Source organism: Hyperolius riggenbachi, chromosome 2 (assembly GCF_040937935.1).
Source record: "Hyperolius riggenbachi isolate aHypRig1 chromosome 2, aHypRig1.pri, whole genome shotgun sequence".
NCBI lineage: Eukaryota > Metazoa > Chordata > Amphibia > Anura > Hyperoliidae > Hyperolius > Hyperolius riggenbachi.
The window spans coordinates 429526769-429670947 of NC_090647.1; the positions used below are offsets into that span (position 1 = coordinate 429526769).

General features: G+C 46.2%; 2 protein-coding genes across 4 annotated transcripts in view; both read left to right on the top strand.

Moving 5' to 3' along the window:
• The first annotated feature begins 12759 nt into the window (after nucleotides 1–12759).
• Nucleotides 12760–78820, top strand: LOC137545201 (arylsulfatase H-like). Its single transcript, XM_068266325.1, has 11 exons — nucleotides 12760–13465; nucleotides 15203–15431; nucleotides 25120–25260; nucleotides 38259–38380; nucleotides 40751–40873; nucleotides 43153–43576; nucleotides 47601–47737; nucleotides 50333–50467; nucleotides 60274–60436; nucleotides 72035–72156; nucleotides 78400–78820. Exons 1-11 carry the CDS (start codon nucleotides 12760–12762, stop codon nucleotides 78759–78761), a joined length of 2664 nt encoding a protein of 887 aa, XP_068122426.1. The 3' UTR covers nucleotides 78762–78820.
• A 21377-nt stretch (nucleotides 78821–100197) lies between these two features.
• Nucleotides 100198–144179, top strand: part of LOC137546907 (arylsulfatase D-like) — a 57277-nt gene continuing 13295 nt past the window's right edge. Inside the window, exons 1-9 of one of the 3 annotated variants that reach the window (XM_068269935.1) lie at nucleotides 106976–107019; nucleotides 107330–107385; nucleotides 109582–109609; nucleotides 120301–120435; nucleotides 122156–122277; nucleotides 129538–129660; nucleotides 130912–131335; nucleotides 132292–132428; nucleotides 132811–132945. In XM_068269935.1, the coding sequence (XP_068126036.1) occupies nucleotides 109590–109609; nucleotides 120301–120435; nucleotides 122156–122277; nucleotides 129538–129660; nucleotides 130912–131335; nucleotides 132292–132428; nucleotides 132811–132945 (1096 nt within the window). In that variant the 5' untranslated portion in view covers nucleotides 106976–107019; nucleotides 107330–107385; nucleotides 109582–109589. Of the gene's footprint in view, nucleotides 100280–106975; nucleotides 107020–107329; nucleotides 107386–109581; nucleotides 109610–120300; nucleotides 120436–121449; nucleotides 121467–122155; nucleotides 122278–129537; nucleotides 129661–130911; nucleotides 131336–132291; nucleotides 132429–132810; nucleotides 132946–144179 lie in introns of those variants that run through there. The other 2 variants (XM_068269933.1, XM_068269934.1) reach the window with 2 other exon arrangements.

The following is a 144179-nucleotide window of genomic DNA, read 5'->3' on the forward strand; positions in this document are numbered from 1 at the left end:
TTCCCAGTTTAGGTAGTGACAAGGAAACTTAAGCCATGCCCCCTGTGTGGCATTAAGCCACACATCAGATTTTGCAGGAGGGTGCCAGTGGGTGGGAGAGGGTGACAATGGGCGGGATGGGTGCCAGTGGGTAGGAGGAGGGTGCAAGTGTGTGGGGAGGACAGCAGAAAGGCAGAGAGAGACAGCTAAGAGGGAGAATGACAGCTGAGAGGCAGAGAGAGAGAGAGCAGAAAGGCTGAGAAAGAGAGACAGCAAAAAGGCAGAGAGAGAGAAAGAGAGAGCAGAAAGGCAGAGAGAGAGCTGAGAGGCAGAGTAAGAGAGACAGCAGAAAGGCAGAGAGAAAGAGACAGCAGAAAGGCAGAGAGAGCGCAGAAGGGCAGAGAGAGAGAGAGAGCAGAAATGCAGAGAGAAAGACAGCAGAAAGAGAGCAGAAAGGCAGAGAGAGAGAGAGGGAGAGAGCGAGAGAGACAGCAGAGAGAGAGGGAGACAGCAGAGAGAGAGAGCTGAGAGGCAGAGAAAGAGAGGCAGAGAGGCAGAGGGAGAGAGAGACAGCAGAGAAGCAGAGAGAGAGAGCAGAAAAGCAGAGCGAGAGAGAGACAGCAGAGAAGGAGAGAGAGAGAGAGAGAGAGAGAGCAGAAAGGCAGAGAGAGAGAGAGACAGCAGAAAGGCAGAGAGAGACCAGAAAGGCAAAGAGAGAGAGAGAGAGAGAGCAGAAAGGCCAAGAAAGAGAGACAGCAAAAAGGCAGAGAGAGAGAAAGAGACAGCAGAAAGTCAGATAGAGAGAGAGCAGAAAGGCCGAGAAAGAGACAGCAAAAAGGCAGAGAGAGAGAGAGAAAGACAGCAGAAAGGCAGAGAAAGAGAGACAGCAGAAAGGCAGAGAGAGAGAGCTGAGAGGCAGAGAAAAAGACAGCAGAAAGGGAGAGAGAAAGAGACAGCAGAAAGGCAGATAGAGAGAGCTGAGAGGCAGAGAATAATAGACAGCAGAAAGGTAGAGAGAAAGATACAGCAGAAAGGCAGATAGAGAGAGCTGAGAGGCAGAGAAAAAGAGACAGCAGAAAGGTAGAGAAAGAGAGACAGCAGAAAGGCAGAGAGAGAGAGAGAGAGAGAGAGCTGAGAGGCAGAGAAAAAGACAGCAGAAAGGGAGAGAGAAAGAGACAGCAGAACGGCAGAGAGAGAGAGAGAGCTGAGAGGCAGAGAAAGAGAGACAGCAGAAAGGCAGAGAAAGCAAGAGCTGAGAGGCAGAGAGAGAGACAGCAGAAAGGCAGAGAGAGACAGCTAAGAGGGAGAATGACAGCTGAGAGGCAGAGAGAGAGAGAGAGCAGAAAGGCTGAGAAAGAGAGACAGCAAAAAGGCAGAGAGAGAGAAAGAGAGAGCAGAAAGGCAGATAGAGAGAGAGCAGAAAGGCAGAGAGAGAAAGAGACAGCAGAAAGGCAGAGAGAGAGCTGAGAGGCAGAGTAAGAGAGACAGCAGAAAGGCAGAGAGAGAGAGCAGAAGGGGAGAGAGAGAGAGAGAGAGAGAGAGAGAGAGAGAGAGAGAGCAGAAAGGCCAAGAAAGAGAGACAGCAAAAAGGCAGAGAGAGAGAAAGAGACAGCAGAAAGTCAGATAGAGAGAGAGCAGAAAGGCCGAGAAAGAGACAGCAAAAAGGCAGAGAGAGAGAGAAAGACAGCAGAAAGGCAGAGAAAGAGAGACAGCAGAAAGGCAGAGAGAAAGAGACAGCAGAAAGGCAGAGAGAGAGAGCCGAGAGGCAGAGAAAGAGAGACAGCAGAAAGGCAGAGAGAAAGAGACAGCAGAACGGCAGATAGAGAGAGCTGAGAGGCAGAGAAAAAGAGACAGCAGAAAGGTAGAGAAAGAGAGACAGCAGAAAGGCAGAGAGAGAGAGAGAGAGAGCTGAGAGGCAGAGAAAAAGACAGCAGAAAGGGAGAGAGAAAGAGACGGCAGAACGGCAGAGAGAAAGAGAGAGAGAGCTGAGAGGCAGAGAAAGAGAGATAGCAGAAAGGCAGAGTGAAAGAGACAGCAGAAAGGCAGAGAGAGAGAGAGCTGAGAGGCAGAGAAAGAGAGAGCAGAAAGGCAGAGAGAAAGAGACCGCAGAAAGGCAGAGAGAGAGAGAGAGAGAGCTGAGAGGCAGAGAGAAAGAGAGAGCAGAAAGGCAGAGAGAAAGAGACAGCAGAAAGGCAGAGAGAGAGAGAGAGCTGAGAGGCAGAGAAAGAGAGACAGCAGAAAGGCAGAGAGAGAGAGAGCTGAGAGGCAGAGAAAGAGAGACAGCAGAAAGGCAGAGAGAGAGCGAGAGCTGAGAGGCAGAGAGAGAGACAGCAGAAAGGCAGAGAGAAAGAGACAGCAGAAAGGCAGAGAGAAAGAGACAGCAGAAAGGCAGAGAGAGAGAGATGAGAGGCAGAGAAAGAGAGACAGCAGAAAGGCAGAGAGAGAGAGAGATGAGAGGCAGAGAAAGAGACAGCAGAAAGGCAGCAAGAGAGACAGCAGAAAGGGACATCCAAAAGGCAGAGAGAGAGCTGAAAGGCAGAGAGTGACAGGAGAAAGGCAGAGAGACAGAGACAACAGAAAGGCAAAGAGACAGAGAGAGAGACAGCAGAAAGGCAGAGAGAGAGAGGCAGACAGCAGAATGTGTGGGATTGCTCTGGGCACTCCGGTTTCCTCATACATTCCAAAAACATACAGATAACTAAATTGGCCCTAGACTGTGATACATACACTACACAATATATAGACATATGACTGTCAGGGCCGGATTTCTGGCAAGGCCACATAGGCCATGGCCTAGGGCACTAGAAATATAGGGGCGATTCATTGAGGGGCAGTAAAGCTGTCCTATGCAGCCATCCCTATCTACAAGGACAGCTTTAACCTTTGAACTCTGTGTGCTGTACTTGTGTCATTCCAGCAAGACCTGTAAGCTCTATGCTGCAGGTACACATCAGCCTAACTGGGTCCATCATTAACGAAATGGCAAGCATAACATAAAAGTTCTTAAGGAAAACATAACTTATAATCTATATGCATATTACTAAAATAGCTATTGTCTGTGAAACCAATGATGGAAAGTAAGGGAATTCTCATTGGGGCACACAGAGATAACGCACATACAAATGGTAAAGTCGGCCTAGGGCGGTAAAAAGTACAAATCCAGCCCTGATGACTGTGGTTGGGATTAGGTTGTGAGACCTTCTGACGAACACTTAAAGGGAACCTAAACTGAGAAGGATATGGATTTTTCCTTTTAAAATAATACCAGTTGCCCGACTCTCCTGCTGATCCTGTGTCTCTAATACTTTTAGCCACAGCCCCTGAGCAAGCATGCAGATCAGGTGCTCTGACTGAAGTCAGACTGGATTAGCTGCATGCTTGTTTCAGGGTGTGATTCAGCCACTATTGCAGTCACAGAGATCAGCTGGACTGCCAGGCAGCTGTAATTGTTTGACAGGAAACATCCATATCACTCTCAGTTAAGGTTCCCTTTAAGTGACAAGACACTTTACTCTGTACAGAGAGAGGGAGAGACAGAGCACAGAAGACAGGAAGAGAAGAGAAGAGAGAGGAAACAAAATACATTATTTGAGGGCAAGATGGGAGAGAAAACAAGTCAATCTGACTGAGGGACAATTAAAGAGAACATAAATCAGATAGGCTGGGACAACGCATTCCTCAGACGCTTGCATGTCAGCTTATCTATGTTATATTGCAGCTGACTGTTTACTTACTTTTCCCAGTCTGTGTGAAAGCTCTGTCCTGCCCTGTCCCATTGGCTCCGCAGACACTCGCAGGCTCTGAAGTCAATCTCCCGGCAGTGAGAAGACGCTCAAGCGCGTCATTCAAGCAGCCAGGAAATAGAGGGGGCAGGGCGGCACAACTGAGGACAACACCACGAGGGGGAAAAATTCAGTAAAAAAAAAAACCACTGGCGTTACTGATGGGCACTTCAAGAAAGGAACTTGAGTGACCCCATAGGCTGCACGGCTGTATGTCCGGCAATGCGCTGAGAGACTGTCCTCCTGAGAGCTGTCCCTGACTGGCAGCTTGAAACTTCCGGGTTCGGGTGGCTAGGGGGAGGCAGCAGCTGGCCAGGGGGTGGCGCATGCCCTATTTTGCCATGTGTGCGGATGCCCATGCTCCTACTTTTCCCCTCCCATATGCCCTTTTTTGTGTCTACCTGTAAGAAAAAAGTGGCCCTGTAGGGTACTTATCTCGGGGAGGGGAAGGCCTTTGTATCCTAAACAGATTTCCCCCTCCTCCTCAGTAGATGGGATCCAGCACTGGGAGCCCAAACAATCTCCTTGTCGGTGTGTGTGCATGCGCAGTAGCTGCTCTCCGTTCAGGCTCAAGCAGAAACAGCCAAGCCCAATTATGTCTAATCTACTGCGCAGGCACACTGGTGGTACTTTTTAGGTGATAAAAGTGGTAGAATTAGTGAAGAGGTTGAAAAGTCCTGCTCTAGACACACACCACACACCATAAACACACACACACACACACACCATAAACACACACACACACACACACACACACACACACACACACACACACACACACCACACACCATAAACACACACACACACACACACACACACACAAACACCACACACACCACACACCTCACACACAGTGACCACACACACCATAAACGCACACACACACGTTCTCAGCAACTCTATTTGTTTTCCTTGACTGCAGTGCTTGAGTTTAGGTCTTCTTTAAAGGGGAAATGAGGACTATGGTGACTGCCATATTTATCTCCTTTTAACCTCCTTAGCGGTATGCCCGACACTGTGTTGGGCATACCGTCGGCTGTCCCCAGGAGTCCCCCAGTATAATTTTTTGAGATTGCATAGTTGTAATAGCTTCAATAGCACTAGGCTAGCTAGCAGTGGTGGCCGGCATCCCCTGATTACTTTTGATAGCCCCCGATCGCCGCTAAATACATTACCCAGCCTGGATCCAGCAATCGCGCAGCCTCCCTGCACATCTCTGGTCCTCTCTATGGGGAGGATCGGGTCTGCGCATGACGTCATGCAAAGCTGTCCGGGGAAGCTGCGCCGATCGCTGGATCCAGGCTGGGTAATGTATTTAGCGGCGATCGGGGGGGATCAAAGGTAATCGGGGGATGCCGGCCACCACTGCTCGCTAGCCTAGTGCTAGCTGAAGCTATTACAACTATGCAATCTCAAAAAATTATACTGGGAGACTCTCGGCTGTAAACCCTCCTGAGCGGCGTAATGCTCAGGGGGTTAAACTATACGAGTCAGCCCTGCTGATCTATGTCTCTGCAGAAGTGTCTGAACCACACCAGAAACAAGCATGCAGCTAATCTTGTCAGATCTGACAATAATGTCAGAAACACATGATCTGCTGCATGCTTGTTCAGGAGCTATGGCTAAAAGTATTAGAGGCAGAGGCTCAGCATAATAGCCAGGTAAGTGACATTGCTTAAAAGGAAATAAATATGGCAGCCTCAATATCACTCTCACTTCAATTCTCCTTTAACTGCTCACTTTTTTCACTGTAGTGGTCCTTAAACAGTTGAAGTTTGACAGTTGGAAAACTACAGTTTGAAAAAGACAGTTAGAAAATGGCAGCTGAAAAACTGTTTACATTTGGCAGTTGAAAAATGACAGTTGAAATTTGGCAGTTGAAAAATTACAGTTGAAAAACAGCAGCTTAAACTTGGCAATTAAAAAAACAACAGTTGAACTGTCGTTTTTCAACTGTCATTTTCCAGCTGCCATTTTCCAACTGTCATTTTCTAACTGCCATTTTCCAACTGCCATTTTTCAACTGTCCTTTTCTAACTGCCATTTTCCAACTGCCATTTCAACCTGTCATTTTTCAACTGTCATTTTCCAACTGCCATTTTTCAACTGCCATTTTTCAACTGTCATTTTTCAACTGTCATTTTTCAACTGCCATTTTCCAACTGCTATTTTCCAACAGTCATTTTCTAACTGCCATTTTCCAACTGCCATTTTGCAACTGTCATTTTTAAACTGCCATTTTTCAACTGCCATTTTCCAACTGCCATTTTCCAACTGTCATTTTCAACTGTCATTTTCCAACTGCCATTTTTCAACTGTCATTTTCCAACTGCCATTTTCCAACTGTCATTTTCTAACTGCCAATTTCCAACTGTCATTTTTCAACTGCCATTTTCCAACTGTCATTTTTCAACTGCCATTTTCCAACTGTCATTTTCCAACTGCCATTTTCCAACTGCCATTTTCCAACTGCCATTTTCCAACTGCCATTTTCCAACTGCCATTTTCCAACTGCCATTTTCCAACTGTCATTTTCAACTGTCATTTTCCAACTGTCATTTTCTAACTGCCAACTTCCAACTGTCATTTTTCAACTGTCATTTTCCAACTGCCATTTTCCATCTGCCATTTTCAACTGTCATTTTATAACTGTAATTTTTCAACTGCCATGTTTGAACTGTGATTTTCCAACCGTCATTTTTCAACTGCCATTTTTCAACTGTCATCTGCTATTTACTTGCTGATAAGGCCTAATTAGACAGGCTAATCTCTCTAGACCAGGGCTTTGCACCTTTGGTACACATACCACCGGTGATACTTTACTGTTGGCCAGGTGGTACATACCAGGTTTGGCTGCCACTTTGTTGTCCACCTGCCACTTGTCTTGGTCCTGTCCTGCCTCCACAAAGTTTGGCTCCCCCTCCCTAGCTTCTTGCTGTGCTGCTCTGCAGCATACTTCAGACCTCAGATCAGTGGGAAAGAGACAACCAGGCGACCGGTGCACAGTGATGGCGCAGATACAAAAAGTGACATTACTGCTCACTTCCTGTATTTGAAGTATACATGCCATCACCGTGCACCGTTTCCCTGGCTGTCTCTTCACTGCGGCTGGCTTACCGATGATGAGGTGTGAACTATATTGCAGGGCAGCACAGCAAGGCGTGAGCAAGGGTGAGCCGAACTTTGTGGTGAATCACTGCCTAGCTCACAGCTCTCTGGTGGTGGGGCCAGGATGCCTATAATTAACCACTTGCCGACCGCCTACTTCATATTGGCGGCGGCAAAGTGGCAGCCCCAGGACCATGTAACGCAGAATGGTGTCAGGTCCTGGGGCACTGTTTTGCCGGGGATCGCGCGCTGGGATGCGCGCGCATCTGCCGGCAATAGGCTCCGCCCACCCGCGACGTCAACCCGCCGGCCAATCGGAAGCGCCAGCGGGTTGTTAACCCGATGATCGCCGGATAGGAGGCGTATAATACGCTTTGTAATGTTTACAAAGTGTATTATACAGGCTGCCTCCTGCCCTGGTGGTCCCAGTGTCCGAGGGACCACCAGGGCAGGCTGCAGCCACCCTAGTCTGCACCCAAACACACTGATCTGCCCCCCCCTGCCCCCTGATCGCCCACAGCACCCCTCAGACCCCCCCTGCCCACCCCCCAGACCACTGTTTGCACGCAATCACCCCCCTAATCACCCATCAATCACTCCCTGTCACTATCTGTCAATGCTATTTTTTTATTAGTCCCTAAACTGCCCCCTGGGTACTCCTGATCACCCCCCCACCCTCAGATTCTCCCCAGACCCCCCCCCCTGTGTACTGTATGCATCTATCCCCCCTGATCACCTGTCAATCACCTGTCAATCACCCATCAATCACCCCCTGTCACTGCCACCCATCAATCAGCCCCTAACCTGCCCCTTGCAGGCAATCTGATCACCCACCTACACCATCAGATTGCCCCAGACCTACCCTCAGATCACCTCCAAAGTGCATTGTTTACATCTGTTCTGCCATCTAATCACCCACTGATCACCCATCAATCAGCCCCTGTCATTGCTACCCATCAGATTAGACCCCTATCTGCCCCTAGGGCACCCAATCACCCGCCCACACCCTCAGAACGCCCTCAGACCCCAGCCCTGATCACCTCGCCAGTGCATTGCTTGCATCTCTTCCCCCCACTAATCACACCTTGAGACACCCATCAATCACCTCCTGTCACCACCTGTCACCCCCTAACACACCTACCCATCAAATCAGGCCCTAATTTGCCCCGTTTGGGCTCCTGATCACTCGGCCAAACCCTCAGATCCCCCTCAGACCCCCTTCCGATCACCTCCCCAGTGCATTGATTGCATCTATTTTCCCCTCTAACCACCCCCTGAGACACCCATCAATCACCTCCTGTCACCCCCCTAGCACTCTTATCCATCAGATCAGGCCCAATACAACCTGTCATGTAAGAGGCCACCCTGCTTATGACCGGTTCGACAAAATTCGCCCCCTCATAGACCACCTGCCATCAAAATTTGCAGATGCTTATACCCCTGAACAGTCATTTTGAGACATTTGGTTTCCAGACTACTCACGGTTTTGAGCCCGTAAAATGCCAGGGCAGTATAGGAACTCCACAAGTGACCCCTTTTTAGAAAAAAGACACCCCAAGGTATTCTGTTAGGTGTATGAAGCATTCATAGAAGATTTTATTTTTTGTCAAAAGTTAGCGGAAATTGATTTTTATTGTTTTTTCACAAAGTTTCATTTTTCACTAACTTGTGACAAAAAATACGATCTTCTATGAACTCACTATACACCTAACGGAATACCTTGGGGTGTCTTCTTTCTAAAATGGGGTCACTTTTGGGGTTCCTATACTGCCCTGGCATTTTAGGGGCACTAAACCGTGAGGAGTAGTCTAGAAAACAAATGCCTCAAAATGACCTGTGAATAGGACGTTGGGCCCCTTAGCGCACCTAGGCTGCAAAAAAGTGTCACACATGTCGTATCGCCGTACTCAGGAGAAGTAGTATAATGTGTTTGGGGGTGTATTTTTACACATACCCATGCTGGGTGGGAGAAATCTCTCTGTAAATGGACAATTGTGTGTAAAAAAATCTAATATATGTCATTTACAGAGATATTTCTCCCACCCAGCATGGGTATATGTAAAAATACACCACAAAACACATTATACTACTTCTTCTGAGCACGGCAGTACCACATGTGTGGCACTTTTTTGCAGCCTAACTGCGCTAAAGGGCCCAAAGTCTAATGAGTACCTTTAGGATTTCACAGGTCATTTTGCGACATTTGGGTTCAAGACTACTCCTCACGGTTTAGGGCCCCTAAAATGCCAGGGCAGTATAGGAACTCCACAAGTGACCCCATTTTAGAAAGAAGACACCCCAAGGTATTCTGTTAGGTGTATGACGAGTTCATAGAAGATTTTATTTTTTGTCACAAGTTAGCGGAAATTGATTTGTATTGGTTTTTTTTTTCACAAAGTGTCAATTTCCGCTAACTTGTGACAAAAAAAAAATCTTCTATGAACTCACCATACTCCTAACAGAATACCTTGGGGTGTCTTCTTTCTAAAATGGGGTCACTTGTGGGGTTCCTATACTGCCCTGGCATTTTAGGGGCCCTAAACCGTGAGGAGTAGTCTAGAATCCAAATGCCTCAAAATGACCTGTGAATAGGACGTTAGGCCCCTTAGCGCACCTAGGTTGCAAAAAAGTCCCACACATGTGGTATCGCCCTACTCAGGAAAAGTAGTATAATGTGTTTTGGGGTGTATTTTTACACATACCCATTCTGGGTGGGAGAAATATCTCTGTAAATGACAATTTTTTGATTTTTTTACACACAATTGTCCATTTACAGAGATATTTCTCACACTCAGCATGGGTATGTGTAAAAATACACCCTAAAACACATTATACTACTTCTCCTGAGTACGGTGATACCACATGTGTGGCACTTTTTTTGCACCCTAACTGCGCTAAGGGGCCCAAAGTCCAATGAGTACCTTTAGGATTTCACAGGTCATTTTGCGACATTTGGTTTCAAAACTACTCCTCACGGTTTAGGGCCCCTAAAATGCCAGGGCAGTATAGGAACCCTACAAATTACCCCATTTTAGAAAGAAGACACCCCAAGGTATTCTGTTAGGAGTATGGTGAGTTCATAGAAGATTTTATTTTTTGTCACAAGTTAGCGGAAAATGACACTTTGTGAAAAAAAACCAATTAAAATTAATTTCCGCTTACTTGTGACAATAAATAAAATCTTCTATGAGACTTCCGGTTCCGGCGCCTGTATGGGAGGAAGAAAGTAGCTGAGCTCCGTTAAGCCAGGCAGCCCGCGGCGGTGAAAAACCCACACACACGCCCGAGGATACCATCCCCGGGTGGACCACAGTCTCCTGACCACGGAGACATCATCCATGGACCGCTATCTCACCCGCTCGGAGACACAGCGCAGCAAACACCACGAGGCAAGATGGCGTCTGGCACAGGGAAGCGCGGCCCGCGGCATGACTCTCAGGCCTCACAACCCGACTGGGGAGAGGACTCCGATGCACCTTCGGAAGACGGTAGGAGAGCCCCACCACCTTTAAACTATAAAGCCCTGGCCAAAGAGATGATGAAGCATCTCACCCCAGACCTGGAAAATGCAGTGGGGAAGGCTGTTTCCAAGGCCCTATCATCTATTACTAAAGAGCTGCAGAAACACTCTGCCAGACTAGATGATGCTGATCAATGCATCACACAATGCGAAAAAGACCTAGACAAAGCATTCAACAAGATAGACTATCTCACCAAACAGAATGTAATCTCCCACGATCGTATCGAGGACCTGGAGAACAGATCAAGGCGGAATAATCTCCGCGTGGTGGGTCTGCCCGAACATATACGCCCAGATACACTGCCTGAGTTTTGCGAGGCCACCCTCCCCCAGCTGCTATCTCTGGAAGGGAACTTCAAAGTGGAAAGAGCCCACAGGGTAGGTCCACCCAAGCCGGAATCCGCGAGAGCCACCCCACGTCTAGTCATGGTCCGCTATCTAGATTACAACGCGAAAGCTAAGATCCTCAGAGCGTTCAAGTCTCTAAAGCAACCGTTACTCCACCAAGATAAAACCATCAGGCTATTCAATGACTACTCCTATGAAGTCTCCCTGAGACGTCAGGCCTTCACTAAAGCCTGCTCCTACCTGGTTCTTAAAAACATCAAATTCTCTCTCTTATATCCGGCCACTCTTAAAATAATGGAGGACGACGAGAAATTCCGCATCTTTAAGAATCCCAAGGAGGCGGATTCCTACCTCCGTGCACGATTCTCCTCTCCTAACCGGAAAGCCGCCTCTCCTGTGCCACCGTCAAGGGAGGACGACGATTTTCCTGCGTGATTTCTAGCTCACAGGCTCAGGTCCAAAATCACTGCTGCGGCCTGGGGGTTCTATCTCTCTGGCTTCAGATGCGAGGAAGCTTTGGAGCTACAGGGAAGAAGAGAAGTCCATGCTTTTTTATATTTTCTCAGTTTTCGGCTCTATAAGGAAGTTGGTTTTGCTCCCTCCAACTACACCCTACCACCTTCAGGCACCATACGCTGCTACTCGGCGTAAGAAATCAACAACAGACTGTTGGAGCATAAGTTCCTTTTTCGGTTCCTATATTTTTTTTCCTACTTTTTTTCTTTTTCAGGTTGCTCTCTCTGGGGTTTGTCGCTATCAATACATGGTTTATGTTATGACTTACTATGCATATCTGTCTGTTCTTCTTTGTTATACACTGCTCGCCATCATATACTCAATCTTTGAAACACTCATACCATGAAAGTGATTTCTTGGAACGTTAAGGGTCTGAGGTCCCCTGTAAAATGAGCACAAGTTATAAGACATCTTAAGCATATCAATGCGGATATTGCTCTTTTGCAGGAGACACACCTAGGGGCACAAGAAATACAATTCATGAATAAGAAATGGGTTTCCAAATGCTTTGGCTCCCCAGCAATCAATAAGAAAGCGGGAGTGCTTATATTAGTTAGTAAAAAAATTAATGCTACGATTGATCACATTTTCAACGACAAAGAGGGTAGATGTGTGGCGATCAGAATCAACCTCCCTGATGACCCTTTAATCATATTCAATATATATGGCCCCCAAGAGGGGAAAAATAATTACTTTAAGCAAATTCACACTCAAATACTCTCTATCAATCCTCAACAAATGATAATAGGGGGAGACTTTAATGATGTCATGCATGCACCTGAAGATAGGAAACTAAAGATATCCAAAACCCCCTCAGGTCCAGCCAAACCCACTGCCCTATCTGAGCTTGCTAACTCCCTATTTTTACAAGACACTTGGAGATATCTCCATCCATATGATAGAGAATACTCTTTTTATTCCTCCCCACACGAATCCTTTTCAAGGATAGACTATCTATTTCTATCAACATCACTTTGCCCCAGATTGGAATCGGCCGAAATAATGGACCTCGTCATATCTGACCACTCCCCTATATCCATAAATATCCTAGAACATACACCTAGAGGAACTGACTATATCTGGCGATTTCCCTCCCACTTGTATAATGATGAGGAATTCCACTCCTTACTCCAATCATGGTGGCTTGAATACAAAGGAGACAACTCTCAACATCAAAAAGATTCCCATTTGTTCTGGGACACAGCAAAAGCTGTGCTCAGAGGCCGAATATTAGCTGACACTAGCTCCAAGAAACGCTTAGCCCTCCAAAAATACAACCAACAATTACAACTTACTAGACAAGCCTACACCCAATACAAACAATCTCCTTCTCCTCACCATAGAACCCAATGACTAAAAGCCAAAGCTCTCACAGACAAATGGATGAAACTGAGAGAAACCTTCACCAGACCATATCAAGCCCTCCAATTTTTTAAATTTAGCAATAAAGCCGGGAAGCTCCTAGCCACCCTAGCAAAGGGTAGGTTCGCCCCATCTCCCATATCGATGCTCCAAAATGACCTTGGCGAGCTCAAGCACCACCCAAAAGATATCAACGATATCTTTTCCAAATTATTTAAGAAACTCTACTCCTCCCCCAACTCGTGTGATGAAAATAAAAGTCTCTCATGGTTAGAGAAAGTCCAACTCAAAACCCTTAGCCAAGACGAACTAGCAGACCTTAATGCTCCCATCACAACCTCTGAAATTACCTCAGTAATTAAAACTTTATCAAATAGTAAAGCACCTGGACCTGACGGCTTGTCATCAGAATTCTATAAAATTCTACAAAAAGACATATCTCCTACCCTAGTTAATGTATATGACGAGATCCTAAAAAATAGCCGATTCTTACCTTCAGCCAACGAAACCTATATCAAGCTGATTTTTAAGAAAAATAAAGACCCTACCAAACCTGAATCCTATCGTCCCATTTCCCTTATAAATCAGGACCTAAAAATTCTAACAAAACTAATGGCCAACAGACTAGCCCCATATATGCCAAAGCTCATCCATCCCAATCAAGTAGGATTTACACAGGGGCGGTCAGCAGTTTCCAACATCAGGAAGCTGCTCACCATCCTTGAACAAGTAAAAGCTTACCCTTCCACCCACCAAAAAAGTGCAGTTCTATTACTTGATGCCCATAAAGCTTTTGATGAGGTAAGCTGGAAATGGCTGGACCTTGTTCTTACAAAAATGGGGTTTACAGGTAACTTCATGAATCTCTATAGGTCAATGTATCACTCCCCCAAAGCACGCATCAATACCCCGGGATTCCTTTCTTATCCCTTCCCACTACAAAAGGGCACTCGCCAGGGATGCCCCCTATCCCCCCTTCTATTTAATATTGCTTTGGAACCCCTGGCCCGATTGCTTGATGAGCTGATTGAGGGCATCACAATTGGGGGGGAACGGACCACCCAGGCTCTTTTCGCTGATGACATTCTGTTATTTCTAAATAATCCCGAGGAGCAAGTCCCTAAGATATTTAAACTAATACAGGAAATAGGCCAAGAATCCGGCTTCCGGATTAATAAATCTAAAAGCGAACGCCTATTTCTATCACATAGAACCCCTTTGGCCACCATAAATAACATCTCCGAGGTACAAATTACTAAAGGACCCATAACCTACCTAGGCATTCAATTTCACAAAGACCCATCTTCCTTGTACAACCTTAATATATCTCCTCTCATCCGCAAATTGGTCACACAACTCCACGGATGGCTTAATCTCCCCCTAAACCTCATGGGTAGAGCAGCGTTGGTCAAAATGGTCACTTTTGGTAAACTCCTCTATCCCATGCAAGTGCTCCCCCTCCTCCTCAAACACACCGACATCCAGCTCCTAAATAGAGCCATCTCCCAATTTCTATGGAAAAACAAAAGAGCCAGAATCTCTCTATCTAAACTACAGCTCCCAAAGAGTCTGGGTGGTCTCAACCTCCCTAATATTCGTCTCTACAACCTAGCTTGTATGCTAAGACATGTAAGGGACTGGCTTTCCAAAACATCTGGTTTCTCAAATTTCGCCCTAGAAAATGCCCTGATTGAACCATGGTCTCCGGTAGGCCTTCTTCACTCCAATTGGGCTTCTCTACCCCCCCGACTGAGACATAATGTCATTATTCGAGACACAATCACTGCGTGGAAAGAAACCAGAAAACTATTCCACTTACCCTGGAGGGTCTCCAAGTACATGCCGCTCTGGGGGAACCCGGCTTTTGAACCTGGCATGCAACATGGAGCCTTCCTTAGATGGGAGGAACAAGGTCTAAATAAACTTAGCCAACTCTTTGAAATGCACAAATCCAAATGGTTCACTTTCCACAACCTCGCTCGAATTTGGAAGCTACCTAAGTCTGATTTTCTAGTGTATGGTCAGATCAGATCCTACGTACAAGAACACCTTGTAAACAAATCATGTCTAGACACGCTCACCCCATTTGACTTATTTATACGTCCGGGAGGCGAGACACTTTCCCTTTCTACACTTCATCGAGGCCTTCAAAACATTCAGGCACCAAAACTAGCCCTGACCAATCTAAAACGATGGTCCAAATATTTTGATATCCCCTACTTAGAGGGAAAAATACTAGAGGGACTCCAAACATATTATAGTATAATCATAAACGAAGCATGGCGTGAGTCTCACCTACTATTCTTACACCATGCCAAGTATGCATTCAACATCCAATACAAAGTCCCACCCCATTATTATCCAGAATGTCCCAAATGTAATTTACCTAAGGCTGATATGGTTCACTGCATGTGGCTATGCCCAAAAATCATCCAATTCTGGGATCAGGTGTCTCGCCTCCTCCAGTGGCTAAAATGTGGCCCACATATTAGGGAACCTCTGCTTTACCTTTTCCACAATAAATCCAATCCCCCACCCCCATCATCCCATCCTCCTAAATATCCTGATATTCTGCATCTTACTCTAGCTGCTGCCAAGAAAGCCATACTCAATAGATGGATTTACCCCACCATCCCCACTATACAAGATATCAAGGACATTCTCCTGGACCTTTTCCTAATGGATAAAGTTGATTCCCTACTACACAAGGAAAAAAAGGCCAAGAAATTTTTCAAAAAATGGAAACATTTTATAACTCTTATATTCACCGCCGAAGAAATTCAATCCTTGGTCAGTCCCTTCCGCTATACTGGCTGGTACTGCACAGAAGATCTACATGGTACCCTAGGTGTCTTTAAACTTGCTTCTTAAAACAACCAAATGAACCCCGTCCACCCCCACAAGGAACAGATGTAGATATGACCTCCTTTACAAATTTTAATAAGGACTTTATTTACTTTGCTACCCCATGAGAGAGCAACCGCAGGGAGGGAGGGAGGGAGAGTTAAAGGGAGGGGGGGAGTTTGGAATTTAAACTTGTTTTTTTCATGATTCTATGATGTTATACTGCTCTACTGTACAATTCCATTGATATCAGAAGATTCTGAAAACTCAGAGTCTCCCAGGACTTGGTTATCCAGTTCACCCCACATCTTATGCTCAATATGTGATGTCTAAACGACAAGCTTCTACCATTTCCTGGTTGTAATTTTCTCATGCTCATTATATGTTTAAAAACCAAATAAACAAGTTTTAAAAAAAAAATCTTCTATGAACTCACCATACTCCTATCGGAATACCTTGGGGTGTCTTCTTTCTAAAATGGGGTCATTTGTGGAGTTCCTATACTGCCCTGGCATTTTATGGGGCCCTAAACTGTGAGGAGTAGTCTTGAAACCAAATGTCGCAAAATGACCTGTGAAATCCTAAAGGTACTCATTGGACTTTGGGCCCCTTAGCGCAGTTAGGGTGCAAAAAAGTGCCACACATGTGGTATAGCCATACTCAGGAGAAGTAGTATAATGTGTTTTGGGGTGTATTTTTACACATACCCATGCTGAGTGGGAGAAATATCTCTGTAAATGGACAATTGTGTGTAAAAAAAAATCAAAAAATTATCATTTACAGAGATATTTCTCCCACCCAGCATGGGTATGTGTAAAAATACACCCCAAAACACATTATACTACTTCTCCTGAGTACGGCAATACCACATGTGTGGCACTTTTTTGCAGCCTAACTGCGCTAAGGGGCCCTAAGTCCAATGAGCACCTTTAGGCTTTACAGGGGTGCTTACAATTTAGCACCCCCCAAAATGCCAGGACAGTAAACACACCCCACAAATGACCCCATTTTGGGAAGTAGACCCTTCAAGGTATTCAGAGAGGAGCATAGTGAGTCTGTGGCAGATTTCATTTTTTTTTGTCTCAAGTTAGAAGAAATGGAAACTTTTTTTTTCCTTTTTTTTGTCACAAAGTGTCATTTTCCGCTAACTTGTGACAAAAAATAAAAACTTCTATGAACTCACCATGCCTCTCAGTGAATACTTTGGGTTGTCTTCTTTCCAAAATGGGGTCATTTGGGGGGTATTTATACTATCCTGGAATTTTAGCACCTCATGAAACATGACAGGTGCTCAGAAAAGTCAGAGATGCTTCAAAATGGGAAAATTCACTTTTGGCACCATAGTTTGTAAACGCTATAACTTTTACCCAAACCAATAAATATACACTGAATGTTTTTTTTTTTTATCAAAGACATGTAGCAGAATAACTTTCGCGCTCAAATGTATAGGAAATTTTACTTTATTTGAAAAATGTCAGCACAGAAAGTAAAAAAAGTCATTTTTTTGACAAAATTCATGTCTTTTTTGATGAATATAATAAAAATTAAAACTCACAGCAGCAATCAAATAGCACCAAAAGAAAGCGGTATTAGTGACAAGAAAAGGAGGTAAAATTCATTTAGGTGGTAGGTTGTATGACCGAGCAATAAACCGTTAAAGCTGCAGTGGTCTGAATGGAAAAAAAAGGCTCTGGTCCTTAAGGGGTTTTATGACTGCAGTCCTTAAGTGGTTAAGCAGGGGTGGGGGGGGGAACTTGCAAGGCAACCTATATTGGCAATCTACCTCCAGATTGCCAATACTGACAATCTGAAGGCTAGCAGTCTAAATGTAATCTGTTCCCCACCAATACCTCCTACTTTCCCCCTCCCATATGCCCTTTATTCTTAAAGTGTACCTGTAAGAAAAAAGTGCTCCCGGTAGGTATTTACCTCAGGGAGGGGGAGACCTTTGTATCTTAAAGAGGTTTCCCCCTTCCTCCTCAGTAGAGGGGATCCAGCACTGGGAGCCCCAAAGTTCTCCTTGTCGGTGTGCGCATGCGCAGTAGCTGCTCTCCGTTCAGGCTCCAGCAGAAACAGCCAAGCCCGATCACGTCCAATCTACTGCACAGACACACTGGTGGTACTTGAAAATTTTCAGGCGATAAAAGTGGTACAATTAGTAAAAAGGTTGAAAAGCCCTGCTCTACATCACAGTCAGCAAGCACATTGTCGCCAATCAGACTACACTCACTCCTGGAGCCCCACCCCCCTTATAAAAGGCAATGTTCTCCTGTCGTTTTACTCACTCGTCTGCCTACAGAAATTAGTTAAGGGACAGCTGCTGACAGACTCTGCTAGGGAGAGTTTAGTTAGGCTCTTGTAGGCTTGTTCCTAGCTGATTTTTATTCCTTATATTACTCTCCCTCCTCACTCCTCTCGGAGGGAGGAGGGTCTTGTCTTCCAGCCTAGCATGTACAATTATGATATATCCAAGAGAAAAATTAGCTTGCTTAAGGATTTGTAGTATGTCAAAAGCCAACTCACATTGGCTAGGAATAGAACCCAGGCCTACCGCTCTGTAGGCTACTATCCTAACCATTATACCACCCACACAACACACTACAATGCTACATGCTGAAGCCAGCCTAGCATGTACCATTGTGATATATCCAAGAGAAAAATTAGCTTGCTTAAAGAGAACCTGTACTGAGTAAAATTATTTAAAATAAACACGAGGTAACTTCAAATGAACATTACATAGTTACCTTGCCATCAGTTCCTCTCAGAAACTCTCCATTTTCTGCTGACAGTGATCGCTTCCAGTTCTGACATTTTGTCAGAACTGAAATATATCCGTTGCTGTCGGTTATATATCAGTTGCTGTCAGTTACAGCTGAGAGAACTGATGTGTCCATGTTTCCCTATGGCTCAAGTGGGCGATGTTACAGTTTAACTGTGTGCTGACCAGAAAGCTGTTATGGTGTAATGGCCATTTTCCAAATGGAGGACGGAGAAATCCATTGATCACAGTGCACAAACAGGATGCAGGAGAAGAAAAAGAGATTGAGGAGTAGACTACACAGGAGGTAAGTATGACTTGTGTATGCTTATTTTGACTTTTAATTTTCAGTGAAGGTTTTCTTTAAGGATTTTTAGTATGTCAAAAGCCAACTCACATTGGCCAGGAATAGAATCCAGGCCTACCGCTCTGTAGGCTGCTATCCTAACCATTATACCACCAACACAACACACTACAATACTACATGCTGAAGCCAGCCTAGCATGTACCATTGTGATATATCCAAGAGAAAAATAAGCTTGCTTAAGGATTTGTAGTATGTCAAAAGCCAACTCACATTGGCCAGGAATGGAACCCAGGCCTACCGCTCTGTAGGCTGCTATCCTAACCATTATACCATCAACACAACACACTACAATGCTACATGCTGAAGCCAGCCTAGCATGTACCATTGTGATATATCCAAGAGAAAAATGAGCGGCAATTTTGGAATTTTGGATTGAAAAAGCAATTTTTTTCTTGGATATCCTTAAGCAAGCTCATTTTTCTCTTGGATATATCATAATGGTACATGCTAGGCTGGCTTCAGCATGTGGTGGTAAAGTGGTGAAGAGAGCTACCTACCACCTGCACTCAGACCTGGGTTCAATTCCCAGCCAAGGTGTGTAAGCTGGTTTTTGAAATACTACAATTCCCTGGAAGACAAGACCCTCCTCCCTCAGGGGTGAGGGAGTACACTTCCTGATGTTGTAAAGCAGTGTAGGCCTGCAATTGACCATTCAATAAGATTTCTGACATTAAAACACTGCTTTGTATTAAATCCAGATTTTTTTCTGGGACTTTTGATGTGTATTTCACTTAACCATGTCTTACTCCAGGTATTAGACCCCTTGAAACATCTTTTCTATAATTTTTCTAGTCAGCAGAAATGTTTCAAAATTTTTAAGTTCGCCTCCCCATTGAAGTCTATTGCGGTTCGCGAAAGTTTGCGCGAACTGAACCTTCCGTGAAAGTTTCCGAACCGAAAATCGGAGGTTCGCGACATCTCTAGTGAGCGATTACTCTTTCAAGGCCCATACATATGTCCTTATAGCCACACACTCAATTGGTTTGTTCTTACCGACCTACGGGTTTTCAGGAGCGAGGAATACACGCTATTCCAGTTGTTGCGCATCAACTGGAATACTGTGTATCGCGGCAGAGGGACAGCCAAGCAGCCACGGAGACGGCGAGCCTCTTTTGAAACGGGGAGCTGGAGGACTCTGTTTAAGTAAGTAAGCTTTCCTCGCTCCTGAAAACCCGTAGGTCGGTATGAACGAACCAATTCAGTGTGTGGTTATAAGGACATATGTATGGGCTTTGAATAAGTAACCGCTCACTCCCTTTAGTGTGGCCAAACAAATTAATTTTTTTTTTATGGACGCTTTTTTGAACTTTATCACTATAAATTATTTATCCCAGCAAATTTTTGACTGAAGGAAAGTGGACATTGGGTGAATTATAGCATAAGCATTGAATGGCTATGCAAAGAAGACATCAGATAAACCTTTTAAAGAGACAGTGTAATATTTATGAAATTCCGAAAATCGGCACTGAATAAGGGATTTGCTCATTCCATTGTGACATATTTGCTATATGGGATATAGGGGGCGAGTGCAATAGATTAGGATTGGGGCAGCACGGTGGCGTAGTGGTTAGCTCTCTCGCCTTTCAGTGCTGGGTCCCCGGTTCGAATCCCAGCCAGGGCACTATCTGCAAAGAGTTTGTATGTTCTCTCCGTGTCTGCGTGGGTTTCCTCCGGGCACTCCAGTTTCCTCCCACATTCCAAAAACATACGGATAAGTTAATTGGCTCCCCCTAAAAAAAAATTGGCCCTAGACTACAGTACTTACACTACATAATATAGACATATGGCAATGGTAGGGATTAGATTGTGAGCTCCTTTGAGGGGCAGTTAGTGACAAGATATATATATATATATACACTGTACAGCGCTGCGTAATATGTCGGCGCTATATAAATACTAAATAATAATAATAATAGTCTGTGTGGATTCCAGGTGTGTTTATATGGAATTTGAAATACACTCACATTTTGAAACATAACAGGATTGTCCAGTGTTGTTAAATTAATGAATGATTACTGTGCTATGCATAGACAGGTAGTAGGTTTAATAGGTAGGTATGCAGTGATTGGTATTACAAATTTGCAGCTGTCACACACACACAAGTACCGTGAACAGGTGCAGCGGCTGACTGGTATATAACACTGCATGCGCTCGCGTAGGTAGGTAGGTGCACTGAACAGGTGGGTATGCAGTGATTGGTAATACAAATGTGCAGCTGTCACACACACAGGTAGTCACTGAATGTGCTGGGTCTGGCAGTGGCACAGTAGGAATTACCAAGGGGCCAAGGTACAGCAGCTACGACTGACTGACTGGGCTGTATATGCAACACAAGTGTCTGTGGGACACACACAAACACACAAAAAAAAATAGATCACAAGAACAACAGTAGCTCTCAAAAGAGCTGTTGAGGATGAGGAGTGCTTTTTAGCAATAAGTATCAGCAAGAAGGAGCAAGCTAACAAGCCTAACACAAGAGCCTAACTACGTTTTCCCTATGGCAGCAGGTTCTCTGCCTTCTCTAATTACTGCAGCCACACGAGTGAGTTAAAAGGCTGACGCTGCCTGCGTTTTATAAGGGAGGGGGGGGGGGCTCCAGGAGGAAGTGTAGCCTGATTGGCTACCCTGTGTCTGCTGACTGTGATGTAGAGGGTCAAAGTTGACCCTAATGATGTAGTATAGGGGGTGGGTCGAAGTTGAACCGTGAATGCGAACCACCGATGTTTGCGCGAATACGTTCGCAGTCGAACCGTTCGGGCCATCTCTACACAGCATCTCTGCCTGCAGGCCGCTTGACTGCCTTCTCCACCACCACCAACAGCGTCCAGGACTCCAGGCGGATTACTGAATTTTTAAGGCCGCTGTTAGCAGTGGCCGCTATAATCATTTTTCTGGTGCGTGTACATGCCTGCCTAATTTTTCTGGCTGCACTGCGGCTGCAACATTCTAACAAAAGGCATGTACATGTGTCAATTCCTCTTCGTGATTGTTACCTTGCAGCAGTGAAGGGGCTTGTGTATCACAATGAAGCAATGACCGGCTATATGAGTGTGTTGGTGGGCACATCTGACCCAAGATAATAAGGTCGTTGTTTCATTGTGGACAGACCAAATTCGATCAGCTGGACACTCAGTCACTGTTGTTCTGTCATTGAGCTACCCCAGCCCGACCATATGGGCTTGAAAACCGCTATCGCCTGCACTCTCACCATGGTGCGCACCAGTCCAGCACGGCCATCACTACACAAACAGCTGTGTGCGGTGCGTTACACACTGAGTTTGGTCTGTCAGTGTGAAGCAGTACTCTAATTACACTACCTGATTGATGTATACACACGCAAGATGTTTGAAGCACTTTATGTCTCCAATTTAGCAATGCAATGTGATTTCTGCCCTTGACTCTGCTGTGCGTCAAATCCGGATTTTTCCCCGGGACTTTTGGCATGTATCCCACTCCGCCATGCCCCCCTCCCGGTGTTAGACCCCTTTAAACATCTTTTCCATCACTTTTGTAGCCAGAATTAGTGTTTGTAGTTTTGAAAGTTCGCCAGCCCATTGAAGTCTATTGCGGTTCACAAACTTTTACGGAAGTTCGAGGTTCGCGAACCTAAAATCGGAAGTTCGAGCCATCTCTATTTGGAAGGAGGAAGCATCCAAGTCATGTGAAACACAACGTGACACGTGAGGCAGTGAACTTCTTCTGACCCTGTCCACTTGTTTGGTGCTGAAAAGCAGCAGTCGGGGGTATTCAGGTTCTCCAAATTGGCCATGCCAAATTCCAACACAAATGATGGTCATTTACTGCTGGGATTGACCGATGCCCGCATTGAGATGAATGGGAGTGTTTATTCCAATGCATTTTCTGACAATTGTCTGCGTTTGTGTGAACACCGCGGTCAATTGAAATTTCTCAGATGCTGCAGGTAGTCCAGCGGTTCTGTACACCTCATGGGGCTCAGACGTGATAACGGAACATTGTGAACTGATGTCAAATGCTTTTCTGCTCAGTTGCAGGAATGCAGTTAGCATCGGCTAAACGCTGCACCTGCAAAAAACTGTGAACAGCAGGCCCTTAATGTAATTAAAAGCAAACTTTCAATTTGCATCCAGCTACAAACTTTGGGAACTGACAGCCTGAACTGCATTGCTTTGCAGCTATGTCCTGTTTTTAAAGGCAACCTGAAGTGAGAGGGATATGGAGGCTGACATATGCATTTAACCACTTGAGGACCTAGGGCTTTCTACCCCTTAAGGACCGGCCATTTTTTTTCCATTCAGACCACTGCAGCTTTCACGGTTTATTGCTCGCTCATACAACCTACCACCTAAATGAATTTTGGCTCCTTTTCTTGTCACTAATACAGCTTTCTTTTGGTGCTATTTGATTGCTCCTGCGATTTTTACTTTTTATTATATTCATCAAAAAAGACATGAATTTTGGCAAAAAAAATGATTTTTTTAACTTTCTGTGCTGACATTTTTCAAATAAAGTAAAATTTCTGTATACATGCAACGCGAAAAATGTGGACAAACATGTTTTTGATTAAAAAAACCCATTCAGTGTATATTTATTGGTTTGGGTAAAAGTTACAGCGTTTACAAACTATGGTGCAAAAAGTTAATTTTCCCATTTTCAAGCATCTATGACTTTTCTGACCCCCTGTCATGTTTCATGAGGGGCTAGAATTCCAGGATAGTATAAATACCCCCCAAATGACCCCATTTTGGAAAGAAGACATCCCAAAGTATTCACTGAGAGGCATAGTGAGTTCATAGAAGATATTATTTTTTGTCACAAGTAAGCGGAAAATGACACTTTGTGACAAAAAAAAAAGTTTCCATTTCTTCTAACTTGCGACAAAAAAAAAATGAAATCTGCCACGGACTCACCATGCCCCTCTCTGAATACCTTAAAGGGTCTACTTTCCAAAATGGGGTCATTTGTGGGGTGTGTTTACTGTCCTGACATTTTGGGGGGTGCTAAATTGTAAGCACCCCTGTAAAGCCTAAAGGTGCTCATTGGACTTTGGACCTCTTAGCGCAGTTAGGCTGCAAAAAAAGTGCCACACATGTGGTATTGCCGTACTCAGGAGAAGTAGTATAATGTGTTTTGGGGTGTATTTTTACACATACCCATGCTGGGTGGGAGAAATATCTCTGTAAATGACAATTTGTTAATTTTTTTTACACACAATTGTCCATTTACAGAGATCTTTCTCCCACTCAGCATGGGTATGTGTAAAAATACACCCCAAAACACATTATACTACTTCTCCTGAGTATGGCGATACCACATGTGTGGCACTTTTTTGCACCCTAACTGCGCTAAAGGGCCCAAAGTCCAATGAGTACCTTTAGGATTTCACAGGTCATTTTGAGAAATTTCGTTTCAAGACTACTCCTCACGGTTTAAGGCTCCTAAAATGCCAGGGCAGTATAGGAACCCCACAAATGACCCCATTTTAGAAAGAAGACACCCCAAGGTATTCCGTTAGGAGTATGGTGAGTTCATAGAAGATTTTATTTTTTGTCACAAGTTAGCGGAAAATGACACTTTGTGAAAAAACACAATTAAAATCAATTTCCGCTAACTTGTGACAAAAAATAAAATCTTCTATGAACTCGCCATACTACTAACGGAATACCTTGGGGTGTCTTCTTTCTAAAATGGGGTCATTTGTGGGGTTCCTATACTGCCCTGGCATTTTAGGGGCCCTAAACCGTGAGGAGTAGTCTTGAAACGAAATTTCTCAAAATGACCTGTGAAATCCTAAAGGTACTCATTGGACTTTGGGCCCTTTAGCGCAGTTAGGGTGCAAAAAAGTGCCACACATGTGGTATCGCCGTACTCGGGAGAAGTAGTACAATGTGTTTTGGGGTGTATTTTTACACATACCCATGCTGGGTGGGAGAAACACCTCTGTAAATGACAATCTTTTGATTTTTTTTTACACACAATTGGCCATTTACAGCGGTATTTCTCCCACCCAGCATGGGTATGTGTAAAAATACACCCCAAAACACATTGTACTACTTCTCCCGAGTACGGCGATACCACATGTGTGGCACTTTTTTGCACCCTAACTGCGCTAAGGGGCCCAAAGTCCAATGAGTACCTTTAGGATTTCACAGGTCATTTTTGTTTCAAGACTACTCCTCACGGTTTAAACAATACCAGTTGCCTGGCTGTTCTGCTGATTTTCCGCCTGTAATACTTTTAGCCATAGACCCTGAACAAGCATGCAGATCAAATGTTTCTGACAATTCTGACAAGATTAGCTGCTTGCTTGTTTCAGTTGTGTAATTCAGACATTGCTGACCAGATAAATCAGCAGGACTTCCAGGCAACTGGTATTTTGTAAAAGGAAATAAATATGGCAGACTCCATATCCCACTGTTGCTGCAGGAGTTATTAGCTGCACAGAGCAGAAGTCATTGTTACACATTTTCAGCACTACCATTAAACCACTGACTGGCAAGAAGTTCTATCTAACAGTTTGTAATGAGTATTTCTTCCTCTATATTCTTTCTTTCAGCAGTACCATGGCTACGCTACCATTATTCCTCCTGCTTCTTTGTTTAATTCCAGCAAATGCTTACAAACCAAACATTTTGCTGCTCATGGCTGATGATCTTGGAATTGGGGATGTTGGATGCTATGGGAATAATACAATAAGGTAATGAGTATATATGTGTCATTTAATAGAAATAGAATGTCTGCAAATACCGTATTAAAGCCCAACTCCAACCACAACAAATGGGCCTAAAGCAGTCCCTGCTTTGCTCAGTAAAGATCGGAACCAGGAAAAGTAGCATTGTGCAGCCCTATGACTTTTGTTGTGTCCATGTACCATGTCTTTTAAAAGCGATGATCTGCAGCATAGTCATAGGCAAGTTTAAGGGGGATTACTGGAGCCCAGAATCCCCCCTCAGACCGGGGCGGGTGCAGTCTTGGGTCAGACACAAGTTGAAACACCAGAATGTCTGCAGGTATACTGCAGCTCACAGCACCATGCTGCTGCCTGCACTATGTGCCTCTCCTTCCCTCTGTCCTGTGCCTCTTTCTCTCATACTCTGTCCTGTCTCACCATCTCTCTCCCACCCTCCACCCACTCCTCCTAAAAATAATACAATGAGACCATGTTGGATTTTTTTAACTACTGTTATGTATTTTTAAAGCAAGTGCAATCCTACCATAGTCATACGCTAATGTCCTACCATATTATTATTATGTATTTTTATATAGCACTGACTTCTTCTGCGTATCCTCCCCTTGAAAATCCCAGGTATGCCCCTGATAGTGGAGAACACTATCATAACTGAACATAATTATTTGAAGGTTTACTTTTTTTTGTTTTAAAAACACTTTTCTTTTATTGGTCGGATGAAATATGCTAATTTTTTGAGATAGGAAATTTGGGTTTTCATGAGCTGTATGCCAAAATCATCAATATTAAAACAATAAAAGGCTTGAACTATTTCAGTTGTGTGTATTTGAATCTACAATATATGAAAGTCTAATGTTTATCAGTACATTACAGAAAATAATGAACTTTATCACAGTATGCTAATTTTTTTTAGAAGATCCTGTGTGTCCTGTTGGAATAAGAGGCAGTAAACAGGACATAGATTTCAATCAGACTGAAATCTATGCCGTTATAGATTTCCGTCTCCTGTTGCTGCTTGCTCTAGAGCTCCATGCACCGGTCAGGACCCTGTGATCACTTTGAGCCAATCGCAGTGATTACAGCACTAAAATAGTTTTAAAAAAGGCTCTGATCCATAAAGTGTACCTGAGATGACATGTGACATGATGAGATAAACATGTGTCTGTACAGTGCAAAACATTAATAATTAGGCTGTTTTATTCTATCTTTTTATTCTTCTACCTGAAAGAGTTAATTTTAAGGCATGCAAGTGACAGCTTCTGGCTTGTCTGTACCTTGTTCAGAATATGCAATTGTATGAGCAGTGCATTCGCATGGTAGCAGGAAAAAAGGGCGCAGGAGGAGGATGGACGAAAAGGGCACCGCCATAGACTTTAATGTAATTATTGTTAATGCGTCAAAAAAAGCAGAAAAAAGGGCGCCGCAAAAAATATTTTTAACAACATTAGAACATTAACGTTTTTGAAGTAGTTATCGATTTAGAAGATTGCAACGTTATAGTTTTTGTCATAATATTTTCTTTATATGTACAGATTTTATGTTATCAAAGATTATTATCATTTCTAGGGATGGGACGAATCCACAATTTCTTCGAATCCGAATCCGAATCCGAATCTAAAAAGGTTCTCGAATATCTCGAACCTTTCGAATCCCGAATCTAACGAATCCTGCGGCATAGGTGCCCCCTAGTACAGGTAGCCAGGCATAGGTGCCCCCAGTATAGGTAGCTTATGGTTCAGGTGCCCACAGTTTAGCTAGCGTAGCCAGGCATAGGTAGTCAGGTACAGTACATTGTGCCCCTCAAAGACAAACAGAATGCGAGTATAGTACTTTTCTTACTGTAGCAAGATGTCTGTGGTGGTCTCTGTCTTGGGCGGCAGCTTGTGTGAGGCTCAGGCGGCAGCTTGTGTGAGGCTCAGGCAACAGCGAGTATCTGGCTTGTGTGGGGCTTGGACTGCAGGCATTCATAAAGGGAGAAGGGTAGGAAAGGCTCATTATATGAGTTCAACCAAACCGTTTTTCTCAAAGAACAAGCACATGATAATCAAATGAAATGACAGTATAGGTAGCTTCTGGTAAAGGTGCCCCCAGTATAGGTAGCCAGGCATAGGTGCCCCCAGTATAGGTCCCCCCAGTATAGATAGCCAGGCATAGGTGCCCCCTAGTACAGGTAGCCAGGCATAGGTGCCCCCTAGTACAGGTAGCCAGGCATAGGTGCCCCCAGTATAGATATCCAGGCATAGGTGCCCCCTAGTACAGGTAGCCAGGCATAGGTGCCCCCTAGTACAGGTAGCCAGGCATAGGTGCCCCCTAGTACAGGTAGCCAGGCATAGGTGCCCCCCAGTATAGGTAGCCAGGCATAGGTCCCCCCCAGTGTAGGTAGCCAGGCATAGGTCCCCCCCAGTGTAGGTAGCCAGGCATAGGTCCCCCCCAGTGTAGGTAGCCAGGCATAGGTCCCCCCCAGTGTAGGTAGCCAGGCATAGGTCCCCCCCAGTATAGGTAGCCAGGCATAGGTCCCCCCCAGTATAGGTAGCCAGGCATAGGTCCCCCCCAGTATAGGTAGCCAGGCATAGGTCCCCCCAGTATAGGTAGCCAGGCATAGGTCCCCCCCCCCCAGTGTAGGTAGCCAGGCATAGGTCCCCCCCAGTGTAGGTAGCCAGGCATAGGTCCCCCCCAGTGTAGGTAGCCAGGCATAGGTCCCCCCCAGTGTAGGTAGCCAGGCATAGGTCCCCCCCAGTGTAGGTAGCCAGGCATAGGTCCCCCCCAGTGTAGGTAGCCAGGCATAGGTCCCCCCCAGTGTAGGTAGCCAGGCATAGGTCCCCCCCAGTGTAGGTAGCCAGGCATAGGTCCCCCCCAGTGTAGGTAGCCAGGCATAGGTGCCCCCAGTATAGGTCCCCCCAGTATAGATAGCCAGGCATAGGTGCCCCCTAGTACAGGTAGCCAGGCATAGGTGCCCCCTAGTACAGGTAGCCAGGCATAGGTGCCCCCAGTATAGATATCCAGGCATAGGTGCCCCCTAGTACAGGTAGCCAGGCATAGGTGCCCCCTAGTACAGGTAGCCAGGCATAGGTGCCCCCTAGTACAGGTAGCCAGGCATAGGTGCCCCCCAGTATAGGTAGCCAGGCATAGGTCCCCCCCAGTGTAGGTAGCCAGGCATAGGTCCCCCCCAGTGTAGGTAGCCAGGCATAGGTCCCCCCCAGTGTAGGTAGCCAGGCATAGGTCCCCCCCAGTGTAGGTAGCCAGGCATAGGTCCCCCCAGTATAGGTAGCCAGGCATAGGTCCCCCCCAGTATAGGTAGCCAGGCATAGGTCCCCCCAGTATAGGTAGCCAGGCATAGGTCCCCCCCCCCCAGTGTAGGTAGCCAGGCATAGGTCCCCCCCAGTGTAGGTAGCCAGGCATAGGTCCCCCCAGTGTAGGTAGCCAGGCATAGGTCCCCCCCCCAGTGTAGGTAGCCAGGCATAGGTCCCCCCCAGTGTAGGTAGCCAGGCATAGGTCCCCCCAGTGTAGGTAGCCAGGCATAGGTCCCCCCCAGTGTAGGTAGCCAGGCATAGGTCCCCCCCAGTGTAGGTAGCCAGGCATAGGTCCCCCCCAGTGTAGGTAGCCAGGCATAGGTCCCCCCAGTGTAGGTAGCCAGGCATAGGTGCCCCCCAGTGTAGGTAGCCAGGCATAGGTCCCCCCCAGTATAGGTAGCCAGGCATAGGTCCCCCCCAGTGTAGGTAGCCAGGCATAGGTCCCCCCCAGTGTAGGTAGCCAGGCATAGGTCCCCCCCAGTGTAGGTAGCCAGGCATAGGTCCCCCCCAGTGTAGGTAGCCAGGCATAGGTCCCCCCCAGTGTAGGTAGCCAGGCATAGGTCCCCCCGTGTAGGTAGCCAGGCATAGGTCCCCCCCAGTGTAGGTAGCCAGGCATAGGTCCCCCCAGTGTAGGTAGCCAGGCATAGGTCCCCCCAGTGTAGGTAGCCAGGCATAGGTCCCCCCCCAGTGTAGGTAGCCAGGCATAGGTCCCCCCCAGTGTAGGTAGCCAGGCATAGGTCCCCCCCAGTGTAGGTAGCCAGGCATAGGTCCCCCCCAGTGTAGGTAGCCAGGCATAGGTCCCCCCCAGTGTAGGTAGCCAGGCATAGGACCCCCCCACCACAAAATACAAGTAGGCCGCCCGACCTCATGTAGGCCCACACCCGCCCGCACCCGACCCCGCCCGACCCCCACCCCCCTCATCCATCCAGCCAGGCAGGCAGGCAAGCAAGCAAGGTAGGGCAACCCCCCCCCCACATACTGTACCTGACCTGTCGCTTCTTCTTCTCCGTCCGTCCACGCCTTCAGCTCTTGCGACGTCCGCGCCGGGTCTTCTCCGCGAGAGCGACGTCTTCAAGGGGCAGCGTCAACGTCATCACGCGGCGAGGGGGAGCGACGCGCGGATGGAACGTGAACGCGAGGTCGGAGGTGGTCGCGATGACGTCACAAGCGACGCGTAATGCGACGAAATGATGCGGCGGGTTGCGCGGATTCGTCGGATTCGAATGCGCGCAAATGGCATGGGGATTCGAATCCACGAATCTCGAATCTCTGTTAAGATTCGATGGATTCGTGGATTCGACGGATTCGAAGTCCCATCCCTAATCATTTCTATGTGTAAAAGAGTGTTTCTGCAGAGGGAGTGGTTAGGGTTAGGCAACACCAGAGGGAATGGTTAGGGTTAGGCAACACCAGAGGAAATGGTTAGGGTTAGGCAACACCAGGGGGAATGGTTAGGGTTAGGCACCACCTGGGCGACAGTTAGTTTTAGGCACCACCAGGGGGGTAATTAGGGTTAGGCGCCACCAGGGGAGTGATTAGTTTTAGGCACCACCAGGGAGCATTCTGTGTGAGAGTAGAGTTGGGTTAAGCTGAATTGTTAAATTGCGTAACAATATTTAACATTAATATTTTTTCATTATTATTTCACGTCTGTAATTACAATGGTATTTATCGTTAACCAAGTTCTACAACAATGTTTGTCGTTATCAGATTTCGTTATCCACCCGCTCTATTTCGTTTTCAAGCCAAGCCCTTTTTTCACTTCTCCCTTTTTCATGCACGCATTTACATGTAGCAATGTGCATAGTGTGAACATATCTGAAGTGAGAGAAATATGGAGGCTCCCATATTTATTTTCTTTTAAACTATACCAGTTGCTGGGCATCCTGCTGATCTGTTGGCTGCAGTAGTGTCTGGATCAAACACCTAAAACAAGTATGTGGCTAATCTACTCAAACTTCATACTGAACAACTGATCTTCATGCTTGTTCAGGGTCTACGATTAAAAGCATTAGAGTCACATAAGCTGTAGGATAGAGCCAGGCAACTGATATTCTTTAAAAGGAAATACATATGGCAGCTTCCATATCCCTGTAAGTTCAGGAGTACTTTGAACAATACTAGGTGTCTGGCAGGCTGCTGATCTTGCATGCATCAGTAGTTTCTGAAACAAGCATGCAGCTAATCTATTCAGACGAGCGCTGTTAAAACAGCGCAGGAGATTTGGGCGCAGCCGGTGCCACCATAGGCCATCATAGGAATTACGGTATAGCTGCGCTCAGTAATTTGGGTGCCATCAAAAGACGGAGCTTTAAATTCTTTTAAAACACTGTAATTTGTCCACCAGCCATACCTGGAAGCCAAAGTACATAATTCCCCACCATATATGGCAACCTGGAGGGGGAATAGTAATTAGTGCCACCGGGACTTTTGTAGGAGCAGGGTAAGCCGTATATCGGCTTTATCCTGCGCCCAAATCTCCCGGCGGCTATTTCATAGGTATACTATTCAGACTTCAAACATCTGATCTGCATGCTTGTACAGGGTCTATGGCTAAACGCATTAGAGGCAGAGGATCAGCAGGACAGCCAGGCAATGTGCATTGTTTAAAAGGTAATGTGTCATTTAACCACTTGCCGACCGCCCACAGCCCATGGGCGGCGGCAAAGTGGACGCCTAAAGGACCGCAATACGCCTTCAGGCGGCGCGTCCTTTAGGCATGCCGGGGGAGCGATCGCGTCATTGATGACGCGCGCTTCCCCCGGCAACTGGCTCCGCCCACCCGCCGTAACATCCCGCCGGCCGTACGGAAGCGCCGGCGGGATGTTAACCCCGCGATCGCCGCATACAAAGTGTATAATACACTTTGTAATGTATACAAAGTGTATTATACAGGCTGCCTCCTGCCCTGGTGGTCCCAGTGTCCGAGGGACCACCAGGGCAGGCTGCAGCCACCCTAGTCTGCACCCAAACACACTGATCTGCCCCCCCCCGCCCACTGATCGCCCACAGCACCCCTCAGACCCCCCCCTGCCCACCCCCCAGACCCCTGTTTGCACCCAATCACCCCCCTAATAACCCATCAATCACTCCCTGTCACTATCTGTCAACGCTATTTTTTTTTTTATATCCCCCCCTGCCCCCTGCCCCCTCCTGATCACCCCCCCACCCCTCAGATTCTCCCCAGACCCCCCCCCAGACCCCCCCCCCCTGTGTACTGTATGCATCTATCTTCCCTGATAACCTGTCAATCACCCGTCAATCACCCATCAATCACCCATCAATCACCCCCTGTCACTGCCACCCAACAATCAGCCCCTAACCTGCCCCTTGCGGGCAATCTGATCACCCACCCACACCAATAGATCGCCCGCAGATCCGACATCAGATCACCTCCCAAATCCATTGTTTACATCTATTCTCTCCTCTAAACACCCACTAATTACCCATCAATCACCCATCAATCACCCCCTATCACCACCTGTCACTTTTACCTATCAGATGAGACCCTAATCTGCCCCTTGCGGGCACCCAATCACCCGCCAACACGCTCAGATTGCCCTCTGACCCCCCCTTATCAATTCGCCAGTGCATTAATTACATCTGTTCTTCCCTGTAATAACCCACTGATCACCTGTCAATCACCTGCCAATCACCTATCACCCATCAATCACCCCCTGTCACTGCCACCCATCAATCAGCCCCTAACCTGCCCCTTGCGGGCAATCTGATCTCCCACCCACACCATTAGATCGCCCGCAAACCCGCCGTCAGATTACCTCCCAAATGTATTGTTTACATCTGTTATCTTCTCTAAACACCCACTAATTACCCATCAATCACCCATCAATCACCCCCTATCACCACCTGTCACTGTTACCTATCAGATCAGACCCTAAGCTGCCCCTTGCGGGCACCCAATCACCCGCCCACACGCTCAGATTGCCCTCAGACCCCCCCCCCTTATCAATTCACCAGTGCATTAATTACATCTGTCCTTCCATGTAATAACCCACTGATCACCTGTCAATCACCTGCCAATCACCTATCACCCATCAATCACCCCCTGTCACTGCCACCCAACAATCAGCCCCTAACCTGCCCCTTGCGGGCAAACTGATCACCCACCCACACCAATAGATCGCCCGCAGATCCGACATCAGATCACCTCCCAAATCCATTGTTTACATCTATTCTCTCCTCTAAACACCCACTAATTACCCATCAATCACCCATCAATCACCCCCTATCACCACCTGTCACTTTTACCTATCAGATCAGACCCTAATCTGCCCCTTGCGGGCACCCAATCACCCGCCAACACGCTCAGATTGCCCTCTGACCCCCCCTTATCAATTCGCCAGTGCATTAATTACATCTGTTCTTCCCTGTAATAACCCACTGATCACCTGTCAATCACCTGCCAATCACCTATCACTCATCAATCACCCCCTGTCACTGCCACCCATCAATCAGCCCCTAACCTGCCCCTTGCGGGCAATCTGATCTCCCACCCACACCATTAGATCGCCCGCAAACCCGCCGTCAGATTACCTCCCAAATGTATTGTTTACATCTGTTATCTTCTCTAAACACCCACTAATTACCCATCAATCACCCATCAATCACCCCCTATCACCACCTGTCACTGTTACCTATCAGATCAGACCCTAAGCTGCCCCTTGCGGGCACCCAATCACCCGCCCACACGCTCAGATTGCCCTCAGACCCCCCCCCCCTTATCAATTCACCAGTGCATTAATTACATCTGTCCTTCCATGTAATAACCCACTGATCACCTGTCAATCACCTGCCAATCACCTATCACCCATCAATCACCCCCTGTCACTGCCACCCAACAATCAGCCCCTAACCTGCCCCTTGCGGGCAAACTGATCACCCACCCACACCAATAGATCGCCCGCAGATCCGACATCAGATCACCACCCAAGCGCAGTGTTTCCATCTATTCTCTCCTCTAAACACTCACTAATTACCCATCAATCACCCATCAATCACCCCCTATCACCACCTGTCACTGTTACCCATCAGATCAGACCCTAATCTGCCCCTTGCGGGCACCCAATCACCCGCCTACACGCTCAGATTGCCCTCAGACCCCCCCTTATCAATTCGCCAGGGCATTATTTACATCTGTCCTTCCCTGTAATAACCCACTGATCACCTGTCAATCACCTGTCAATCACCCATCAATCACCCCCTGTCACTGCCACCCATCAATCACCCCCTGTCACTGCCACCCATCAATCAGACCCTAACCTGCCCCTTGCGGGCAAACTGAACACCCACCCACACCAATAGATCGCCCGCAGATCCGACGTCCGATCACCTCCCAAGTGCAGTGTTCACATCTGTTCTCTACCCTAAACACCCACTAATTACCCATCAATCACCCCCTGTCACTGCTACCTATCAGATTAGACCCCTATCTGCCCCTAGGGCACTCAATCACCCGCCCACACCCTCAGAATGCCCTCAGACCCCAGCCCTGATCACCTCGCCAGTGCATTGCTTGCATCTATTCCCCCCTCTAATCACACCTTGAGACACCCATCAATCACCTCCTGTCACCCCCTAGCACACCTACCCATCAGATCAGGCCCTAATTTGCCCCGTGTGGGCTCCTGATCACTCGGCCAAACCCTCAGATCCCCCTCAGACCCCCTTCCGATCACCTCCCCAGTGCATTGATTGCATCTATTTTCCCCTCTAACCACCCCCTGAGACACCCATCAATCACCTCCTGTCACCCCCCTAGCACTCCTATCCATCAGATCAGGCCCAATACAACCTGTCATCTAAAAGGCCAACCTGCTTATGACCGGTTCCACAAAATTCGCCCCCTCATAGACCACCTGTCATCAAAATTTGCAGATGCTTATACCCCTGAACAGTCATTTTGAGACATTTGGTTTCCAGACTACTCACGGTTTTGGGCCCGTAAAATGCCAGGGCGGTATAGGAACCCCACAAGTGACCCCATTTTAGAAAAAAAGACACCCCAAGGTATTCTGTTAGGTGTATGACGAGTTCATAGAAGATTTTATTTTTTGTCAAAAGTTAGCGGAAATTGATTTTTTATTGGTTTTTTTTCACAAAGTGTCATTTTCCGCTAACTTGTGACAAAAAATAAAATCTTCTATGAACTCGCCATACACCTAACGGAATACCTTGGGGTGTCTTCTTTCTAAAATGGGGTCACTTGTGGGGTTCCTATACTGCCCTGGCATTTTAGGGGCCCTAAACCGCGAGGAGTAGTCTAGAAAACAAATGCCTCAAAATGACCCGTGAATAGGACGTTGGGCCCCTTAGCGCACCTAGGCTGCAAAAAAGTGTCACACATGTGGTACCGCCGTACTCAGGAAAAGTAGTATAATGTGTTTTTGGGTGTATTTTTACACATACCCATGCTGGGTGGGAGAAATTTCTATGTAAATGGTCAATTGTGTGTAAAACAAATCAAACAATTGTCATTTACAGAGATATTTCTCCCACTTAGCATGGGTATGTGTAAAAATACACCCCAAAACACATTATACTACTTCTCCTGAGTACGGCGGTACCACATGTGTGGCACTTTTTTACACCCTAAGTACGCTAAGGGGCCCAAAGTCCAATGAGTACCTTTAGGATTTCACAGGTCATTTTGCGACATTTGGTTTCAAGACTACTCCTCACGGTTTAGGGCCCCTAAAATGCCAGGGCAGTATAGTAACCCCACAAATGACCCCATTCTAGAAAGAAGACACCCAAAGGTATTCCGTTAGGAGTATGGTGAGTTCATAGAAGATTTTATTTTTTGTCAAAAGTTAGCGGAAAATTGATTTTTATTGTTTTTTTCACAAAGTGTCATTTTCCACTAACTTGTGACAAAAAATAAAATCTTCTATGAACTCACCATACTCCAAACGGAATACCTTGGGGTGTCTTCTTTCTAAAATGGGGTCATTTGTGGGGTTCCTATACTGAACTGGCATTTTAGGGGCCCTAAACCGTGAGGAGTAGTCTGGAAATCAAATTTCGCAAAATGACCTGTGAAATCCTAAAGGTACTCATTGGACTTTGGGCCCTTTAGCGCAGTTAGGGTGCAAAAAAGTGCCACACATGTGGTATTGCCATACTCGGGAGAAGTAGTACAATGTGTTTTGGGGTGTATTTTTACACATACCCATGCTGGGTGGGAGAAATACCTCTGTAAATGACAATCTTTTGATTTTTTTACACACAATTGTCCATTTACAGAGTTATTTCTCCCACCCAGCATGGGTATGTGTAAAAATACACCCCAAAACACATTGTACTACTTCTCCCGAGTACGGCGATACCACATGTGTGGCACTTTTTTGCACCCTAACTGCGCTAAAGGGCCCAAAGTCCAATGAGTACCTTTAGGATTTCACAGGTCATTTTGCGGAATTTGATTTCCAGACTACTCCTCACGGTTTAGGGCCCCTAAAATGCCAGGGCAGTATAGGAACCCCACAAATGACCCCATTTTAGAAAGAAGACACCTCAAGGTATTCCGTTAGGAGTATGGTGAGTTCATAGAAGATTTTATTTTTTGTCACAAGTTAGTGGAAAATGACACTTTGTGAAAAAAACAATAAAAATCAATTTTCCGCTAACTTTTGACAAAAAATAAAATCTTCTATGAACTCACCATACTCCTAACGGAATACCTTGAGGTGTCTTCTTTCTAAAATGGGGTCATTTGTGGGGTTCCTATACTGCCCTGGCATTTTAGGGGCCCTAAACCGTGAGGAGTAGTCTGGAAATCAAATTCCGCAAAATGACTTGTGAAATCCTAAAGGTACTCATTGGACTTTGGGCCCTTTAGCGCAGTTAGGGTGCAAAAAAGTGCCACACATGTGGTATCGCCGTACTCGGGAGAAGTAGTACAATGTGTTTTGGGGTGTATTTTTACACATACCCATGCTGGGTGGGAGAAATAACTCTGTAAATGGACAATTGTGTGTAAAAAAAATGAAAAAATTGTCATTTACAGAGATATTTCTCCCACCCAGCATGGGTATGTGTAAAAATACACCCCAAAACACATTCTACTACTTCTCTTGAGTACGGCAATACCACATGTGTGGCACTTTTTTGCAGCCTAACTGCGCTAAGGGGCCCAAAGTCCAATGAGCACTTTTAGGCTTTACAGGGGTGCTTACAAATTAGCACCCCCCAAAATGCGAGGACAGTAAACACACCCCACAAATGACCCCATTTTGGATAGTAGACACTTCAAGGTATTCAGAGAGGGGCATGGTGAGTCCGTGGCAGATTTCATTTTTTTTTGTCGCAAGTTAGAAGAAATGGATTCTTTTTTTTTTTCTTTTTTTTGTCACAAAGTGTCATTTTCCGCTTACTTGTGACAAAAAATAATATCTTCTATGAACTCACTATGCCTCTCAGTGAATACTTTGGGATGTCTTCTTTCCAAAATGGGGTCATTTGGGGGGTATTTATACTATCCTGGAATTCTAGCCCCTCATGAAACATGACAGGGGGTCAGAAAAGTCAGAGGTGCTTGAAAATGGGAAAATTCACTTTTTGCACCATAGTTTGTAAACGCTATAACTTTTACCCAAACCAATAAATATACACTGAATGGGTTTTTTTTTATCAAAAACATGTTTGTCCACATTTTTCGCGCTGCATGTATACAGAAATTTTACTTTATTTGAAAATTGTCAGCACAGAAAGTTAAAAAAATCATTTTTTTGCCAAAATTCATGTCTTTTTTGATGAATATAATAAAAAGTAAAAATCGCAGGAGCAATCAAATAGCACCAAAAGAAAGCTTTATTAGTGACAAGAAAAGGAGCCAAAATTCATTTAGGTGGTAGGTTGTATGAGCGAGCAATAAACCGTGAAAGCTGCAGTGGTCTGAGTGGAAAAAAAGTGCCTGGTCCTTAAGGGTTAGAAAGACTGTAGTCCTCAAGTGGTTAAGAAATGTTTTCTGGCTTTAACACCATGTTACCCTCAGCAAAATCCATACCAGTATCTTGCACATTTTCACATAATAATAAATGGTACAGCTGATTTCCCTGTACAAACACATGGTTCAGTCATAAGTCTATTCATTCACACAGTCAGAAAGTCATTTTCTTATAATCAGACATGGGTGACAGCATGGGTATTACATATGAGCAGGGCCGGTTCTAGACTTTTTGCTGCCTAAGGCATACTCTGCTTCATTTAATGTTCTAAGTCAGCGAGGGAGCATATGCAACAACCTGATACATGACATGCTGCATCTCGACACAATAGCACACTGGCTGGCTGTGAGTCTGTGGCAAACTGTCTGCTAACCCTCAGCTACTCCATTTCTCCTGCGTCAGGACAGCAGTGCCACCTCCTCCCTTCTGCCGTGAAAGTCAAATGAAACACTTTTGCTCTCCTGCCTCCCCCTCCTCACTCACTGTCAGACTCCTCACACAGCACAACAAGCTGCTTTTCCCCAATGATGACCTCTTCACCTCGCTCTCCTCTTGCTTCTCCTCCTACTCTGACTGCATGCTGTTAATGTAAACATAGTACAAAAATGTTACCCCTGTAATATCTGCGCCTGATGCAAATGTTTCACCTTGCTTCATGAGAGAACCGATCCTGAATATGAGTGTCCTTTTCTTCAATAATGAATTAAGAGCCCGTTTGCAGCACTGAATCTCACAAGCAGTGTACTTTTAGGTCTCCGAACATTGACAGACTGGCAAAGGAAGGCGTTAAACTTACCCAACACATTGCTGCGGCTTCTTTATGTTCTCCAAGCAGATCGGCTTTTTTGACTGGTCGATACCCTATAAGAACAGGTAATGTACCATTTCACAGAAATAGCATGTTCTATTTAAAAAACAAAACAAAATTGATTGCTTATCCTACACAGAACTTGTACACGTACATCATACAAATAAGCAAATATATCGTACATATACATGTTTGTTTTATGAATTTCTTCATGGTCGGATCTTATAATTGATTACAATGTCATGGGCAGCACGGTGGCGTAGTGGTTAGCTCTCTCGCCTTGCAGCGCTGGGTCCCTGGTTCGAATCCCAGCCAGGGTACTATCTGCAAAGAGTTTGTATGTTCTCTCCGTGTCTGCGTGGGTTTCCTCCGGGCACTCCGGTTTCCTCCCACATTCCAAAAACATACGGATAAGTTAATTGGCTACCCCCTAAAATTGGCCCTAGACTACAGTACTTACACTACATAATATAGACCTATGGCAATGGTAGGGATTAGATTGTGAGCTCCTTTGAGGGACAGTTAGTGACAAGATATATATATACACTGTACAGCGCTGCGTAATATGTCGGCGCTATATAAATACTAAATAATAATAATAATAATAATGTATTCTCCTCATTATGAAAGGGCTGGTTCATACGGTGTGCAGGTTGTGTGATATCGGTGAACAATAGCATGTGTTGTATATGAAGATCTTTCTACTGGTACTTTGTATTGCAGTATATCACATGGCTGTGCCAGGTTTGCATTTATGGATTGTGTACACTAAAATATACTTTATTAGCATGTACAACATAAAAGGTTGGGTAAAAGGGGATTGGTGCAAATAAAATCCAATCTCCACTAAAACGCTGCAATGTGTGTGTCTTTGTTGATCCCGCACTTCTCTAAGGTGTTTGAGAGGGGTGTAGCTATCTCACACAAGACTGCAGGAAATTAACAATTAGTCTCCCTACAATTTTTGCTCAGATGGTACGCCTAATAGCCCCATCTACAAATTTTGCCAAACACCCACAAATATGGGATGTAAGGTAGCTAATAGTGGTTGCCCTCGATTGGTGAGGATGAAAGCACCACACAGTGGGTAGCTACCATATGACAGCACCCCACTAGCTAGAGCAGGAAATTAGGGGTGACTCAATCTGCCGTCAGGTGTTGGAGGGTGCGAAAATATTTACAGTGACACAAAACAAAACTTTGACATGTTTTACCCTGAACTTCGTTAGGAAGAGAAAAAACTGTGTACAGTGAGCGATATTTAAATAACTCCCCATCTCATAACACAACCACCAACAGCATAACAGCCCAATTCTATGATTAAATACAGCTAAGTTGGACTTTAAGGGGTATCTATCATTGTACCATTTTGAAGACCAAGGGGTTAATTGGAGAATGCCGAAGACAGGTCATCCAATGGTAGTTAAAACCACAGCTTTATTAACAAATATAACAAATTATCAAAAAACATCACACATGACAATAGTGCACTATAAAGGAGAAGCATGTTGTAATGTTGTTTTAAATCAGATAAGTACATTTTTGCATCAATGCTATTTTTTTGATTACGTATTCACAAAAATACTTTACATCTTCACAATATGGTCAAAGGAAAAAAAATTTCTTTCTGATACGAACATTTTCAGAAAAAGCAAAAGTCAGTAATTTTAACACAAAAAGCACGAAAATTGTTTATTTTTACCGCAAAAATTTACAAAAATCACAATCCTATTAGAAAATTATTTTATATGGCATTTTCACTCAAAAGTTGAATTTTCCCTTATTTTGGGGGAAAATTGATGCAAAAGGAATATTGGCATTTTCACTCATCACTGCCTAGGGCACCTTAAAGTGATTGTCCAAGCTAGAAAAAAATTTATCCATGGAACCTGACCTGGCGAGGTCAGCTGCACCAGCGGAGAAGACCGGAAGCCACCGGAGCTGCGGTGAGGGCACAGGACGGCTGCCGCAGCCTGGAGGGAGCCCAGGTAAGTGGATCTTTTTTTTTTCACTAGCTTGGACAATTCCTTTGAAGTGATAGTGATCCCCCTTTCCTCATCCCCCTTCCCACACAAGGACTAGTCGGGGAAAGTAGTGGATTAATATTGCTGGCTGGGATGAGAATAGTGAAGGGCTTGTATGCTGGGCACAGTAAAGATAGTGGAAGGTTAATGTGCAAGCCAGGTGTTCACATACAATACATATATGTAGAGCAGAGCAGAGCAGAAAGCAATATTCCATGTAACACCTTAATTGCTCTCAAAGGAACATCCGATAATAACTTGGGATTTTTTATGCCATTTGCTGTGGGAAGGTGCAGCAGGTGAGCTTATATGAAGTTCCTAACCACACAACATTGTGTTTTGAACAGTGCTGTCACTCACTAGATGCACTAGTCTCTGACACTTGTCTTCTTCTGCATTCTTGTTATTTAGGCATGACTGGCCATAGCGGTTACTCAGTTTTAATGTGGAATGCTGCGTCCGGTGGTCTTCCTAAGGATGAAACAACGTTTGCAAAGGTATTAAAGCAACAGGGTTACTCTACAGGAGTTATTGGTAAGCATTACTAAACAATGTTATTAGTTTCTTAGAATATTTTCCTTTGCATATCTTAATTTATATAAGAAGATTCAATTGTGTCTGGACCTTTGTATAAAGGAATATAAATGTTCTAAATCAAATTGACCCATTTAATAATGCCATTTGGTGCATTACTTAAACCTCTAAAGATTTTCTGTGTGTCTACTACTACAAGGCTGTCCAAACCTTTTAGGCCCAGGGCCATATTGTTTTTCATGAGAGTGTTAGGGCGCTGAACTGGCAAAATTAAAGCAGTAAGTAATGGGCCATCAAGAGTAAAAAATAATTTTTTTAAATTCTGGAAAGCTCACAAAGGCCCCATTGATGATGAAAGCCAGGAAACTTTGGCCAATAAACACATGGTCGTCAGAATGCCCAGTGAGGTGTTGTTGTTTTTTCTTGTTCTGTTTTTGTATTTTTATTTTTACCTTTGATGACCCATTCAAAATATTAACCACTTTACCCCCACGCGTACGCATTTCTCCGTCCCTTTTTCCATTCTTTCACCACCAGAGGACGGAGAAATGCGTACTTTCCGCGCTCCCGCCACTGCCCGCGCTCCCGCTAGCTCTAGCGCCCATTCCCGCTTGTAAACACGCCGCCGGCCGCTCGCCCGGAGATTAATGAACGGGAAAATCCATTCCCGTTCATTGATCTAAGCCCCACAATGATCCGCTGCTTCTCCAATAAGCAGCGCGATCATTGTGAAAAAAAAAAAAGTTCCCAGCCTCTTTGTACTTCCTGCAAGCGTCCGGAAGGACGCTTGCAGGTCGCATAAACAAAATGTTACTGTGGCCATCTTGTGGCCAAATAGTAAAACTACACCCTAAAGCATTTTTCACATACAAATAAATTAGTTTTACACACAAAATTAACTCCTTACCTTCCACACTCCGCAATTTTTATTTTTTTTGCAATTAAAAAAAAAAATTACAATTAAAAAAAAAAACATAAATAGTTACCTTAGGGACTGAACTTTTTAAATATTTATGTCAAGAGGGTATAACACTGTTACTCTATAAACTATGGGCTTGTAATTAGGGATGGACGCAAAACTGAAAAAAATGCACCTTTATTTCCAATTAAAATATTGGCGCCAAACATTGTGATAGAGACATAATTTAAACAGTTTTATAACCGGGACAAAAAGGGCAAATACATTTCATGGCTTTTAATTACAGTAGCATGCATTATTTAAAAACTATAAAGGCCAAAAACTGAAAAATAATAATTTTTCCCCAAATTTTTTCCTATTTTCCCATTAAAACTCATTTAGAATAAAATAATTCTTGGCATAATGTCCCACCTAAAGAAAGCCTAATTGGTGGCGAAAAAAAACAAGATATAGTTCATTTCATTGTGATAAGTAATTATAAAGTTATAGACGAACAAATGGAAGGAGCGCTGAAAGGTGAAAATTGCTCTGGTGGTCAAGGTTTAAAACCCCTCAGTTGTGAAGTGGTTAAGAAATCAATTGGAGCAAATTGTGCTGCCTGGAGTGCAGCATCTGAGAGGGAGGGGAATGTTGCCTAGGCAACCCAACCGTACACATTTTCCCTCAACATGCAAGATATTGGCAGTTGGTAACACATAGTGAAATATTTAACTGTATTTGCAGTGATCATCAAGCTGATTTGATCATCGCTAGCTACCAATTGGGTGCTCAGACCTAGATTGATAAGCAGTGCTTAGAAGCACATCAGGAGGAATCTGGAGGTCAGAGTAAAAGTGGGTGTCTAATTACATTGCTAGTGCCATGGAGTGCTTTATAACCCAGAAAAATCATGTATAGAATGTAATCGTCGGTTAAACAGAGAATGAATATAAGACAGGGTCGGTTCTCTCATGCAGCAAGGTGAAACATTTGCATCAGGCGCAGAGATTTCATGGACAGCATTTTTGTAGTGTGTGTACCTTCCTGAGGAGGAATGGAGTGGCTGAAGGTGAGCAGATTGTTCACCACAGACTCACAGCCAGCCAGTGTGCTATGGTGTTGAGCTGCAGCATGTCATGTGAGAACATTAAATAAAGCAGAGTAAATTGTCTGGTGATTTGTGATCACTCCAAATCGAGGGGGGGGGGGGGGGACATATCCTCACAAGTTTGCCCCAGGCAGCAAAAAGTCTAGAACCGACCCTGATGGAGAAGTATGCGGGACAAGGAAGTTGATCCCCATTTGGACCTGCATTGTTTAGCTAAACCCTTTACAAGTCAATATTTTTTTTATAATTAATTCATGTATTTATTTATAACAGGGAAATGGCACCTTGGTGTAAACTGTGAATCAAGGAATGACTTTTGCCATCATCCATTAAACCATGGATTTGACTATTTTTTTGGTCTTCCTTTCACACTTATAAATGAATGTGAACCTTCAAGACCAAAGGAAGTATTCATTGATTTCATGGAAGCATTGTGGTTTCGCGCTCAGATATTCATCATCGCAGTTCTGACGTTAGTAGTTATCAGACTACAGCAGCTAATTGTTTTACCCTGGAAAATAATTTTTATTTTAGCATCATTTGGCACATTGTACTTTTTATATTGGTATGTAGCCTTAACATTTCAACCATATTGGAACTGCATATTAATGAGAAACTTTGAGATTGTTGAGCAACCAATGGATATGGACAAAAAAGCCAGGCAAGTGGTTGACGAGGCCAAGGCATTCATTCGTAGGTAAGACCACAAGTGTTTAGCGTATATTGCTTTTTTGTATTCAGTAACTTTATATTAGCTAATATTTAAAGTGTACCTGAAGGCAAATTTGAATAAAAAGTTACGGTACATGCTTACGTAAGAAGAGGGAAGTCTCCGGCTAATCCAGAGGCTTCCCCCATCAGGGACGTTGCTAGGGTCCTTAGAGATTCAGGGCACTTTTTGGCACTCCAGCCAAAAATGGGTGTGGCCACGCACCAGGATGTGGGTGTGGCCTTGGGTGGAGACAAATTTACATTGAACTTAAAAACGGTCTAAGTAAACTTGCCCAGCAAAATGTTAGATGAAGCCACTGGCGAACTCAGGGGGCTATTCCGGGTGTCTGGAACCTCCCCCCTGCACTGAGCTGTGTATTCAGCCAGGGAAGCCCGCATAATATAAACAGCCTCATTCTCCCTCCCTTCTTACTTCTGGTGCTTCCCTCCAGCTAATAGAATGAGAGAGGCAGCCGAGCTTCCCTCACAACCCTCACAAGAAGATGCAGCCTGCAGTGAGAGAATGTTGATTATGGAGTCCTGGACTCTCCACAGCACAGAAGTGTCAGACATGATGAAATTAGAGTACAGGCAAGCTGGTAAATATACATGGCATGATGCAGAGCTTGCCTGGACTCAGGGTCTGTGGGCAAACATCTGTCTGGTCTCTCCCCATTGTTATAATGACTGCATGTGTGGATAAGGTGTGGATAACAAGCTGAAAAGTTTTTGACAGTCCCTAGACTCCAGGAGGGCTTCTTTCTGACTTGTGTGAGAGACTGACAGGGACAGGAGTCCGATTACAGGCAAGTAGCCTGTGTGATGTGGGACTTCAATACAGATAAGTTATCTGCTCCATCTCAGGCTATTCTCAATTTCTCCACTCCTCTCTCTGGGCTAGTGCAACGCCAAAATGACAATAGCAATCGCTAGCAATTTGTGAGTGTGATTTTGTGAAGTGATTTTCAGAGCGATTTTCGAATGAATTGCTCAAAAACATGCTACATGCAGTATACCTGCGATTTTGAAAAAATCACAACGCTGCTGTGGGAACACCCACATAGGGTAACATTAGCCAAGCGCTTTTCAAATCACTGTTGATTTGAAAAACGCTCAGAAGCACTCTTGGTGTGCACCAGCCTCCTTCATTCACCTTTGTTTCCCTCTTCCCCTAGAGCTGACTGTGTGTTCTTGTCTTACAGGAAAGCTAAATAAAAGTGCAATCCTGGTGAGGCAAAATATTATTATTTAGTATTTATGTAGCCGACATCTTCCGCAGATGCATATATCCCTGCATCATATGGGTATCGCTTGCGCTATGTGAAACTATGTAGCATATTCCACTGAATTGTCCAAACTAAGTCTATCTCCTGTTCCTCTCTTGGGGAGTTGTTCCAGCTCTGTACCCCGTTCACATTTGCTGCTACCAGAAGCCCTCAGAAACACTAGTGTCCTTGAGTACTTCCAAAGATAGGCAGCTCCGTAATACGCCAGCGCACTTTTGTGCATGGGCAGTATGGAGCCACCTGTATTCGGAAGCACTCGGGACATACGTGCTTCTGGACCTTTCAGGAACCCCCCCCTTAAAAATCCTGCGTTTGCCCCTGGAAGCCCCCCTCTCCATTAATTTAAAAAAAAAAAAACACTAGGAGGAGAAGCCCAGAAGAGCCTGACTCTCCCTGGGAGATATCCGGGGCACCCCAGAATAGATCCGTGCCACTGATCTTTGGGGCTAGCAATGCCCCTGTCCCCCATCCTCCTTGAGCTAACCGTTCCAGTGCTAGGACCCTCTGAACCTACTCAACAAGGGCTTGTTTAATAGGTTCACGTGGTTGCGTTCCCATGCGTAAAGAAGCATGGCCGCACTATGCAAGCACAAGCCGGCAGTAGCATGGAGCCAATAGTGCATGGCTTTTTCCTCCATGCATGAGCAGCTCCATGCTACTGCGCAGACATGGGCCATCAGTGCTCCTGTGCTCTTTCAGGGGTGGAAAGGGGAAGAGGGTCCCTGTGATCAGCGGTGGGCTACTGAGGTGAGTAACCAACTTTTTTGTTTTTTTTTTAAATCCCAGGTTTGCTATAAGTGCACACACTTTTCCACACTGGGCTTACTTTCAAATCCATCATTTTGTGAATAAAATGCTCTGATTGGGCAACTTCTCCCACTCGTCAACTGATTATGATTCAAAAGCGGGTGAACAGCACTACCATAGACACTCAGGGGTTGAGTCACTAAACAGTGCTATTTCGTGTCCTCAAAGACATGTCAAAGAAAATGTATTGATCTACTCCAGTGCAACGCGTTTCACAGGCATAACCCAGGCAAACAGTGCAACGCGTTTCACAGGCATAACCCTGCTTCAGCAGGCAATAAAACATGGAGAAAATAACAGCAATAAGTCATATAAACGCCAGGCGCCTCGGTCTTTTGAGTTCTTACCCCTTGCACAGCTTTTTATGTTCAATTTGCAGTAGTTCAGTAGCCTATCATTGAATCAATTATCAAGCAATGGGGTCTTTCTATGAAACTGATTGTGGCAGCCTCTTTATTGACAGGCAAAGTGTATTACTATAAATTCTCAGTAACTCCATTAGGCCCGGTTCACACTTGCGGTGGCCCTCCGGAATCGCCGTGCCGGAGCCGCACCGCCTGCAGAACGGACGGAACGGACGCACGGCATAGCAATTAAAGCCTATGCGTCCGTTCACATGGGTCCGTTCTGCAGAACCGGAGCCGGACCGGATCCGGGCCGGATCCGGACTCCGGCCTCCGTTCCAACATGCGCTATTTTTTCATCCGGCCCCTCCGGCAGCCGTATCCGGGGCGGAGCCGGACTGCACCATCCGGCCAATACAAACAAATGGGAACCGGAGGCCGCACAACACACTGGCTGAGAAATCCGGATGTTCTACCCCACTTCCTATGCGGATTTTTGCGGCGATATTGGCTGGGGACACATGGGCAAGCATTTTGGAGTGGAGCAGCACGAGCTGGAGGTGTTGGCAGGATGTTGGCAGCATGTCGGAGGTGGAGGTGAGTGCTAAACAGCAGAGGGCCTGATTCCACAGGTCCCCCTTCTGCTGACCTCCCAGACCCCAACATTTTTTTTTTTTTTTTTACGTTAACTTTGCCAAACGGATCCGGATCGCATCCTGATTACCACCTGATGCAACCTGACCGGATCCGGATCGGATCCGGATCAGAACCGTACGGTTCCGATCCGGATCCGGTCCGGATCCGGTCAGGTCATCCGGTCCGTTTGGCAAACAACCGCTAATGTGAACCGGGCGTTGCACATTTAAACTTTTTTTTCCATTTACACCAGCAGTAATGTCTAGAGCAACAAATAAGACCCTCTTCGATGGCCCTTAAAGTGAACCTCCGGACTAAAAATCTACTCAGCAGAACGGAAAAGGCTTGGTGTTTCTTTAACAGTTTCACAGCATCAGAACTTTTTTTTTCTTACCAAAGCATCATTTTTAGCTGCATTTTTTAGCTAAGCTCCACTTATCAAAGAAAAAAAGCCTGTGCTTTTTTTCCCTGATGTTGTGCAGAGCATGATGGGATTTCCTATGTTGTTGTTCACGTTGCCTAGCAACTGGGAGAGGTGCTTAGGACACAGGACAGTTGGAACTGTGTCTCATGCTCCCTGCCACCTGCTTTTAACCAAAAAGATGGCTGCCATCATGAAATCAAACATTTGCCTGTTCTTTTAAAACAGGGTGGATAAGAGATTATATTACCTATCTATTTTAATTAACATAACTAATGTAACTTAATGACAGTATGTTTGTTTAGGCTGGAGTTCTTCTTTAAAAATTACACTTCAGTCCTCTCCTTGACCTTTATTTCTGTTCTCCGTCACTGACTTATCAGTGATACTACAACATAAAATGATGTGTGCCAATGCAGGGACTTGGCAACTTAAAAAAAAAACAAGCAAACAGAAATACAGTACTTTAGATTGAGAATGGAAGCAAAGAAAAAAACACTGTTTATTGTCTTTTAGGAACAAAAATGGACCATTTCTGTTGTTTGTATCATTTCTGCATGTCCACACTCCACTTTATACTACTAAGAGGTTTAGAGGACAGAGCAAACACGATTTGTATGGAGACAATATAGAGGAATTGGATTGGATGGTTGGTAAGTTCATTATTTTTTTTTTGCCTGAAATCTTTAAGGGTAAAAACATATCACTTGTCGTGTCTTCATCTTCTTCCTCTGTGGCTTTGTAAAGTTTTGTGCACAATCCAGCTGATAATGGCCAAGAATCCAGCCTGTGTATGGCAGCTCTGACATCTCTTGACCACTCTGCCAGCAATCCGATATGGCAGATTTTCTCCCATAGCTCCCAAGGGCATACCCGACTCCCGCGTGACATCACGCACACGCCCACTGTGTCGGCCTTCTGCCTCCCACATAGCAGCAAAACACTTTGCTAGCCTGCTGGCTAGTGATGCATCTGTCATCCTCAGCCCTGCAGTGTCACCCCAGAGATCGGGTACTGATCTCTCTGCGGGGCGACATTCCACATCCGTGTATTCAGGCCCTAAGTCTTAGCTAGGGGTTATTAAAAAAAATGATAATTTTGTAAGCTAAGTAAATTTTGTTGAAAATTGTATGTAAATGGGAATTACACCAGTGAAAATAGCCTGTAAGGACTCCACAAAATGGAAGCACAATGGCAAATGCAATTATATTCTCGATTTTGCAATGCAATTTTTCGATCATTGCGCTTTGCGATTTCATCCAGGCAGCGAGAATGTGTGCTTGCGTTTTTCACATTTCATGCAATCAAAATCACATTTCAAAATCCAAGGACAATGCGATAAAGTAAAAGAGCCTTAGGTGCATTTATTTGATGATCCAAATTCCATGCTGTGTGGAACTTGAATCATAATTTGCATCAGCTCAGAAAATTTTAATCGCATTGATTATCCCTTGTCTTGGCCCAGAAGGTTTAGGGCCTGTTTCCACTACACGCAGATTCTGCATGCAGAAAACTGACTCCAATGAATGTCTATGGGCCTGTTTCCACTGAACACAATTTTTCTGATGCAGATTTCCCATAGGCATTCATTGGAGTCAGTTTTCTGCATGCAGAATCTGCGTGTAGGTGGAAACAGGCCCTTATGCAGACCAGGTATTCTAAAACCCACTGATTAAAGGAGTCATCAGGCAATCCTAATGGAAATAAGTGCTACTTACTGGGGGCTTCCTCCAGCCCCAATCTCCCAGCATGTCCAGCCCCCGGTAAGTAGCACTTATTTCCTTTAGGGTTGCCTGATGACTCCTTTAAGGCCTCTTTTCCACAGACTGTTGATAGGCAGTGAAATACCTCTCAATCTCTCACAACTGCTCATTGCTGCCTGGTAACTGCCTGGTAACTGCTTGTTGCTGCCTGGTAACTGCTCGTTGCTGCCTGGTAACTGCTCACTGCTGCCTGGTAACTGCTTGCTGAGCACACAGTTCAACAGTCCGTGGAAAACAGCCCTTTGGCTTCTTTTTCACGGGCAGTTGAATTGTGTGCTCAGCATGCAGTTACCAGGCAGCAGTGAGCAGTTACCAGGCAGCAGCAAGCAGTTGTGAGAGTTTGACAGTCTTTTCACTCCGTATCAGCTGCTCAGGGAAAAGGGCCCTAAACTGGTTGGTTTGCTGCAGGTGTGTAATACAGACAAGACTGGAGGTAAAATATCAGAACGAAATCCAGGCAAATGGTATTTAAACACCTGACAGCAGCTGGCAATCTTTGTATCCATTCCTCTCATCTTACGATCACCTTCAAAATGTAGAAGTGGAGATAAAAATGAAATCGAGAATAAAGTACTGACCAGCATGAGGGGAGTAGATAGGAGGGAGAAGAAAAGAGGGGGGAAGGAGTTAGATAGTAAGGTAAAAAGAGGTGGAGTGAAAAAAAAGGAAGGTAAAAGGGGAGGAAGAGGAGGGGAAAAGGAAGTGTGTGGAGGGGGGGATGTGAAAGGAAGGGCAGGTAGGCCGAGGATGGATGGGAGATGGGGATAACAAAGGGAGGAGGGGGGGAGAGAAAGGAAAGGAGTAAAAGGAAAAAAGAATACACTTATTAAGAAGAGAGATAAATGTAGCTAGACCCAGTATTATCTCATTTCTTCTGCTTTGGAATGCCAAAATAGGTGGAGTAAAAGTGCAGGTGACAAGGTCAGGGCAGTTAATCAAAAACACTTCCAGTGAGCTGATCCAAAGCAGTTCTTAAAACCAGCACAGAAACCATGCTTTTGAGGTGTGCCAAAAACTTCTGGGGCATTATTTATTTCTGCAAATGTGTGGTAATCATTAGTGTGGGTGGTGGTTAGTGTACATGTGCATAAAACCTTGGAAATTATCTGTACAGCATTTTCACGTTTTTCTGGACTTGTTGATGATTCTCCTGAACAAAATTCCTACTTGGCTCCTTTCTTACAGGATTCTATGACCTGTAAATGCTCTACATAAAGGTCCAAGAGGTCACATGCCAGGTTTGTTTCTTCTATGGAGGGGGTATGGCCCATGTGGTAAAAATGGTTATTTGGCTGTCTTGTGAAGGACCAAAATATGGCTACATGTTAAAGTACGGAACAAACACAAAGTTTGCTGTAAAATATACAAATTGTCTATGGTTTGTGCTTACTTTTTTATAGCTGTAATAATCATTTTTGTGTATCAGAATCTGCAATTTCTCAATAGTAGAATGTTTAAACAATTTTTTTTGTTTGGGCCTTTCAGGTGAAATACTAGATACCATTGATAAGGAAAATTTAGTAAACAACACATTAACTTATTTTACATCAGACCATGGTGCATATTTGGAAGGGATGGAAGGAAGTCGTCATCTGAGAGGCAGCAATGGAATTTACAGAGGTAAATTCTTTATAAAATGTTGTCCTGAAACTAAACTAAAAACACTGAAGCTGCCTGTATGTACTCCGGCTGCTATTTGTAATCAATTGTATTAGCTGTGCACTAACTAGCAGGGGCATCAGACAGTGCATAGACAGCACAATAACATGGGCACACTAAGGCCCGGTTCACACTTGGCAAACAGATCCGTGAAAACGGATCTGATCACCGGTTGACCGGATTCGTTTTTCGGATTTCCATTTCCGTTCCGCTGCTTCCGTTCCGTTTCCCCACATCCCCCCCAGACCCCCACCCCAAAGTGCATTTTTCTATTTAGAATGGTTAATTTCTTCACTAGTGTGAAGAAACCTTCCATTTTCTTGTTGCCCCCAATGCAGGGCTTCAGCTTCTGTTTCTGTTCCGCTGGGCTCAGCGTTTTGGAAAAATTGGTGCAACAGGAAACTTGTGGTCCGTTCGAACTGACAAATGTAAACAGATACATAGGTTCCGCTCCCATCCATTCCTATCCGTTCCCTTCCGATCTGGGAAGGACCGTTTCTTTTACTCTAATGTGAACCGGGCCTAAGGCCACCCTTATGCATCAAAAACGGATTCTGTAAAAACTGATCTGTTTTCAATTTCAAATGGATCAGTTTATTACATTTGGATATCAATTTTTCATCCATATGTTCCGTTCCCCATTGCCACCTGCTCGGTATACCCTGCGGCATCCGCTTCGTCCGTTAGATCCGGAAAATCCATGGGGATATAAAATTGCATTCCATTCACAGGATTGGACTGAACAGATCCATTATGAAGGTACTAAGAATTGATCCTTTTGCTTAACATAGGATCCGTTTGCATCCGTTCCTTTGTGCTCCACTACTGCCAGTGTGAAAAGAGCCGCATGTGCAGCAGTGTGCTATGACAACATCCATTTATAGTTGAATGGGGTCAGCTCTCCAATGAAGAGCAACACAAATGCCATGCATTTGTGTAAAATACACAGCCAGCTGCATTGCGACAGTGATCCGCAGACCTACCAGCCTATGTGCACCTGTTCTGCTGTGCCTGATTCAACAGCAGCACACCATCAGTGCATGACCATAGCAGGCTGGACTGGTAATTCATCACAATAGTAATTGCAGTTCCAAGACTGACGTTTTTGGGGGGGCCACACAGTGTCTCCCATTTTTTGGAGGCTATACTGAGCTGTGAAACTTATGCAAAATGATGACACATAAGCTAGTGCAAAATGGTGACACTTACGTTTCAGAGGCGCCTGGCAGTATGATTTATTTCCTGATTTTGTATGTTCTCCCCGTGCCTGCGTGGGTTTTCTCTGGGCACGCCGGTTTCCTCCCACATCCCAAAAACATACAGATAAGTTAATTGGCTTCCCCCTAAATTGGCCTTAGACTACACTACATGATACATACATATGACTATAGTAGGGATTAGATTGTGAGCTCCTTTGAGGGACAGTTAGTGAGATGACAATATACTCTGTACAGCGCTGCGTAAGATGTTGGTGCTATATAAATACTTAATAATAATAATAATTTTAGGATCTAAAAGCGGTACAATTTTTTCATTAGCTGTTTAGACCCTAAAAGCAAGAAAGAAAGCATACCCCCAGAGAGATCTGCAGCAGCCCGTGCGCAGGCTCGCCTTCCTGGGATCCAGCGCTGCAATACTCCCTCCTCTCCTCCGGGTGGCGATCTCCCCCCATGGTGAGATTACCGTCTGTCATCATGTGACAAACGGCAATCTTACCTGAGGTATCGAGAACCTCCGAGGACCGGAAGAAGGACTGCAAGCCTGGATCCCAGGGGAGGTGAGTTGTAACTGGCGCTGTAGCAGTAACGTAGCTAAGGAGCTATGGGCCCCAATTAGAGATGGCTCGAACCTCCAATTTTAGGTTCACGAACCTCAAACGCGAACTTTCGCAAAAGTTTGCGTTCGCGCGAACCATGCGAACCGCAATAGACTTCAATAGGCAGGCGAACTTTCAAAACTACAAACACTAATTCTGGCCACAAAAGTGATGGAAAAGATGTTTCAAGGGGTCTAACACCTGGAGGCGGGCATGGCGGAGTGGGATACATGCCAAAAGTCCCGGAGAAAATTACGGATTTGACGCGCAGCAGGGTTTTAAGGGCAGAAATCACATTGCATTGCTAAATTGGAGGCATAAAGTGCTTTAAAACATCTTGCGTGTGTATACATCAGTCAGGTAGTGTAATTAGTGTACTGCTTCACACTGACAGACCAAACTCACTGTGCAACGCACAGCAAACAGCTGTTTGTGTAGTGATGGCTGTGCTGGACTGGTGCGCACCATGATGAGAGTGCAGGCGATGGCGGTTTTCAAGCCCATATGGTCAGGCTGAAGTAGTTCAATGACAGAACAACAGTGACTGAATGTCCAGCTGATTGAATTTGGTCTCTCCACAATGAAGCAACGACCTTAGGTATGCCCCCCAACACACTCATATAGCCGGTCATTGCTTCGTTGTGATACGCAAGCCCCTTCACCGTAGCAAGGTTATGATCACGAAGGGGAATTAACACAAGTACATGCCTTTTGTTTTGTTGTTGCAGCTGCAGTGCAGCCAGAAAAATTAGGCAGGCATGTACATGCACCAGAAAAAAATTATTGTTTTTGTTAGCGGCCTTAAAAATTCAGGAATCCACCTGGAGTCCTGGACCCTGTTGGTGGAGAAGGCAGTCAAGCGGCCTGCAGGCAGAGATGCTGTGTTGGGGGACTGACTTAGTCTTGGGGTAGGCAGCAGCGGCCGGCAGGCAGGGAGAGATGCTGTGTGGGGACTGACTTAGTCTTCAGGCAGGCAGTAGTCCTCTGGGATCCATGCCTCATTTATTTTGATAAAGGTGAGGTACTGAACACTTTTTTTGACCTAGGCAAGTTCACTTCTCACTGACAATGCCTCCAGCTGCGCTGAAGGTCCTTTCTGACAGGACGCTTGAGGCAGGGCAAGCCAGAAGTTGGATGGCAAATTGTGACAGCTCTGGCCACAGGTCAAGCCTGCGCATCCAGCAGTCCAGGGGTTCAACGCTGCTCAAAGTGTCTACATCCGCACTTAAGGCCAGGTAGTCGGCTACCTGCCGGTCGAGGAGTTGGTGGAGGGTGGATCCAAAAGGGCTAAGGCGAGATGTTGGACTAAAGAATGTCCGCATGTCCGACATTACCATGAGATCGCTAGAGTGTCCTGTCCTTGCCTGCGTGGACATGGGAGGAGGAGGAAGATTACTGGCAGTGGCACCTTTATTCTATTGTGCTGTGACATCACCCTTAAAGAGAACCCGAGGTGGGAATTACTAATACTATTGGGGCACAGAGGCTGGTTGTGCACACTAAGACCAGCCTCTGTTGCCCCATCGTATGCCTCCATGTCCCCCCTGCTCGCCGCTATAGACCCCGCAGTGCTGGCGACACGCAGCGCGTCGCCAGCACAATGTTTACCTTAGCGCTGTCTATCAGCGCCGCTCCCCCGCCTCCTCCGCATCGCCGCTACCCGCCCGCGTCACTTTCCTCCTATCAGCGGGAGGAAAGGGACACGGGCGGGTGCGCCGATGCGGAGGAGGCGGGGGAGCGGCGCTGATAGACAGCGCTAAGGTAAACATTGTGCTGGCGACACGCTGCGTGTCGCCAGCACTGCGGGGTCTATAGCGGCGAGCAGGGGGGACATGGAGGCATACGATGGGGCAACAGAGGCTGGTCTTAGTGTGCACAACCAGCCTCTGTGCCCCAATAGTATTAGTAATTCCCACCTCGGGTTCTCTTTAAACGCACTGTAAAGCATAGTTGCCAGCTTGTTGGGCAAGTGCTGCATCCTTTCTGCCTTCTGGTGATTTGGTAACATCTCCGCCACTGTGCGTATACCGAGGGTCTAGTAGCGTTGCCACCCAGTACAGGTCATCCCCCTTGAGTTTTTTAATACGGGAGTCCCTCAACAGGCTGGACAGCATGAAAGACGCCATCTGCACAGAGTTGGATGCTGACCTACTAGCCATCTCCTCTTGCTCTTCCTCAGTGATGTCAGGTAAGTTCTCCTCCTCCCCCAGCCACGAACAATACCACGGGAAAGGTCAGCAGCACAAGCCCCCTGTGACACCTGCTGCAGTTGTTTTTCCGCCTCCTCCTCAAAAAAAACACCTTCCTCATCTGACTCCTCTTCCCTAGACGACTCTTCCTCCTCCCCTCCTCTGTGCTGCCGCAGGTGTTGATGACAAATCTTGTTCTGGTTGTGATGTTTCCCACAACTCTTCCTTCTCTTCCTGTTCACACTGCTCTACAGCTTGATCCACCAGTCTATGCACGGTCGGCACGCTACAGGAAGAAAGAATATGGGATCAAGTCGCTGATGGAGCCTTCACTGCATCTCATCAGGTTTGTCACCTCCTTAAACGGATGCATGAGCCTGCAGGCATTATGCATGAGTGTCCAGTACCTCGTCAAGAAAATCCCCAGCTCCCCAGAGCCTGACCTTTAAGCGTAGGTGTACAGATCGTTGTTGACGGCTTTCTCCTGCGTTGAATTCCAGCAAGTCAGGCTATCACAAATCAAGTACCTCACTGGCAAGTTGTTTCTCTTCTGAATATCAGTGTTACGCTCGGTGGTATATTCTCCACAGTCAGCACGTGGTGTATATCCTGACGTGAAGGAGGTACACACGCTAGCACAAGGAACCAGGATATCCCCAATTTAGTGGAGGAGAGGACTGACTCCAACAGGAGATGTGGCACACAGAGCAGGCGTAGATCCGAACAGCCACAAACAATCCTTCCACTATAGTGGCTCAGCGCAAGGTAGCGCTGAGTGCATAAACCAGACCTCAGAAGATCAGGACAGGTAACAGAATGAACGCTTGCTTAACTAGTCACTGCTTAAGTGACAGCAAGCGTCCATAACAAGACAGACTGGAATGAGGCAGCCAATGCGGTTGCAGCGGTGGCGTGCCTCACAGGGACAGGACAGAATAGTCGGGAAATAGAGTCAAAGAAGGCAGACGTAGTACATACATTTATACAATAGGTAAGATTTCCTAGCGTATTACGATTACAGCTATCAATGAACTGCAAACGACTGACATATGTATATATCGGCGATAAACCGATATATGACATAAGCAAGGAACACTAACTAAGAACTGGAGCAGGACTAGGAAGGATTCGCTACTTCTACGCAGAAGCGAGCGCAATCCACGCAAGGCAACAGGAACAGGACTGACTAGCTAAGCACGGGTGATCACGATACGCGCAACCTACCAAAACGTTCTAAAAGCTGACTGACTGAACACAGGATATAAACAGTTTGTGTACGTATATATCAGCGACACTAATGTATTAACGTAACACGAATACAAGGAAAATGACAAACACGCTAGTATGCGTATATATTGGCGATGAACCGATATATGATGCAAGACTAGCAAGTAACAAATACTGAATAAACAGAACAGGACTTAGGAATCACTGACCCCTTTGCAGGAATCAGTGCAGCCCACACAAGATCTAGGAGTGAGGGGGGCCAGAACAGAGTAACAGACTGATCTGAAACTATGATAGCCCGAGGAGCCCTGCAGGAAGCAGATCTTTATAATGAGGTCATCCAATGGGAGCAGACATGCAGATTCCCACACAGGTGAATGGTAATTATTCAATCTTGAGCTGGCCAGAACTGCAGAGCCACTACAGATGGAATCAGCAACTAGTTTGAGTGCAACCCAAACTATGCAAGCAAATGCATGTAATGACATCAAAAACTGCTTGTCTTCAGTAAAACTGCAGCCAGCAGTACATGCTGCAGACATAATCATAACAATCAGCCAAGCCCGCCATGGCCGTGTAGGAATGCCTGAAATGCCCACACACCTTTCTGGACTGCTTCAGGACCTCCTGTAAGCCTGGGTACTTACACACAAATCTTTGGATAATTAGATTCAGCACATATGCCATGTGTGTCAACTTTCCCAAACTCAGTGGCGTAGAAATAGGGGGTGCAGAGGTAGCGACCGCATCGGGGCCCTTGGGCCACAGGGGCCCCGAAGGGTCCACCCTCTATCACAGTATTAGCTCTCTATTGGTTCTGTGCTGGTAATAATCACTTCTATAGATGCTTTGAATAGTAGTAATCCTTAATACACTGTTCCCCATCCCCTTCTTGCACCTCTGACACTGTGGTTGTCCTTGGCAGGTTTTGGTACGCCATACCAATTGTTATGTATAGAGTGCTTGGGGGCCCCTAGTAAAACTAGCACTGGGGCCCATAGTTCCTTAGCTACGCCACTGCCCAAACTCAAAGCCGAAATGAGATTGCTGCCATTGTCACACACCACGTTGCCGATCTCCAGTTGGTGCAAAGTCAGCCACTGATCCACCTGTTTGTTCAGAGCAGCCAGGAGAGATGCTCCAGTGTGACTCTGGGCTTTGAGGCAAGACATGTCTAAGATGGCGTGACACCGTCGTACCTGGCATGCAGCATAGGACCTGGGGAGCAGGGGGTGTGTAGTTGTAGAGGAGATCGCAGCACCAGTAGAGTAGCACTGATACTCAGCCGAGGAGGACAACCGTGAAGAGGATGTAGCAGGAGGAGTAGGAGGAGAAGGAGAGGAGGTGGCAGCAGGCCTGCTTGCAAGCCGTGGAGGTGTCACAACTAGGTCCGCTGCAAAGCCACGTACTCCCTGCTTGCCAGCGGTCACCAGGTTGACCCAATGTGCCGTATAAGTAATGTACCTGCCCTGACCGTGCTTTGCAGACCAGGCATCCGTGGTCAGATGGACCCTTGACCCAACGCTGTGTGCCAGAGATGCCTTTCAACATCACGGGACAGTTTGGGTATCACCTTTTTTGAGAAAGAATTGCTGCCTGGTATCTTCCACTGTGGTGTCCCAATCGCCACAAATTTTCGGAAGGCCTCAGAGTCCACCAGCTGGTATGGTAACAGCTGGCGTGCTAACAGTTCCGTCAAGCCAGCTGTTGGACGCCGGGCAAGGGGGTGACTGGCAGACATTGGCTTCTTCCTCTCAAATATTTCCTTCACGGACACCTGGCTGCTGTGGGCAGAGGAGCAGGAACTACTCAAGGTGAGAGGCGGAGTGAAGGAGGGTGGCTGTGAAGGTGCAAGGGATAAAGCTGCTGAAGATGCTGCACCTGAAGGAGGAAGAGGAGATGGAGGGTGGCTTTGCTTTTGTGTGCTGCTTTTCCTCAGGTGGTCATCCCATTGCCGTTTCTGTTTTTTCTTTCATGTGTCTTCGTAAGGCAGTTGTCCCTACGGGGGTCTTGGTCTTTCCACGGCTCAATTTTTGGTGGCAGAGAGTACAGATGGCACCGCTGTCATCTGAGGCAGACACACACAAAAATGTCCACACCGCTGAGCCCTGGGATGATGGCACTGTGGTGGTGGCGGCACCAGCTGACCTTGAAGGGCATGTTGGCTGGCTGTCCAGAGGTGGTGATACATGCCGCCGGACACTGCCATGAGCTGTTTCTAATGACGAGCTCCCCCTGCTTCTTTCAGCAACTCGTCTCCTCCTACTCCTCTCTGACTCCCCCTCTGAACTGTCCCCCTGCTCATCTCCTCTATTGGGAACCCACGTGACATCCATGGCAGTATCATCATAATCATCATCCTAATCATCCTCCACAGCTTCGCTTGTATCAGACACCTCAAAAACTGCACCAACAGCAGGTACTTCATCATCCTCACACCTTACGTCCATAGTGACGCCTAACTCAGACATATGAGGTGGTGTAACTCGCTTAGAGCCTTCATCTTGTTGTAACAATAATGGCTGTGAATCAGTTAATTCCCCACCAAATAACTCCTGCGAAGTGTCAAATGGATCGGATGTGGTGCTTGTAGTAGCGCTGGTGGCTGCGGAAGATGAGGTGTTCTGTGTTAAATAGTCAACTACGTCCTGACAATCTTGGGAGTTGATGGCGCGTGCCTTCTGAACACTGTACTTTGGTTCAGGGCCGCACGAAATCATGTCAGCACGACCTCGAACAGACCTGCCGGGTGGCCTGCCTCTGGCTCTGCCTCTGCCTGTTGTTTTGTCCATATTGGAGGGGGATGAAGTGAAAGGTATGCACTGATTTGACTAATACAATGTGCAGTCACACAGATGCAGTGAAAGGTATACACTATCTGCTGGTATAATACAATGCGCAGTCACAGATGCAGTGAAAGTTATGCACTGACTGGTATATAAAACAGTTTGCAGTCACACAGATGCAGTGAAAGGTATGCAGTGACTGCTGGTATAACAGTGTGCAGTCACACAGGTGCAGTGAAAATGGATGCACTGACTGCTGGTATATAAAACAGCATGCTGTCTATAGCAATAAGCAAGGGCCGGGTGCGTCAGACAGAGCTGCATGTGCAGTGTCAGTTGGCCACACACACACAAAAAAACACATCACAAGAACATTAGCTCTCAAAAGAACTGTTTTGGGGTGCTTTTCAGCAATAGATATCAGCAACGAGCAAGCTAACAAGAGCCTAACTAAGCTTTCCCTATCTCTGCAGCAACCTCTCTCCCTTCTCTCACTAAAACAGCAGTACACAGAATGAGAAAATGGCCTACACTGCTGCCTTATATAAGGGGGGGGGCTCCAGGAGGGAGTGCAGCCTGATTGGCTGTCATATGTCTGCTGATTGTGATGTAGAGGGTCAAAGTTTAGCCCAATGATGTAGTATAGGGGGCGGGTCGAACTCGCATAAAGTTTGTGTTTCGACGCAAACTCGCGTTGTTCACGCAGACAAGTTCGCATTCGAACCGTTTGTGCCATCTCTAGCCCCGATGCAAGTTTTACAATGGGGCCCCCAAGCACTCTATGCATAGTAATTGATACGGCGCTCCAAAACCTGCCAATGTAAACTACAGTGTCAGAGGTGCAAGAAGGGAATGGGGAACAGCTTGTTAATAATTACTACTATTCAAAGTATCTATAGAAGTGATTATTATGAGTACAGGACCATAAAGAGCTAATACTGCAGTTGAGGGAAGGCCCTTCAGGGCCACTCTGGCCCAAGAGCCCCAATGCGGTCACTACCTTTGCAACCCTTATTGCTACGCCCCTCCTGCCCTGCATTCTCATCCCCCCCAGCGGTCTCCCCCAGCCTGGCTAGGGTTTACTACCAAGGATGTTAAATAGTGGAGGTAGATCTAACACAAGACATTCTAGGAGAGGTTGTTTGGAGTGTTAAAGCTACATTTCGTTATCTCACTCTTGAGTGTTTCCCTGGAGAGGAGTTCAGATAAGTTCATATCCACCTCCTCTTTTAAAACTGCTTTGAACTATTTTATTTCATTTTGGCACCTCTGAAACGTAAAGGATACCAGAGCCCATATGAATATGAGAAACAGGGGGAGCAGGCATGTATGGTGAGCTGTCCTGATGCTCACCGCTCCCCCGTTCTCCATTCTGCCTCCTCCGCTGCCTGCAATTGCCCTTCGGCACCCTCTTCCAGTCGGCCACGGCCAGGTCGGGCATCACTGCACTTGCGATGGCCCGACTGCACGCGTCCTAAAGTACACAACCACGGCCGGGAGCATTCTGTGCATGACGTCATCATGACGTTATGTGCAGAGCACCTCCGGCTGTGGTTGCGTACTTCAAGACACGTGCAGCACAATATCAACGGCATCAACAATTTTAGCTTTGGATTACAGCTAATTGCTGCTAAATGTAACCCCAAGCCACACTCAGGTATACCGCCAAGGAGGTTAAGGCAGTTTTATTTTACAACATTGTGCTTATTTATCATATATAATAGTTGTGCTTTGTTTTTGCCAATGCAGGTGGTAAAGGTATGGGAGGCTTGGAAGGCGGCATACGGGTTCCAGGAATAATTCGCTGGCCAGGTGTTGTTCCTGCTAATACATCTGTTGATAGCTCTACAAGTCTCATGGATATATTCCCTACTGTAATCAAGCTTGGAGGAGGCACTCTACCACAGGACAGGTGTGATATTTCAATGGATTATTGTTTCGTAAGATGACAACCTTGCATTACAGTGGTTACTGTAACACATACATGGAAACCTAGGGCCTGATACACTACAATACACCGCGCACAGCAATTTCACCTTAACTAACGCTGGGGTATCACTGCACCTTAACCCTATACCAATGCAGGTGTTACTGTAGCAAGGCATGCGTTGCTATGGTTTCACTGCAAAAAAAAAAAAAAATTCTTGCATCAACTCAATCTTAACCAGAGAAATATCCATCTCACATATACCTACAGTACGGATGAGATTTCGTTTCTCGATCTGAGGATAGTGAGAGATGGAACAATGTTGCGAACTATGAGGTTCCGTAAACCAACAGCTGGCAACACCCTCCTCCATGCCACCAGTCACCACCCTAGGCATTTGATCAAGGGAATACCTACGGGGCAGTTTCTTCTTATTCGAAGAAACTGCTCCAACGATGGGGACTTCAGGTGTGAGGCCACACAAATGTACGATCAATTTAAGGATCGGGGTTATGGACACGAGGTGTTGTGCTCTGGGGCAGAAAGGGCCCGAAAGACCGCACGCAGTGATCTATTGCACAAGCAGAGGAAGGGACGAGAGGGGGGCACACGGGAGGGAAACTTATGTCAGAGATTTATCTCCCCATTCAATTCCAATTGGTCACAGATACGTGATATTCTAAACCGCCATTAGTCGATTTTGCAGGTGGACCCCATACTGGGGCCATTGGTGGGAAAAAGCCCCCAGATGGTGGCCTGACGGGCACCCAGTCTGAGGGATTACCTGGTTCACGCTGACCTTATGCCACGGCCAACTTGGCTGAAAGAATTCTCAGGCAAGGGAATGTATAGATGTGGCAGGTGTGCTATGTGTGACTATGTGGAAGTTGGAAAGACGTTTCAGGCACTGCATAAAAGCAAACAATGGGAAATCTGCTTCTTTATAAACTGTAATACTGAGTGGACAGTATATATTGTTCAGTGTCCCTGTCCCATATTATAAAGAAAACTGAAAAAGAGAATATAGAAGCTCCCTAGCGGAACATTTCTGTGAAACCCATGGGGGATTGTCATCCAGATTGAAGTTCAAGGGCATATATAAACTTCAAGGGAACAGGAGAGGTGGAGATAGGGAGAGGCTGCTATTACGACATGAGTGCAGATGGATCTATCTATTGGACTCACTGGCCCCGAATGGGTTAAACCAGGAACTATGTTATACACCGTTTTTGTGAACAGATTTAAGTTGTGAAGCATGATCGTATATAAATATTAAATATGCGGTAGTAGAATAGTGAGTGTTAATCTGGATGGAGGAGCATGCAGAATTGCATTTAGCTGCGTGAAATGCATCTTGTAACTATAGAGATGAGCGTTGTGATGGAAGCTGTAGCAAGGACTATGGGTGACGCAATAGCCACGCCTCCTAGGCATACGTACGTACGCATAAATTACTCTGCTGCCCCCACGTTACGCATCCTGACAAAGCTTGCAGTGGGCGGGTGCAACGTGTTGGTGGGCGGGGCTACACCCCGTTGTGCATCCTGAGCGCTGGAACTGGCCGGCTGCGCGGCAAAAGAAACTGTACCACACCGCTCTTGCTTCCCCTGGCCAGGCTGCTTAGCAGGTAGAGCTGAAAGTTGAACGGAGGAGAAACCTCTCAGTCCATTTGGAGGAACGGATGTATAAGCTCCCTACAGCACTGTCTGAAGCTATACGGACAAGCAGGGGGAGGAGTGGCATTCAGGAATACCAGGAAGTGACCACTGCTTGGAGAAGATATCTCTGTCTGCTGGGTGGTCAGATACAAGAGGCAGCTAGCTAGCCTGTCAACACAGCGGTCTGTTGTAGCTGGAATATTCAGTTGTTAGTGCTGTGCCGGCATATGGCCTACCTCAATATCTCCAGGCAGCTATACCTATCTCCGCTCTCTGAAGATTATGCTGGGTACACACGTTAAGATTTCCCGCTCGATTCGCGATTCGATTTGATTATTTCAAACATGCTCGAACGGATTTCGATCGTTCCTGCCGTCGATTTTGCATACTTAACATTATAAAAACGATCAAAATCCAATCGAGCATGTTTGAAATAATCGAATCGATCCGTTCGATCCCGCGAATCGAGCGGGAAATCTCAAGGTGTGTACCCAGCATTAAGGACATTGGGTACCGGTACCAGAGTGAATGGAGTGTATGTGGATGGCTGTATTTTAGGGCAGTATAGTAATTGTGTTGTGTTTTTATACTCCAAGCGACATTAATAAGGGTGCATAACTTTTTGTATTCCCATAGCGGCAGCATAGTATTGTGTATTTATTTGAAAAATTGATTTTCTACGAGCAGCTCCTGTGTATGTTGAAACGTATACAGTTTACAGGGTACCTTTATTGGTGAGTGATACAAATAGGTTGTATGTTTTCACAAATATGGTTTCACTGCATGTTACCATAGCAATACACTTTTTTTTCATCTTTTGAGCTCCCCCATAGTAAGCAATCTTTAGTATGCAGTGTTAAATACTGCCAATATATGACTACTCCTCTTTTCCTCCTATATCTACCTTAGCTGGGAAAGAGCTGTGTTTCTAAGGTCTAATTACATAGTTCTCCCAGTACATAATAGGAGGGGGGATGCAACAAACTGTAAAGGTTATGGAACCTGTTTAGACTGTTTTCTTCTTCTTAGCAATAGGGGTGCAGAGGTTGCGATCGCATTGGGGTCCTTGGGTCAGAGGGACCTCTCCCTCAACTGCAGAATTATTTCTCTGTTGGTCCTGTGATGGTAATAATCACTTCTATAGATACTTTGAATAGTAGTAATCATGACCAAACTGTTCCCTATCCCCTTCTTGCACCTCTGACACTGTGGTTGTCCTTGGCAGGTTTTGGTACGCCATACCAATTGTTATGTATAGAGTGCTTGGGGGCCCCTAGTAAAACTAGCACTGGGGCCCATAGTTCCTTAGCTACGCCACTGCCCAAACTCAAAGCCGAAATGAGATTGCTGCCATTGTCACACACCACGTTGCCGATCTCCAGTTGGTGCAAAGTCAGCCACTGATCCACCTGTTTGTTCAGAGCAGCCAGGAGAGATGCTCCAGTGTGACTCTGGGCTTTGAGGCAAGACATGTCTAAGATGGCGTGACACCGTCGTACCTGGCATGCAGCAGCTTGCACGTCTGACACTGTGCTTGTCTTTGGCAGGTTTTGGTGCGCTGTATCAATTGTTATATGTAGAGTGCTTGGGGGAGCCCAATATAGAACTTGCAGCGGGGCTCCTTAGCTACGCCACTGCCAGTATGGGAGGCACAAGTTCAGAGATCCAGCATATGAGATTGTGCAGTCAAGGGCATAAATAGAGGGGAGCAGACCCTGCAATCGCAGGGGGGGGGGGGGGCAGAGCTGTGGGGGGCACCAACTCCTAACCTTCCATTCCTCTGATACAGAGGACTATACTTCACATCAGGTGTTTTTGTGGCTATGCTTGTTATGGGTGTGAAGATTATGATGGCTTGTTTTATGACCCTTGTGAGATGGGCACCAAACTCATGAAGGGCACCAAAGGGAGGCAATGTGTGAACATTTGGAGTTTCGCTAGGGGACCCCATGAATTGTAGTTATGTCACTGGGACCAACCACCTTAAAGAGAAACTCCGACCAAGAATTAAACTTTATCCCAATCAGTAGCTGATACCCCCTTTTACATGAGAAATCTATTCCTTTTCACAAACAGACCATCAGGGGGCGCTGTATGGCTGATATTGTGGTGAAACAAGAAAAGTACGTACTCTTGGCAGTTTCCTGTCTGTGAACCTTTCTGCATTGTGGGAAATAGCTGTTTACAGCTGTTTCCAACTGCCAAAAAAACATGCAGCAGCTACATCACCTGCCAACAGTAAAAATGTCACCATGTAATAAATGTCAGAATGTAAATCAGGGATTTAAAAGATTTTATATTGGGCAAACACTTACTAAATCATTTATACATAATTATTGTAAAAATGAAGCACTTTTTTTTATAACATTATTTTCACTGGAGTTCCTCTTTAAGTGGAAAGTGTCTAGCATCTGGGGAAGTGTCTGGCCACTGACGTTTCATACCTGACATCACCTGAGATGAATTTAGAAATAGAACCTGTATGCGCTGACGTACCTGGCGAGTCGTCACACCCACATACATCAAGCTACAGGGGCATTTGATACTGGAAACCACAAAAGAACTTATCTTTCATTAATGCTGACTGATCTGCCAGTGTGGGTAGTCAAGATGGAATTGCCTCTCACAGTTGCACTGCAAGTATGGCAGCTGCAATAGGCAAAAGTACCATCTCTGCAATGATCACCTGTCCTTTCAAGATGATGCCTGTCTACTTTTCTGACCAGATTTTGGATGGTTTTTCCTTTTTTAAAGCGAAGATGGGATTTTCTTGGAACACTGACCCCACACTTTGATAGCTGCTAAGGACCGGACAGTATTTTTTGCTACCTTTTTTACTAGTGGCATATTGCGGTCGAAACTCATGAGATGGGGGATACGTTTAGGGTTTTCCTTTTTGAACTTCTCAAAAGATCCAATCTCTCAATCTTGCTTACGTTAGCAAAGATTTTTTCAAAATATTCTCCCTGATAAGCTTTGCTAAAAAAATTATTCACCAATCGCTGATCTGTTTTCTCATAGCTTTCAGGTGTAATGCTAGGAACAGACCATACAATTTTGTGTTACATAGATGGTTCGATAGATAATTTCCGTCATGTCCCATATTATTGTTGATCATTTTTCTGGTTGATTTCTCACAGAAGTGCATGCAAATTGATAAGAAAATGTAAGAGAAACGAGCTGGAAATTGACCGGAAAAAAATAATTAAAAATCTATTGAATGGAAAAATAAATGCATTGTGTGTTCCTAGCATTTTGGTGTTCAGGTGCATAAGCGCCTTTAGCAATAGCTTTGGTGACATGGTGGTGATGATAACTGCTAATCCTCAAACAGTTATTGCAGTCCAAGATATATATATATATATTGTGACAGGGTGTCACAATGTTTATCAGAGAAAGTGCTGGATGGTGTATACATTGCACCACAATTCCAGCACTTCGTGTGTTAAAAGGCTCCAGGAATATTGTTGTTTTCTTCTTTCCTGAAGCCTATTGGGAAAAAGGAAACCAGTCTAGGGTCCTGGAGCCGGTCAGGGAAGAGCTGGGTGGGTTCCCTGACCACCTGGAGCCAGTCCAGGTTTTTCCTCTCTGTGTGCTGCTCACACAGGTGTAGTACTTAAGTTAGCAGGCTGGACAATGGGAGAGCTTCCTGTATGCAGTCTGCCTGAAAGCTGCAAGGAAAAGGAGCTCTGTGAGTGATTGCAAACCTGCTAAACTGTAAGTTGCTCTGTTTTGTTTCATGGACTGTGATCAAATATATTTGTGTTGCTAGTATAGACAGGACTGCTGAGTGAGGTAGGCAGGAGCCAGACGGCTATGTTTATTTTCCTTTTTGTTTATTGTTTTGAGCAACTTGCAAAATAAAGCCTGAGCAACAGACTGGTTGTTTGGGAAAGAAACTGGTCTCTACCCCTGTTTTTGCATGGTGGAATTCTGCAAGAGGCTGCAACAGTCCACAATTGGTGCTCGGATGCGGGCATAAAGATTCCCTACCAAGTGCATTTCATCTAGCAAGTTGGTTGCATTGCATCACGTCTGCTGTTTGTAAAAACGATGGAAGATCTTGTGTTACGCTTGGCTCAACTTAGTGCAGCCCAGCAAGAAGCAAATGTGCTGCAGCGAGAGACTAATGCACAGCAGGCTGCCCAGCAGGAGGCGCTGGCTGCACAGCAGGCTGCCCAGCAGGAGGCACAGCAGGAAATTGTACGTCTGCTGAGTGCTCAGGTGACAGCCCTGGCTGAGGCAGCAGAGAGAGATAGGAATGTGCAAGCTGAAGCTGCCAGGAAAGACAGAGAAACCCTTGCGGAGGTTCTGCAGCAGCTGAACTTGCGCCAGGAACAAGCTGGCAGTGCCACTGGTAACAGTGGGTTGGTTAAAGCAAGCCACTTTCTCCAAAAGATGACTCCACATGATGATGTGGAAGCATTTCTGAATACATTTGAGCGTACAGCAGAGCGAGAGGCGTGGCCTAAAACCCAGTGGGCAGGCTTGGTTGCTCCGTTTCTAACAGGTGATTCTCAGAAAGCATATTTTGATTTGACTGCTGAGGATGCTCAGGACTATGAGAAATTAAAACTAGAAATTCTCCGCCGGTTGGGGGTCACTCCAGCTGTGCGGGCCCAACGAGTGCACCGTTGGAATTACCTGTCTAATAAGTCTCCCAGGTCACAGATGCATGATCTGATTTATCTTGTGCGAAAATGGTTACAACCTGAGATACTCACTGCACCCGAGATTGTCGAAAGGGTCACGATGGATCGATTCTTGACAGCTCTGCCGCATGAGTTAAGAAAGTGGGTTAGTCATGCTGATCCAAAGTCCGCAGATGAGTTGGTTGAGATGGTAGAACGCTACCTAGCGGCAGAAGGGTTTTTGGCAGGTGTGTCGGCTCCAGAGAACTTACCTGCAAAGCGGCGTCTGCCAGCAGGGCCAGGAAGAGGCACATCAGCCCTAAGTTCTCCTGGGGGTTCTAAAACATGGGTGAAGACCAACATGGATACCAGGTTTTCGAAAGATACTCTACCAGGCTCCAGTATCCAGTGCTGGCGGTGTAAAGCTTGGGGACATGTAGCTGCCAAGTGTCCTATGGTCACAGAGCCCATGGAGTGTGAAGCAGCACGGCGATTATCCTTCTTTGCCCATCCTACGTGTCTGACATCTGCTGTGGCCCACATGGCGCTGGTCAAAGTGGGTGGAAGGAGTGTCCAGGCATTGCTAGACTCTGGGAGCCTGGTCACGCTTGTACATTCAGATCTGGTAGCACCAGACCAGATGAAAAAACAGTGTATTGGTGTTTTGTGCATACATGGTGATGCAAAGAGTTATGGTACAGCGGCGGTCCCAATTGAAACCCAATTTGGTGTAACACCCCATGAGGTTGGAGTGTCTAAATCATTGATGCATAGTGTTATACTGGGACGTGACTTTCCCTTGTTTTGGGAACTCTGGAAGGTCGAGTTCCCACCCCAGACTCCCTTAACTTTGGGAGATGAATGTTCAGCTTCTTTGCCAGAAATTGGGAACTCAAGTTCTGAAGTCTCAGCTGTAAGGTTAGCCCCAGTTGAGCCTGACCAATTCCCTCTCTCTGTGTTGGTTGGGGACACTGAAGCGTCCCAGGAGACTGTGGAAGAGTCACCTATGCCAACACTGGAGTATTCTCAGGATAACTTTGGCACATCCCAGTTAAGGGATCCAACCTTAGCTCATGCTTGGGAAAATGTGGCTGTGATTAATGGTGTTGCCCAGGGTACAGGATTGGAGAATGTGTATCCTCACTTTGTTGTCAACCATAATCTCCTTTATCGTGTTGATAATATAAGAGGTGAAATGGTGGAACAACTGGTTGTTCCTAGTTCACACAGAAAAATTGTACTTGACCTGGCTCATAAAAACCCAATGGGAGGACACTTGGCAGCTGAGAAGACTCAGCAACGAGTGCTCCAAAGGTTTTTTTGGCCTGGGGTGTTTGCAGAAATCAAACGTTACTGTGGGTCTTGCCCAGAATGTCAGTTGAGGTCCCCTGCTCCTCATTTCCGGGGCCCCTTGGTACCACTACCCATCATTGAGGTACCTTTTCACCGGATTGCTATGGATCTGGTGGGGCCCCTGGTGAAGTCTGCAAAGGGACATCAATACATTCTGGTGGTTTTAGACTACGCCACAAGATATCCAGAGGCGATTCCCTTACGGAACACATCAGCTAAAACAATTGCCCGGGAACTGTTTCACATGTTTGCTAGAACAGGTATACCCAAAGAGATCCTGACAGATCAAGGAACGCCCTTTATGTCTAGGGTAATGAAAGATTTGTGTAAATTACTGGGTATACAACAGTTAAGGACATCGGTCTACCACCCTCAAACTGACGGGTTGGTAGAGCGATTCAATAAGACTCTCAAAAGTATGTTAAAAAGGGTGGTTGATGCAGATGGGAGAGACTGGGATTGCCTACTCCCTTACTTGATGTTTGCAGTTCGTGAAGTACCTCAGTCATCTACTGGGTTTTCCCCGTTTGAGCTTTTGTACGGGCGACACCCCCGGGGACTTTTAGATATTGCAAAAGAATCATGGGAAGAGGAGCCTTCTCCTCACCGCTCAGTTGTGGAACATGTTTTACAGATGCAGGACCGCATCACAGCAGTAATGCCCATAGTTCAGGAACATATGAGGCAGGCTCAAGAAGCCCAGAGTCGTATCTATAATCGGGGAGCCAGACTCAGGGTTTTTGAGCCAGGTGATCGGGTCCTGGTTCTGGTTCCCACAGCATCAAGTAAATTTCTAGCAAAGTGGCAAGGTCCCTATGAAATTGTGGAAAAAATGGGGGATGTGAATTTATAAAGTACACCAACCTGACAAACGGAAAAAGATACAGATCTATCATGTTAATTTAATCAAGGCCTGGAAGGACCCTTTAGTCTCAATGGCAGCTGAGCGTCTCAGTCCTTCACTCCAGGGAGGAGTTCCTGAGGTGAAGGTCTCGGAGGCTTTATCAAGGCCACAAGCCCAAGAAGTAAAAGAATTCCTCCTTAGAAATGCTGACGTATTTTCAGATTTGCCAGGGTGCACTCATGTCATTGAGCATGATATTGTTACAGATCCACAAGCTCGGGTTCGCCTGAAGCCATATCGTATTCCTGAAGCCCGCAGGCAGGCAGTAGCAGGGGAAATTCAGAGAATGTTGGAACTAGGGGTTATTGAACCGTCACATAGTGAGTGGAGTAGCCCTATTGTCTTGGTACCAAAACCTGATGGTTCATTGTGGTTTTGCAATGATTTTCGTAAACTTAACGAGGTCTCAAAGTTTGACACTTATCCGATGCCACGGGTGGATGAGTTAATAGAAAGATTAGGGCCAGCAAGGTACATTACCACCCTGGATCTAACCAGAGGGTACTGGCAGATTCCACTTACTCCAACTGCTAGAGAGAAGACCGCATTTTCTACCCCACAGGGCTTGTTCCATTATGTGCGAATGCCATTTGGGCTTCATGGGGCCCCAGCCACCTTCCAGAGGCTGATGGATGAGGTCCTCAGACCACACCAGCATTTTGCGTCGGCGTACCTTGACAACGTTGTGATATTCAGTTCGGACTGGGAAAGTCATCTTCCCAAAGTTCAGGCTGTTATCAACTCCATTCGGCAGGCCGGTCTGACTGCCAATCCAAAGAAATGTGCCCTGGGCCTCGAAGAGGCACGATACCTAGGGTACATTATTGGAAAAGGCCTCATCAGACCCCAGGTCCAAAAGGTACACGCAATCAAGGAATGGCCTCAACCTTGCACAAAAAAGCAGGTCAGGACATTTCTGGGCATGGTAGGATATTACCAGAGGTTTGTCCCAGATTTTGCCACCATAGCGGCCCCACTTACGAACCTAATCAAAGGCAAAAGCTCAGGGGGAATTACTTGGAACAAAGATGCTGAGGTTGCATTCTGTAAACTCAAGGAAGTGTTATGTAGTGGGCCAGTCTTGATTGCTCCTGATTTCAAAAAAGAGTTTGTGGTACAAACGGATGCGTCCAATGTGGGCCTAGGCGCTGTGTTGTCACAGATGGTGCATGGAGAGGAGCATCCAGTGGTATACTTGAGTAGAAAATTAACTCCGGCTGAGAAAAACTATAGTATTGTGGAGCGTGAGTGTTTGGCCATCAAATGGGCCTTGGAGGCTCTACGATACTATCTGCTTGGCCGTCGGTTTCGTTTGGTGACTGATCACTCCCCCCTTACCTGGATGGCACAAGCAAAAGGTCAGAATGCGAGAGTAACTCGCTGGTTCCTGTCTCTACAAGACTACAACTTCTCAGTGGAGCACAGAGCTGGAAAGCTGCAGGCTAATGCTGATGCTCTCTCCCGCACTTATTGTATGTTTATGGAAAGTGTCCGTACCCACGGGTTCGAACAGAGGGGGGAGGTATGTGACAGGGTGTCACAATGTTTATCAGAGAAAGTGCTGGATGGTGTATACATTGCACCACAATTCCAGCACTTCATGTGTTAAAAGGCTCCAGGAATATTGTTGTTTTCTTCTTTCCTGAAGCCTATTGGGAAAAAGGAAACCAGTCTAGGGTCCTGGAGCCGGTCAGGGAAGAGCTGGGTGGGTTCCCTGACCACCTGGAGCCAGTCCAGGTTTTTCCTCTCTGTGTGCTGCTCACACAGGTGTAGTACTTAAGTTAGCAGGCTGGACAATGGGAGAGCTTCCTGTATGCAGTCTGCCTGAAAGCTGCAAGGAAAAGGAGCTCTGTGAGTGATTGCAAACCTGCTAAACTGTAAGTTGCTCTGTTTTGTTTCATGGACTGTGATCAAATATATTTGTGTTGCTAGTATAGACAGGACTGCTGAGTGAGGTAGGCAGGAGCCAGACGGCTATGTTTATTTTCCTTTTTGTTTATTGTTTTGAGCAACTTGCAAAATAAAGCCTGAGCAACAGACTGGTTGTTTGGGAAAGAAACTGGTCTGTTTTTGCATGGTGGAATTCTGCAAGAGGCTGCAACAGTCCTCTCTCTCTCTATCTCTATCTCTATCTCTATCTCTATCTCTATCTCTATCTCTATCTCTATCTCTATATCTATATCTATATCTATATCTATATCTATATATATTCTAAGGAACAGACCAACTCCCTAGATGATTCCATTAAAAACATAATCATATACTGACTAGTATTGGCTTCATTTACCATTTCTACAAGTAACTCTTCCATCCGCTGCCACATAATCAGTACATCGTCCACAAAACGTTAGTATTGGGAAATCTGAACCTTCCATTTTGGGTTATTGAGCAACAACAACGTCTCCAATAATTCAACAAAAATGTTAGTCACAGATGGTGCTGCTGAAAACACCATACTGACACATTGTTTCTGATAACAGAAATTTCCATGGGACTGAAAATAACTGGGCTTCAAGATCAGTTCTAAACTTTTTCAGAAAATAAAGCATTCCATACGGCTCTTTCTTACAGTACCATGCCCACATGTGTGGATATGTGGAACCAACAATCTTAGATTTTTGTAAGATATTGTGGTTAATCTACTGGCTTCATGTGAGGTTGAAAGGTCTTCTTTAATTTTGCACCCTACATTTTTGTGTGTGATGTTGGAAATTGTTAAGTCCACTGATCTCACATTCTCAGCAGCTTACACACGATTTGCCTTACAATCATTGCATCATCATTGCAGTCATCTCTGACCATCAGCCTGAAAAGTGGCTTCCAAAAACACACACACTGCCACTGCCAGTCATACAGTATTTGTGGCAAAGTCTCAGAAACTACTGAAGGCAAAACACTGACATGACACTCAGGCAATCACCATTTTTATTAGCAGAAAATGCATAGCAGCCTCAATGTCCTTCCTATCTCCACTTTCACTGATAAAGGCTATATCTTGTTTCCTTATGTAATCCATTGTTTGTTTCCATGGCTCTAGGATAATTGATGGCAAGGATCTAATGCCTCTTCTACATGGAATTGTTCTGAAATCTGAACATGACTTCCTGTTTCACTATTGTAATGAGCACTTGCATGCAGTACGATGGCAGGAGACCAGCAGTAAGTACTATGAAGTGTAATAAGTAATGTGGTTAAAGTGATAATAAGTCCACACACATGATTTGGTTGAGAATTAGTTGTGACAATTACTTACATTTATGGATGCAATCTGAGGCAGCTATTGGGACATTTCATCCAGACATGTATCATAAGCTTTGAGAATGACAAAGGTTAGAGGTGGTGGTGTAGGCGCAAGGTTAAAGATGGTGTTATTGGGAGAAGAGGGTAGGTTGGGCATAATCCTTTACAACAAGCAGACTATTCTCACGTCACCTTAGAGGGTACCTGCAAGTTTAAAAAGTAAAAGGGTTGCATACCTTTAGTAGAGGGAAGTTTCGGAATAACAGTGGCTTCTCCTGTCTTCCTTGCCCCCAAAAATCGACAGCTGGGACCCTCAAAATCTATTCAACAAGAGCTTACCAAATAGGTTGGTACATAAGCAGGCTACTGCACAGTGAGGCTGCAATCGTACAGGGACAGGAAAAAGAAGAGGCTCCCACTAAGGATTGTTGGGCAGCAGAAGAATAAGAGAAGCCTCTGTGTCATCCAGGGGTCCAGGCAAAGATGTTGCATATGAAAAATTGCGCACGGTGATACCGCTTTTGTTTGCCGCTAATCGTTATTTAATAAGCTATAAACGTTATTAAATATTATTTAACAGTTAGCTATAAAACATTGTAAGTTCTTCTCTGTGTTGCCGACTGTTAATCTCATTAAAAGAGAACCTCAAAGCTGCCATGTCAAATATCAGCCAGATGACAGAGGCTACAAATATAAATATATAAAGGGGTCTGCCACTGCCGCGAAAGTACTTTCTTACCCTGTGTATGATGCTCCTGGCTGGTGGCTGGCAGGCAGTGCCCACAGTCTAGTTGTGCTGGAAGTGGTCAAGCAGCCGATCCCATGTGGTTGACCCAGCTCACTGCTGCCTGCGAGATATTCCTGCTCCTGCTGCTGCGCTCTCCTCCTGTCAGCATCATCCCCGCGCTGTGCCAACCACCCTCAGCCCGGGATCTGCTTTTTCTATACGGCAGAAGTGGCATGGCTAACCTGTCCGCTCTCCACCCGTCCACTCCTCTCTCTTCCCTCCTTACTTGTGTTATTGCTTGAGTAGCCACCACATATGAGGAAATTGTGTCAGTGAATGAGCCAGCAGCCGGAGCAATCCTCCTCACGGTGGGTTAATTAACGTTAAAGACAATAAAATTATAATTAGTGATATGCTATGTTTTTTTAAGGCTATGTTTTCAATGCGGCGCTATTTTTAAACATCAGCGCTGTGCCCCATTTTTCTCTGACCCCTCATCCAGCGACTTCCCTATACTTAGGTAAATATCTAACGTTTGTCTTTGTTTAAACTCACATAACTGAATGCCTGGCTAAAACGCTTTCTCTTATCCTATGCTTCAATGGACAGTGACTGCCAAATGTCCTTAAAGTGGGATTATACTCCCAAAACTAAAATTTCAGTAACTACTATTCGTTACATAAAAGAACATTTGAAAGCTTTCCCAGTGTGTACAATTGTTTGTTTTCACTGAAGAGAACAATAGAAGCTTGCATATCTCTAAACATCTGCGTCTGTGTCTTCACTGAGTACAGGCCCATACACACGTCGGATTTCCGCGAACGACGGGTTGTTTGAACGTCCCGTCGTTCCGTCGTTCGCCCGCTAAATCGGGCGTGTGTACAGACTATCGTTCGTTTGATAAGAGTGAATTTGAGCGATCCGCCCGGCGGATCGCTCAAACTCACTCTTATCAAACGAACGATAGTCTGTACACACGCCCGATTTAGCGGGCGAACGACTGAACGACGGGACGTTCAAACAACCCGTCCGCGGAAATCCGACGTGTGTATGGGCCTTTACTCTCCTTTTCTGCTGAAGTCACTCAGCTGTTGCCAGGGTGATGTGTCTATTTAGCAGGGGGGGGTGCAGTGTGAAGACACAGGCACAGGTAGATTTTTGCCTTTGCCAATAACCAGAGATAAGCAATCTTCTACTGCTCTCTGCAGTAAAAAAAATAAATGATTTTACAAACGGGGAGTACTTGAGAATGTTTTTAAATGTTTTGGGAGTATAATCCCACCTTAAAGGAGTTATCAGCCAATTTTAAAAGAAAAAGATTTACTCACCTGGGGCTTTCTCCAGCCCCTTGCAGCCAGCTGTCCCACGACAACCGCTCCGTTCTCCGCCGCATGGTGCAGAGGCCGACCCCGAGGTTGTCTTTACTGTGCCTGCGCGAACCGCCGCTGTCAATCAAGCCCACGTTGTACGCGGCTTACTGCGCAGGCGCAGAACTACTGCACCTGCGCAGTAAGCCGCATATAACGTGGGCTTAATTGCCAGCGGCAGTTTGCACAGGCGCAGTAAGGACGACCTCGGGGTTGGCCTCTGCACCATGCACGGAGACCGGGACGGCGGCGAAGAGGTCGGCGGGGGACAGTCGGCTGCAAGGGACTGGAGAAAGCCCCAGGTGAGTAAATCTTTTTCTTTTAAAATTGGCTGATGATTTCTTTAACTACACTCCTAAGGATTGCTAAAGATGCCAGTTCCAGACTTTCTACATGCACAGGGTTATGTGTGTTCTTTTCAGCTTTTTCAGCTTTTAACTGGTAAGCACAGTCCATGCAATTCAGGCTCCCATGAAACTTGTACTTTCCTGCAGTATGCACAGGCATCTACAGTGCTTCAGGCGATAGATGCTCAGTTGTATGAGTCCTGTTAGCAGAGGACTGTGTCTCGATCTGGTCACCAGACTTCTGGATAATAAGACTCCTAATCAGGGTTGTAGTGGACTCAGGAGCTTTTTTAGTCAGGCATCTCCAGTCTAACCTTGCTAGTACATTTCACAGTGGCCACTAATTGATGCCATTTTGTGCTGGTCATCTGCTAGCATGGCCATCTGCTAGCATACTTCCTGAGGAAGCCCCGGGGAAGTGTACTAGCAGACAGCCAGCCCGGGCCGACATAAACTAGTGGCCACTTTCAAATGTGCAACTATCAAACAATCAATGTAGGCCGATCACTAGAGGCCCTGTGGCCTTACGTGACCACCAGTGGCGTAGCTACAAACCTCTGGGCCCCGATGCGGAATCTGGATGTGGGCCCCCCCCCTGGCAACAACAGCCCCCCCCCCCCGGCAACAACAGCTCCCCCGACAACACCCGACGGATGCACACACATATCAAAATCCCTATAGCCAGCTATAGGTACCCCCAGTATAGGTAGTCAGGCATAGGTAAGCCAGTATAGTTGCCCCCGGTATAGGTGAGATAGGCAGGCGCCGCCGGTATAAGTTAGATAGATAGGTGCCCCCAGTACAGGTTAGCTAGGTGGGTGCCTCTAATATAGGTAGCCAGAATAGTTGCCCCCAGCGTAGGTTAGATAGGTAGGTGCCCCCAGTATAGGTTAGTTAGGTAGGTGCCTCCAATATAGGTAGCCAGTTTAGTTGCCACCTGTATAGGCTAGCTAGGTGCCCCCAATACAGGTTAGATAAGTAAGTGCCCCCAGTATAGGTTAGATAGGTAGGTGCCCTCAGTATAAATTAGATTAGGTCGGTGCCCCCTAGTATAGGTTAGATTAGGTAGCTGCCCCCCAGTATAGGTTAGATTAGGTAGCTGCCCCCCAGGATAGATTAGGTAGCTGCCGCCAGGATAGATTAGGTAGGTGCCCCCCAGTATAGGTTAGATTAGGTAGCTTCCCCCCAGGATAGATTAGGTAGCTGCCCCCCAGGATAGATTAGATAGCTGCCCCCCAGGATTAGGTTAGAATAGGTAGGTGCCCCCCAGGATAGATTAGGTAGCTGCCCCCCAGGATTAGGTTAGATTAGGTAGCTGCCCCCCAGGATAGATTAGGTAGCTGCCCCCAGGATAGATTAGGTAGGTGCCTCCCAGTATAGGTTAGATTAGGTAGCTGCCCCCCAGAATAGATTAGGTAGCTGCCCCCCAGGATAGATTAGGTAGGTGCCCCCCAGTATAGGTTAGATTAGGTAGCTGCCCCCCAGGATTAGGTTAGATTAGGTAGGTGCCCCCCAGGATAGATTAAGTAGCTGCCCCCAGGATAGATTAGGTAGGTGCCCCCCAGTATAGGTTAGATTAGGTAGCTGCCCCCCAGGATTAGGTTAGATTAGGTAGCTGCCCCCCAGGATAGATTAGGTAGCTGCCCCCAGGATAGATTAGGTAGGTGCCTCCCAGTATAGGTTAGATTAGGTAGGTGCCCCCCAGGATAGATTAGGTAGCTGCCCCCAGGATAGATTAGGTAGCTGCCCCCCAGTATAGGTTAGATTAGGTAGGTGCCCCCCAGGATAGATTAGGTAGCTGCCCCCCAGGATAGATTAGGTAGCTGCCCGTCCCCATAATGGAGGGGGGGCCGCAGCCGCGGGGAGGGCAGCCCGACCTCTCCCTCCCTTCCTCTCCCCGGGGCCCCCCCTCAGATGCAGAGTAAGCGGCTAACGGAAGCGCTATAGGCAGAACTCACCTCCTTCCCTGGTTCCAATCGCCGCTGATCTCCTCTCTGGCTGGCTCTGCATAGATGCTTACACACGCAGCTTCCTGTTTAGCCGGAAGCTGCGTGTGTAACAACATCTATGCAGAGCCAGCCAGAGAGGAGATCAGCGGCGAGTGGAACGCAGGGAGGTGAGTTCTGCCTATAGCGCTTCCGTTAGCCGCTTACTCTGCATCTGAGGGGGGGCCCCGGGGAGAGGAAGGGAGGAAGAGGTCGGGCTGCCCTCCCCGCGGCTGCGGCTCCCTCCTACCAGCGCGAACGGGCGCATGGCCCTCCAAACGGAGATGGGCCCCCCGGGCCCCTCCCCCGCCTCCTCAGGAGCCGGGCCCGGTCGCCAAGGCGACCGCTGCGACCACGGGCCCTACGCCCTTGGTGACCACGTACACGCCGGGCCTCTAATGTTTATCATGGGACACAGGTGATGGAGAGAAGAGACATGGAGGAATGGCCCAGACGGGGATGGAGAGAAGACACATGCCGACAGACAGTTGAGTGTAGGCTCTACTGACAACATTTAGCACTTCAGTTGTTGTGAAATCAAACAACACTACCGATGAGCTCCCCCCCCAACCAACGATCGAGTGATATCTTGATCAGTTTCCGCCAAAAATCAATTGAGCATTGTTTGCGGCAGCGATTTCTAGCAGATTCAATGAGAGTGAGTGAATTTGCCAGGTATTGATGGGGAAAAATTTGTTGTGTATGGCCAACTTAACTGTACCAGAAATGTTGGTTGTTGCTGCCGTCTGTGTCTAGATAGTGCAGAGATGGCAATTCTCACAGATTGAGAACAGCAATTAAAAAAAGTCTCTAGCTCCTTCAAACACTGTATAAAGCTAAAATAATTTGTCCCTTGAATTGGGCTTTATAGGCAGAAATCTCAGTGAAAACTAGATGTCTAGAGGATCTGTTGGTTGTTTTTGTCTATATGTTCGCAATAGGTTTATGCAAATTGAATGTGCTTAATGTCTCTCCGATGTTTATGAATATGTTTTATGATTTTATTGTATGATCTTTCTATAATAAATGGTGGTGGAATTCCAAGCACTCCCATATTTTTGCAGTGGTTGGATGTAGGTTTTGGATGTATTACTCGACCTTGGGCCTGATGCGCTAAATTCTGGTAAAGTCAATTTTATTGTTACTAGTGCAGGGGGAGCACTGGCCGAGGGGGGTTCTTTGGGGTTAATTCACTAAAGGAAATGGCATGAGTAACTGCCTGTTACTCGTGCTGTTTCCACAGCTTGCTTTAAATGTATGCACACCACGCTTGTCGAGTGACAGGCAGCCTATTGGGCCAATCAGAGTGCAGGGATCACGTCCTTTATAGTGACTGGACCCGCAGGGGCTCAGGACGGGAGGAGAGGAGTGCTCCTTAATTCCTGGATGGAGGCTTAAGGTAATAGCGTTCGATATGCTGCACTACTGGCAGCATAGCGTGCACTCCTGTGTATGGGCTCGCTACGCGGCTAATAGCATACGTAGCATGCAGGGCATACATTTAAAGCACAATATGGAAATAGCGCAAGTTAACAGGAGGTTACTCACACTATTTTCTTTAGTAAATCAACCCCTTTGTGTGGTAACTGCAGCTGAAAACTGAAGCTTGGACATTTAAATCTCAGTAGCGTTGATACAGATTTGGATTTTTAAATTGCAAATAATCTAGTACAGTAGTTATAAAAATCTGCTTTTGTTCCTCTTGGTGAATGACCGTATTCTGTATTTTGCAACAGGAAATACCACTTGGAAGGCTCATTATATTTCTCCAAGATATTACCCAGAAGAAGCAGGGCATTGTCGTGGTACAAAATTATGTTCCTGCAGTGGAGGAAAGGCCATATACCATGTTCCTCCATTACTCTTCAACCTGTCCAACGATCCCAGGGAGAACAATCCCCTTCCCAGTGACTCTGTGCTGTATAGGGAAGTCATTCTAATCATACAACAAGCTGTAGCACATCATCAGTCTACCCTTCATCCTGCACCTCAGCAGCTGTATGGATTGAACAATGTATGGAACCCTATACTGCAGCCCTGTTGTGGAATGTTCCCACTGTGCTGGTGCAATAAAGAAGTGAACACCACAAGCGGCTAGATTTATCATATCAGATATGATCGGCAAATAAAGAAAATCTACCTATGACAAAAAAATTATTGTTCAGTTTAATTTTTAATGCATGAGACTACAGATACAACCAAATTAATACATTTCAAGCAACATTGGCCTCAATTCACTAAGCTTATCGCCTGTCTTTAATAACGTTTCTAGAGTTATCACCATGGTGATGAGGCATGTAGTATTCAGGAAGGTGGTGGCATGTAGTAGGAGGAGCGCATTGACGTCACCCAGAAGCAGGAAGAGCAGTGGGAGCGAGTGGCTCTGTATCATCCTCGGTGGAGCCGAAACTTGTGTCCATTGAACTGTAAGCCTGCTGGATGCTTTTATTCCAATAAATGGATTTGTGTTCATCATCTGATTTAATCTCCTTGGCTGGCAAGGCAGTATGGTGTGATATGCAATAGAGCAAGACGCTCTTTCGGTGAGTGCGGGTACAGAGGGGGGGACCTGTTACATTCCCTTCATAGGGTGGTGGCACTACCCCCAGGTGTGCGTCACGAGGTGTTACCATTAGCCTGATACAGGCAGTACTGGGCACTATATGCTTTTAATGATTCTACAGGGATTGAAGTATGCGCAGTGATTAAATCCACGTATTATTGATCGAGGTGGAGTGAACCTTTTCTAATTGTGATCCCCTGACTTTGTGAATCTGGTATTTCCAGTGGAGCGCAGTATTTTCCTAAGAAGATTTTGTTAACTACAGAGGAGGTAACTTAAGGAATGAAGAGATAAGATAACTCTCTCACTGGGCCATATGCAATTTAATTTTTCACTTGACTTTTCTCCTAGATGACGTTTTGAAACATGTCAATAAAGTGACTTTTAAACCATAAGCAAGCAAAAACATGCTCAAAACAATTGTAATAGTACTTTTTACCTACTTTACCTACTTCTCATAGGAGAAAACTCAGGTGAAAAAGCAAGTCGCCTGCGCAGTAGAGCAGACCCGACGGAGATCGGCTATTTTCGCCTATCTCCATGGGAGGAGCCGCAACAGCACCCCCGCTGGAGCCAGAAAAGGTAAATATTGCACAGCGCGACAAATTGTCGCCTGTGCGTTTCCAGGGCTGCAGCGAGACTGCCGTGGGACACAGGAGGACGGGGAAAGCTTCGATAGGGTCCAGAGGCTTTCCCCTACTGAGGTGAGTACCCCCCAGGGGAACTTTTTTCAGTACAGGTTTTCTTTAATACTTACCGATATATATCATGTGATCTGTTACGTGCTGTTGGGTCACATGAGGCACCACTGTAGCCCATCGTTAATCTGCTGAGAGCGGGTGAGTGATGCGGCGCAGCCAATACCCGGCATCCTGGGGATCAGATGCTGCAGGTCAGCAGGGAGGAGATGCTGTCTTGGAGAAAACAAAGGGAGGTAAGCGAAGTGCCAGTGCCTGCAATACAAGCCCAATGTGTCTATCCTCCCCAGTCCGGCTTTGCATACACATCCGCAAAAAGACTAGAACCAGCCCTGGTTTTGTGGCAGAGAAAGGCCTTGTTTCATTCTTTTTATTTAGAGTGTTGTAAGAGTAAAAGTGGTAAACTATGTAAATGTTTACATGTTTTAAAGTGACAATGCAATTAACGGACAGCATACTCATCATCAAACTCGAGTTTTTTACAAAATTATTTCCATTTTTTTTTATCAGGTACTTAAGGATTAGGCAGTCAAATAAGCAGCCTACCCTCAGATTGTATAGCAGCTGATTTGTCACCCATGGAGTAGCTAAGAAGCCATGGGCACCAGTGCAAGATTAGCATTGGGGCCCGCCAAGCATGCTATAGATAACAATTGATACAACACACCAAAACCAATCAAGGACAACCACAGTGTCAGAGGTGCAAAAAGGGAATGGGAAACTGTGTATTAATGATCACTGCTATTCAGGGCATGCATAGAAGTGAATATTGTCAGCACAGGACCAATAAAAAGCTAATACTGTGTTTGAGGGGTAGGCTCCTCTAGCCCATGGACCCCGATGCAGTCGCTACCTCTGCACCCCCTATTGCTACGCCACTGTTTGTCAAGACTGTGCTGCATAACATTCAAAGTGGCTAAAACAGCTGATCCAGCCAGTGACAGCAGCTCAATGTAACATTAATTAATGCTCTGCTGTCTATGAAATTATTGATGTGATTACAATTTAAATTATAATAATAAATAATTATTTATGTAAAGAAGTACATGAGCATGTCTGTTACTAATAGCCACCTGTTAAACTTCAGCTGTGCTGTTACTAATGGCTAGGAAATGGACAAATCTCACTCTTGAGACAGGTAAACATTTTAGATAGATAATGCACACACAGTCCACTGCACTCAATTGAGTGAAATGTCCACAACAACACGTGAGGTTTCCACCAGGTGCTGCTCCAAAATACTCTGGGACCAAAGTATTGATACTAGTAGAAAAACAGAAACACAAAAGAGAGGAGGAGCGCTCTCTGGTGTATTAACCTTTTTAATTATGCCTCATTCGCAAGGTAAAAAATAAAACTCACAGTGTATAAATGACAGTAAAACTTCTCACACTCAAAGTGTATATCACCGTGCCCCAGGGGATGGAAACTCCTGCTCAGTCACCTCCACTCTATGGCCAGTAGTAGTGGGATTCAGGAGTCCGATAGCGCCAGCGGGACCAGGAACACGGGAAGAAGTCTGCAGCTACCCTGCGCCTAGTACTTATCTCGATTTTCTCTCAACCAGTTTTTGACCGTGTCCAAGGCTATGTCAGCTGCAGGGTGGTTCGGAAAGCCATAAATTCCTGTAGAAATGCAGGGAAAGGCTATTGATCTGATGTTGTTCTCTTTTGCCAGTGCAAGGGAAGACTCATAACACTTCTTAAGGTGGTCTCTGCATTCATTATTTAACTGTCCTCTTGCAATAGGGCCCACAGTATGGATGACATATTTTGCTGGCAGCTGATACCCGCAAGTAATTTTAGCTTCTCCTGTTGGGCAGCCTCCCAGCGTGCGACATTCAGCTATAAGATTAGACCCTGAAGCTCTGTGTATACAGCCATCCACTTATTCGGTGGTAGCAAACAGTGTAACACACAGTGCATGGAACAGTCCTCCAAAAAACACGGCTGGTGTAAGGCCTGAACGATAGCATTGAGTGAGGGCCTCTTGGGACTTTGTGGCCATACAAAATATATATTCAGTTCAGCTTTATTCTAGTCATGTATTGGTCTATGTTTGTGTTTCTGTGGTACTGGCTTTCCCTCCTTTTCTTTCAGGGTCCTGGGATGTTACTGAGGCTGTCATCTCTGGGCAGAAGTTTGACAGTTAATCTGTCCTGATTGGCAGCTGTCAGAGGGAGTGGGGAATCGGCAGCCAATGAGCAGTGACTGTCTCTCACAGCCTGAGTGATGCTGTCAATTTCTCCTCACTTTCAGTCAGGACAAGCTGCGATTCAGATGTGCTGACAGTTCTCTCTGTGCCTCAGTTTCACAGAACCCTAATTTTCACTAATTATTTAATTTTATTTCGTTTCTCTTATTTTATTTCTTTTCTTTGCAAATTTATTTATTTAATTTTTAAATTTACCGGGTTTTCCTGACTAATCCTTTGGATTCTACAATGGATCAAATCTTCACAAGGCTGGCTGCTGTGGCTAGATCTGAGGGGGGAGAGGAGCAGCTCCGCAAGATGCTGGATTCTTTTTTCCCAATATCACCCCCTTCAGTTTCCACTGACCTGCCTTCTACTTCAGATACTTCCAGCCATCAACTCTCCCCTGGTGCTGTGGATGTGACACCCGTGGTCCTTTCTGCCTCTTCTCCATTGGATCAGCCTCCCATTCCATCTGCTGGCCGCTCCAGGAAGGATCATCATCTGGACCAGCTCTCTGCATCTGCCGGAGTGGGGACAGGCTGTTTAGAAGCGCCGCCAGCTAAGAGGAGCAAGAAGCCTAGGAAGCCCTATTCCCCTGATGTGCAGGGAAGGAAATCTAAGCACACTGCCCACACAGGAAGCAGCCGCTCTGCTAAGGGCGGAAGTGGGCGTGGTCACGTGACTGTCAGGGGCCATCTTGCCAGTGATCCAAGGCCTGCCTGTGTTCCAGGATCTGTCCCTGCTGGCACTGCCCGGAACCTGCTTCCTCAGCAGCTATCTATGGACTGTTTGCGTCCCTCTGCTCCTGCTACCTGCTCCCCCCTCCTCTCTTCCTGCATCGCTGACCCGTCGCTCCCATCCACCTCTGCGGTCACTCCTCCTGGGGCTCCCATCTTCAATCCACCACCCATCTCTTCTCCTCCTGTGCAGCATTCAAGCGCTGCCACTGCTGCTGAACCTAGGGCTCTGGATGCAGGATCCTCTTTCCACCTTCTGCTGCAACAGCTTCAGGGACTTTTCTCTGGGGATCCTCCACGGGCCGCCTGCTTATCAGGGGCCCCTACTGCCACATACAGCCCGGATCCTGGATCGTTCCAAGGGCCAGCAGCTACTCCTGCTGCAGGCAACCAGGACGGACGTCAGCCTGCTTCCGCAGCGAATGCCGTTGCTGGTGACGGGGATTCCAGTTCCTCTGATGGGGAAGCCGATGCTCCAGGCCAATCTACTAGACACGGTGAGAGCAGGGGTGAAAGCGGGGGTTTGAATGAGAGGTTCAATGTTTTAGTTGATTGTTTGAAGCAGGTGGTTGAAAGACTGTCTGCTCCTGGTTATGCTGCTTCACCTGCTGCGGTCTGGGTTCCTCCAGGCTATCAATGCTCTAATGCTGTTGTCTCTCCTCCTGTCTCTGCTCCTTCATTGCCTGTGGCTGATGTTTCTCTTCCAGTTCTTAGATCCGGGGTTTCAGAACTTTTATATAAAGAATCTTTTCCTTATGTTCCGTCACCTTTGGGTTATCATTTGCCCCAGACTGTGAAGGAGAAGATCTGGAGAGGAGAATATGTAGATCTTTTATCATTATTGCCTTTCAGCAAGGATTACCTTTTGAAAGATAAGAAGGAAGAGGAGGACAGGCGCAGGCCTGTTACGAGATCGTTTAATAACTGGCTGCAAGCCTTTTTAATTTTGTCTAGTGTTATTGTTGAAAGGCAGCCTGAGTTGGCTGCTGGGTTGTTTCAGCATTTGGATGCAATATTCGAGGCCCAACGCCAATTTGGAGGGATAGCTTGGTTTCAATATGATGATGCATTTCGTCAGAAGCTGTCAATCTATCCCTCCATGCGTTAGGGCTCGAAGGATGTCACACTCTGGTTAAGCCTCATGCTACCCCAGCGCTCACAATCTTCTAAACCGGCTCCTTCAAGTAGTAGTTCGGGTACTGTTACCTTTAAAAAAGGTTTTTGTCATGCGTTCAATGAGTCACAATGCAAATTTGCGGCTAATTGCCGCTACAAACATGAATGCGTGAACTGCGGCGGCCTGCATTCGGCGGCTCGTTGTTACAAGAAAGTCTCTGCGGCTGTTCAGGGCTCCACTAAGGAGTCCTTTCTCAGAAGCTCGGACTCCAGTGAGGGTTCCCGAGCTAATGCCGTGGCTAGAACGCTTTCCAAATCCGGAGATCAGTCGATTTCTGGCTAACGGTTTTTCATCCGGTTTTTATATCCCTCATTTTACTGGCTCAGGTTGTTCCTGGGTCAACAACCTGAAATCAATTAATACTTTGTCTCATATAGTTCAAGAAAAGATTGACAAGGAGATTGGAGCTGGCAGGGTAGCAGGCCCTTTCGTAGCACCGCCATTTCCTGACTTTAGACTGTCACCCTTGGGAATTGTACCAAAAAAAGGATCCAGGCGAATGGCGCCTAATTCACCATTTATCTTTTCCCAAGGGTGACTCTCTAAATGACTCAATTGATGCTCATCTAAGATCGGTCTCTTATTTGTCTTTCGACCAGGCTGTATCCGTGATCAGAGGTTTTGGTAGAGGTGCTTTGCTCGCGAAAGCTGATATTAAATCAGCCTTTCGTTTGCTTCCGATCTGGCCAGGGGGTTATAACTCCCTTGGTTTTCAGTTCAATGGATTCTTTTACTATGATATGTGTCTCCCCATGGGCTGTGCCCTCTCGTGCTGTTACTTTGAAATTTTTGCTTCATTTTTGGAGTGGGTAGTGCAACAAGAATGTCATCTCGGTTCGGCATTGCACTACTTGGATGATTTCCTTTTCGTCGGAGCCCCTAGTACGGACGAGGCCTATCAACTGTTTATCACTTTTCGTCGCATTGCTGACAGAATTGGTGTTCCACTGGCTGAAGAAAAATCAGTCTTACCGACGACCGAATTGGTATTCCTGGGGATTACCATTGACACTGTGTCAATGGAGTTCCGTTTACCTCCAGAAAAAATTTCTCCGCTTAAATCTTTGCTTAATCGGTTATTAAGCAAATCGAAAGCGACGGTCAAGGAGTTACAGGAGCTCCTTGGCCGTTTGGCTTTTGCGAGTCGGGTTATGCCCATGGGGAGGGTTTTTTCTCGGCGGACAGCGCGTTTATTATCTGGTTTAAAGAATCCGCTGTGGCATGTGCGCCTGACTAGGGAGGTGAAAGAAGACTTACTGGTCTGGTATAGTTTCTTGCTTAACTACAATGGCAAGTCCATGTGGCAAGAGGACTTTGTCAAGGATGAGCATATGGAACTGTTCACGGATGCAGCCGGGTCGATTGGCTATGGTGCATATTGGAGTGGTCACTGGAGTGCGGAGAGATGGCCGCCATCTTGGTTCGAGCACGGGCTAGTTAAGAACATTGTCCTGCTTGAACTGTTCCCTGTATTAGTGGCATTTTCTATTTGGGGAGAGGCATTCGCTAATAAACGCATCCTGCTTCAATCGGACAATAAGGGTGTTGTCTATGCAGTGAATTGCCTCTCTTCCAAGTCTCTCCCGGTTTTGCAGATTCTTCGTCAGTTAGTCCTGCTATGTCTCAAATTTAATGTGTGGTTGAAGGCCACGCATTTACCGGGTAAGTCCAACCTTATTGCTGACGCTTTGTCTCGGCAGAACCTGTCTGTCTTCAAGGTTTTGGCTCCAGCAGCAGACGAAGAGGGGATTCAGTGCCCGGCCCACTTATGGACATTAATTGGGACTTGGTGACAGCTTCTGTGCGTAGCTCACTCTCTGCTAAAACATGGGCTGATTACTCAGCTGCATGGCAGGAGTGGTGCAATCATGCAGAGTTGTTCCGCAGGTCTCCCTTTGCTGATGAGGTTGAACTGATAGTGTCTTTTATTTGTGCAAAAGTTTCTTTAGGGGTCTCTGTCTCATGCTTGCAGAAGAAGCTATGTGGTATTTCCTTTTTTAGGAAGCTGCATCATTCGCCTCCTTGCACGGACTATGGCTTGGTAAGGCAGATGATGAAAGGCTTCCGCACAGGCCTTTCTGTTTCGGATGGCCGTAGACCGATTTCCTTTGAATTATTAGGGGATTTGTTGCAAATACTTCCCTTAATTTGCGCTTCGGAGTATGAAATCCGTCTTTTTCGTGCTGCATTTTCGTTAGCCTTTTTCGGCGCTTTGCGAATATCGGAAATGGTATCGACTTCTAAATCAAAGCATTCGGGTCTGCGATCTCAGGACGTATCTTGTTCGGATAAGTCGGTCCAAATTTATATAAGAAAATCTAAAACGGATCGGTTGGGTCGCGGGGCGTGGATTTCCTTGTTTCGTTTAAACGGTTCACTTTCATGCCCGGTTCGCTCGGTTAGCGCATTTTCCGCGGTTCGTTCGTTGTCTCCTTCTTTTTTAGCACATGCTGATGGATCAGCTCTTTCGATGTTTCAGTTCAGAGCTGTTCTCAGCAAAGGCATGAGCACCTTGGGTTTGCAGAGTTTCAATTTTTCCAGCCATTCCTTTAGGATTGGAGCCGCGACCGAGGCTGCTAGGTTAGGTTTATCTGAATCTGTTATTAGGAAAATAGGTCGCTGGGATTCCAATAGGTATCTCCTTTATGTTCGGCCTTCATTGGTTATTTAATTACCTGTATCTCTTTCCTAGGTTTGAAACGAGTGGTGTGGATCATCGGCCACTCCTTCGTCTTTTGGGCTCGGAGGAGGGCTAAGATGATACCTTATAAAGACAATTTGGACCTAAACCTTGATATTTTTCAAATCTATTGGAAAGGATGTAGGGGTATGAGGTGGGATGCTCTGATGTCTAAATTAGCCTGTCTTCTGGAGGAATGGCCAGTTCCCGATATTTTAATCGTTCACTTAGGTGGCAACGATTTGGGTAAGGTTAAGACTTTAACTCTCTTGGCCAGGATGCGCAGGGATTTTACCCAGCTGCACGAGTCTTTTCCGCATACTATTTTGGTTTTTTCAGAAATAGTCCCTCGCTTGATCTGGTTTTCCCCCAAAAAACGTTTTATGGAGAAAATTAGGAAGCGGGTCAATTGGGCTCTTTGCAGATTTTTAACCAGAGTGGGTGGTTTTTCCTTTAGGCACACAGAGTTGGAGGGTGGAGTCCGTGGGTTGTACCGAGGAGATCTAGTCCACCTGTCCCCGATAGGCCTTGACATTTTCAACATGGAGCTCCAAGGTATGGTTGAGAAGGCCGTGGGCTGGGGTGACAGGCTTTAGCCTGTCGTGTGGCGGTAAAATTTGCCCACGGTGGTGGGCGGGCTAAGTTTTGACCTTTAAGTTTTATGATGATTTATGATTGATGATTTGTTGGATGATATTCTTGTTAAAAGTTTCATTAAAGTTATATTGGTTTATTTAAACGAATAATATAAATATTTACATTTATTAAAACCGCAATAAATAACGCCTCCGGCCAATTTTTAATCCACATATGGTTGTTGTGTGTGTTCTTTTAGTTTGTATTTATTTTGTATATGTGCCTCTTAAAGTCCCATGTAAGGCCTGAACGATAGCATTGAGTGAGGGCCTCTTGGGACTTTGTGGCCATACAAAATATATATTCAGTTCAGCTTTATTCTAGTCATGTATTGGTCTATGTTTGTGTTTCTGTGGTACTGGCTTTCCCTCCTTTTCTTTCAGGGTCCTGGGATGTTACTGAGGCTGTCATCTCTGGGCAGAAGTTTGACAGTTAATCTGTCCTGATTGGCAGCTGTCAGAGGGAGTGGGGAATCGGCAGCCAATGAGCAGTGACTGTCTCTCACAGCCTGAGTGATGCTGTCAATTTCTCCTCACTTTCAGTCAGGACAAGCTGCGATTCCCTCCCACCCGCCCTCTTTTTTCGGATTTTGAACTGTCGGAGGCTACTGTCTTTATTGGCGGTAAAATTTGCCCACGGTGGTGGGCGGGCTAAGTTTTGACCTTTAAGTTTTATGATGATTTATGATTGATGATTTGTTGGATGATATTCTTGTTAAAAGTTTCATTAAAGTTATATTGGTTTATTTAAACGAATAATATAAATATTTACATTTATTAAAACCGCAATAAATAACGCCTCCGGCCAATTTTTAATCCACATATGGTTGTTGTGTGTGTTCTTTTAGTTTGTATTTATTTTGTATATGTGCCTCTTAAAGTCCCATGTTCCTAGCCCAGAATCTTCCTCACAGAAGCAGACTGCTTCTCTGGACACTGTACCAGTTTGTCTCCTCACTCTCCCCTTTCAGTGTCCAGAGAAGCAGTCTGCTTCTGTGAGGAAGATTCTGGGCTAGGAACACCAGCCGTGTTTTTTGGAGGACTGTTCCATGCACTGTGTGTTACACTGTTTGCTACCACCGAATAAGTGGATGGCTGTATACACAGAGCTTCAGGGTCTAATCTTATAGCTGAATGTCGCACGCTGGGAGGCTGCCCAACAGGAGAAGCTAAAATTACTTGCGAATATCAGCTGCCAGCAAAATATGTCATCCATACTGTGGGCCCTATTGCAAGAGGACAGTTAAATAATGAATGCAGAGACCACCTTAAGAAGTGTTATGAGTCTTCCCTTGCACTGGCAAAAGAGAACAACATCAGATCAATAGCCTTTCCCTGCATTTCTACAGGAATTTATGGCTTTCCGAACCACCCTGCAGCTGACATAGCCTTGGACACGGTCAAAAACTGGTTGAGAGAAAATCGAGATAAGTACTAGGCGCAGGGTAGCTGCAGACTTCTTCCCGTGTTCCTGGTCCCGCTGGCGCTATCGGACTCCCGAATCCCACTACTACTGGCCATAGAGTGGAGGCGACTGAGCAGGAGTTTCCATCTCCTGGGGCACGGTGATATACACTTTGAGTGTGAGAATTTTTACTGTCATTTATACACTGTGAGTTTTATTTTTTACCTTGCGACTGAGGCATAATTAAAAAGGTAAATACACCAGAGAGCGCTCCTCCTCTCTTTTGTGTTTTAGATAGATAATGCAGCTGTCATGACTAATCCAAGAAGAACATGAGTCACCTCATGCTTTTGGCTATCTGCAGCTACTGCACTTGTATTAGCCTGAGGAAGTGGGCAGTTGACCCATGAAATGTGTTGCCTGTGCAAATACATTCTTCTTCTTTTTGTCAATATTGAGGTAAGTCACCTCATCTTTATGATTTTTGTGATTTGTAACCCAATTTTATGTACTGGTACATCTGGGCGGAAGTAAGAAAAAAGGGCGCCGGCAGCTAGTGTATAAAAAGGGTGCCACCATTCATTCCCATAATAAATATTGTTTAATGGGCGCCGAACAGGAAAAAAGGGCGCTGGAGATTATTAACGTTTTATAACTGTGCCCGTGACAAATCACGTTTACAAATATATTAAACATATCTATCGTATGTAACTAAAACGTTATTTAAAATTTTATGACTTACTGTTTGTAAAACATTATTATTCACATAATAAAGCGATCAGTAAGTAAATCGTAATTTTTTTTTACAGTTACTATTTGTAAAACATTATTATCCACGCAATAAAGCAATCACTAAGGGGAGTCTTAGGGTTAGGCACCACCAGAGGGGATTTATGGTTAGGCACCACAAGAGGGGTCTTAAGGTTAGGCACCACCAGGGTGGTCTTAGGGTTAGGCACCACCAGGGAGTGGTTAGGGTTAGGCACCACCAGGGAGTGGTTAGGGGTTAGGGATAGGTACAGGGAAGGTTCTATGTGAGAGTAGGGTTAGGTTTACTTGTAGAAAATGTTAGTAATATTTAGTAATGTTTTACTACAATTATTTTTCATTGTTACAAACCATATTTTCAGATTTTATTACATGAAGAAACGATAAATGAAGGTTATACACAATATTATATAATTATAATTATAATACATATATTATCGTTTTTTCACAAACGTTATTATATGTTTTATTTTCAAAATAGGGAAGATTATCATTTTTACAATTTGCGAACTCATACACAATATTTAACCACTTAAGGACCACAGTCTTTTCGCCCCTTAAGGACCAGAGCCTTTTTCTCCATTCAGACCACTGCAGCTTTCACGGTTTATTGCTCGGTCATACAACCTACCACCTAAAGGAATTTTACCTCCTTTTCTTGTCACTAATACAGCTTTCTTTTGCTGCTATTTGATTGCTGCTGCGAGTTTTAGTTTTTATTATATTCATCAAAAAAGACATGAATTTTGGCAAAAAAATGACTTTTTTAACTTGCTGTGCTGACATTTTTCAAATAAAGTAAAATTTCCTATACATTTGAGCGCAAAAGTTATTCTGCTACATGTCTTTGATAAAAAAAAAAACATTCAGTGTATATTTATTGGATTGGGTAAAAGTTATAGCGTTTACAAACTATGGTGCCAAAAGTGAATTTTCCCATTTTCAAGCATCTCTGACTTTTCTGCGCACCTGTCAGGTTTCATGAGGGGCTAAAATTCCAGGATAGTACAAATAACCCCCAAATGACCCCATTTTGGAAAGAAGACATCCCAAAGTATTCAGTGAGAGGCATGGTGAGTTCATAGAAGATTTTATTTTTTTGTCACAAGTTAGCGGAAAATGACACTTTCTGACAAAAAAAAGGAAAAAAAAAGTTTCCATTTCTTCTAACTTGCGACAAAAAAAAAATGAAATCTGCCACGGACTCACTATGCTCCTCTCTGAATACCTTGAAGTGTCTACTTTCCAAAATGGGGTCATTTGTGGGGTGTGTTCACTGTCCTGGCATTTTGGGGGGTGCCTAATTGTAAGCACCCCTGTAAAGCCTAAAGATGCTCATTGGACTTTTGGCCCCTTAGCACAGTTAGGCTGCAAAAAAGTGCCACACATGTGGTATTGCCGTACTCAGGAGAAGTAGTATAATGTGTTTTGGGGTGTATTTTTACACATACCCATGCTGGGTAGGAGAAATATCTCCGTAAATGACAATTGTTTTATTTTTTTTACACACAATTGTCTATTTATAGAGATATTTCTCCCACTCAGCATGGGTATGTGGAAAATACACCCCAAAACACTTTATACTACTTCTCCTGAGTACGGCGATACCACATGTGTGGCACTTTTTTGCACCCTAACTGCGCTAAGGGGCCCAAAGTTCAATGAGTACCTTTAGGATTTCACAGGTCATTTTGAGAAATTTCGTCTCAAGACTACTCCTCACGGTTTAGGGCCCCTAAAATGCCAGGGCAGTATAGGAACCCCACAAATTACCCCATTTTAGAAAGAAGACACCCCAAGGTATTCCGTTAGGAGGATGGTGAGTTCATAGATTTTTTTTTTTTGTCACAAGTTAGCGGAAATTGATTTTAATTGTTTTTTTTTTTTCACAAAGTGTCATTTTCCGCTAACTTGTGACAAAAAATAAAATCTTCTATGAACTCACCATACTCTTAACAGAATACCTTGGGGTGTCTTCTTTCTAAAATGGGGTCATTTGTGGGGTTCCTATACTGCCCTGGCATTTTAGGGGCCCTAAACCGTGAGGAGTAGTCTTGAAACCAAATGTCGCAAAATGACCTGTGAAATCCTAAAGGTACTCATTGGACTTTGGGCCTCTTAGCGCACTTAGGGTGCAAAAAAGTGCCACAAATGTGGTACCGCCGTACTCAGGAGAAGTAGTATAATGTGTTTTGGGGTGTATTTTTACACATACCCATGCTGGGTGGGAGAAATATCTCTGTAAATGACAATTGTTTGATTTTTTTTACACACAATTGTCCATTTACAGAGAGATTTCTCCCACCCAGCATGGGTATGTGTAAAAATACACCCCAAAACACAATATACTACTTCTTATGAGTACGGCGATACCACATGTGTGACACTTTTTTGCAACCTAGGTGCGCTAAGGGGCCTAACGTCCTATTCACAGGTCATTTTGAGGCATTTGGATTCTAGACTACTGCTCACGGTTTAGGGCCCCTAAAATGCCAGGGCAGTATAGGAACCCCACAAGTGACCCCATTTTAGAAAGAAGACACCCCAAGGTATTCCGTTAGGAGTATGGTGAGTTCATAGAAGATTTTTTTTTTTTGTCACAAGTTAGCGGAAAATGACACTTTGTGAAAAAAAACCCAATACATATCAATTTCCGCTAACTTGTGACAAAAAATAAAATCTTCTATGAACTCATCATACACCTAACAGAATACCTTGGGGTGTCTTCTTTCTAAAATGGGGTCACTTGTGGGGTTCCTATACTGCCCTGGCATTTTAGGGGCCCTAAACCGTGAGGAGTAGTCTTGAACCCAAATGTCTCAAAATGACCTGTGAAATCCTAAAGGTACTCATTGGACTTTGGGCCCCTTAGCACAGTTAGGCTGCAACAAAGTGTCACACATGTGGTATCGCCGTACTCAGAAGAAGTAGTATAATGTGTTTTGTGGTGTATTTTTACATATAACCATGCTGGGTGGGAGAAATATCTCTGTAAATGACACATTTTTGATTTTTTTTACACACAATTGTTCATTTACAGAGAGATTTCTCCCACCCAGCATGGGTATGTGTAAAAATACACCACAAAACACATTATACTACTTCTCCTGAGTATGGCGATACCACATGTGTGACACTTTTTTGCAGCCTAGGTGCGCTAAGGGGCCCAACGTCCTATTCACAGGTCATTTTGAGGCATTTGTTTTCTAGACTACTCCTCATGGTTTAGGGCCCCTAAAATGCGAGGGCAGTATAGGAACCCCACAAGTGACCCCATTTTAGAAAGAAGACACCCCAAGGTATTCCGTTAGGGGTATGGTGAGTTCATTGAAGATTTTATTTTTTGTCACGAGTTAGTGAAAAATGACACTTTGTGAAAAAAACAATAAAAATCCAATTTCCGCTAACTTTTGACAAAAAATAAAATCTTCTATGAACTCATCATACACCTAACAGAATACCTTGGGGTGTCTTCTTTCTAAAATGGGGTCACTTGTGGGGTTTCTATACTGCCCTGGCATTTTACGGGCCCAAAACTGTGAGTAGTCTGGAAACCAAATTTCTCAAAATGACTGTTCAGGGGTATAAGCATCTGCAAATTTTGATGACAGGTGGTCTATGAGGGGGCAAATTTTGTGGAACCGGTCATAAGCAGGGTGGCCTCTTAGATGACAGGATGTTTTGGGCCTGATCTGATGGATAGGAGTGCTAGGGGGGGTGACAGGAGGTGATTGATGGGTGTCTCAGGGGGCGGTTAGAGGGGAAAATAGATGCAATCAATGCACTGGGGAGGTGATCGGAAGGGGGTCTGAGGGGGATCTGAGGGTTTGGCCGAGTGATCAGGAGCCCACACAGGGCAAATTAGGGCCTGATCTGATGGGTAGGTGTGCTAGGGGGTGACAGGAGGTGATTGATGGGTGTCTCAAGGTGTGATTAGAGGGGGGAAATAGATGCAAGCAATGCACTAGCGAGGTGATCAGGGCTGGGGTCTGAGGATGTTCTGAGGTGTGGGCGGGTGATTGGGTGCCCGCAAGGGGCAGATTAGGGTCTAATCTGATGGGTAACCGTGACAGGTGGTGATAGGGGGTGATTGATGGGTAATTAGTGGGTGTTTAGAGGAGAGAAGAGATGTAAACACTGCACTTGGGAGGTGATCTGATGTCGGATCTGCGGGCGATCTATTGATGTGGGTGGGTGATCAGATTGCCCGCAAGGGGCAGGTTAGGGGCTGATTGATGGGTGGCAGTGACAGGGGGTGATTGATAGGTGATTGACAGGTGATCAGTGGGTTATTACAGGGAATAACAGATGTAAATATTGCACTGGCGAATTGATAAGGGGGGGTCTGAGGGCAATCTGAGCGTGTGGGCGGGTGATTGGGTGCCCGCAAGGGGCAGATTAGGGTCTAATCTGATGGGTAACAGTGACAGGTGGTGATAGGGGGTGATTGATGGGTAATTAGTGGGTGTTTAGAGGAGAGAAGAGATGTAAACACTGCACTTGGGAGGTGATCTGATGTCGGATCTGCGGGCGATCTATTGGTGTGGGTGGGTGATCAGATTGCCCGCAAGGGGCAGGTTAGGGGCTGATTGATGGGTGGCAGTGACAGGGGGTGATTGATGGGTGGCAGTGACAGGGGGTGATTGATAGGTGATTGTCAGGTGATCAGTGGGTTATTACAGGGAATAACAGATGTAAATATTGCACTGGCGAATTGATAAGGGGGGGTCTGAGGGCAATCTGAGCGTGTGGGCGGGTGATTGGGTGCCCGCAAGGGGCAGATTAGGGTCTAATCTGATGGGTAACAGTGACAGGTGGTGATAGGGGGTGATTGATGGGTAATTAGTGGGTGTTTAGAGGAGAGAAGAGATGTATACACTGCACTTGGGAGGTGATCTGATGTCGGATCTGCGGGCGATTTATTGGTGTGGGTGGGTGATCAGATTGCCCGCAAGGGGCAGGTTAGGGGCTGATTGATGGGTGGCAGTGACAGGGGGTGATTGATGGGTGGCAGTGACAGGGGGTGATTGATGGGTGGCAGTGACAGGGGGTGATTGATGGGTGGCAGTGACAGGGGGTGATTGATAGGTGATTGACAGGTGATCAGTGGGTTATTACAGGGAATAACAGATGTAAATATTGCACTGGCGAATTGATAAGGGGGGGTCTGAGGGCAATCTGAGCGTGTGGGCGGGTGATTGGGTGCCCGCAAGGGGTAGATTAGGGTCTAATCTGATGGGTAACAGTGACAGGTGGTGATAGGGGGTGATTGATGGGTAATTAGTGGGTGTTTAGAGGAGAGAAGAGATGTAAACACTGCACTTGGGAGGTGATCTGATGTCGGATCTGCGGGCGATCTATTGGTGTGGGTGGGTGATCAGATTGCCCGCAAGGGGCAGGTTAGGGGCTGATTGATGGGTAGCAGTGACAGGGGGTGATTGACGGGTGATTGACAGGTGATTGACAGGTGATCAGGGGGGATAGATGCATACAGTACACGGGGGGGGGGGGGTCTGGGGAGAATCTGAGGGGTGGGGGGGTGATCAGGAGGGGGCAGTGGGGGGATAAAAAAAAAATAGCGTTACCAGATAGTGACAGTGATTGATGGGTGATTAGGGGGGTGACTGGGTGCAAACAGTGGTCTGGGGGGTGGGCAGGGGGGGGTCTGAGGGGTGCTCTGGGCGATCAGGGGGCGGGGGGGGGGGAAATCAGTGTGCTTGGGTGCAGACTAGGGTGGCTGCAGCCTGCCCTGGTGGTCCCTCGGACACTGGGACCACCAGGGCAGGAGGCAGCCAGTATAATAGGCTTTGTATACATTACAAAGCCTATTATACATATGTGCAGCGGCGATCCGGGTGCTAGTAACCCGCCGGCGCTTCCGAACGGCCGGCGGGTTACTACGAGCGGTGGGCGGAGCGAGTCCCCGGCGGCTGATCGAGTCACGAATGACGCGATCGCCGCATAGCCACTCCCGCAGCCGCCCCCGCCGATGGGCGTATTGCGGTCGTTTGGGCCCGGACTTTGCCGCCGCCCATCGGCTGGGGGCGGTCCTCAAGTGTTTAATGTTTTTTAATTTGTAAAACATTATTGTAAACAAAATACAACACATAAAAAAAATAAACGTTATTGCCACTTATCGTTTACACCCCGCACCCTTTTTTCCCCCGACGCCCTTTTTGCATGTACGCCATCTGGGCACCTCTTTGCCCCTTTATATTACATTATTTGATATGGTGGAGAATGTTTGACTTATCCTGACATAATGACAGATATATTTTATTCTATATGAAATGTGGTGGTCCTGGGGTCAAGGAAAGATCAGCTTGCAGCATTTTTTATTTTTCCTCACTGTACAAAAAAAAAAAAAAAACCTTTACGTCTTGTTCTGTCTGTCTTCTGCTTGTCTGTATGGGAAATTCATCTAGATGAAGACACAGACATCAATAAAACCTTAAGGGATGTTTAAAACCCTATCCACGTTCTTCAAGGAGAAAGAAAATCATAAAAATTATGTTAATGTGATATAAAATCAAGTGTATAAATGCCAAAAACTACTGGAATTTGCTGACTTGTCTGAACAGAATACTGTGAAAGAGAACATGATTGTATTGGAGAAGCACAACTTGCTGGCGTTGATTTGTAAAGGTGACAGATGACTAAAGAGTTTACTGGCCTTTTCAGGCTTCCAGGAACTGCACACTGGGTGCATATTAGTTAGCATAATAACTATGATTAAAATGCATGCACTAGCATGGCTTACTGAATGTATGATGTTTGGAGACCGTGCATGCCAAAACAAGACGATTGGGCTTCAGACAGCTTGGGGTTGTTTCAGGACAAAGCTGTCAGTATACTGCAGTGGAGTGCTTTTGTTTACAAAGTGGACAGTTAAGGAGCCCACACATGTAGCAATGTACGAGCAGATAGACCAAGAGACAGATCTCACTCTGATTGAATCTGATCATGTTGGCTGCTCATACAACGCAGGCCGATTCCCGATTATTTTCATCACAAAACCTCTTGGGAATCAGCCTCGTGATGCCGCATCCGTCACCTCAGTGCCTCCACTGCTGTCCCCCCAAATGCTCATGCAATCAAATCTCTCATCTGTCCGGCCACTGCAAGTGTCCAGCTCCTCCTGCTTCCCCATTTGCCTCCCACGTGGCTACTGCGCATAGTATGTGACATCACACACGTGCCTGTGTCATAGTCGGCAGCCATGTGGGATGCAAATGGCGGAAGCAAGTGGATCCCGATAGCTTCGAGATTTTAATGCACGGGCATCAGGGGCACATTAATATATGGGGGACAACAGCCGGTGGTTCCATTGATCATAGTTAGGCGCGGCTGTATGCATGTGTGGGTGTGGGTGGATGAGCGGCCTTTCATGTGGGTTCACCTGTGTCTTTTAGCCATTTATTTACAATATTTGTGATTAATAAAGATTTTGTATTTTCATATCTAAAAGAATCTCTCTGATTGTATGTGTTGCACATGCCCTCCACCCCCCTTACTCCCTTGGCCTTTACGTAATCAGACCAGTAATTCGTTTGAGGTGGATTGTTCTACAAAGGAAAAAGCTACCTGTCCATAAATGTCAGACTAAACGTGTTTTTTTTCAGTCTGGATTTAGGCTGCTTACACACCAAGACGTTACAGGCGCACGTTAGTGCGCCTGTGACGCTCCCCAAACGCACAGCAATGTAACACAAGTGGGCTGTTCACACAGCCCACGTTGCGTTACATGTAACGCTGCACGTTCTGTGCAAAGTGCAGCATGCTACGGCGTTGGAGCGGCTATAGCCGCGTTAGACTGTTTGCACATGCGCAGTGGGGGGCGGAGGAGGCGGGGAGAGCCAGCTACAGTAGCCGCGCACATGGCTACTTAATATTCACTGCACTGGCGGGCGCTGATTGGCCGGCGGGACCACGTGATGCGGAGTGTCTCGCTCCGCATCACGTGGTCCCACTGGCCAATCAGCGCCACTCTGGGAGACATTATAGGACTCGAGCCACCTAACGCGGCTCACTCTACCGTCGGCTCTTGCAGCACCATACGTTGTGTTAGGTGCACGTTATGCGACCTTAACGTGCCACCTAATGCAACGTCTTGGTGTGCAAGAAGCCTTAAAGGACTACCAGGCTGTCCTGCTGATCCTTTGCCTCTAATATTTTTAGCCGTAGATACTGAACAAGCATATGCAGATCAGGTGTTTCTGACATTATTGTCAGATCTGACAAGATTAACCACATGCTTCTTTCTGGTGTTATTCAGACACTAACGCAGCCAAATAGATCAGAAAAACAACCAGGCGACTGGCATTGTTTAAAAGGAAATAAATATGGCAGCCTCCATAGGGGCCGTTTCCATTAAATGCAGTGTGATGCGGCTACATAGACGCATCACACCGTGGCTGAACTGAAACCAATGCACGGCAATGGAACAGTTTCCATTGCGTGCTGATTCCGCTGAGCGGTGCGGAGCGATCCGAGAATCTGCAGCATGCTGCAGATTCTCACACGGCTGCATCCGCGTCCCGTCTCCTTCTATTCACTTCCGCATCAGGAGATGTGGAAATGACACGAATGGGAGCGGAAGTAATGCATAGCCGCATCGCATCCCTTCGGCTCCCATTCGCTATAGGAAACGAGCCCATATTCTTCTCACTACAGTCCTTTATACACCTCCATTGTTGGACTTGTCTTGATTAAAGGACAATTGTAGTGAGAAGACTATGAAGGCATCCATATTTATTTCCTTTTAACCACTTAACGACCGCCTAACGCCAATAGGCGTCGGGGGTCGTTAGTGGTATAGCATGGAAACGGCCTTTCCATGCCAGTTCACGGAGGCTGTCTCTGTGAACAGCCGGAGAGCCGCCGATCGTGGCTCGCCAGTGAAATGTAAACACGCGGGGAAGTAATCCCCGCTGTTTACATCATACGGCGCTGCTACGCAGCAACGCCGTGACGTAGATCGGCGATCCCCGGCCTCTGATTGGCCGGGGATCGCCGGCATATGATAGACTGAAGCCTATCCTTCAATGCGCAGGACGGATACCCGTCCTGCGCAGCCCATGGAGGGAGAGGGAGGGACGGGAAGGCAGGGAGCACCAAAAACGCTGCAGAGGGGGGCTTTGAAGAGACCCCGCAGATCATAAACAGCCGGCAGCGATCAGACCCCCCCAGCAGGACATTCCCCTAGTGGGGAAGAAAGGGGGGGAAGTCTGATCGCCAAGGCTCAATCCTGATCGGTGCTGCGGGCTGGAGAGCCCACGCAGCACCGATCACTGCAGAAAGCCCTGGTCCTTAAGTGGGTAAGCAATACCATATACTAGTCTATAGCTGTCTTTTCAAGCCGAAGGTGCTCTGCTCAGGAATCATAAACAGCCGGCGGCGATCAGACCCCCCCAGCAGGACATTCCCCTAGTGGGGAAGAAAGGGGGGAAGTCTGATCGCCAAGGCTCAATCCGAAGGTGCTCTGCTCAGGAATCATTATAGCTGAGTCATTATAGCAAAGCCAGACTGAATACTCTGTCATAGTGTAGATAAGTGATATGTGTATTAAAAAAGTGATTTAATTAAATGAGAAATAAACCGGTGGCAATGTAACAGATCAAGCCGCCGGCTTCGTGTCTCGCTCTACTCCCCCCTTGCTCTCTCTCTTGTATACAACACTGGCAGCCCTGGGGGGGGGGACTCGCGTCCCCCCAGAGTCGTTCGTCGCAATAAAACAGGCAGGATTGCCTGCCGTGACGAACGACTCTGTGGGGACACGCATGTCCCCCCCAGGGCTCTATACGAGAGAGGGCGAGTGGGGAGTGGAGCGAGACACGAAGCCGGCGGCTTGATCTGTTACATTGCCACCGGCTTATTTCTCATTTAATTAAATCACTTTTTTAATACACATATCACTTATCTTCACTATGAATGCAATTAGCGCCACCCGCGGCGTTTTCATTCACAGTTTTGCTACGTGAAGTAATTAGCATTGAAATTAGCAACAACAGCGCAACCTGCCGGATGCGAGCGGCTAACCGATAAGTACCATAATTTACGAAAACCCAATAAAACTGGCTGAGGCCTGTTTTGTTTCAACGTGGTTGTTTTGTTTGTCTTTAATTGAGTATTATGTTGTTGTTAAGTCTATTTGGGTCTAGAGTGTGCATTTCCATGTCCTGGGGCCAGATAACACAGGACACCTTCTGAGTTGGACCATCCTTCATGAGTCAGAGCCGTTCTGACATCACAAGGACAACCTACATAATGTTAGGTATACGTCATGGTTTTAATGTTTTGGTTGATCAGCATTCAGCGTGTCTGCAAGAGACAGCTACTCCTGTCTCTATTCCAATCATTTACAGTTTGTTAATACAGTTAACCACGTGTTAATTCTAAGGGCAACAATGGTTAATTTGCATATATTCAGCAGTGATGCACTGGGAGACATCTCGGAGCTCATTCCAACCTGAATTATCGCACATTCTTTCTGTTTTAAGAAAGCTAAATTTTGTTTTCCACATGTTAATGAAACTGATCTATTCATTGAAAGAAGTGCTCTGCACGTCGGTCAGCTGTTCTTGGGAATAGCAAATGAAAGCCTTGCCATGTAAAATAGAGGAAGCACTGAAGACCAATCAGCAAAGCACATTCTCCACATACACAAGAAGTTATTCCAAACACAGCTTTCTTCCGTAGAAGCGACAAGTGAGTAGACAGTCCCCTAGAACTTGCTGCTTCTAGGACAAGAGTTACCTGTAAGTATCACAAATGCCTGCATAATTAATCTTGCTCATACTGAATTCATAATTTCTGTTTCACAATGTATGCTGTGTGCTTGTATTGCAGTAAATCTGCAAATACAAGTTTGTGCTGCAGTTATGTAACCAATGTATTGTGCATAGCGAGCACCTGAGATGTTGCAATATAACATGTACAATATATTCCATTAAAGTGTGTTCCCCAGGCCCTTGCAGAGTTTTTGGCTGTGTAGCAACTCACCTGTCCCAGCTGGCACATTCCTCTGCTAGTCCATGCTTTCCCGTTTTCATTCTCACAGGGGCCCCCCTCTTCCGTGACCCGGTGCATGTTATTATGTAATAACATGCCTCCTGGGCACTGAGAAGATGCGACCAATGGGGATAACCTGAAAGCACAAACTAACAGAGGAGCACACCAGCAGGAACACGTGAGTGGCAATGCTGCCGAAAACTCTACAGCGGGCCCTCGACCAGGGGCGTAGCAATAGGGGTTGCAGAGGTTGCAACCGCATCAGGGCCCTTGGGCCTGAGGGGCCCCGAAGGGCCCTCCCTCAACTACAGTATTAGCTCTCTATTGGTCCTGTGCTCAAAATAATCACTTCTATAGATACTTTGAATAGTGGTAATTATCAACAAACTGTTCCCCATTCCCCTCTGACACTGTAGTTGCCATTGGCAGGTTTTGGTGCACCCTATCAATAGCTATGTATAGAGTGCTAGGGGGGCCCCATTGTAAAACTTGCATCGGGGCCCACAACTCCTTAGCTACGCCACTGCTCCTCGGGACCAAAATAAGGTTGCGTGGAGACCTGAGGGGGCCAGGCAGAGCTTGGGGGTACTCGGGCAATAGCCTAGTTTGCTAGGAAGTGCTGGCCCTGCTTATATGGAAATCACATTGCTGTTTCAGCCATACCTCCCAACTTTTTGAGATGAGAAAGAGGGACACTTAAGCCATGCCCCTGCCACACACCTGATCACGCCCCCAACACACCCCTAGTCATGAATAACCTGAATATTTCATAAGAAAAATGTGTTGTTTTATAACTCAAACGTCACTGGTCCTTTCTATCCTGGTTCATTTTCCTTCATATTAACATTTGAAAATTAGAAATACATCAATTTAAAGCATGGGAATAAAGTTTAGAGTCAATCAAACACTTTTTTCGGGAGATAAATACAAATATTTACATAGAAAGAGGGACAAAAACCTGAAAGAGGGACAAGGGAGAAGGAAAGAGGGACAGGGCTCCCAAAGAGGGACTGTCCCTCCAAAAGAGGGACAGTTGGGAGCTATGGTTTCAGCCGTTTTCCAATTAGGGCTTGTTCACACATAGGGCTTGATTCACAAAGCAGTGCAAAGTGTTTGCACGCTGGTGAAAAGCCCTTTATCACGCCTAAACTCAGTTTAGGCGTGATAAAAACAAACTTGCGCGCAATCGCGCAGCACACAGTGCAGTGCGCACGCAGTGCGCAATTGCACCATTGCACGCGCAAATTTGCGTGTGATCAGCAGCACAAAACGGTGATAACTCAGCTAGTGCAAAGGTTATCACGCCTAAAGTCTTTTAGGCGTGATAACTGGGTTATCACCGCTTTGTGAATCAAGCCCATAGAGCTTTTTCGTTTTATTTTTAAGCACGGGCGATAAAACGCTTGTGTAATGACATAGGGCACAACAGTCCCAATTCGGGCGGGACCATCCCAGACCCCGCCGCCTCCTCTTTAAGTCCTGCTTTTCCATGGACACACTGTCAAAGTCTGACAAAGAAAGATCAGCCTCACACTCCTTCCTGTCATCTGTGTAGTTCCTGCAAGATGGTGCCTCCCTCTAGCCAATAGAAACTGAGAGGCAGCTGTGTGCGCCCTACCCCCACTTCCCCCTCCAGGCTAGGAGAAGCAGAAGTCTGCATCCAGGAAGAAGAGATCATCAGCATTGCTCCCCACAGAGAACACAGGAGGTAGGCAGAGAGGCGTACGTTAAAAAGGGGCACTGGGAAAAAAGGGCGCGGGGTTTTAAACGATAAGCATGGATAACGTTTAAAAATGTATTGTACTGTATTTCGTTTCAAATTAATGTTTTATAAAGTTATAAATCATTAAATAATGTGCATTAAATTGGCAATTGTAAAAACGTTAATCTTTCGTTTAAATAGTGAAACGTATAATAACGTTTAAAAAAAAATTACTAAGTAACCCTCCCTGTACCTACCCCTAACCCCTAGACCCCCCTGTTGGTGCCTAAACCTAAGAGCCCCCTGTTGGTGCCTAAACCTAAGACCCCCCTGTTGGTGCCTAAACCTAAGACCCCCCTGTTGGTGCCTAAACCTAAGACCCCCCTGTTGGTGCCTAAACCTAAGACCCCCCTGTTGGTGCCTAAACCTAAGACCCCCCTGGTGGTGCCTAAACCTAAGACCCCCCTGTGATAAGCATTAATAACGTTTGAAAAACATATTGTGCGGTTTTTTCGTTTAAAAATTATATTAAAAAAATTATAAATCATTAAATAATGTGTAATCATGAGAAGCAGTAATAAAACATTAAGTCTCCGGGCGCCACTTTTAAAACGTTATTTTTCTCCGGCGTCCTTTTTTCCTATCGGGCGCCCATTAAACGATATTTATTATGAGAGTGAATGGCGGCGCCCGATTTGTCCACTAGCCTCCTGCGCCCTTTTTTACTGTTACCTGCAGAGAGGCAGAAGAGATAAGGCAGCTCAGTCACACCACAAATCACTGCAGCTTGTCCCATACTGCAGAGGCTGTATGTTAAGGCTCATACACACATCAGACTATGGGCTTTAGAAAATGAAAGATCACAGACCAATCTTACCACCCTTCATGTAGTATGAGAACCATACTCTACACAGTCTTTTCTATGGAGCTGAACTCCACATCAGAAAAAAAATCTTTGCAAGATGCTGCACACACAGATGCTGTACAGACACAAAAGATCAGTATCTGCAAAAGATCTGTTCCTGACAAAAATCCATTCCTGCAAATTGCAATGATAGTCTATGAGATCTGCAGATCATCATACACACATGATGTAACTGACATTCATCTGCAGATCAAGCAATCATCCGCAGATCTGAAAATCCATCCTGGTGGATCTGATCTGCAGATGAATGTCAGTTAAATCATTTGTGTATGATGATCTGCAGATCTCATAGACTATCATTGCAATTTGCAGGAATGGATTTTTGGCAGGAACAGATCTTTTGCAGATACTGGTCTTTTGTGTCTGTACAGCATCTGTGTGTGCAGCATCTTGCAAAGATTTTTTTTCTGATGTGGAGTTTAGCTCCATAGAATAGACTGTGTAGAGTATGGCTCTTTTACTACAGGAAGGGTGGTAAGATTGGTCTGTGATCTTTCATTTTCCAAAGACTATGGTCTGATGTCTGTATGTGGCCTGAGTGTGACAGAGACAGACAGGCCTGATCATTTAACTCTTTCAGGTCAGCCAGGGTCAGGAGCCTGTTAATAATCAGATGTCAGCAACTACAGACAGCCGCACACTAAAAACAGTTTTAAAGAAACAAAAATAAATACTTAGGGCTACTATTGTACTTTCTTATTTTTTTGCTCTTATTTCCCAGCAACATTGCTATGTTTTCTAAGTTCACCACAGAGCTTAAACTACTTGTGGTATTATAGCCATAGCTACCAAGGGACCTCTGTCCCTCTTTCTTCCTCCTTTGTCTTCTTCCTCATCCTCTTTCAGGACTCCTGTGCCTTTCTGTGTAAATATAAGATTTTTTTCTACTAAAATTTTTTTTCTATTTTTCCTATAAAATCTTTATGGTATGCATGACTAGGGGTGTGGTTAGGGATGTGGCATGGGCGTGGCTTAAGTGTCCCTCTTTCTTATCGCAAAAAGTTGGGAGGTATGGCGATGATTCCCTATAAGCGTGTTCACATATGACAGGTTCAATTCTGATCCGCTCAGCAAAGCGCTGCCTGTACCATTTTCGGGGCGATTTGCCTCAATGGAAGGTATAGGGAAATCGCAAAGTGCTTGAAAAAGCGATTTGTATAGCGATTTCCCCAGCTCTTTCATGAATAAATGCATTGTATTTATTCATTTCTGGGTGAAAGAGTTAACTTCTTGACTGACGTCAGGAAGCGGAAAAAAAAATCGTTCTGCAAAAGCACTTAGAAAAGGGCTTTACAAAAGATCCCCAAAGTGCAGGTAAGCGCTGGGAGGTGCTAAAAAAATTGTGCACAAAATCGCAAAACGCTGGTGTCGCTATTGCGATTTATGATGTGAACAAGGCCTTACAGCTCCCTCTACAACTTTTAGGCTGCTTACACACCAAGACGTTACAGGCGCATGTTAGTGCGCCTGTAACGCTCCCCCAACGCACAGCAATGTAACACAAGTGGGCTGTTCACACAGCCCACGTTGCGTTACATGTAACGCTGCACGTTCTGTGCAACGTGCAGCATGCTACGGCGTTGGAGCGGCTATAGCCGCGTTAGACTGTTTGCACATGCGCAGTGGGGGGCGGAGGAGGCGGGGAGAGCCAGCTACAGTAGCCGCGCACATGGCTACTTAATATTCACTGCACTGGCGGGCGCTGATTGGCCGGCGGGACCACGTGATGCGGAGTGTCTCGCTCCGCATCACGTGGTCCCGCTGGCCAATCAGCGCCACTCTGGGAGACATTATAGGACTCGAGCCGCCTAACGCGGCTCACTCTACCGTCGGCTCTTGCAGCACCATACGTTGTGTTAGGTGCACGTTATGCGACCTTAACGTGCCACCTAATGCAACGTCTTGGTGTGCAAGAAGCCTAAGGCTATGTTCACAATGGTGTATTCTGGTGTGGCAAAATGGCCGCTTTGTTACACGGCTTGCTTAACTGCAATGCACCACCCATGCGACATTCACAGTGTGGCGGGTACGCACTGCATGCACATACTGTATCGCCCATGCGGTGCGTTACTGCTAACAGTAAAGTTAAGCATACTTTTCATTGACTGTATGCTTCACTGTACCCAACACAATGTGAGCATAATGTGTCCCGATCTGTTGCATCATTGCTGTCACAGGGAACGCAACGGCCACTGTGAACGTAGCCTAAGGTTTCGGGTAAGTTGTAGTAATAACTATGCCCACACTATTTGGCCAATTAGAATGTTGCAAGTTGTAAAGGGTGCTGTGATTGGAGAACTAGCGCCTGCATCTCTAGCCAAATGCACACCTCTTTGTGGAAAGGGTCACTTTTCTAGCATCTGTCTGCTTTTGGAGAAAATTCATTGACACAGCCAAATGCTCTCTTTAGGGCTCGTTTCCACTATCGCGAATCTGCATGCGTCCAACGCATGCAGATTCGCACATGTAATGCAAGTGGATGGGCCTGTTTCCACTGTAGCGTTGTTGAGGTGCGTTTTTTTCAGCGGTGAAAAAACGCACAAAAGAGCCAACGAATTCGCCTGAGAGTGGAACGCATGCGAATCGCCGCTAATGTATTTAATAGGAAATTCGCATGCTGTTTTGGTATGCGAATTTTCATGCGAATTCGCATGCGAATTCGCATGAAATCAATGGAAAAGCAGACCGGCATTGCCATGGTTAAATTCGCATGCATCATCATCCATGCGAATTCGCATGCGAATTCGCACGAAAATTCGCATGCACATGCATGCAAAATTCGCATCTGCATGCGAATTTTGCCGCAGCGATTTCGCAATGCAATAGTGGAAACGAGCCCTTAGACAGAGATCCCACTTTGCACATGATTTTTTGGATAACGAAATCGCAATAAATTGCATGCTAATGTAATAGGAAAATCACAGAGGAGTTTTATACCTGCGTTTTTCCACGGGCGGGGAAAAACACCCTGGTTTTTTTTTTTTTTTTTTTCACAAACTGCTAGCGATTATCACAGCAGCTGTTGTTAGCTTACTGTGGACTGATGCATTCGGAATACACAGAAACATTATCTGTGGAAAATCACAGCCAGTTTTTGCGGCAACAGGGTCATATGCATAGCCCCGCCCCCGCTATTCTCAGTCTGCAGTGGGCGCCACGTCAAACTCCCATCATTTACACATACTGCATCGCCCATTGACTTGCACTAATGCATAATTTATGCAGTAGGCACGGATCATGCGGCGACGCGCTGCAGACTTTGCCTTGGATACTTCCGGTGCACCGCGTTAAGTGTGCAAGTCTCCATAGACTTGCATTGCTTTTGCGTCAAAGATTTGGCGGGAGGCCTAAATTAGAGCCACGCAGGTCACAAGTGTAAAATGGGCCTCATAGTGCAAGCCTGGAATATGTAATAGTTATGCAATAAGCTAAAGTTTGTAGCTAAGAATTTCCAAACCTGACTCAAAATATACTTATTTTTCAGCACAGAAGCTGCAATCTCTTTAGAGTCCAGACTGCCTAGTGTTTCCCATCTTCCTACAAGAGCAACTTACTCCACAGAGCAGGATCCCTCCTTACGCCTCTTTTCCACAGACTGTTGATAGGCAGTGAACTGCCTCTTAAACTCTCTCAACTGCTCACTGCTGCCTAGTAACTGCTTGTTGCTGCATGATAACTTCTCACTGCTGCCTGGTAACTGCTTGCTGAGCACACAGCTCAGCAGTCCGTGGAAAGGAGGCCAAACTCTCTCAACTGCTCACTACTGCCTAGTAACTGCTTGTTGCTGCTTGGTAACTGCTCACTGCTGCCTGGTAACTGATTACCGAGCACACAACTCAACAGTCTGTGGAAAAGAGGCCTTACTCAGCAGGGCCGGGCCGAGGCATAGGCTGGAGAGGCTCCAGCCTCAGGGCGCAGTGTAGGAGGGGGCGCATAATTCATTCAGCTGTCATTCCTAATTGTGTATGAAGCAGAAAGAAATAAGAAAAGGGGATACATAGCAGTGACTGCAAGCCAGATAACTAGATATTAAGGTGTTGGGGAGGTTGTGGGCCCTGTGGCACCTCTTAGTCTAATAGCAATCAGTGTGTGACGGCTGGGGTGGGAGGGATGGAGGGGCGCACTTTGGTGTCTCAGCCTTGGGTGCTGGAGGACCTTGTCCCTGCTCTGTTACTCAGCAAACCTTGATACTACCATCAAACAAAACAACCTCTGTGAGAAATCAGGTAATTGGATGTTATGTATATGCAGAAACAAAAGGAAAGAAAGCTGTTCAATGTTCTACTTTAATCCTTCTGATGAATTGCTGTTTTCTTTATTTCAACAAAAACGTAATTTTTTGTGGCCCAGTAGCCCATATGCAAATTAACCTTTCTCCTGACTTTTCTACAAGGTGATATTTTTACAACTTGTCAATAAAATTCCTTTTAAACCACCAGCAAGCAATAAAATTCTAAGAATAATTTTGGTGGAAAAGAAAAAGTTAATTGTCTATTCCATCTCTGGGCTGGTGCACACCAAGAGCGCTTTTAAAAATGCTAGTGCTTTGAAAAGGGCTTGGCTAATGTTTTTGTAAGGGCCCGTTTCAACTTGTGCGTTGCGATCCCGTCGCGGAAAACGCGTCAACGAATCTGCATGCGGGTGCGGATTCGTTCGCATTTCCATTCGGATTTTCATGCGGAATCGCTCGCGGTTTGCGCTATGCGATATTAACCATGTCAATGCCGGCAAGCATTGACATGGGTTTTCACACGGAAATGCCGGGAAAACCGCAAGACTAACATGCTTGCGGTTTTCCTATTACATTACATTAGCGACGATTCGCGTGCGGGTGTGCGGCATGCAAATTCTGACGGCTCTGCCATGCAGATTTTTTTCTGCACAGTAGACCGCACAGAATTCCTGAAAAGTGGAAACAGCCCCATCCACTTGTATTGGTTATGCAAATCTGCATGCAGAAAGCGCATGCAGATTCGCTCTAGTGGAAACGGGCCCTAAGGGATGGATCACACCAGAGCGATGTCATTTTTTTTCCCCAAACGCAAACGTGGGTCCTGCAGCATTTCTGAGGCGTTTCAGCCTAAATGTTCAGTACGGAAAATTGCTCTAAAAATGCTAGAACAGCGATTTTCCAAGCGTTTTTTTTTTTTTTTGCTCTACTGTACAAAAAATAAAGTGCTACACCAAAATGCTCCAAAAATTGCTAGGCATACCTAGAAAATCTCTGGGCACATGCCTAGAATCGCTTAGAAAAATCACTTCTAAAAACACTTAGCATTTGCGATAAGCTCTGGCTTGGATTTACCTCACATGAGCCTATAAGCACAGATGTCCTGCCACCTTAGACTTCGCTCTGCATGAACCTACAAACCCCTGCCACTGCACCACAAGTGTGCTGGCTGTCCCCGCTGGCACGTCTTACTTACTTGCGTTTCCCGTCATAGGTAGCTACAGGTGCCCCTTAGTATTAGGTAGCCAGAAGTGCACTCATTATTAAGTACCATAGTTAGAAGTGCCCCCAAGCATTAGGTAGCTAGAGAACTCTCAGTATTAGGTAGCTCAAGGTGCCCCTGACTAAAGGGAGAGGTCATCAGTGGAATGCAGAGAGCAGGGTGAATAACCTCTCATTTACACTCTCATTAGAACTCAGCATAGGGAAGGAAGAAAGAGGCACTCGGGGAGGGGAGTGAGCCGCTTTTCCATTATCAGGCGCCTGTATGCACTTGCCTACAGTGCCTTGCCCTGATTACACTAGCGATTTTAGGTGTGCGCCGGGCCCTAATACTGTAGCTTAGTAATAAGTGTTTCACGTGAAGCGCAAGTAGATAAACTCCTCTAAAACCCTATCCGCATGTCTGAGTGCTGAAATGTGGTGATGGGTGAGTTAGAGTTTCCAAATTTCAATAACCCGAATTCAAACACCAACACAACTTATGGGCAGGGCTATCTGTCTAAATTGAAACAATACTGGTGCCATGCTTTAGCTTGCTATGCTCCTTCCACCAGGTAAATTATGTGTATTTTCCTTGTTTACATCACAGGTGTGGTGAGGGCATAGTCCAGATATGTTTGCACTAAATAATGGCCCTCATCTTTGTCCCAGAAAGTTGAGAAGATATATAATGGCGTAGGCATTGGCAAGAGAATGGACATGATTCACAAAGCTTTTTCACCTTTTCCTCTGTTTTCCCCTTATCTATGTTACATTTTAAGCTCCCAAACAGCAAAAATATAATTCCGCAAGGCAAGAAAAGTAATATTGAAATGACGTTGATCAGGAACAACTTACTTTGAGTCATTATTGTGCTTGTAAATGGGCTGAAAGGTTATTTTTATCAATTAGGTGATAAGTCATTTATGAGAAACCAATGTGTATTTGTAGATTACATTCGATTAAGACTGCTTTTACATTTTTTTTCCAGACATAAAAATGTTAAGAGCTATCCCGTGGTAAGTACTTACATAATGACATATAAATCAGACTGTATAATAAAGATTACATAAGATTGTTTATTTTTTTTTTAATAAAGAATTTAAAAAAACAGTGGCATCGTTTATAGCAAAACAGAAATGGAGCTCCATAAAGTTGTGGACTTCTCTATGCAGAACTATAACAACCACCACCACGCAGAGGGCTAAGACAAATAGCATGCCTTATCGGAGTAGCATAACAAGCGCTACAAACTTATGCCTGCTAATTGGCAATGATGAGAGCTCCACTCGTGCAGCCCTGAGCCCCTGTGGGTCCAATCACTTTAAAGGACATTATCCCTGCACTTTGATTGGCCCAGTAGGCTGCCTGTCAAGTTTTCTGTCAAGTGACAGGCAGCCTATAGTGATCAAATGTATCAGCACACTGCTTTTTGAATAATTTACGCTCCTTTTATTGAGCCACATGTTCCCGCAAGGATAGTAAGCTGACAACTGTTTCGGGGGCCACGCAGGGTCCCCCTTCTTCAAGGCATGTGGTTACAAGCACATAGATTCTAACAAGCTTTATATACTACTGAAATCCCCATACACCCCACCCAAATTGTGACAAAACAATGATGTCATCTCCAATGTTTTCTAAGCATACCAATAGAACACTGTTATTCCATAATCAAAACCTCAATTCCATCAACATAATCAATCATTGTGCCCAGCACTACTGTATAAGGTTATCCATACCTATTCTATGTTCATCCGGTCGCACTCCTTAAGAAAATTGGATAATTGCTTCAGCCTTTCAAATGTATACATTCATTATTTAGCCATTACTTGCTGGACAGACACTTCCAGCACAGCTCGCCGCATCGCTTGGCCCCGCCCCCTGCCTTGCATGGGTCAATGGGGCTGGACCTATCGTGTTGCCTCTTGCCCTGCCAGCCATGCCCCCGGCCTATCATAGGCTAACGGGGTTCTTGCCACTCTCGCCGTCACTGTGCTTCTGCCCTCACATTGCGTGTAGCTCACAGCTCCACCACCACTCGTCTTCCTATTACAATCAGCACTGGGAGGGGGGATTAAGCTTTCCGTTGCTAGGCAACGTAGTTCTACAATCCCCTCTTGCCAATGCCTGCTCGCCTCTCTCCGTCCGGTTCAAAAAGTATATACAATGTGCTGCCATCTACACTGCGTGCTCTGGCATGGCCTGCATCTAGGTATTAGCCTATAATTGGCCAGGTCGGATGTTTAAATTACACGAACGTAGCCATGAGGTTATGTTTACCCCAGTTGCTAAGCAACCCCACATGTGAAAACATTCCGGCCCACCCATGTCAGCTCAATACCACTCATGTGGCAAAGTGCGACCTTATGATGTCATGTGTGCCACCGCCTATTGGGCAAAACAAAGTGTGGGGTTAAAGTCCTTTTAAAGGCCCAGTGCACACCAAAAACCTCTAGCAGATCTACAAAATGCTAGAGGTTTCTGAAGCAGATTTAAGAGCGATTCTAGGCAAGTTTTCTAAACATGCCTAGCACTGGCGTAACAATAGGGGAAGCAGCCCCTGCCCCTGCGGGGGGGCCCGCTCATGGTCGTTTTTAAAACAGAAAGTAATATGAAGCCCTTGCAGATTGGCGACCTCCGGTGGTGAATGGAGGTAATTATAGCTGCTGCCGCCGCCGCTGCTAACACTTACTTACATAGATGCAGAGGGGAGAGCCCGAGGTGAGGGAGGGGGGGACCGTCCCCCCTCCCCACCGACCTGCTACCAAGCTCCTCCCCTCATGCTGCGACCCCTCCTGCCCCCCTAAAACGGCCATGAGCGGGCCCCAGCGTGTGGGGGGTGGGGGGGCCTGCTCAAATTCTTACAGGGGGGGCCCGGGGACTTCTAGTTACGCCCCGATGCCTAGCGTTTTTTGGAGCGTTTTTGTGTAGCACATTTCAGATATTGTTACAGGAAAGCTGTTACTGAACAGCTTCTGTAACAAAAACGCCTGGAAAACCGCTCTGATCTAGCGTTTTCCAGTGCGTTTTTCCACTTTCTTATACTTTAACATTGAGGCAGAAACGCCTCAGAAATCTAAAAAAATGCTGCAGCCCCCCGAGTTTGCGTTTGTGGAAAAAACGAGCCGCTCTGGTGTGCACCATCCCATTCACTTTCATTAGCCAAGCTTTTTTTCCCCTGCAAGCGTTTTAAAAACCGCTCTGATGTGCACCAGCCCAAAGTGATTGGACCCACAGGAACTCATGGCAGGACGGGTGGAGCTCTCGTCATTGGCAATTAGCAGGCATACATTCGTAGCGCTCGCTATGCTATTCTGATAAAGACTGTCAACTTTGATGAGGCATGTTGACTCTGATAAGGCATGCTATTTGTCTTAGTGAATCAATGCCCCATACCCCAGTATCTACACCAATGTAGAGACTCAACAACAGCAGAGATAATAACCATGTTTTAGGGCTGGTGCACACCGAGCGGCTTTTTGGGCGTTTTCAGATCCGCTTGCGGCTGCGGATCTGCTTGGTCAATGTATCTCAATGGGGTGGTGCACACCAGAGCGGCAGGCGTTTTGCAGAAACGAAAAATGCCTGGGTGAGGCATTTTTTGGATTGCGGATGCGTTTCTGCCTCAATGTTAAGTATAGGAAAAACGCAAACCGCTCTGAAAAACGGCACTTCAGAGCGGTTTTGCAGGCGTTTTTGTTACAGAAGCTGTTCAGTAACAGCTTTACTGTAACAATATATGAAATCTACTATACTGAAAACCGCAGCAGCAATCCGCAAAACGCTAGCAAACCGCCTCATAAAAATAAAAAAAAGCGTTTAAAAATCTGCTAGCGTTTTGCGGATCTGCTAGCGGGTTTTGGTGTGCACCAGCCCTGAGTGAGGGCTAATGTATGTTATAAACAGCTGAAATTTATGCCATTGCTTTGCAAAATGTGGAATGCAGATTGTTTACCTGGTCTATCATCTTGCACTAGTAGATAATAGACAAGATTTAATGATCACTCTGCTGCTAACATTGAACTGGTCAATTTAGTACAAAGTTATAAAGCCTTCGGGTTCATACTGCTGTCACCACCTCCCCTCACCCTAAGGGCTTGTTCACACTGCAGGCGTTTCAGTTTTTTTTTACACGCAATCGATTTTTAAAATCGCTTACCAAATGCTTGTTCAATGAATGTCTATGAGAAGGTTCATATCAGCACGGGTCGTGCGCTGTCCTTTCAGTAAAGCAGTGCGTGGACCATTTTTGAGGCGATTCCGCCTCAATAGAAAGTATAGGAGAAACGCACAACGCTCACAAAATTGCTTTGTAGTGGTTACGTTCGCATTTTTAAGAATAAATGCATTGTATTTATTATTTTCTGGGTCAAAGAGTTCACTTCCTGACTTGCGTGAATTACAAAACTATAGCACCCTCCACCAACACCTCGACCGGCAGGTAGCCGACTACCTGGCCTTAAGTGTGGATGTAGACACTGTGAGCAGCGATGAACCCCTAGACTACTGGGTGCGTAGGCTTGACCTGTGGCCAGAGCTGTCCCAATTTGCCATCCAACTTCTGTCTTGCCCTGCCTCAAGCATCCTGTCAGAAAGGACCTTCAGCGCAGCTGGAGGCATTGTCACTGAGAAGAGAAGTCGCCTAGGTCACAAAAGTGTTCAGTACCTCACCTTTATCAAAATGAATGAGGCATGGATCCCGGAGGGTTACTGCCCACCCAAAGACTAAAGGCTCATACACACATCAGACCATAGTCTTTGGAAAATGAAAGATCACAGACCAATTTTACCCCCTTCCATGTAGTATGAGAGCCATACCTACACAGTCTATTCTATTGAGCTGAACTCCTCATCAGATAAAAATCTTTGCAAGATGCTGCACACAAAGATGCTGTACACATGCAACAGATCAGTATCTGTAAAAGATCAGTCCCTGCAAAATGCATTCAAAGTCTATGATATCTGCAGATCTCATGCACACCTTGTTTAACGGACATTCATCTGCAGATCAGACAATTATCTGCCGATCTGAAGATCCATCCTGGTGGATCTGATCAGCAGATAACTGTCCGTTAAACAAGGTGTGTATGAGATCTGCAGATAACATAGACTATGAATGCATTTTGCAGGAACGGATTTTTTGTATGAACTGATCTTTTGCAGATAGTGATCTGTTGAATGTGTACAGCATCTTTGTGTGCAGCATCCTGCAAAGATTTTTATCTGATGGGGAGTTCAGCTCAATAGAATAGACTGTGTAGGTATGGCTCTCATACTACATGGAAGGGGGTAAAATTGGTCTGTGATCTTTCATTTTCCAAAGACTTTTATCTGACGTGTGTACCCACCTTAAGTCGGTCCCCACACAGCATCTCTGCCTGCAGGCCGCTTGACTGTCACCACCAACAGGGTCCACCAGGACTCCAGGCGGATTCCTGAATTTTTAAGGCCACTGCTACCAGCGGCCGCTATAGTAATTTTTCTGGTGCGTGTACATGCCTGCCTAATTTTTCTGCCTGCACTGTGGCTGCAACAACAAAACAAAAGGCATTTACATGTGTCAATTTTCCTTCATGATCGTTACCTTGCCGCGGTGAAGGGGCTTGCGTATCACAATGAAGCAATGACCGCCAGCTATGTGAGTTGGGGTTGGGGGGCACACCTGACCCAAGAAGATAGATAATAAGGTAGTTGCTTCATTGTGGACAGACCAAATTCGATCAGCTGGACACTCAGTCACTGTTGTTCTGTCATTGAGCTACCTCAGCCCGACCATATGGGCTTGAAAACCGCTATCGCCTGCACTCTGGCCATGGTGCGCGTTACACAGTGAGTTTGGTGCGTCAGTGTGAAGCAGTACTCCAATTACACTACCTGATTGATGTATACACATGCAAGATGTTTTAAAGCACTTTAGACCTGCAATTTAGCATTCAATGTGATTTCTGCCCTTAAAACGCTGCTTTGAGTCCAATCCGGATTTTTCCCAGGGACTTTTGGCGTGTATCCAGCTCCGCCATGCCCCCCTCCAGGTGTTAGACTCCTTGAAACATCTTTTCCATCACTTTTGTGGCCAGCATAATTTTTTCTAGTTTTCAAAGTTCGCCTCCCCATTGAAGTCTATTGTGGTTCGCGAAAGTTCGCACGAACCGAACTTTTGCGGGAGGTTAGCGAACCAGAATATTTTTTCTGGTGCGTGTACATGCCTAATTTTTCTGGCTGCACTGCGGCTGCAACAACAAAACAAGAGGCATGTACATGTGCCAATTCCCCTTCGTGATCATTACCTTGCCGCGGTGAAGGGGCTTGCGTATCACAATGAAGCAATGACCGCCGGCTATATGAGTGTCTCGGGGGTTGGCACATCAAAGATAATAAGGTCGTTGCTTCATTGTGGTCAGACCAAATTTGATCAGCTGGACAGTCACTGTTATTCAGCTTCCTCAGCCCGGTGACCATATGGGCTTGAAAACCGCCACGGCCTGCACTCTCACCATGGTGCGCACCAGTCCAGCACGGCCGTCACTGCACAAACGGCTGTTTGTGGTGTGTTACACAGTGAGTTTGGTGTGTCAGTGTAAATCAGTACTCTTATTACACTCCCTGATTGATGTATACACATGCAAGCTGTTCTAAAGCACTTTAGGCCTCCAATTTAGCGTGCAATGTGATTTCTGCCCTTAAAACGCTGCTTTGCGTCAAATTCAGATTTTTCACGAGGAGTTTTGGTGTGTATCCCACTCCGCCATGCCCCCCTCCAGGTGTTAGACCCCTTGAAACATCTTTTCCATCACTTTTGTGGCCAGCATAAATGTTTCTAGTTTTCAAGTTCGCCTCCCCATTGAAGTCTATTGCGGTTCGCGGAAGTTCGTGAACTTTTGCGGAAGTTCACGTTTGCGGTTCGCGAACCGAAAATTGGAGGATCGGGCCATCTCTACTGGTAATGCTCATACAAAGCATATTGTATGGGCATGTTCACATTTCTGCATTGTAAAGGGTCACATTATCCAGACACACTTTGCATTGTGCAAATCTGGATAATGTGTGCGATAATGCACATGTTACATAGGAATTGTTCATGCTATATAAATAACAGGCCCATTTTTATGTGCATATTTTGCATTACATTTTGCTCCCATTGTAAAGAGGGCATTATGCAACACAAATGATGTGGACTAAAGGTGCCCATTAAAGGTACAATTTCACGGCCAGTCGATTGGCGCCGATCACCACGGTAATCGATTGGAAATGATTGGTCATGCCCATGAGTGGCCAAATTACAACTAACCAATCTGATTGTATCGATGGGGATTGATCCAAAAAATGTATTGATTCCATTAATCTGAATGATTTGGCCAGCAGTAATTTGTCTGTGAATAGTCACGACCAATCGTTTCTGATCAATTATTGCAGCAATCAGAAATGATTTGTTGGCAGTAAAATGGAACCATTAATGGGCACCTTAAATGGCAACTGAAGTGAGAGATGTGGAGGCTGCCATATTTACTTTTAAGCAATACCAGTTGCCTGCCTAACCTGCTGATCCTCTGCCTCTAATACTTTTAGCCATAGCCCCTGACCAAGCATGCAGTAGTTCAGGTGTTTCTGACATTATGGTCAGATCTGACAGGATTAGCTGCACGCTTGTTTCTGGTTGATTCAGACACTATTATAGCCAAATAGATCAGCAGGACAGCCAGGCAACTGGTATTGTTTAAAAGGAGATTAAATATGGCAGCCACCATATCACTCTCGCTTCAGTTCCCCTTTAACTACCTAACGACTGTGTCACGCCAAAGGGCGTGAACGCGGTGGCAGGTCCTGGAGCCGGCTACTGCAGGAGATTGCGCGTAGGCTGCACGGGCATCTCCAGCTCGGGTGCGGAGCTCCGCTCCACCTTCAGTCTCCGCTCGGGAGACTGTTAGACGGCGAAAGCGCCGTCTTTACACATAGTACAGCGCTGCAATCAGCAGCAGCAGCGCTGTACTGGGGACAGCTGTCGTTCGCCAGGATTGGCCGGCTTGGGGGATAAATAAATTAATACAAAAATAATGTAAATATTTGTAAAAAAAACAAACACGGGGGGAGCGATCAGACCCCACCAACAGGAAGCACCGTTGGTGAGGAGAAAAGGAAGGGAGGGGAGAATCAGAATCACTTGTGTGCTGAGTTGTGCGGCCCTGCAGCTTGGCCTTAAAGCTGCAGTGGCCATTTTGTACAAAAAAAACCCTGGTCTTTAGGGGGGTTTAAAACTGCAGTCCTCAAGTGGTTAAGAGTGCATACATACATCCAATTTTGATTGGCCAATCACTTGCCAATTTTACCAAGTCCATGTAATATGAGGGCCTAGAGATTTAGAATACTATTAATGGATTATGCAGGAAAGCCTATATACTACATGAAAGTGGTAAAATTGGCCAATCAATCATTGCTTAATCAAAACTGGATGTACCCGTATTTTTCGGACTATAAGACGCACCTGGGTTTAGAGGGTGAAAAAACAGGAAAAAAAATACTACACCTGGTACATCCATGGTCCAGGAGCATCTTGTAGATGTCCTCCCAATTACTGTCCTGTTCCTGTCACCCCTGTGTTTTCCGCTTGGCCCCCAATGTCCTTCTCCTGTCCCCCAGTGTCCTCCTCCTGTTACTCCAGTTTCCTCATGCTGCCCCCCCGTTTCCTTCTCCTGCCCCCTAGTGTCATGCTGCCCCCCAGTGTCCTCCTCTTGTTCCTCAGTGTCCTCATGCTGCCCCCATTTTCATTCTCCTGCCCCCCCCCCCCAGTATCCTCATGCTGTCCCCCAGTGTCCTATACTTGTTCCCCAGTGTCCTCATGCTGACCCCCCCCCCCCCCCCCCCCGTTTCCTTCTCCTGCACCCCAGTGACCTCATGCAGCCCCCGTGTCCTCTTGTTCCCCAGTGTCCACATGCTGCCCCAGTTCACTCCTCCTCTCCCCCAGTGCCTTCATGTTGTCCCCAGTATTAAACAGCAGTCCTGTGTATACATATTGGGCTCTATTCTCAAAGACTTCCCGCATGCGGCAAAGCACATGCGGGAAGTTTGCGACCAAAATACCGTCAAGTTGAAATTCTCAAAATGTTCCGCATGTTGTTTCCGCATGCGGAAAAAGTGTGGTAAAAGTGCGGTATTCATGCCTAAAAATTTCTGCAAAAGTCAGTATTTTCCGCAATAAAAATTAAATTCTCAAAAATGTTCAGGCGCATCATTTCGTCGTTATTTACCGATTTTTTTTTTTTTTATCCCCTACAAATAGTAGGTGATATATTCCGCATCCCATTGACTTTAATGAAGTGTGGAGGCTTAAGGGCTGTGCTTGGTGGACTTTAATTTTTTTTTTTTTTTTTAAACACTTTTTCATGCGACCTTTTTACCGCATGATTCCCGCATGAATAATGGGTGTTTCCGCATCTTTTTTCCCGCATGCGGAAAACATGCGGAAAATATTAGTGAATGTGGAAAAAATGCGGAGTTTACCGCTGGCAGAAAATGTAGCGGTAAAATTTTGCTGTGTTTTTGCCTGTTAGTGAATAGAGCCCATTGTGTCCTCCTCTTTGCCCCTCGCCATTGTTATGTAAAATCAGTGGCAGAAGCCGCTCGTACTAAACAGCAGACCGTCCTGTGTATTGTGTCCTCATCTTAGCCCCTCGCTGCGCCATTGTTATGTAAATCAGCGGCAGAAGCCGCTCGTATTAAACAGCAGACCGTCCTGTGTATTGTGTCCTCTTTGCCCCTCACTGCGCTGTGTGTTATGTAAATCAGCGGCAGAAGCCGCTCGTATCACTCACCAGACAGAGCGTGACTGCGGCGAACAGGGATTCCTCTCTCGCTCACTCCTTCCCCCAAGTGCCGGTCACGTGTGTAATGACGCGACCATGAAGTACCGGTACTTGGGGGAAGGAGTGAGCGAGAGAGGAGTCCCTGTGTCTGGTGAGTGATACGAGCGGCTTCTGCCTCTGATTTACATAACACAGGGACTCCTCTCTCGCTCACTCCTTCCCCCAAGTGCCGGTACTTCATGGTCGCGTCATTACACACGTGACCGGCACTTGTGGGAAGGAGTGAGCGAGAGAGGAATCCCTGTTCGCCGCAGGCACGCTCTGTCTGGTGAGTGATACGAGCGGCTTCTGCCGCTGATTTACATAACACACAGCGCAGCGAGGGGCAAAGAGGACACAATACACAGGACGGTCTGCTGTTTTATACGAGAGGCTTCTGCCGCTGATTTACATAACAATGGCGCAGCAAGGGGCAAAGAGGAGGACACAAAGAACATGCAGGTAAACATTGAGGGTGACATGGAGGAGGATCCAAGACCACAGGAGTGCAGGGTGATCCCGTCGGTGATTTTAAGTCTGGGAATCCCTGCATTTGGACTATAAGACGCAGGGACCTTTTCTCCCCACTTTTGAGGGAGAAAAGTGAGTCTTATAGTCCGAAAAATATGGTATGTACCTGTCTGGTACACACCATCAATTTTGATTTGTCAATGATTGGCCAATTTTACTACTTCTATATAGTATGAGAGCCAACAGGTTTTAAATACTATGAACAGAGTTTGTAGGGGAACTCTCATACTACGTGTAAAGGTGCGTACACACGTCAGATAAAAGTCTTTGGAAAATGAAAGATCACAGACCAATTTTACCCCCTTTCATGTAGTAGGAGAGCCATACTCTACACAGTCTATTCTATGGAGCTGCACTCCCCATCAGATAAAAATCTTTGCAAGATGCTGCACACAAAGATGCTGTACACATGCAACAGATCAGTATCTGCAAAAGATCAGTCCCTGCAAAATGCATTCAAAGTCTATGATATCTGCAGATCTCATGCACACCTTGTTTAATGGACATTCATCTGCAGATCAGCCAATTATCTGCCAATCTGAAGATCCAACCTGGTGGATCTGATCTACAGATAATAGACTGTGTAGAGTATGGCTCTCATACTACATGAAAGGGGGTAAAATTGGTCTGTGATCTTTCATTTTCCAAAGACTTTTATCTGACGTGTGTACCCACCTTAAGTGGTGAAAGTGTTCAATGAGTGTCCAATCAAAATTGAAAGTGTGTACCATGCTTTAAACCAATTGTGATTCATTTACATATTTGGTACAGGGTACACGGCAACATACTTGCAAGGTATTTCTTTTTCTAGCTATTAGCCATGCACAATAAAACAAAATAACAGTTAAATAGTCTTTCTAATAAATACTGTATGCATAAGGCTTGGAACCCACTACCAATCACAAAGCGTAACCGCTAGTGTTTTTAAGTAGCATTTTGTAAACGATTTTATGAGCGTTTTCTGGCGATTTTGGGGGCGATTTTAAAGAGTGTAAGCTTTTATTACCAGTGATTGCGTAGCGTTATTAATTCTGATTGGTCCTTTCAATCTATTATAATTTTTGTTTTACAGTTTGCAGTAATTTAAAATCGATCTCACAAATCGCTATGTGTAGCGATTCATGAGCTTCAATACTTTACATTGAAGTGCAAACACTCCCAAAATGCTGCATGTCCTGTGATTCCTATTTTGCTAATCACAATCGCTACTGTAGAATTTGTTACATTTATTTACATTGGCAGAGCGTTTAGGGAAATCGCTAGCGATTCAAAGAGTGCTAATGGGTTCCAGCCATCTTTTTACTAGTAGTATTTTCAAGTAACCTGCATTTTCACTGCTTCAGGATGTTCCTGGTAATTATACATTCATCCACATACATATTTATAAAGGCAACAAGTCCTAAACCCAACTTTGTACTGATATTGGCTGATGATCTTGGCATTGGTGACATTGGCTGTTATGGGAATGACACAATAAGGTAAGACTAGAGTTTGACTATCTTACATAAAAAATAAAAAAATAAAAACATTGTATTCTGTCTTTAATGTACATTGTCTAGCTGGTTGCTATGAGCAACAAGGGTACTCTCGATATTTGTATTTTTTTTACATTTTTTAATAAACCAGTTCATTTGTTCTGTAATCTCACCAACAAACCATAAAATCAATTTCAGTTTCAAATTATAGTTTAAGTTTTAGCTACATAACGTTTCACTGGTCACTAGTCATAGTATGCTGCAGAAGAGAGCAGTGAGGATATTTCATACACTTGTCCTTATTTGGCTTCCTGTCTTGTAAAAGTTTACTCATTAGAGCCATTACTCTGAAATGTTAGGCTGAATATTTACTGGAAATGAATTTGGTCCAGGTTTAACATTAATTCTGGGGTCACACAGACTTTTTTTTTTTAATCCGACACTTAGGACTACCGTAAATAATTAATCTGCACTATCATATGCATGGTTTTTTGCCAAGTTTAATGACAAATTATGCATAAACCCTTCTATGATCTAGTTAGTACTAGGCTGAACATCGTGATTTCGCATTTCTGAACACATTTGCGAATTTCACTGCAAAAATTACGGGGCCTTTCATTCTTAAAGAGGAACTGTCACGAAAATCTTAAAATTTAAAACTCCTACAAATAAGAAGTACATTTCTTTCAGAGTAAAATGACTTTTCTCCTATGTTGCTGTCACTTACAGTAAGTAGTAGAAATCTGACATTACTGACAGATTTTGGATTAGCCCATCTCTTTGTGGGGAATTCTCAGCATGGCCTTTTTTTCTGTATAAAGACATCCCCTAAAAAAGATTTATACAAAGATGCTGGCCAGCCTCCTTGCTCACCGTACACTTCTTTGGCAGTTGGATGGAGCAACTGGCATTCACTAAGTGTTTTTAAAAATAAAGAAAACCCTGAGAACCCCCTATGACAAGATGGGCTAGTTCAAAAATGTCAGATATCTACTACGGTACTTACTGTAAGTGACAGCAACATAGGAGAAAAGGTACTTCTTATTTGTACGTGTTTTCATGTATTTTAAATTTTAAGATTTTTGTGACAGAGGCCCTTAAGGCTGGTTTCACAGTGGGACATTACAGGCGCACGTTAGAGCAGCCTGTAACGCACCCCACCGCACAGCAATGAAAAATCAATGGGCTGTTCACAGTGCCCACGTTGCATTACATAGTAATGCTGCGCCACATGACAACGTACTGCATGCAGTACTTTCTAAGCAGCAGAGCCGCGTTAGACTGCTTGCACATGCTCAGTAACGTTGGGGAGGAGCGGAGAGCGGCCAGGCACATGGCTAATTAATATTCACTGCACTCAGTGACGTGCAGTGTTTACTTCCTGGAGCGACCGCTCTGTGTAGCGATTGGCTGGCGGGACCACGTGATGCCGCATGCGCACAAGAGTACGCATCACAGCATCACGGACGCCAGAGTGAGCTGCACAACGCGGCTCACTCTGACGTCCAAAGCAGGGAGCACCAGGCGTTGCGTTAGGGGCATGTTATGCGACCATAACGTCCCCTAAAACGCAACGTCCTGGTGTGAAACCAGCCTTAATGAAAAAATGGTGTACTTAACAGTTGCATGGCTCTTTTCCAAAATTGCCTCTAGTTTAACCTCCTTTTGAAATCTTCAAACTATCATTTTCATTAAGAATTGTGTATATTTTTTTTCGTTTAAGAACACCTAATATTGACAAGCTAGCTAAAGAAGGAGTAAAATTAACACAACATATTGCTGCTGCACCAGTATGTACGCCAAGCAGAGCTGCCTTCATGACAGGAAGATACGCATTCAGGTCTGGTAAGTTACATATAGACATTTCAACCTATTGCACACTAGGGATGGTCAATGAGATGCACATAATTTAGAGTGGATACAGCATTATGCAAATTTTGTATACAAATATATGCAGCTTGAAAATGAACCAATCAAATCCTGCTGAGGTAAAATGTGATTGGTCCATTTTCAAGCTGCATAAATTTGCATGCAAATTTTGTTTAAAATCCTGCATCAACTCAAAATTATTTGCATCTCATTGACCATCCCTATTGCACACCTTTCAAAGCACTATAGCAAACACGAACTGGAGATGCCAAATGACTGATTAGGATAGAGAAAAACAGTCTAGGATGGCAATGTTTTGTCTTTTGCTTGTTTAAAAGGAAATTTACTGTTTCTTTACACTTCACTTTCCTTTCTATTATTACAAGTGTGGAACAGGTTCCGGTACTTATCCGTTAGCCGGGCGCATCCGGCAGGTGGCGCTAATTACTATTCCCCCTCCAGGCCGCCATGGATAGTAGGGAAAGTTGTAACTCTGGTGGAGTTTTATCGCCACCTGCCGGATGCGCCCGGCTAACGGATAAGTAGCCAGGTTCCTCCTATTCCATGTATGTGTGCAGAGTAATCTTGATAGTAAATATTGGTAGAAAATCTCAACTGCCAGCATGTAAACCTGTATGAGGGCTCAAACCCACTTTGTGAGCGTTCAGGGAGCCATTCAAAACGCTAGCGATTTCCCTAAACGCTCAGCTAATGTTAATGGATGGGCCAAATTCCACTGAAGCGATTGCGATTACCAAAATCACAAATGCAGGACATGCAGCATTTTTAGCGATTAGCGTTAGTATATAAAGTAAAGTATAAAAACGCTGGCGTAATCGCTCATCAAAACCTACACAGAGCGATATGCTAGCATTTTTACATTACTGCACACTGTAAAAAAATTAAAAGTAAGTGAAAGGACCAATCACACTTAAAAACGCTAATCGCTACACAATCGCTGGCAAAAAGCTGACACTTTTTATAAATGCTACCAAAATCGCCAGCAATCGCTCATTAAAATTGCTTACAAACCGCTCATTAAAAACGCTAGCGGTTGCAATTAGCAATAGCGTTTTGTAGTGGGTTCCAGGCCTAACGTGTTATTTCAGCACTTGTTTAGTGCACCGAGCACAGATGTTAATGTGCCCATTTATGGACTCACATTGCTGCCCTATCTACAACTACTGTGTACAGTTTTGGAACAATGACAGCATACTGCAGTTTGCAACTGAAGCTACCTACACACTTCCATATTCTGTTCAGAGATGGATTAAGGCATCTTAAGATGTAATGAAGCCCTAGGCATGGTAGTAGATTTGGGACCCCCATGTTGTCCTTTTGGTAAGCTGAAGTGGAGAGAGGCCAAAGAGCAATTATTTCAGGCAAACCCCTCCCCCCCCCCTGTCTTCCTTCCCCGCCCCCCTGACCTTGGACATGCAGGTTCCTCTCAGGCCAGCATTGATATACTAGTCCAATTCTTTTCTCATCATGTCTGCTTAGTATATCAAACTTGCAGACTGATACTGAGCTGCCATTTCCCCCATGTCTGTTCTGTTATTTTTGAGGTCACTTCCACTAAATGCATTTGTGAACAGCAGAGGCAAGAGAGGCTCCAGCCTCAGGGCACAATGTAGTGGCTCATACACACAGGGCACAACTGTCACCACAAACATGTGGCAGGCGCATGTCTGGGCGACAGTTGCCCCGTGTGTATGAGGCACGCACCCCGAACTGTCCCCGGAGACAGCTGTTGCCGTGCGATAGAAAAGTTAAATCGCCGGAAACGTCTGTCTCCGCAACTGTCGCTAGTCCGCCATGCGTACTGCGTGTGTATGTACGGACTAGTGACAGCTACCCACAGCCAGAAGGGAGCTTCCGCCTGGGGGACAAACTTTCGGCGACAGCTTCCGCCGCATCTCTGTCCCTCTGCAACTGCAGACATTTGTGCCTCCATGTGTATGAGGCTTAAGAGGGGGTGCTCAACTCACTCAGCTATCATTACCCTACTGTGTTTGAAGCAGAGAGAAACAAGAAAAGGAGATACATGGCAGTGACTGCAAGCCAGAGTGTAAGGAATAGCGGAGATGCCGCCGCAGCAGTGAGCGGTATGGCGGCAGGTTCCGCGTCTCAGGCGGCAGATTCCGCTGCGCAGTTACATGCTGGTGTGTTGCCTGGTTTGTCACTGGCTCACAGACTGAGAGCTACGCGCGCGCGCGCCAGGCAACAGGACCTTTATGCGAATAGAAGGGGAGTCAGCTGATCGGCCGGTCAGCTGACTCCAGCAGTGCTTCTGATTGGCTGAGTGACTGGGTCGGCGCTTATGAGCGCTTTCAGTATATATAGGACCTGCCTGTCAGTTGCTCAGTGTCTGCTGTTGCAAACGCTACGTGTTAGCGCTCAGACCTTAGACTAGTATCCGGTGTGCTTTGATCTGGGAGGAAACCAGGGATTTCCAACAAGACTAGGACTATTGTAGATTGTATTACTGATTACCTGTGTATGATTCTGGCTGTACTCTGACCTTGCTATTGCTCATCGATTCTGTACTTTTGCCTGTCTGATCCTGTTGCCGACTCAGCCTGTATACCACTCTGATTTGGCCTTCTGTCTTTGTACTGTACCTGTCCGTCTGTTGGCGAACCTGCTTGTCTGACTCTCCTGGCCTCACAAGTGAGTTAGTCTCTGGTGAGGGATTCTCAGTACAGTCTTAATCACCTGCTCCTCAGGTGATCACTTGCCTGCAGTACAGTCTTAATCACCTGCTCCTCAGGTGATCACTTGCCTGCAGTACAGTCTTAATCACCTGCTCCTCAGGTGATCACTTACTGCAACACTGTCTGTATCATCCGCTCCACGGGTGATCAGTGCCCTAGGTCTCACTCTACACCCGTTCCTCGGGTAAACCCTGGCAAGGTTGCATCTCCAGCGTGCTGGAGAGTTTTTCTCCCTGTTTTCAATAAAGTATTCCCCACTACCAGTTCCACTGGTAAAGGGGGTTTTCATATCTGTATTACTGTTGCACTAAACACTTAGCACACATCTGGTTATCCTGTGTCAAGCTATACTCGCATTATTGGTGATTCTGCTGATCACCACATAATCAGGTATAGCATCTGTATTATTGGTGATACTGCAGATCACCAATAATCAGGTTTATCTGTTTTACTGACACCAATCGTTACACAGATAAGTAGAGATTAAGGTGTTAGTGGCCCTGGAACGCCTCTTAGTCTGATAGCAATCAGTCTGTGACGGTTGGGGTGCGAGGGATGGGGGGGTTGGTGTTTCAGTTTTGGGTGCTGGAGGATCTTGTCCTGGCTCTGGCGACAGGTCCGGTTGGAATCAGTCATAGACAGTGGCGGCTCCAGGAAATTTTTTTAGGGGGTGCTATGCAGGTGCTGGACCAAGTTCCGGGGGAGCTGCCGACCTGCCGCGCCGCGGCAAAAAATGGGTGTGGCTACAACCTGTGGCGCGCGAAGCGTGCCGCGGCGAAAAAATGGGTGTGGTTACAACCTGCGGCGCGCGAAGCGCGCCGCGGCGACAAAATGGGCGTGGTCATGACCGGATGGGGGCGGGGCTAACTGTAATTTAAAGTGAACCCAGGGTGAGAGTGATATGGTGGCTGCCATATTTATTTCCTTTTAAACAATACTAGTTGCCTGGCAGCCCTGCTGATCTATTTGGCTGTAGTAGTGAACTGAATTACACCAGAAACAAGCCATGCAGCTAATCTTGTCAGTTCTGACAATATTGTCAGAAACCCCTGACCTGCTGCATGCTTGTTCAGGGTCTATGGTTGAAAGAATAAGAGGCAGAGGACCAGCACGGCAGCCAGGCAACTGGTATTGCTTAAAGGGAGATAAATATGGCAGCCTCATTATTCTCACCTCGGGTTCCCTTTAAAAGTGCAACGCAAAGACAGAGGGCCCAAGTTTTGGTGACCCTTTTCCCAGAAAATTCACATAATTGTGCAGGTTTTCTCAAGAAAACACACGTAATGTGAGCAGATTTTAACAAAAAACACGTCCAATGACCCCAATATGCACAATCGTTATCAGATATGGCTCCAATATGCACAATCGGTAGCAGATATGACCCCAATATGCACAATCGGTAGCAGATATGACCCCAATATGCACAATCGGTAGCAGATATGACCCCAATATGCACAATCGGTAGCAGATATGACCCCAATATGCACAATCGGTAGCAGATATGGCCCCAATATGCACAATCGGTAGCAGATATGGCCCCAATATGCACAATCGGTAGCAGATATGGCCCCAATATGCACAATCGGTAGCAGATATGGCCCCAATATGCACAATCGGTAGCAGATATGGCCCCAATATGCACAATCGGTAGCAGATATGGCCCCAATATGCACAATCGGTAGCAGATATGGCCCCAATATGCACAATCGGTAGCAGATATGGCCCCAATATGCACAATCGGTAGCAGATATGGCCCCAACATGCACAATCGGTAGCAGATATGGCCCCAACATGCACAATCGGTAGCAGATATGGTCCCAATATGCACAATCGGTAGCAGATATGGTCCCAATATGCACAATCGGTAGCAGATATGGTCCCAATATGCACAATCGGTAGCAGATATGGTCCCAATATGCACAATCGGTGGCAGATATGGTCCCAATATGCACAATCGGTGGCAGATATGGTCCCAATATGCACAATCGGTGGCAGATATGGTCCCAATATGCACAATCGGTGGCAGATATGGTCCCAATATGCACAATCGTTATCAGATATGGCCCCAATATGCACAATCGGTAGCAGATATGACCCCAATATGCACAATCGGTAGCAGATATGACCCCAATATGCACAATCTGTAGCAGATATGACCCCAATATGCACAATCGGTAGCAGATATGACTCCAATATGCACAATCCGTAGCAGATATGACCCCAATATGCACAATCGGTAGCAGAAATGACCCCAATATGCACAATCGGTAGCAGAAATGACCCCAATATGCACAATCGGTAGCAGAAATGACCCCAATATGCACAATCGGTAGCAGAAATGACCCCAATATGCACAATCGGTAGCAGAAATGACCCCAATATGCACAATCCGTAGCAGATATGACCCCAATATGCACAATCCGTGGCAGATATGACCCCAATATGCACAATCCGTAGCAGATATGACCCCAATATGCACAATCCGTAGCAGATATGACCCCAATATGCACAATCAGCATCACCTGAAAAAGAAAAGAAAAACCCATTTACTCACCTACAGCCAGAAGACCTTCTTTCCCGACCTCCTGTCCCGAGTCCCGACCTCATTGTGGCGCGCAGCGCCCGCGCGCCCACGATCCTCTTCCTTCCCGACGTCACGACGAGACTTCCTGCCTGCATGCAGAGAGCAGGGCTACGGGAAAATGGCCGCCCGAAGCCAGAACAGGGCTCCGGGCGGCCATCTTACCGTAGCCCTGCCTGCTGCTCCGTGCTGCCGCTGTGTGAACTGACTTGGCGTCTTTTAGACGCCTGAAGTCAGTTCACTCCAGGGGGTGCTTTGGGGGTGCTTGGACAATTCTAGGGGGTGCTCGAGCACCCCCTTGCACCCCCCTGGCGCCGCCCCTGGTCATAGAGGCTGCTATATTTATTTCCTTATAAACAATACCAGTTGCTTGACAGTCTTGCTAATCTTTCTGGCATCACTAGGGTCTTCTGAATTACACACTTGAAATAAGCATGCAGCTAATATAGTCAGACCTCAGTCAGAAACATCTGATCTGCATGCTTGTTCAGGGCTGGTGCACACCGAGCGGCTTTTTGGGCGTTTTCAGATCCGCTTGCGGCTGCGGATCTGCTTGGTCAATGTATCTCAATGGGGTGGTGCACACCAGAGCGGCAGGCGTTTTGCAGAAACGAAAAATGCCTGGGTGAGGCATTTTTTGGATTGCGGATGCGTTTCTGCCTCAATGTTAAGTATAGGAAAAACGCAAACCGCTCTGAAAAACGGCACTTCAGAGCGGTTTTGCAGGCGTTTTTGTTACAGAAGCTGTTCAGTAACAGCTTTACTGTAACAATATATGAAATCTACTATACTGAAAACCGCAGCAGCAATCCGCAAAACGCTAGCAAAACGCCTCATAAAAATAAAAAAAAGCGTTTAAAAATCTGCTAGCGTTTTGCGGATCTGCTAGCGGGTTTTGGTGTGCACCAGCCCTCAGAGTCCGTGGCTTAAAGTATTAGGGGCAGAGGATCTGCAGGACAGCCAGACAATGTTGCAAAGTTTTTAAAAGTTTTTTTTTTTGTTTTCTTTTTCTTTTTTCTTAAAGATGTTATGACATCCAATCACATACTGTATACACAGTAGAGTCTTGGTTATCTGACACCAACGAAGTCTGTGGATGCCAGATAAGTGTGCTTTCTGGTTGCTTGAGACTCCATATTAAAAAATAGGCCTAGCTAATACAGTACTATAGTCCGCTCCATATACCACATACCATGAACTCTATATTAAATGTCAAAATACAGTAATTGATAGTATAAATATACTACTATACTACCACCTTAAGAGCCGTGGAACACAGTCTGGATACCTTAGCTCTAAATCTGTTTAAAAAAGGATGCCTTATGTGTGTATGGGGAGTTGTGCAGTGTTACCACACCTCCCTTGCCCTGGCGTCATCCTTTGTTCTCCTCCAATACGGCCCTTTCTGTGCCTACTTGTCTGCACGGTCAATGACCTCCGACCCGAACATACTCACGTTGTATGGAGTCACCAGGCACCCTAGCGGACATACTGCGCATGTGCAGTGTAGTATGTCCAGGCCGGAGGTCACGGACCGCAATGACTAGGCGAGACAGAACGAGGCGAATTAGAGAAGATCGGAGGCTGAGGCACGGGAGGTGTAGTAAGACTCTGCACAACTCCCCATACACACATAAGGCGTCCATTTTGAAATCGATTTAGAGCTAAGGTATCCTTTAAGCACAACAGAGCCCACAAACAGCCTCAGAAGCTGGCCTTCACCACTGTGACTACTGCCGGCGATTTGTGATTAGTTGTGTTCCGGGCAACCAGGACTCTACTGTGTGTGTTGTAGTGTGTGCGTGCGTGTGTGTGTGTGTATTAAAAGCTGATTTAGCAGCGTCTGTTCTGTTTGGTATTACAAAATTACAAATATGTGCCTGGTTATTAACAAAATGTTCTCTGCTATAAATTGATAATAACAATGATGCATTTTACTAGGTATGGATACAAATAGAGCAGATCGTGCTTTAAAGTGGCTCGGCGTATCTGGTGGACTTCCTCCTAATGAGACAACATTTGCCAAAATATTACAGAAAGAAGGCTATTCAACTGGCATTATAGGTAAAGTGTAGAAGCCACATTGTTAACCTCTAAAGACTAACTTTCTTCCCTAGTATTTTGTAAAATGTATTTTACATTTGTTGATTACGTTTTGGCATCACACAGACTCTTATTATGCAACTCTGCAATTAAAGTGTACAAGAGGTGAGCCTCAGGTACAAAAAGACCTACTTACTTACGAAGTGGGAAGCTTCTGGATCCTATAGAGGCTTTATATGCTGTTCTCTAGTCTGGTCACTAAGCACAGACTACCATAAGATTACAGAGAAGGGCTTGTCATTAAAGGGAAGGTCCAGGATAAATAAAAAGTAAAAATCTAGTTACCTGGGGCTTCCTCCAGCCCCTGGCAGCCATCCTGTGCCCTTGCCGCAGCCCTGTTAGCTCCCACTCCCCTCTGGTGCAGATGCCGGCCTCACCATTGGCATCTGTTTGCACTTCACCATGCAGCTCATTGAGTTGCATTGTCATCCGGACTTTACTGCGCAGGCGCAGAACTACTGTACCTGTGCAGTACAGTCCGGATGACATCAGTGTGAGACGCACGCTGGAATGCAAGTAGGCCTCTTGTACTGGAGGGTACTCCAGGCCATCGCTGGAGAGTAGTGTTGGGCGAACACCTGGATGTTCGGGTTCGCGAACGTTCGCCGAACATGGCCGCGATGTTCGGGTGTTCGCGCCGAACTCTGATCAGCTGACACTTCCCCTGCTGGTATAAAGGTCCTGAATTCAGGCCCGCGTGTGCATAGCTCTCCATCTGCCTAGGTGCACAAACAGACCCCGCCACACCAAGCACACGCTGCTGCATGCAAACAGCCGCTTTGCTGTCAGGACATGCGGCGGCTTTTCCGCAATCCACCACACAACCAGACGCGCGCAAACCGCCGCGTAGGAATCGGAGTCAGCCGCCTAGCTCTTGGCACACGCGGCAGCTTTCCGTGTTTCCTCACAGATAACTGGAGTTTTTTTAACTCTTCCTGTACTGGAAACAATTAGACTAATGTATCTGATCCTAATGTTTTATTTCTTGGCTGTACTACACATACAAATCATAATATCATAATTTTTTTTTCCGCTTCAGTGTCTCTTTAATTGCAGTCCTTCTTTCCATTCATATGTATTAGGATGCACACAAATCCTACAGGTGAGGATTGAGTTTACTTTAGCCAGAGGTTTACTATATGATTATTACTATAATGAGATTCTACTGTATAGGTTAATGAGTGCTAATAATGTTTTTTTCTTGTGTTTCAGGAAAATGGCACTTGGGTGTGAACTGTGACATTCTCAATGACTACTGTCACCATCCTCTAAGCCACGGGTTTAATTATTTCTATGGGGTCCCTTTTACCCTCATTAGTGAATGTCAGCCTGGGGGTTTGCTGGATATCGATGGCTTATTTAAGGCCCAACTGACTTTTCTTTCTCAGCTCATCAGCTGGGCTGTGATTACAATGGTCATTGGAAAGTATACCAATTTGCTGCCCATCAGCTGGAAGATAGTTTTCTGTTGTGCGCTTTTCGGCTTCTTGTTCTTTATGACTTGGTACTTAAAATATGGCTTTGTCCAGTATTGGAGCTGCATACTGATGAAGAACCATGAAATCATTGAGCAACCAATGGACTTACAGAGGAAATCTGCTCATACAGTACGGGAGTCACAGCAGTTCATAGAGAGGTAGATGTCCGTTTTCTCTTACTACAGGTCAGGCCTGTTTCTAGGGCCGTGCGGCCGCCCTGAGCACTGAGGGAGGGGGGTGCTGTAATGGAGGGGAGGGCAGCCCGACCTCTACCCCCTTCCTCTCCCCCCCTTCCTCTCCCCAGGCCGCCCTCCATGCTCCCCCCTCCGTCTGCAGAGTTAGCACAGGGAAGCGCTGTAAATAGTCAATAACTCACCTCTGTGTGTTCCAATTGTCGCTCACTGGCCGCTGGTCTCCTCCTCTGCATAGGCGCTTATACACACTATACTTCCTGTTTAGCAGGAAGCAGCGTGTATATAAACATCTATGCAGAGGAGGAGAGCGGCTAGTGACCGACGATTGGAACCATGGAGGTGAGTTACTGACTATTTACAGCACTTCCCTGGGGGGAGCACGGGGGGCGGCCCGGGTAGAGGAAGGGCGGGAGAGGTCGGGCTACTCTCCCCGTGGCTGACTCCCCCTCCATTATGGGGGGAACCTACCTGCCTACCCTATACTGGGGGGCATCTACCAATCTAACCTATACTGGGGGGCACCTACCTAATCTAACCTATACTGGGGGGCACCTACTTATCTAACCTGTATTGGGGGCACCTACCTACCTAGCTAGCCTATACTGGTGCCACTATACTGGCTACCTATATTGGAGGCACCTACCTATCTAACCTTTTGGAAAATTAAATCAACCGCGGCGTTGCGCAATTGCCGGTAAACGCAGATAAACACTGCCATTTATCTCAATGCTGGACATGGCGGATTCTGGTGGTAAGCCACGTGCATGGACGCCGGCAGTCACCTGTTTGAACTGACACTTACACATGCCAAATAGTGATGTTTTCTGCTGATTGTCATTACTATGAAATTCATGTAGTTTACCCTTTTAGATTTTGAACAAGAGAAAAAAAATAGCAAAAACTTGATAACTGTTTTACAGGCATAAAGATGTCCCCTTTTTGCTCGTTGTTTCGTTGCTTCATGTTCACATCCCTCATATTACAACAAAAGCATTTTATGGAAGAAGCAAACATGGAATTTATGGGGATGATATCGAAGAAATGGACTATATAGTAGGTAAGTCATGACTTATTACAGTCTTGCAGTTTACAGGCTAACTTTATCACTAAATACATTTATCTATTTGCCTTCCAAAAGCCCAAAATGTGTAGGTAAACTTGTCCCCCCCCCCCCCCTGACACACACACACACCACACACCACACACCACACACACACACACACGTACACACACACACACACACACACACACACACACACACACACACACACACACACACACACACACACACACACACACACACACACACACACACACACACACACACACTTTTTTGTGAACAGGTGAATTTTAGCACAGAATGGAATCTCTAGACTAAGTAAGTAACTTTTGAAGTATTCATTTTTTCATATTTGTTCCTTGGCTATTCTCCTTTTCAGGTTCAGTTGTCAGTGCTATTGATAATGCAGGATTGAGAAACAACACCTTGATCTATTTTACTTCTGACCATGGAGGACACCTAGAGCTCAAATTTGGAGGAATACAAATTGGAGGATGGAATGGAATATACAGAGGTCTGTAACATGAGATGGATGTGTACATAGAGTACCATTCTACTCTGGTGATAAGTCTATTGTTCACAACTGGATGTGCATACATTTAAAAGAGGCACATGTGTATTTTGGGTGCAGAAATAAGCTATATTTTGAATATCATTCACAATATTTTAATAATGGTTTGGCATGAGTAATTCAAGATTCAAGCACTTTATTGTCATTGTTTAACACAACGAAATTACTTTCCATGCCTCTATTGATTAACACTCTCCCTACCCTCTCCTGACACTAATCCTGCTATAACTGTTGTACACTAACTTGTTATCTTATCCCCTAACATTAACCCTCCTGTCACTAAGCTCTATCTTCTAATCCTGTCCCCTAGCGCTCCTATAACTAAGCCTAACAATTTTTAACTCTACAGCATTCTTATATACTATAGTCAAGCCTCTGGCGCCACAGCAGATGAGTCAGAACTGAACACTCAGGGCCAAAACAACCCCCTCCCCCCACCATACCTATACTAAAGCCGACCCCCCAGCACTATATACTATAGCCGACCCCCCAGCGCTATATACTATAGCCGAGCTCCCAGCATTATATACTATAGCCGAGCTCCCAGCATTATATACTATAGCCGAGCCCCCAGCACTATATACTAAAGCCGACCCCCCAGCACTATATACTATAGCCGACCCCCCAGCGCTATATACTATAGCCGAGCTCCCAGCATTATATACTATAGCCGAGCTCCGAGCACTATATACTACAGCCGAGCTCCCAGCATTATATACTATAGCCGAGCTCCCAGCATTATATATTATAGCCAAGCTCCGAGCACTATATACTATAGCCGAGCTCCCAGCATTATATACTATAGCCGAGCTCCGAGCACTATATACTACAGCCGAGCTCCCAGCATTATATACTATAGCCGAGCTCCCAGCATTATATATTATAGCCAAGCTCCGAGCACTGCATTATATACTATAGCCGAGCTCCGAGCACTATATACTATAGCCGACCCCCCAGCACTATATACTATAGCCGACCCCCCAGCACTATATACTATAGCCGAGCTCCCAGCATTATATACTATAGCCGAGCTCCCAGCATTATATACTATAGCCGAGCTCCGAGCACTATATACTATAGCCGAGCTCCCAGCATTATATACTATAGCCGAGCTCCGAGCACTATATACTATAGCCGAGCTCCGAGCACTATATACTATAGCCGAGCTCCCAGCACTATACAGTATACTATAGCCGAGCTCCCAGCATTATATACTATAGCCGAGCTCCCAGCACTATACAGTATACTATAGCCGAGCTCCCAGCATTATATACTATAGCCGAGCTCCGAGCACTGTATACTATAGCCGAGCTCCCAGCATTATATACTATAGCCGAGCTCCGAGCACTATATACTATAGCCGAGCTCCCAGCATTATATACTATAGCCGAGCTCCCAGCACTATACAGTATACTATAGCCGAGCTCCCAGCATTATATACTATAGCCGAACCCCCAGCACCATATACTATAGCCAAGCTCCCAGCACTATATACTATAGCCGAGCTCCCAGCATTATATATTATAGCCGTGCCCCCAGCACTATACAGTATACTATAGCCAATCTCCCAGTACTATATACTATAGCCGAGCTCCGAGCATTATATACTATAGCCGAGCCCCCAGCACTATATACTGTAGCTGAGCTCCCCGCACTTTATACTATAGTCTAGCCCACAACACTATATACTATAGCCAAGCTCCCACTCCCAGCACTATATACTATAGCCAAGCTCCCAGCACTATATACTATAGCCGAGCCCCCAGCACTATATACTATAGCCGAGCCCCCAGCACTATATACTATAGCCAAGCTCCCAGCACTATATACTATAGCCGAGCCCCCAGCACTATATACTATAGCCAAGCTCCCAGCACTATATTATTATTATTATTATTTATTGTATTTATAAAGCGCCAACATATTACGCAGCGCTGCACAATAGATAAATGGGTTAACATACAGGTAGAACATACGGAAACTCACAACAAAACAAGATCATGCAAATGATTTGATAACAATACAGTGTCATAGGTCAAGATAGAGACTGTTCGAGTCTACAAGAAGGGTGGTTGTGAGTAAGATTGCATAATCAAGATGGATACATTAGGGAGGAGGGCCCTGCCAGAGGCTTACAATCTAAAGGGTGGGGTGGAGACAATAGGTGCGTCTTTTGAGAGGGGGTCTAACAGAACATATTATGATACTGGTGTAGGGGGGTATGCGAGCGTGAAGAGGTGAGTCTTGAGAGCTTGTTTGAAGGTATTAAAGGTGGGGGCGAGTCTGACGGCTGGTGGGAGAGAGTTCCAGAGAGTAGGGGCAGCCCTGGTGAAGTCCTGCAATCGTGCGTGTGACTGAGTTATGCGTGGTGCGACTAGGCGCAGGTCATTGGAGGATCGGAGGGGGCGGGCTGGTATGTGCCTGTGGACCAGATCAGAGATGTAGGTTGGGCAGGTCTTGTGCACTGATTTGTAGGCCAAGCACAGGATTTTGAAATTGATCCTAAAGCTGATGGGGAGCCAGTGTAGTGCTTTACAGAGCGGAGTTGTAGAGGCGCTGCGGTGAGAAGAATGTATCAGTCTGGCTGCCGCATTCATTACCAATTTAAGTGGGTCAGTACGGTTAGAGGGGAGGCCAGATAAAAGAGAATTGCAGTAGTCTAGGCGGGAGATGACAAGGGCATGGATAAGGAGTTTAGTGGTGTCAAGTGACAGGTAGGAGCGGATCTTGGAGATGTTGCGGAGGTGGAAGTTGCAGGATCTGACAATACCTTGGATGTGGGCTGTAAAGGAAAGTTCAGAGTCCAGCGTAACGCCTAGACAGCGGGCTTGGGAGGTAGGGTGGATAGTAGTATTTTCAATAGTGACGTGCAGATCTGGGAGGGGTGCAGCTGTGCGGGGTGGGAATATTAGAAGCTCAGTCTTGTCCAAATTAAGCTTCAGGTACCTGGCAGCCATCCAGGAGGAAATGGATGTGAGGCAGGAAGAGACTTTGTCCATGGTAGAGGAGGAGAGGTCTGGGGTGTGGAGATATATCTGGGTGTCGTCGGCATACAGGTGGTAATTGAAACCCATGGAGGAGATGATTTTACCAATTGAGGCAGTATAGAGTGAGAACAGGAGTGGTCCTAGGACGGAACCTTGAGGAACACCAACTGAGAGGGGTGTAGGAGCAGATGAGGAGCCATTGAAAAATGTTGTGAAGGAGCGGTTGGAGAGGTAGGAGGAGATCCAGGCTAAGGCTAGGTCCTGAATGCCCATTAGCTGCAGGGAGTGGAGGAGGAGGGAGTGGTCGACAGTGTCAAATGCCGAGGAGAGGTCCAGGAGGAGCAGGATGGAGTATTTACCTTCGGCTTTGGCAAGGGCAAGGTCGTTTACCACTTTGGTGAGGGCTGTTTCTGTAGAATGGGCTGTGCGAAAACCAGACTGCAGGGGATCGAGAAGGGAGTTGGAGTTAAGGAAGTTGGTCAGGCGTTGTTGGGCCAGGCGTTCAAGAATTTTTGAGGCAAAAGGGAGGAGAGAGATTGGGCGGTAGTTGGATGGCAGAGCAGGGTCAAGTGAAGATTTCTTTAGCAGGGGAAGCACAGTGGCCTGTTTGAATATGGAGGGGAAGATGCCGGTGGAGAAGGAGAGGTTGAACAGATGGGTGAGGACAGGGGCCAGATAAAAAAAAAGTGGGCGCAGAGAATCAGATGGGACCGGATCTAGGGGGCAGGAAGTGGCAGGTGAAGTTGCCAGCAGCTGGTTGACTTCCTCCACCGTGACAGGATTGAAGGAGGTAAGGGAGGAGAAAGAGACCGGAGTCGGATGTGGTGGGGAGGCGGGGGCGATAGAGTGGAGGAGAGAAATATCCCTCCGGATTGTTGTAATTTTGTTGATAAAGTAGTTTGATAGGTCAGTGGCTGAGAGGGTGGAGGTTGGGGGGGGGAGGTGTGGGGTTAAGTAGGGCATTGAAGGTGGCAAAAAGATGACGTGGGTTGGAGGCTTGGGTAGCGATCAAGTGAGTGAAGTATATCTGTTTACTATCAGCGAGGGCAGTATGGTACGTCTGCAACTTGGTCTTGTATCCCAGGAAATCATTGTTGTGGCGGGATTTCCTCCATTTGCGTTCTGCAGCTCGTGTCTCATTTTGTAGTTTTTTTGTGAGGGCAGTGTGCCAAGGTTGGGGGTTGGGGCGACTGTTGGTACGAAAGGTCAGGGGAGCCGCATGGTCTAAGGCTGCGGAGAGGTTACTGTTGTATTGCGCTGCTGCTTCGTTGGGGCAGGTTAGGCTGGGGAGGGAGGAGGAGAGAGAGTGGAGGGGTGTGGCTAGTACATTGGGGTCAAGGTTGCGTAGATCTCTCTGCCAACGTCCAGTTTGAGGAGGGAGACAGGGGGTGCTGGATGGAGTGAGGGTGAAGGTGATGAGGTGGTGGTCGGAGATGGGGAATGGTGTAATGTCCAGGTTGGTAAGTGCGATGGCTTTGGAGAAAATTAGGTCCAAAGTATTACCAGCACTGTGGGTTGTGGCATTAGTATGCTGAGTGAGGCCAAGGGAGTTGGTGAGTGAGAGAAGCTGAGTGGCAGCAGAGGTGGTAGGCTCATCAATTGGAATGTTAAAGTCTCCGAGGATGATTGTTGGGAGGTCGGAGGACAGGATGTGTGGGAGCCAGGAGGCAAGGTTTTCTAGGAAGTGCGATATTGTACTGGAGGGGGGGCGGTATAGGACTGCAATAATGGCTGGGAGGGGATGATAGAGGCGGATAACATGGGCCTCAAAAGAGGTAAAGTAAAGAGACGGGGGAGGGGTAAGGACACGGAAGGTGCAGGATGGGGAGAGGAGTAGGCCCACCCCTCCCCCAGGCCTGTTATCTGGTCTTGGGGTATGGCTGAGGTGTAGACCCCCGTACGATAGGGCTGCAGCTGCAGGCAGGTCAGAGGGGGTGAGCCAGGTCTCGGTAAGGGCAAGAAAGGTGAGGGTTTTTGAGATAAAGAGGTCATGGATAGTTGTAAGCTTGTTGCGGATAGATCTGGCATTCCAGAGAGCGCCAGATAGCGGAAGAGATTGTCTGAGTATGGGGCGGATGGGAATGAGATTTGATCGAGAATGTTTGTGGGTATGGGGAGGATGGGAGGGGCGGCGGGGAGAGGGGCTTGGTGGGTGAATTTGGTTGTGGGTGAGAGAGGAAGTATGAGGAGGGGAATGGGGGGTCTGGGAGACTGGAGTGGGCCTGGGGTTAGGATGTGTGGTGAGCAGTGGACAAGGGACCAGGGGGAGGAGCAGATGGAGCCAGAACATGAGGCACCAATAGGGCGGGTGATCAAGGGAAAGAGGTGGTATAAGGGGGGTCCGCATAATGATGTGTTGGGGATACATACTGTTGCAATGGGAGTGGTGGTGAAAATAGGTAGGGAAAATGGTGTAGCAGAGGTTGGAGGATACTTGGTGGTGGGCTTACCTAGGGCAATGGAGCAGCGTTTAGTCGTTTATCAGTGCAGTTTGTGTTTGTTTGGTGGGGTGGCTTGTAGGCTGTGCAGTTCAGAATCAAAGGCAGAGATAATCTAGATAGACAGCAATAGTGTGCAGCAATATAAGCAAGTTACAACAAAGTTAATGTTACCTTGATGTGGTGCTTATTTCTGCTGAATTACTGTTGAATTCTGGTAAATTCGTTTGTGCCCTTTGAAAACTGCCCTTAGAAAGCGAACCGACTTGTCGAACCGACAAGGTGCTTCTCCTTATATACACATAGCTATAGCATTAGCAATGTGTAATCAGGAAGGAAGGCCTAGTCAGCTGGCAGACAATATGCTAATTAAGTAATAGGGGTGGTCTTATTTCCTGCAACTTCAAACAGATCTGTATGTGATACAGGCTTTGATGGAAATTGCAGATAGCCAAGCTCCCAGTACTATATACTATAGCCGAACCACCAGCACTATATACTATAGCCAAGCTCCCAGCATTATATACTATAGCCGAGCTCCCAGCACTATATACTATAGCCAAGCTCCCAGCATTATATACTATAGCCGAGCTCCCAGCACTATATACTATAGCCGAGCTCCCAGCATTATATACTATAGCCGAGCTCCCAGCACTATATACTATAGCCGAGCTCCCAGCACTATATACTATAGCCGAGCTCCCAGCACTATATACTATAGCCGAGCTCTTAGCACTATATACTGTGCCTGAGCCCCCAGAACTATATACTATACCCGAGTCCCCAGCACTATATACTGTACTATAGCCGAGCCCCTAGCACTTTATACTATAGCCGAGCTCCCAGCATTATATACTATAGCGAAGCCCCCAGCACTATATACTGTAGCCGAGCTCCCAGCACTATATACTATAGCCTAGCCCCCAACACTATATCTAGTGGTGCTCAAATACCCCTTTTCAAAATTCGAGTTAGGTCGAATTCGAATAGTAAATTATTCGAGATCAGTCGAATATTCGAGTCGAATAATTTTTACTATTCGATTCGACCTCGGAATTCGAGCTCACTATTCGAGTCGGTATTCGAGCTCATTATTCGAGCTGACTATTCGAAATGGCCTTAAATAGCTTCCAACACTTGTTTTGAGGGTGAATGATGCAAGAAACCTCTTTTTTTCCAAGTAACAACAGCAAGTGATTATGTGGGGATGTTCCTTTAAAAAAAAAAAGTTGAAAAGAGAAGTTGTGTCCAGAAATTTGTTCAGTACTGTATATACTTCTTCTTCTTCTTCTTTATCTTATTCTTCTATATCTTCTTCTTCTATATCTTCTATATCTTCTTCTTCTTTTATATTGTCTTCTTCTTCTTCATCTTCTTCATCATCATCTTCTTCTTCTTCATCTTCTTTTTCTTCTTCTTCTTCATCTTCATCTTCTTCTTCATCTTCTTCTTCATCTTCTTCATCTTCTTCATCTTCTTCTTCTTCTTCTTCTTCTTCTTCTTCTTCATCATCTTCTTCATCTTCTTCATCTTCTTCTTCTTCTTCATCATCTTCATCTTCTTCATCATCTTCTTCATCTTCTTCATCTTCTTCTTCTTCTTCATCATCTTCATCTTCTTCATCATCTTCATCTTCTTCATCATCTTCATCTTCTTCATCATCTTCATCTTCTTCTTCTTCATCTTCTTCATCTTCTTCTTCTTCATCTTCTTCATCTTCATCTTCTTCATCATCTTCATCTTCTTCTTCATCTTCTTCTTCTTCTTCTTCTTCTTCTTCTTCTTCATCTTCTTCTTCTTCATCTTCTTCATCTTCTTCTATATCGTCTTCTTCTTCACTTATTTCTCTTTTCAAATTTTTTTTTTAAAGAAATGCAGCTATTTTTGAGCGTAACAAATAGCTGGTGGCGCACGCATGTTGGAAGCGCCATTGTATGTGCTCCCTGGCAGTGGAAACACACAGACAGCAGGAGGTAAATTCAGCAGCAGGAGGAGGAGGATGAGTGTGTGGCAGCAGGCAGTCAATGAGGCAGGCAGCGTGACATAATAGCCCTGGTACCTAGCGGTGATACCAGGGCTGTAAATAAACACAGCAGGCAGGAGGTCCAAGACAGCGGTCGTGCAGCCCACATTGTGTCCAATACACAACTGGGACAACACAGTTTTCAACCCGGGCACCTCAGAAAAATTAAACCTTTTTTTTTTTTTTTTTATGGTTTTGTAGTTTTGGTTTTACAACCAATTACACAGATATAGCTATTTTTTGACGTAATAGCTGGTGGCAGAGTGGCAGCAGAAGGTAAATCTGTGTACCCTGGCAGTGGGAAACACAGACAGACAGCAGCAGCAGGAGGAATGGAGGAGTAGTGTGAGTGTGGCAGCAGGCAGGCAGCGTGATACCAGGCCGTAAATGAACACAACAGGAGGTCCCAGACAGCGGTCGTGCAGCCCACATCGTGTCCAATACACAACTGGGACAACACAGTTTTCAACCCGGGCACCTCAGAAAAATTAAACCTTTTTTTTTTTTTAATGGTTTTTTGGTTTTGTTTGTAAAACAAATTACACAGATATATAGCTATTGTTTGACGTAATAGCTGGTGGCAGAGTGGCAGCAGAAGGTAAATCTGTGTACCCTGGCAGTGGGAAACACAGACAGACAGCAGAAGGGCAGTACACAGCAGCCCACTGTAGGTGTAAAATGTGTGGCTGCAGGCGACGTAATAGTCAAAGTGAACCAGGCTGGCTTAGTGAGCAGGAGCCAGGAGGTGGTAAAGGGTGGTAAGGCACATTAACGATGGTTCTTAGCCAGTTCATGTCCCCCTCTCGCCGACAACAGGGGCCAGGAACTCGCCTTCCACCCACGCCTGGTTCATCTTGAGAAACGTCAGTCTGTCCACAGACTTGTGAGACAGACGTGAGCGTTTCTCGGTGACCACACCACCAGCTGCACTGAAGCAGCGCTCGGACAGCACGCTGGAAGGGGGGCAGGACAGCACTTCCAGGGCGTACTGCGCCAGCTCGCTCCAGATCTCCAGGCGCTTGACCCAATACTCCATGGGATCAACAGGGGCATCGCTGTCAAGCCCGCTGTAGGACCCCATGTAGTCAGCCACCATGCGGGTCAGGCGCTGGCTGTGACCGGTGGAGGATGCTGCTGCATGCACCTCCTCTCTAGTCACTGCTGCCGGAGCCTCTACAGTCCTGTAGAGCTCGTGGCTGAGAGACAGCAGGTCTGTGGGGCGCTTGCTGCTGGATGCAGGCACCTGCTGCTGCCTCTGTGCTGGCTGCTGGACAGTGGGGGTGGAAGGCTGGGGGAAGGCTTCCTCCAAGCGCTCAACAAGGGCCTGCTGCAAGCTCCTTATTTGTTGCGCTGGGTCTCCTCCTGCAGGCGGCAGGAACTGGCTCAACTTCCCCTTGAGGCGTGGGTCCAACATCATGCTGATCCAGATGTCCTCCCTCTGCTTCATCTGGATCACCCTGGGGTCTCTGCGCAGGCACGTCAGCATGTGCGCTGCCATTGGGAAGAGGCGGGCCACGTCTGCTGGCACATCGACGGCAGTGCTGCTGTCCTCATCCTCCTCCTCTGCCTTGTCAGCCTCATCCTCTCTCCACCCCCGCACCAACTCAGCTGCACTGTGCTGATCCCCCTCATCAGCAGCAAGGTCAGGGACCTCCACCAAGTCCTCCTCCTCCTCCCCCTCAGAGGTGGACTGTGCAGCTGCTTGCCGCTCCTGCTGGTCCAAGGCTGCCGCTCCCTGTTCCAGCAAAGCATCGAGGGCCCTGTTCAGCAGACAAACCAGGGGCACCCACTCGCAGACCATAGCATGGTCCCTGCTCACCATGTTAGTGGCCTGCAGAAAGGGAGCCAGCACTAAGCACACCTGCTGCATGTGCCTCCAGTCATCATCGGGGACGATGGACGGGATGTTGCTGGTCTTGTCCCTTCTCTGAGCGGCGGAAACAGTGGCCAGGGCAAGGTACTGTTTGACAGCGCGCTTCTGTTCAACCAGACGCTCCAACATCGCCAGGGTGGAGTTCCAGCGAGTCGGAACGTCAAGGATCAGCCGATGGCGTGGCAGATCCAGCTCCTTTTGCACGTCTTCCAGGCTCGCACAGGCTGCAGCCGAGCGCCGGAAGTGACGCACAACGTTCCTTGCCATTTCCAGCAGTTCGCCCATCCCCTGGTAGGTGCGCAAGAACTTCTGCACCACCAGGTTCAGCACGTGGGCAAGACAGGGGATGTGGGTCAGGTTTCCCCTGTCTATTGCGGCAACCAGATTGGCCCCATTGTCGGCCACCACCTCTCCGACTCTGAGGCCTCTGGGGGTCAGCCAAATCCTCTCCTGCTCCTGGAGTTTGGCCAACACATGGGTTGCCGTCAGCTTGGTCTTCCCAAGGCTGACCAAGTGCAGCAGCGCTTGGCAGTGGCGGGCCTTCACGCTGCTGCTGAGGCGGGGGGTTTGGCCAGGTGTGCCGGAGGATGGCAGAGGATCGGAGGAACCTGCTGCAGTTCCCCTGACCCTGCGGGGTGGCACCACCCACTGTGTTGCTGCTGCTGCTGTGCCCGCTGCTGCTCTCCCATCCTCACCCCCTTCCACCAAGCTGACCCAGTGGACAGTGAAGGACAGGTAGCGGCCTGTCCCGAAGCGGCTGCTCCAGGAGTCCATGGTGACGTGGACCCTTTCACCAACCGCGTGCTCCAGCCCTCGCTCCACATTGGCCATCACAAAGCGGTGCAGTGCAGGAATGGCCTTGCGGGAGAAAAAGTGTCTGCTGGGGAGCTGCCAGTCTGGGGCTGCGCAAGCAAGCAGCGCACGAATGTCGCTCCCCTCCTGCACGAGCGTGTACGGCAGGAGTTGGGAGCACATGGCCCGTGCCAGCAAGCCGTTCAGCTGCTGCACGCGACGGCTGCTGGGAGGCAGAACCCTAACCACCCCCTGGAAGGACTCGCTCAAAAGGCTCTGGCATGGCCTTTTGCTGGCACGGGAATCAGCAGACACAGCGGAGGAGGCCACTGAGGACTGGCTGCCAGAACAGGCCTCAGTGTCGGCGGCAGGAGTTGCAGAGGGGGGAGGAGCAGTGCGTTTCCGCACTCCTGCTGGTGCTGCTGGAGGAGCAGGAGGGCGGGTGGCTGCTGTTGCTGCTGCTGCTGAAGGCTGTGCAGTGATGGGTGTGGTGCCACTGCCAGCACCAGATGCCTTCAGCCTCTGGAACTCCTGATGCTGGTGGAAATGTTTCGCAGCAAGGTGGTTGATGAGCGAGCTGGTGCAGAACTTTAAGGGGTCTGCACCTCTGCTCAACTTCCGCTGACAGTGGTTGCAAGTGGCGTACTTGCTGTACACTGTGGGCATGGTGAAAAAGCGCCAGATTGGTGACAGAAACATCCCCCTACGGCATGGAAGCGCTGCTGCCTGTCTCCCTGTGGTGGTTGGGGGGGGGGCTTGGGGGGCTTGGGTGCGGCTGGTGGTGGTACTGGCAGATGCTGCTGCTGCTGCTGCTGAGCCTGAGACACCAGCAGGCTGTGGGACCTGCCTACTGCTGCTGCCAATGCTTGCAATGATGCGCCTCCTTGCAAGGCCCACAAGAGCATCCTCCTCCTCCTCCTCCTCCTCAGAGCTGCTGAGGACGACATCCCCTGGAGGTGGTGGCACCCAGTCTCTGTCTGTCACCGGGTCATCATCATCCTCCCCCTCCTGAAACATGTCCTGCTGGGATGAGGACCCCCCAAACTCCTCTCCTGATGCATGGA

Excerpts from the sequence above, each read along its gene's own strand:
- LOC137545201 (XM_068266325.1), top strand. The coding sequence starts at position 12,760 with ATGCTCCAAAATGACCTTGGCGAGCTCAAGCACCACCCAAAAGATATC. Across the intron at positions 13,466-15,202 it reads TACAAAAATGGGGTTTACAG|CTGCTGCCAAGAAAGCCATA; the intron begins GTAACTTCATGA and ends ATCTTACTCTAG. Across the intron at positions 43,577-47,600 it reads GCCAAGGCATTCATTCGTAG|GAACAAAAATGGACCATTTC; the intron begins GTAAGACCACAA and ends ATTGTCTTTTAG.